This window comes from Trichomycterus rosablanca, chromosome 10 (assembly GCF_030014385.1).
Source record: "Trichomycterus rosablanca isolate fTriRos1 chromosome 10, fTriRos1.hap1, whole genome shotgun sequence".
Lineage (NCBI taxonomy): Eukaryota > Metazoa > Chordata > Actinopteri > Siluriformes > Trichomycteridae > Trichomycterus > Trichomycterus rosablanca.
Genome location: NC_085997.1, coordinates 38,356,986 through 38,487,239, shown reverse-complemented (window position 1 = coordinate 38,487,239; position 130,254 = coordinate 38,356,986). Strand labels below are relative to the sequence as shown.

Sequence of the window (130,254 nt, the reverse complement as noted above, 5' to 3'; positions counted from 1 at the left end):
ACACACGCGAGACAGATGCCATGCTGAACCTGTTACGCCAAGGTTGGAGAGAGTGGTCAGGAGAATGCTGTGATTCACTGTGTCGAAGGCTGCAGAGAGGTCAAGAAGAATAAGGACAGATGACAGTTGGCTGCTTTGGCTGCATGAAGCTTCTCAGTAACCGCTACAAGTGCTGTTTCTGTAGAATGCGCTGCCTTGAAGCCAGACTGGTACGGATCGTGGAGATCATTCTGAATAAGAAAGGCAGATCTCACAACATCTCTAGCCAGGAGGGCTCATCAGCGTCTCTACTTCCTCTGCAAGCTGAGAAGAGCCAGAGCTCCAGCCCCCATCATGTGTACCTTTTACAGAGGTACCATCGAGAGTGTCCTGACCAGCTGCATTACTGTATGGTACGGCGCCTGCACCGCGTCCTGCAGCAAGACCCTCCAACGCATCGTGAGAGCAGCTGAGATCATTGGCACCTCTCTTCCCACCCTCCACGAACTTTACAACTCCCACCTCACCCGTAAAGCCCTCTCATGGCAGGTGATTCCACCCACCCACTACACAGCTTCTTCAGTCTGCTGCCATCAGGAAGAAGACTGCGGAGTCTCCGGGCCAAGACCAGCCGACTGAGGGACAGCACTATCCACCAGGCAGTCAGGATCCTCAACTCGCTTCCTGTTCTGCCCCCCCCCCCCCCCCCCCACCCCCCCCAAGGAACCTAACCCCCCCCCCCCCCCCCCCCCCCCCCCATCAATACCAAAAAACTTACATCCCTATTATATTTTCAACTCACATATCACTTTAATCTATATATAATATAATCAATTTTGCACTGCCGTTGGAATTACAGTAATACCTCCTTGATCGCGGGGGTTGCGTTCCAGAACCCCCCGCGAAAGGTGAAAATCCGCGAAGTGTTTATATGGTTATTTTCATAACCCGATTCCATCGGGTTTAGCATTTAGCATCTTGTCATTAAAACCAAAGGATTGAGGTAGCACAGCACGCTAACATGTCAACATAACATCTCCCTTCATGTACCGATTACGGTTACATTTGCTGACAAGCCCGAACTTGCAAATAAAAACACTTGGTACAAGTTTATACAAGTTAAAAATCTGTATATTTTATTTACGTTTGAAAACAACTCATTTGAAACATTCATTCAAGAAACATTCATTTGTCCACACCGTCAGCCATGTTTATTTTTCTGAAGAGCGCCCGACCCGCAATGAATTCTGGGATTGCCTTGATCACTAAGACAGCCTCGTTTTTGAGTGAAAATAACGTTGAAATGTTGAAGGATTTGGAACAGCCTCCTTATCGGAAGCGCACGGGATGACGTGAAATGCGTCTATGTAGAGAGAGAGCTAGCTTTTCGAACACACCCCTTGTCTGCAGAAATCAGCGAACCAGCGAAAAAACTGCGATTTATATTTAGACATGCTTGCATATAAAATTTGCGATAGAGTGAAGCCGCAAAAGTCGAAGCGCGATATAGCGAGGGATTACTGTACACTGGTTTTTAACAAAGACTTCATAATCTGCACTGCCACTTTAAATGCTTTAAGTTTTAATACTGGGACTTCTATTTTTAAAATCTTTCAAGTGGTTATTTTGACTTCTATATTTTCATATTTGTGTCAGTGTATATATATTTGCGCTTCAATATGTGTTTATTCTTATTCTCGTTCTATTTTTATATTCTTTTATTCTAGGTTTTTTGTTAATTAATGTTTAATGTTGCACCATGGGTCAGAGAGTAACACAATTTCAATCCTCTGTATGTCCTGTACATATTGCAGTTTTGACAATAAAGCAACTTTGACTTTGACTTATAGACAGCACGTTCAAGAATTTTTGATAGAAAAGAGAGGAGTGAGACAGGTCTGTAGTTGTTGATGTCTGTAGTGTCTAGTGTAGGTTTCTTAAGAAGGGGAATGACCTGAGCCTTCTTAAAAGCAGTAGGGACAACACCTGATGTCAGGGAGTTGTTGACGATGGGTGTGATGAAGGGGATTAGGTCCTGTGAGATGTCTTTGAGGATGGTGGATGGTATAGGGTCGAGTGTGCATGTGGTGGGATTGCTGGATAAGAGGAGCTGTGCAACCTCATCCATGGTGAGTGGGGTGAAGCTGGTGAGTGTGTTGGTGGGTTGAGGGTCAGTTGAAAGTGGGACAGTCGGAGAGAAGGATTGATTGATTTTGTCAATCTTGTCCTGAAAGAATGTTGCAAAGTCAGTAGCAGTGAGAGAGGCAGATGGGGGAGGAGGAGGAGAAGAGAGGAAAAGATGAAAGGATCATCTGTTTTAAAAGGTGTCCAATTACTTTTGGCCATGTAGTTTATTATAAATAGAAGACAGATTTGGACAGTGGGTGGCCCCTAGAATGTAACGTCCATTGTTTTTAAAATGAACTCAAAAGGTGGACCCCAGTTGGATGTCAAGCCACATTTCAATTTTGCATCGGTCAGTCTTGAACAAACTTAAGTCAAGGCCATAGCCATGAATTCAACATGGCGGGGTGTAGGTGGGCACCTGTCATTCTAAAAGTCCACAGGAGTCAGTAGCATTTCTGGATGCTGTTTACATCTTCATATTACAAACTACGAGAGATCTTAAAAAAGTTTCTGCACTTTTATATTGTGGTTATAAGCGGTGAGGGTGGGAGGAGGAGTAATCAGTCGTGTCTGAGAGACCAAGAGAAGCTTATAGTCTGGATTTAGTGCCAAAGAAGCTTTAAGGGGAAGAAGATTTTCATGTGATGATGATGTGAAAGCAGCGCTGCATCAGTGGCTACGAGCTCAACCAAAAACATTTTTTGCTGACGGCATTAAAAAGTTGGTACGACGCTGGAAAAATGCATCGGAAGGTGACGATGTAGAAAAGTGATGGAGTTAGTAAATATTCCTGTTTATGCTGCTTTCAATTTAATTTCCTGTGCCAAATATTCATTTGCACCTCAGCTGCTGTCCCAACTTTTAAAAATAGGTTTGTATTCATTTACTCACTTTATGTTTAGAGTCACTTTGTTATTTCTCACCTTTTTTTAAGTCACAATATGTTGGTAAAATGGCTTTGAGCTCATCTAATCATTTGCAAGTAAAGCAAATTATTTTTACTGAACATATTTACATTCTCACCACACCAAGTTCATTTGGCTTTTAAATGCAGTGGAATCGACCCAGGTAACCAAATGACTGGAGTCGAAGGTTAATCAGAAACAACAGATCAATCTGTAATTTAATTATGTAAAATGATCTTACTATTCTGTTTAAAATGGGCAAAATTGTCTATTAGACACTCCTACCTAGTCGGTCCACCTTGTAGATGTAAAGTCAGAGACGATCGCTCATCTATTGCTGCTGTTTGAGTCGGTCATCTTCTAGACCTTCATCAGTGGTCACAGGACGCTGATGAAGTGTTTAAAAACTCCAGCAGCGCTGCTGTGTCTTATCCACTCATACCAGCACAACACACACTAACACACCACCACCACCATGTCAGTGTCACTACCTACTGTGTAGTGGTCCTGTGGGGGTCCTGACCATTGAAGAACAGCATGAAAGGGGGGTAACAAAGCATCCAGAGAAACAGATGGACTACAGTCAGTAATTGTAGAACTACAAAGTGCTTCTATATATAAATCAGGACCTTCTTGCTGTGAGGCGACAGCGCTACCCACCGAGCCCCCTGTTAAACACTTATTTAACTTATTTAAAAACACAGATCTATACTTTATAAAACACCTATCTATACTCTTTGAAAAATAATCTTGTACCTTTATGATTCACCCAAACAATTTAGGAAAAAGTTTTATGTGCGGTGTTAAATCACCCCAAAAAGTGTTCAGTAGGATTAAGCTGTAATGGCTGGTTGCAGTTCGAGTTCCTCTTCACCAAAATCATCAAACCGTGTTTTTATAAAGCTCACTGTGTGATCATTTTACACTGGGGCACAGTCATGTTCGGGCAGGAAAGGGCACAAGGTTTGAATCACTAAATCACTTCTTTCAACCTTGGAAAGGACACAAGGTTGGAAATATATCACTGATTTTATTCACCTGTAAACATATTTACATTCTCACCACACCAACTTCATTTGGCTTTTAAATCCAGTGGAATTAGCATCAGTAACCAAATGACTGGAGTTGAAGGTCAGAAACAACAAAGCAATTTGTAATTTAGTTATTTAAATTAGGATCTTTCTATTGAATTTACAATGGACTAAATAAATGCTAAAAATAATCTAAATATACAGTAATAGTGCACTATAGCTCAGATATTATTTTGTTAAAATGTTTTTGCATTGTTTGTCCATTTTCCTTCCGGCTTTCAGTGATTCTTTATACTGCAAATCATTTGTACTGGTAAAATTGTTGATGCTTTAAGAAAATTAATAAAAAAATATGCTGCCATGTGGCCAGAAGTATGTGGACATCTGACCATAGGTTTGTTGCATGCTCTATTTTAAATCCATGGCCATTATAACTGTCCTGTGCAACCGCCTCCTACTTTCTGTGGAGTGTCTGTAATAATTTGTGCCCCAAGTGTCATAAAAGTAAAGTGAGCTCTGGCACTAACACTGGACAAGAAGGTCTGGTTTCCAATTCATTCCAAAAGGTGTTTAATAGGATTGAGGTGAGGGGACGTCTTGGACACAGAGGCAGAGACACACATTTACAAAATAATGGATTATATTCTTAATAAACTAACACAGAGATGATCATTTTTGTAGAACAGAACTTAAGGTTAGCAGCAATTATGTTTTTGTGTCTCTTTGGTGTGGGTCACAGTGCCGTGATTTACTGCACGTCTTTGTTTTGCAAAGCATGATCAAATATGTGCATTTATTTCAAGCACACAGGCCAGTGTAAATGCGATGTGAGATTCTGCCTGTTAGTTTGATCTAATAATTGTCAATATTGATACACATACAGCCGTGTGATATTACAAAATATAAAGAATATACAGTATTTTATCAGAATTTACTTTTTTTGTGTTTTTGGGTAACTACTAAAAAAGAAGCTTAAATTATTTACATTGATGAAAACTGGCATTCCAAGCTTTCACATGTTTACCTCATATGATAATGACTTTACCTAAATTTGCATATGGATCTGTAAACAGGACCATGAATGTGTTCAAAGTTTATAATTCACTGCCTTCTGTTTTAACTGCATTATACTCACTGTCCCAAATTTTTAGAATCCAGTTTGTATTTACACATTTGCATTGGTTTTAAACTATATTTGACTTACTTTCTTCCTAAAGTCACAGCATATTGGTTAGGTGGCGTGTAATGACTTTTTAAACACAGTAAAACTGTCCCAGGTAAGCAAACGATCAGTCAAAGGTCGTCAAACAACAGCAAACATCCTGTGTAGAACATTCATTCATTCATTAATTGTTTTACCACTCGACTTTACCTGATTCGGGGTCACGGTGGGTACAATTCACTGAACAAAAGGTAAGAAACACCCTGGACAGCCTGGACAGGGCACATTACCGGGCACACACACACCTAAAGGCACACCTGTCATGTTTCCAATTAACCTGACTGCATGTCTTTGTACTGTGGGAGGAAACTTGAGTGCTCAGAAGAAACCCACACAGACACAAGGAGAACATGCAAACTCCACACAGAAAGGACCCAGACCGTTCCAAATTGTGAATCGAACCCAGGACCTAAAAAGTCAGTGCTACCCACAGTGTAGAACAAGTACACTATATTGCCAAAAGTATTCGCTCGTCTGCCTTCACACGCATATGAACTTGAGTGACTCCCATTCTTAATCCATAGGGATTAATATGATGTCTCCACCCTTCGCAGCTATAACAGCTTCAACTCTTCTGGGAAGGCTTTCCACAAGGTTTAGGAGTGTGTTTATGGGAATTTTTGACCATTCTTCCAGAAGCGCATTTGTGAGGTCAGACACTGATTTTGGAAGAGAAGGCCTGGCTCACGGTCTCCGCTCTAATTCATCCCAAAGGTGTTCTATCAGGTTGAGGTCAGGACTCAGGGCCAGTCAAGTTCTTCCACACCAAACCCGCTCATCCACGTCTTTATGGACCTTGTGCTTTGTGCGCTGGTGCGCAGTCATGTTGGAACAGGAAGGGGGAAGTTGGGAGCATAAAATTGTCCAAAATCTCTTGGTATGCTGAAGCATTAAAAGTTCCTGTCACTGGAACTAAGATTCAAGATTCAAGATTCAAGATTTACTTTATTGTCATTTTACTGTACACCGAAGTGTACAGAAAAAACGAGATTACGTGCATTGGTTCACGTTAAAAACACCACAGGTTTAAAAAATAAGAAATATATATAGAATAGTAATAGAATAGTAAAGTTAAATAATACTACTAATAATAATACTGACATTACGAAAATTGCACATTGTAGTTAAAGTATTGCACATGCAGAAAAATTCACAGTGGTTATACATAATGATAATTATTGCACATTTTGTTATTGCACATTTTGTTACTGCTTCACACTTTACACTCGGCACAATGCACTCGTCCATCAGATCACCAGACGGAGAAGCGTGATTCGTCACTCCAGAGAACACGTCTCCACTGCTCCAGAGTCCAGCTGTGGCTTTACACCACTGCATCCCACGCTTTGATTGGAACACCTGAATTCAATGGTTTGGATGAGGTGAGTGAATACTTTTGGCAATATAGTGTATCTATACTAATAGAAAAATAATCTAGTACCTTCATGATTCACCCAAACAATTTTGGAAAAAGTGTAATGTGCGGTGTGGAAAATGTTTAAGTGTTTAGTAGGATTAAGCTGTAATGGCTGGTTGCAGTTGACTTCCTCTTCACCAAAATCATCGAATTGTGTCTTTATAAAGCTCACTGTGTGAACATTTTACACAGCTGCACAGCCATGTTTGGGCAGGAAAGAGTCTGAATCACTTCTTTGACCCTTGAAAAGGACACAAGGTTGGAAGTATATCATATATTTATGGGTGATTCTTCAATTGCGGGCTCTTTTTACCATCTTAACTTTTGAAAAATAAAATTAGTAATAATTTAGTTTTAATTATGTGAAGATAATGCTCACATGCTTTAGAGCAAAGACTTAATGATGGCTACAACTGAGCTTATATACAGTAGAATTTTAATATTTCATATTTATCTGCGAAGTGGCATAGCAAAATGTCATTATGTGTTGGTAATGACAATTTTTACCTTTTTTTAAGAAAAAAACTAGATAGTCCATGGATTTGCTAAAGCTAGTCAACAGCTAGTACAAGATGCACTTTAAATACATATAAATAATGTGTACATTTCTTTTCTTTTCTTTTTTTTTTGGTAAAGTACTGCCATACTGATGTAAATGGTAATGACGCTGAATAAATATACTCTATGATCAGGAGGAATACATGATTAAATTACTCACATTTCCAGACATTAAAATGTCAATCTGCTCTCATGGCTGGCATGTGCTTCCTTGCGAGTCTTTGTTTCCATGGTTACAACAAAAACAAGTGTTACCTTCAAATGATTCCCTACAGAAACCGTACGCTGTTGCGGTAATGACGATAATGCTGGTTGACGATATTTTTGGTTGACGATAATGACAGTAATATATTGCTCAAAAATATGCATAGGTTGTACAAATATGAAAAAAAATTACATTTTGTTTCTTTTTAAGTTATTATAAAACTCATATTGTGATTTTTATAATGAATTGATGACTTTTTAGCATTTTATTAGAGCAGAGAAGTTTTAAAGTCTGGGTTGGGGACAAGGCCAAAGTAGCAAAATATTGATGTTTAAATCATCATAAAAAATGCAAATCATAATTATTTGGGTAGGTAACTTTTTTTAGTGATGCATAAAATGATCTTTTTAATACCTAAACTATTTGTTTTGTAAGTATTTTTAACACAGATTTATAACCTAGGGACGTAAAAGTTCCCCCAATTGAAGAATCACGCTTATACACCTGTTAGCAATAGATGTGGTTGAAACATCTGAACTCGAATGATCCCATATGCCAGCCTATGTAAAGCATTTCTCTGGGCTACATATGAATGGACCTTCAACTTGTGAACTTTTAAGAATGCAAACGTTTGTGTCCATTTGTTTAAAATTTGTTTAAACACGCACCAAATGCCAGAAACTCTTAAGGTCGTGAACTTTATTTCATGTACACAGACCAAGTTTGACTTGCCAGCAGGTGGCGCTGATGTTAAGCGCTAAAGAGAACTCGGTCTGTATCTCATATCTGTACAATATGAGAAAGCTCAGTCTGTATTTTGAATGATTTATTTAGTAATTAAGATGTAAAATTATTTCTGGCTGTTTTTACACTGTGTATAATAATATATCTGCTATGTAATGTCGTTGGTGTAACTCCAGCCCTGCTTTAAAATACGCTGTTAGTTAGCTTTCGGCTAACAGGCGGCATCTCAAATGCACCCAAGCTCCCTATGGAAGTGCACTACACAGTGGACGAGATAACACTTCATACACACTCACTAGTGCACTACGCTTCAAACCAGGAGAAATTTAAGTTCCAGCCTTAGAAGTTTAAACTAAAGTTTTAGCTTTGTAAACCACATAATTATGTATATATTAATGAAAATATTAATTAATCTTTATGTAAAATGACACTACTTTAAAAATCTGGTAAAATTACATGTTCTAACACAAACAGAGTTAAAGGGACAGCGGTAGCTCAGTGGTTAAGGTACTGGACTAGCAATCAGGTTTCCCTTTCAAACCCGACCATTACCAAGTTGCCACTGTTGGGCCCCTAAGCAAGGCCCTCAGTTGCTAATACTGTATTTAACCCTTTCATGCATGCAGATTTTTTTTATTAGATGTAATTAGTTAAGAGTTATTCATGTGTCCACTCAGGTGGACAGTATGCATTTACTGGCTCGGTGGGTAGCACTATCGCCTCACAGTGAGAAGGTCCTGGGTTCGATTCCCAGGCGGGGCGATCCGGGTCCTTTCTGTGTGGAGTTTGCATGTTCTCCCCTTGTCTGCGTGGGTTTCCTCTGGGAGTTCCGGTTTCCTCCCACAGTCCAAAAACATGCAGTCAGGTTAATTGGAGACACTGAATTGCCCTATAGGTGAATGGGTGTGTGTGTAAGTGTGTCTGCCCTGCGATGGACTGGCCCGTCCAGGGTGTCACTGTGTGCCTTGCGTCTATTGAAAAGCTGGGATAGGCTCCAGCACCATGAACTCCCTACCCCACGTGACCCTAATTGGATAAGCAGTTAAGACAGTGAGTGAGAGTGAGTGATACTTCATTAACAGCCCGATGAATAGAACAATAATTATTTTTATAAATAAATAACTTAGAAGCAAAATACAAACTTTTGATGATGTACAACAAAATGCTATCATGTTTTAACATGTAATGGACCGGCTATGAAAAAACATGAACAGTCCAATGCCCTAAAAAATAGATTAATAACAGTACAGTGATTTCATAGGCTTTACTGTTTCTCTTTTGCTTGTCGGAAATCCAGTTTAAAAAACATGGTTATAATGGTGTGGGAAATGCTTTCAAGCTAATGCTTTCAGCACATTCTGGAATCTATGCCACAAAGAGCTGAGACACCATTTACACATTTAGTACTATTTAGTATTATTGATTACTGCCAAGCCCAGTGCTTTTCTGACTAATGCCAAACTGGTTATAAAGAGCAACCAAACACAAAACAAGACACGAAAATGCTGTGAAAGCTCCGTGGTAAAGTCAGTGTTTCCCAAACTGGGAGGTGCAGGGAAGGTAAAGGTAAAGCCAAAGGTAATTGTGATGCGCCTTACATTGGTAAAATCCTGGACTGTCCACATTCTTTTGACCATACTGTTGATAACAAAATAAATTAGGATAAAATAAAGTTCCCAACTAAATGAAAAACAAAAACTTTATTTTTTAGACCCTTAATTTGCTGTCACATATTATTATTATTCAAATATATATATATATATATATATATATATATATATATATATATATATATATACAGGGGTTGGACAATGAAACTGAAACACCTGGTTTTAGACCACAATAATTTATTAGTATGGTGTAGGGCCTCCTTTTGCGGCCAATACAGCGTCAATTCGTCTTGGAAATGACATATACAAGTCCTGCACAGTGGTCAGAGGGATTTTAAGCCATTCTTCTTGCAGGATAGTGGCCAGGTCACTACGTGATGCTGGTGGAGGAAAACGTTTCCTGACTCGCTTCTCCAAAACACCCCAAAGTGGCTCAATAATATTTAGATCTGGTGACTGTGCAGGCCATGGGAGATGTTCAACTTCACTTTCATGTTCATCAAACCAATCTTTCACCAGTCTTGCTGTGTGTATTGGTGCATTGTCATCCTGATACACGGCACCGCCTTCAGGATACAATGTTTGAACCATTGGATGCACATGGTCCTCCAGAATGGTTCGGTAGTCCTTGGCAGTGACGCGCCCATCTAGCACAAGTATTGGGCCAAGGGAATGCCATGATATGGCAGCCCAAACCATCACTGATCCACCCCCATGCTTCACTCTGGGCATGCAACAGTCTGGGTGGTACGCTTCTTTGGGGCTTCTCCACACCGTAACTCTCCCGGATGTGGGGAAAACAGTAAAGGTGGACTCATCAGAGAACAATACATGTTTCACATTGTCCACAGCCCAAGATTTGCGCTCCCTGCACCATTGAAACCGACGTTTGGCATTGGCACGAGTTTCAACTAAATGTTTCAGTTGAAACTGAAACACCTGTCATTTTAGTGTGGGAGGTTTCATGGCTAAATTGGACCAGTCTGGTGGCCAATCTTCATTAATTGCACATTGCACCAGTAAGAGCAGAGTGTGAAGGTTCAATTAGCAGGGTAAGAGCACAGTTTTGCTCAAAATATTGCAATGCACACAACATTATGGGTGACAAACCAGAGTTCAAAAGAGGACAAATTGTTGGTGAACGTCTTGCTGGTGCATCTGTGACCAAGACAGCAAGTCTTTGTGATGTATCAAGAGCCACGGTATCCAGGGTAATGTCAGCATACCACCAAGAAGGACAAACCACATCCAACAGGATTAACTGTGGACGCAAGAGGAAGCTGTCTGAAAGGGATGTTCGGGTGCTAACCCGGATTGTATCCAAAAAACATAAAACCACGGCTGCCCAAATCACGGCAGAATTAAATGTGCACCTCGACTCTCCTGTTTCCACCAGAACTGTCTGTCGGGAGCTCCACAGGGTCAATATACACGGCCGGGCTGCTATAGCCAAACCTTTGGTCACTCGTGCCGATGCCAAACGTCGGTTTCAATGGTGCAGGGAGCGCAAATCTTGGGCTGTGGACAATGTGAAACATGTATTGTTCTCTGATGAGTCCACCTTTACTGTTTTCCCCACATCCGGGAGAGTTACGGTGTGGAGAAGCCCCAAAGAAGCGTACCACCCAGACTGTTGCATGCCCAGAGTGAAGCATGGGGGTGGATCAGTGATGGTTTGGGCTGCCATATCATGGCATTCCCTTGGCCCAATACTTGTGCTAGATGGGCGCGTCACTGCCAAGGACTACCGAACCATTCTGGAGGACCATGTGCATCCAATGGCGGTGCCGTGTATCAGGATGACAATGCACCAAAACACACAGCAAGACTGGTGAAAGATTGGTTTGATGAACATGAAAGTGAAGTTGAACATCTCCCATGGCCTGCACAGTCACCAGATCTAAATATTATTGAGCCACTTTGGGGTGTTTTGGAGAAGCGAGTCAGGAAACGTTTTCCTCCACCAGCATCACGTAGTGACCTGGCCACTATCCTGCAAGAAGAATGGCTTAAAATCCCTCTGACCACTGTGCAGGACTTGTATATGTCATTTCCAAGACGAATTGACGCTGTATTGGCCGCAAAAGGAGGCCCTACACCATACTAATAAATTATTGTGGTCTAAAACCAGGTGTTTCAGTTTCATTGTCTATCTATCTATCTATCTATCTATCTATCTATCTATCTATCTATCTATCTATCTATCTATCTATCTATCTATCTATCTATCTATCTATCTATCTATCTATCTATCTATCTATCTATCTATCTATCTATCTATCTATCTATCTATCTAAGTGATGAAGTAAGTGAGTAATAGATGATGGGTGGGTTTCATTCTGGTTGTGAAGGATTTGGATCCAACTCGGCTCCTCACAACGAGTCGACTCCCAATATTTCCCTATAAGAGCCGGTCACTTCTAAAAAAGCCGACTCACAAAGAGCCGAATCACAAAGAGCCAAATCACAAAGAGCCGAGTCTGAGTACATGGAGTTGAATGAGAGTGGATGTTGAATTGAACGGTTGGATGTTTATAAACAGTAAAACGTTGGGTGGAATTCCCCGTCAGTGTGGGTGTGTGTGTTGCCTTTAGGATAAACACTGAGTCACGCAGGGAGATAAAAATTCACTTTCAGTTTCATATCAGGACTACTGGACTGCGGTGTGTTGTTATTGAGGACGTTTAACACCCAGTGTGTGTTTTTACTCTGAATAATCTGTATATTTTACAGTGATGATGGGACTCTGTAATGTGTGTGCTCTGTACACAGTGTGTTTATTACTGCTGAATTTAACTGGTCTGGTTTATTGCACCACTCGCACTTATTACATTGGGATTCAGGAGGTGAACTGGAACTACGCACCAAACGGAACGAGTTCAGTCTATGAGCTCGATTTCACAAACAAGTAAGTTCTAATCACAATAGAATTATTTCAAATCTAGTCGAACTGCTTTAGATCTGATAAGTTTGGTTTAATATTCCTGTGGTTTCCTGAATCATTTCCATAAATTCTGCCCTTGTGTAATTAACACCATAACAGAAAATGTATATGGTTTTTAGAACTGTCTGTCTGTCTTATCTATCTATATGTCTGTCTATCTATCTGTCTGTCTGTCTATCTAAGTGATGAAGTAAGTGAGTAAATAGATGATGGGTGGGTTTTATTCTGGTTGTAAAGGATTTGATCTGATAAGTATTTGGAATGTCCTTGTTGACTTGTAGTTGACTAAACAATGGTGTTTTAATGTCTGCTTGACTCTCATCTGTGTGTATCTGTGTATCCACAGTGATAATAGAACACTGTAGTGCAAATTTGATCATTTGAAAGTGCCCGAGGTCCGACAGTCCCCAATGACATTATTTTAAAGTTTAAACAATAAAATATAATGCATATAAATACACTGTTATTTATTCATTTCACTTTCACACAGCGAACGACCAAGTAACCAAATGTAAGCATTCAGATAAACAAATCAGTAATAATAATAATATGTAAAAATAGAATTTAAGTGCCTTTCAGGATACCCAAGGACACTGTACGGTTCAACTAAAATTAAAACAAAATGCCAACAAATTATGTACAGTAAAATAAAGGTAACAATACAATCAACACAAGAACAGTAAAGCAAACAAGACACCAGGACAAGCAATCAGGACATACCAAACAAGCTCTCAGAATTTCTAACTAATTTAAAACTTTCAGAAACTGAAAGACTGGGCGCATTTACGAAAGAGAAGGGTTACTGTGGCTTTATGTACTAAAAGAACGACACAGGAATTATTACTGGTCCAGTGTTTCCTCTAGAATTTGTTTTAGCAGGGGTGTCAGGCACCCTCAACCCCCCACACACCCACGGCCCCCATCCAGTGCAGCACAAAGAATACATACACTACACAATAAACTTTACACACTATTTATTTTCATAAATTCAGTTGTATAGACTGCAGCCTGGCTTAGAGCACTTAATTATATATATATATAGATTACCAGTCAAAAGTTTGGACACACCTTCTCTTCAGTGGTTAATACTGAAGACATTCAAACTATGAAGGAACACGTATGGAATTATGTAGTAAACAAAAAAAAGTGTTAAACAAACCAGAATATGTTTGTTTAACACTTTCATAATTCCATATGTGTTCCTTCATAGTTTGGATGTCTTCATTATTAATCTAAAAACCACAGGAATGAGAAGGTGTGTCCAAACTTTTGACTGGTACTGTGTATATATATATTCCCCTAAAGAAGAAAAGCTGTGTGGCTGTGGATGGATAAAAAAATAACTTAATTGCATAACTTATTGTGATTAATCACACTTGACTAACTTTTAATAAATGGATCTTTAAATTTAAAATAAAAGAATCAATGTAAGAACAACACAATCAACACAACGGATTATATTTATATTCAATACTTTTATTAATTGCAACAATATTCTGTGATAAATTACAAGTTAAAATACTAATAATTCTGTATGGGGAGGAATAAAACAAATACACGTGTACTGTAGTGTAGTATACGTTACAAACTGGATAGATGAATCTTTTTTCGTTATTATAATTATCTCAGTGTAGTTTTGATGATTTCTGAATTAAAATCTCTTAATTTACTAAATTTATGTCGGGGTCAAACTTGGTCATATGATTAATCCGTGTTAAAAATGAACACATTAGCCTTGACAGCATAGTTTTAAAGCTTAGAATCTAAACAGGATCCATTTATTAGGCAGTAAGCGCCAAACCCAAAGTAACATTCTAAATGTTTTCAACTGTAAAACCTTTTAACTTAACGTTAGCTAGTTTAATCCATCTTTCTTTCTTCTCCCTCTCTCGCTCGCTGGTCAGGTGTGTAGTCATTTACATTCATGACAGGAAACGATAGTTTATCTTCACACAAGGTTCTTCAGTTCACAAGGTTATATCGAACACAGTCATAGACCATTTAGTATCTCCAATTCACCTCACTTGCATGTTTTTGGACTGTGGGAGGAAACCGGAGCACCCGGAGTAAACCCACGCAGGCATGGGGAGAACAAGCAAACTCCACACAGAAAGGACCCAGACCGCCCCACCTGGGAATCGAACCCAGCACCTTCTTGCTGTGAGGAGACAGTGCTACCCACTGGCGGGCCACAAATAATGCATTTTAAGACAGAAGACGCGGGCCGTATTAAATCTGGACTTCGGACATGCCGGCTGTAGTGTGTGTAGTGTGTGTCGTGTGGTTATTAGTTCTAATTGTACCCGGTCTGATTCACCACTAGCACTTATTAAGAGGAAGAGAAACTGAAGTACTTCCCAAGCTTACTGAATCTTATTAATGACCCTGATATCACTAATAATGACTAAAATTTCATTAAAATCAGTTTAAATGGTTTAATTTTTCTAATAATTTTGCTGACTCATTGTGCACAAGTTTGTGGACTGCCCTGCCGTTAACACCAGTATCCCAGAGCTGCTCCACAACAAGCCTTTTGACCTATCATTGGATATCGAAATTCCTGAAAAACTGGAAACAGGATGAGGGGCTGGGTTACCGCCTGTTTGATATTCTGACCACAAATATGGGCACTCATTAAAGTTATGTTCTGCCCTCCTTTTGTTTTCCCTGTACACTAATGCCAGTTCTTCCAATGACCCATCCATCAAGTTGGTATACATTGATTAGCCATAACATATAAAACCACCTCCTTGTTTCTACACTCACTGTCCATTTTATCAGCTCCACTTACCATATAGAAGCACTTTGTAGTTCTACAATTACTGACTGTAGTCCATCTGTTTCTCTACATACTTTGTTAGCCCTCTTTCATACTGTTCTTCAATGGTCAGGACCCCCCACAGGACCCCCACAGAGCAGGTATTATTTAGGTGGTGGATGATTCTCAGCACTGCAGTGACACTGACATGGTGGTGGTGTGTTAGTGTGTGTTGTGCTGGTATGAGTGGATCAGACACAGCAGCGCTGCTGGAGTGAGAATAGTCCACCAACCAAATATATCCAGCCAACAGCGCCCCGTGGGCAGCGTCCTGTGACCACTGATGAAGCTCTAGAAGATGAGCGACTCAAACAGCAGCAATAGATGAGCGATCGTCTCTGACTTTACATCTACAAGGTGGACCGACTAGGTAGGAGTGTCTAATAGAGTGGACAGTGAGTGGACACGGTGTTAAAAAACTCCAGCAGCGCTGCTGTGTCTGATCCACTCATACCAGCACAACACACACTAACACACCACCACCATGTCAGTGTCACTGCAGTGCTGAGAATCAATCATCCACCACCTAAATAATACCTGCTCTGTGGGGGTCCTGACCATTGGAGAACAAGGGAGAAAGCAGGTTAAAAAGGTATGCAGAGAAACAGATGGACTACAGTCAGTAATTGTAGAACTACAAAGTGCTTCTATATGGTAAGTGGAGCTGATAAAATGGACAGTGAGTGTAGAAACAAGGAGGTGGTTTTAATGTTATGGCTGATTGGTGTGCTGATTTGATGGAAGCAGAACGAGCTAATGCTAAATGCACTGAAGACAAGAGATGGTAGTGGACTTCAAGACACCATCTACCTGTTGAAATGAATGGCATTATCAGTTATGCGGAGAGCCCAGTATAGAGTCTTCTGCTTTAGAAGCCATCTCTAAATCCAGTAAAAATGATAGGCCTCCAGCTTCCATCCATAAAGCATCTGTTTGATGTAGACCATAAGGCTATGATGTTCTGAGATTGACTGAGAGTTGCAGCCACCATAATAACATCTGTAGGGTCAGGACACTTCTGCTGGCTCACAATCCATATTCCAGTTCATCCCAGTGAGGTCCAGTAGGGTTGAGGTCAGGGCTCTGGGGGACAGTCATGCTGAAACAGGATTGGGTGTGGCTGAAACATCTGAACTCAACACAGATACTTTTGGGCAATATTCATTTTCTTTCTTTCTTTTTTTACTAGGCTTGCTTCAGGACCAGGGTGTATCGGCAGAGTGTATAAGAAAGCCGTATATAAACAGTACACAGACCAGAGTTTCTCCACTGAGGTTCCTAAACATGAGTGGCTCGGGTTTCTGGGACCGGTGATTCGTGCAGAAGTGGACGATGTCATTGTGGTTCACCTGAAGAACTTTGCGTCTCGACAGTATTCACTTCATCCACATGGAGTCTTCTATGAGAAGGACTCAGAAGGTACCACATTTTTATTATGCGTTTTAATAACTGTTTGTCTGGTCAGGGATGCAGTGTAGTGCCTCCCAGGTTCACTGGACCAAAGGGTTACAAGAAAAAACACCCTTAACAGGCCGACAATTAATCACATTCACTCAGACACTTTCTAACTTTCTTACTTAGTCACTTATGCAAACTAGGAGCAATTCAGAATAGCTAATTTACCTTCTGCATGTTTGTGAGGTTGGAGGAAACCAGAGTACCTGGAGGAAATCCATGTAGACGGTAGCAGAACTTGCCAAACTCCTCACAGACAGTGACTGGAAGCGTGTATTGAGCCCACATTCCCAGCTGCACCAACAGTTAGAGTTTCTTATACAGTTTTCCACACAGACTTGAAAGTAACGTACCAGACTGGGGCACCTCATGGTCCTGGAGGTTCTGTGAGTTTGGTATGTTCTCCCTGATAATGTACCATTACTGTTACTTGATGTGTATGTGTACCAGGGGCGCTGTATCCGGATGGCACATCTGGTAAGGAAAAGAAGGACGACGCTGTACAGCCGAATGAAACTTACATCTACAGGTGGAACGTAACACCAGAATTCGCTCCCACCGACTCTGATTCCTCCTGTCAGACCTGGATCTATCACTCTCACGTCGATGCCCCGCACGACATTGCATCAGGACTGATCGGAGCTCTGCTCACCTGCAAAAAAGGTACCACACTTCACCTACTTCCAGTTAAAAATTCCTGAGTTTTATCTTGATTTTATCAGACCATAATGTCACAAACCAACAAGATGTTTAAGGAACGCCAAGAAATGTTTTAGAATCTCAGTGGTCTTAACCAGCTGTGTAGATCTCAATAGCTTTAATCAGCAGTGGAGATCTCAATGGTCCTTGCAAACTGTGAAGATCTCAATGGTCTTAACCAGCTGTGGAGAGCTCAATGGTCTTAACCAGCTGTGGAGATCTCAATGGTCTTAACCAGCTGTGTAGCTCTTCATTGTCTTTACGAACTGTGGAAATCTCAGTGGTCTTAACCAGCAGTGTAGATCTCAATGGTCTTAAACAGCTGTTGAGATCTCAATGGTCTTAACCAGCTGTGCAGATCTCAATAGCTTTAACCAACTGTGGAGATCTCAATGGTCTTAACCAGCTGTGAAGATCTCAATGGTCTTTATGAACTGTGGAGATCTCAATGGTCTTAATCAGCTGTGGAGATCTCAATGGTCTTAACCAGCTGTGAAGATCTCAATGGTCTTAACCAGCTGTGAAGATCTCAATGGTCTTAACCAGCTGTGAAGATCTCAATGGTCTTAACCAGCTGTGCAGATCTCAATAGCTTTAACCAACTGTGGAGATCTCAATGGTCTTAACCAGCTGTGAAGATCTCAATGGTCTTTATGAACTGTGGAGATCTCAATGGTCTTAATCAGCTGTGGAGATCTCAATGGTCTTAACCAGCTGTGGAGATCTCAATGGTCTTAACCAGCTGTGAAGATCTCAATGGTCTTAACCAACTGTGAAGATCTCAATGGTCTTAACCAGCTGTGGAGATCTCAATGGTCTTAATGAACTGTGGAGATCTCAGTGGTCTTAACCAGTTGTCGAGATCTCAATGGTCTTAACCAGCTGTGGAGATCTCAGTGGTCTTAACCAGCAGTGTAGATCTCAATGGTCTTAACCAGCTGTGGAGATCTCAATGGTCTTAACGAACTGTGGAGATCTCAATGATCTCAATGGTGTTTTTTCTTTTAGGAACTCTGGACAGCTCTGGAGTGCGGCGCTCTGATGTGGATCGTGATTTTTTCTTGATGTTTAGCGTGGTGGATGAAAACCTTAGTTGGTATTTGGATGATAACATCAAGCGTTTCTGCCCTAAAGCTGACAAACTAGATGAAGATTTTCAACAGAGCAATCTGCTGCACGGTGAGTGTTTAGCTTTACTGAATTCTATGTGCTTTGCTGTGGTAAAGTAATCTGTCCCTTTTGAAACCACACTGATGTTGCATACTGTCCTGGTGGATAACACAATAACACCTCAGATTCAGCTCACTGACAGGTGACCTTACATTATCCTTTTTTAGACGTTCCAATATGTACCAAACCCTCCAGGCACCTGGGGGTAGGGGGATGGCCGAGGCACGTGATGGATTGGCGTTCTGTTTGCATTGTACCCATATATTTCAGGAAGGCTGGACCCAGCGTGACTCTGACCAGGATAGTGTTGTGGTAAAACATGTAAATGTGGATGTTCATGATGATGATTTAAAGATATCGGTTCTTGCTGTGGTTCATTGGAGTCCTAAAGTCTTGGTCAGGTCTACAGAGTTGGATTTACATAAATCCTTAAAGGCAGTCACAGAGGGGGCAATTACTTTCTCACATCACTGTATTAGAATGTTTAAGTAATAATTCTGTAAGAATTTCACGTCTCTTTATTGTCTCTGCTTGCAGCTATAAATGGCTTCATCCACGGGAACTTGCCGCTTTTGGAGTTGTGTGTCGGAAAAACTACGGCGTGGAACTTGTTCAGTGTCGGAAATGAAGTGGACATTCATTCGGTTTATTTCCATGGCCACACCCTTCTGGATCGCGGGCACCGTACCGACGTGCTCAGCGTGTTTCCTGCCACTTCCGTCACTGCAACAATGGTTCCCAGGACACTAGGGAGGTGGTTGTTAGGCTGCCAGGTCAACGATCACATTTACGGTATTTTTTAATAACAATTCTTTGTGTTTGATGAGAATCCAACCGTGATTCAGTTTGAGCTTTTTTGGCAGAGAGCAGCCGGATTTTTATTTGACATCTCCGAGTAATTTGTGGTGTAAAGTAATAATTGTTTATTTAACAACAGCTACAATAACAATAGTAATAATAAAGGCGCTCAGATGATGAAGCCTGGATTAAAAACCCAGATCTCAGCGGTAGTGGGCCAGCGAGGTTAACTACTGTGCCACCCCAACACCCAACAACAACAATAATAACAAAAATAATAATAACAATAATAATAATAACAATAGTAATAATAATAATAATAATAATAATAATAATAACAATAACTACAATAATAATAATAACTATTAATAATAATAATAATAATAGCAACAACAATAATAATAATAGTAATAATAATAACAACAACAATAATAATAACAATATTATTATTAATAATAATAATAATAATAACAATAATAATAACAACAATAATAATAATAATAACAATAATTGTTTACTTGGCTAATCACTCTCTTCGGATCTCTTGTCGCAGGTATGCTGGGTTTCTATCAGGTCTCTAAGTGCAACGCTGAAGCCGCACCCACAGAGCCCCCTGTCCATGTGAGACGTTACTACATCGCCGCAGAGGAGATGCTTTGGGATTACGCTCCAGGAGGAATGAACCTCTTCACCAATCATCCGCTAAATGAAAGCGAGAGGTACATTTATGCTACGTTTGGTCGATTAGGAAAAAATAGTTCTTACATAGGCAGGAAAAACTACGGCAGACACAAAAGTCAGAACAGGGGATCGGGCGTAACATTATTATTACTGTTTGCTCCTTATTCTCAACACTTGTGCTCGATTTACACTGAATATATATTAAATAAATACGTACATGTCCGCGCATGCACGCGCTTGTGTTAATTTTCGGTTGAACTGATAAAAAATGTTGATTTCGGAAAATTAAAATACGAGCCGTTTTTCAGTTTCTGCTTGTTAGCTCACAGCTAACGCTAGCCAGTGTGGCTCTTCACTCATCTCTCTGTGTTACCACCTTACACAGTGAGCACCCCACAACCTATCAGTGAGCTCCTACCGCCTACCACTCCCACCCCTCCCACCCCTCCCTTACTGTGGATGCATGAATGTCCTAAAGTCTCAGTTTTCAAGGTAGACCTGAAGCAGAAATTTGGCGCTTCACATTTTAAAAATACTATCACCATTTTAAAATACGTCACAATTTTTAATTACCACGGTATACCGCAATACCGTCATACTGCCCAACCCTAATCCCCAATTAACCTGACTGCATATCTTTGGACTGTGGGAGGAAACCTAACACCGGAAGAAACCCACACTGACACAGGGAGAACATGCAAACTCCACATAGAAAGGACCCGGACCCCTCCATCTGGAAATCGAACCCGGGACCTTCTTGCTGTTCATAATCAGTAATGAAATTTGGAGTTAAATTATATTATAGAACTTTCTGCACCACCCACATATGTACACCTAATAAAATATCTCAAATTTGACCAATAATATCTCGATGTTATACATTTTATACATATTATTTTTCATCCATTGTTTGTGTCCATGCAGCGACTCTGAGGAATTCTTCAGTATAAAGGATGGAAAGCTGGGAGGGAAGTACACAAAGGTGCGTTACGTCCAGTACACAGATGATACCTTCACCACCCTGGTAGAACAACACGGCTCTGAGGAACACCTCGGCATTCTGGGTAAATATAAACCCAGCTGTGGGTAGTGTTAATGTGACAGTAATATTCAGACGTGCTGTGAAACACTGTGTGTGTGTTTGTGTGTGTGTGTGTGTGTGTGTGTGTGTGTGTGTGTGTGTGCAGGTCCGGTCATCAGAGCAGGAACAGGAGACCTAATAGAGGTGACGTTTAAGAATAAAGCCTCGAGGGCGTTCAGCATGCAGCCTCATGGGTTATCGTACGATAAAGTCTACGAAGGAGCAAATTATCGGGACGGTGAGAAGAACCACACGTACAATTATAACTTCATAATTACATCTGCGCTATACACCTCGCAGGTATAACATTATGAGCACTGACAGGTAAAGTGAATAACACCGATCATCTCTTCCATCACAGCACCTGTTAGTGGGGGGGATATATTAGGCAGCAAGTGAACATTTTATCCTCAAAGTTGATGTTAGAAGCAGAAAAAATGGCCGAGCGTGAGGATCTGAGCGAGTTTGACGAGGGCCACATTGTGAGGGCTAGACGACTGGGTCAGAGCATCTCCAAAACTGCAGCTCTTGTGGGGTGTGTCCCGTCTGCAGTGGTCAGTATCTATCAAAAGTTGTCCAAGGAAGGAACAGTGGTAAACCGGGTCATGGGGTCATGGGCGGCCAAGGCTCATTGATGCACGTGTGGTCCGATCCAACGGACAAGCTACTGTAGCTCAAACTGCTGAAGATGTTCATGCTGGTTCTGATAGAAAGGAGTCAGAATACACAGAGCAGCACAGTTGCAGGGACCAACACAATATTAGGAAGGTGGTCATAATGTTATGCCTGATATATCGGTTTTTTTTACGGTTCCACTTGGTCTGCCAAATAATGATAAACTGGATTTTATTCCACAGGGTCCCCATGCAGCGCCCTCATTATTCATACACACTAATCTCGATATCTAGACCAGTAGTTCTCAAGCTCCTTTCCCTCTGCTAATGTAAATCCCATGGGACCTGCTTCTAGGCACTTCTTTACTTACTGCCTGGTAAAGAAATCTAGTGAGCTTTGTAAAGCACTCTGGTACCCCTATTCCACCGATGCGGAACGGTTACGGTTCTGGTTCCCGAACTTGATTTTGAACCGGTTCCGCGTGTTTCCACCGAAAAAAGAGGTTCCAGACATCGGACTAGCAGGCCAATCTGGCACCACAGAATACTTGGTTTTTCAGCACGAACCGTGACGTCCATCTGTGGGCGTGTCACAGTGTAGAGGTTTGGGTGCTTTGCTAAACCACATCCCCATTATCTAAATTACATCCCCATTATCTTTTCAATGCACACATCACTTTAATCTATCTATAGATAATCGATTTTGCACTGCCGTTGGAATTACACTGGTTTTAACAAAGACTTCTAAATCTGCATTGCCACTTTAAATGCCTAAGTTTTTAATATTGGGACTTCTATTTTATAAAATGGTCATTTGACTTCTATATTTTCATGTTTGTGTCAGTGTATATATATTTGCGCTTTAGTGTGTTTATTCTATTTTTATATTTTTATATTCTTCTTTTATTCTAGGTTTATTGTTTAATTAATGTTTAATGTTGCACCATGGGTCAGAGAGTAACGCAATTTCAATCCTCTGGATTTCCTGACTTGACTTTGACTTGAAACCGCTGTGCTGGTGTCTCGTATGGAGCTTTTACCTTTTAAAGTTCACCTGATTAAATTTTGAGCCAGTTTGCCGCTGATATTTTTAAAGCACCTTAAAAAAGATGAACTGTGTAATATGATGCGGTAAAAGTGACCCGGACAGAACGAAAAACGCTTAACGTACAAAATACAGCTTAACGTGGCTTGTTGTACTGAAACAATGACTGATGAATTTGGGCAGTACAGAGCACTTATATCCAGTAATAACGGTGAGAAATTTAGTGTTTCTGTGTGGTACTTTTAACACATTCAGCCACGTTACGTTTTATTTTTTACGTGAAGCTTTTTCGACCCTCCCGAGAAGATTTAGAACCTCGAGCTGCATAAACACCACACGTGAAGTAAATCCAGTTAAACACAGATACATGTTGTATTTTAGAGTAGATTTGATGGTTATTTCACACAAATGGATGTTCGTGTCGTGGAACTTTATTGATGTTTTATCGCTCAAGCCGAGCGCTGAGCAAATTGGTTATTTGTGTCGAGGGTCGCGGTGAGAGCGAAGCGCAAAACTCCTCTCACATCAGTGAACTAAAGAAAACAACAACTGAGACGAACACGTCACGTCTTCTTATCACCTACAGCTGATCGATGCTTTTTACATAAAAACCAACATCTGTAACAACAGCACAAATGCTCAAGCATAATCTACACGCTCCGCCATGATATTACTACTCTTAACTTTCGTTAAGTAACGCCCACCGTTAATGACGCAAGCTTGGTAAAAACTGGTGGAAACGTGCGTCGGTTCTCTACAGAACACCAAAGTTTTAAAAAACCTGAACAGAACCGGTTCAAGAACCATGGTTCATTTGGTGGAAAAGCCCTGGGTGAAACTAAGTGACTACCACCGTGTCTATTGTGCATGTGGGGAAGGTGTGGCGGTCATGCATTAGGGTACTGGATATGTCCAAGTTGTGACGGTTATGCGATGCATGTTTAACTCTGTGTGTATCTTCCTCAGGAACAAAGAAAAACGGGTCCAGCGTGTTTGCGGGTCATACCTTTATTTATCGGTGGCGGGTAACGGACGGCCCCTCCTCCTCCGACCCCCCCTGTCTGTCCTACCTGTATTACTCAGCTACTAATCCCGTTCGCGACACCAACTCCGGTTTAGTGGGACCAATACAGGTGTGCAAAAAAGGAGTTCTGGATGAGAGTGGTCGACAGGTAAACACCCACTACAATTTCCAATGTGTTCAGATAGTGCTCATTATAATATATGAGGACTCGTAGGACTTTTTTCGTATAATAGGATTATTATATTATAATAGACTTATAGTAGGATTTATTACAATGTAATAGGACTCGTTATATAAGAGGTTCTGTAGGAAAGTTTCCGCACCTTTTTAAACTAAAACATTTCAAAATTCCATCATTTTTCTACATCGTCACCCTCCTCTGTGATGCATCTTTCCCAGCGTCATACCATTTCCCCCATTTTTCTCCCACTTTAGCGCATCCGATTTTTGCCTGTCAATCATCCTCTTACTAATGCTGGTCCCTGCTCCTGATTGGGGAGGACGAGGCTGCCCCACACCCCCTCCGACACATGCACAGCAATCGAACATCTTATCACCCACACTCGACGAGCGCAGTGCGGTACAGCGCTGTGTATGGAGAGCCACACCCTCTACCGCACTCCTTTCCCATCTCCGTGCAGGCGCCACCAACCAGCCAGCAGAGGTTGTAATCGCACTAGTCCGAGAGAGAGTCTCCATCCGGCTTAATCCCGCCCCTATCTGAACGACAGGCCAGTCGTTGTTCATGTGGTCGCTCAGCCTCAGCTGAAATTCGATACGATGTATTCGAGATCTCAGCTCTGGTGTACAGCGTGTGTTTTTACCGCTGCGCCACCTGAGCGGCCAGCGTCGTACCATTTTAATGCCATCAGCAAAAAATTTGTTTGGTTGAGCCACTGATGCGCCGCTGCTTTCACATCATCATCACATGAAAATCTTCTTCCCCTTGAAGCTTCTTTGATCGTCCAAAAAGGCGCTACATCCGGACTATAAGCTCTCACAGGCATGATCGATTACTACTCCTCCCTCCCTCACCGCTCCAACCAAAATATAAAAGTGAGGAAACTTTTTGAAGACCCCTTGTAACATAATATGACTTATTATTATTTAATAGGACTGGTTATAATGTAATAGGGAATGAAATCACAGAGAAGCACCTAAAAGCTGGAACTACATAGGGTCCTCCTGATACGTTAGTCCAGTCCAAATGTCCATCTGTGTGTGTAGCACACAGGCTCAGAGGTGCAGAAGGAGTTCTTCCTGCTCTTCACAGTGATGGATGAGAACGAGAGCTGGTACCTGGAGGAGAACATCAAAAAATTCGGGAACGAGAAGTCACACCGTGAGGACCAACGATTTCAGGAGAGCAACAAGATGCGCTGTAAGCATCAACACATACCTTAAGAACTTATATGGCCAAAAGTATGTGGACACTTGTCCTAATTAATTCCTGAGTATTGCATGACTTGGCATGTGGCAACATTTTGGGGAAGGCCCGTTCATGATCCAGCAGGACAAGACATGGTGTGATGAATGTGGTGTGAAGGAACTCCAGTGACCTACACGAAGACCTTGGCCTCGCTCTTTGGTCACCTGCTGAATGAACTAGAACTCCTCCAGCATTAGTGTGAACTGAATTGGCACAGATTCCCACAGACGCATTTCCAACAAGCTGATGGGCAGGTGTCCACATACTTTTGGCTAAATAGTGTACCAGGCAGACTCAACCAGTGGGGATTAATTATTTAAATGCAAGCTGTTGTTGTATATGTGTGTGTGTGTGTGCGTGCTGTGTTTTAGCGGTGAATGGGTACATGTACGGGAACCTCCCGGCGCTGGACCTGTGTGAGGGCGACCACGTCGTGTGGCACATGCTGGGTTTGGGAAACGAGGTGGACATTCACGGTGTTTATTTCCAAGGCAACACGTTTCAGAGGGACGGCACCAGACAGGACACGCTCAATCTGTTCCCTCACACCAGCGTCACCGTCTGCATGGAGCCGGATAATGACGGTAAATTGATTATTGATTATTGATTACATATTTACTGTATAGAGCTTGTTGGGTATCCCGTACCAAAGCAATGAACAACCTGCCCATCCTGTGTGACTATAAGAGCGCTCACTCATGTTGGAAGGCTTTTGTCTGTGGGAATTTGTGACGATAAATTAATTATTGATGGTTCATTACTGATTATTGATTACATATTTACTGTATAGAGCTTGTCCTGTATCCCGTACCAAAGCGATGGACATTAAAATGAACCTGCTCACCCTGTGTGACTTGTATAAGAGCGCTTACTCGTGGGAAGGCTTTTGTCTGTGGGAATTTGTGACGATAAATTGATTATTGATGGTTGATTATTGATTACTGATTACATATTTACTGTATAGAGCTTGTTCGGCATCCCGTACCAAAGCGATGGACATTAAAATGAACCTGCTCACCCTGTGTGACTATAAGAGCGCCTACTCATGTGTGAAGGCTTTTGTCTGTGGGAATTTGTGACGATAAATTGATTATTGATGGTTGATTATTGATTATTGATGTACTGTATAGAGCTTGTTCGGCATCCCGTACCAAAGCGATGGACATTAAAATGAACCTGCTCACCCTGTGTGACTATAAGAGCGCCTACTCATGTGTGAAGGCTTTTGTCTGTGGGAATTTGTACCGTTTTAATTCATGTATGACATTCTATAGGGGGATGAGCTGATCTAGGGCGCTGGAGTGGCGCAGCTCATTCCCCCTGCGGTGCCAATGTTCAGTTGGATATGTCCGCAAGGGTGTGTGTGTGTGTGTGTGGGGGGGGGGGGGGGGGGGGGTTTGGGGGTTTGTGTGTTACTGCACCACACCTGGTGATTTTGAGGATGTCAGACCCACTGCGGCTCACAGATCCTCACATCACAGTTCCTCAAATTATTAACTTAAAGGTTTTGCACTGTTTCCATGGTGCCGGATAATGACAGTAAGTTGATTATTGATGGTTGATTATTGATGATTGATTACATATTTACTGTATAGAGCTTGTCCGGTATCCCGTACCAAAGCGATGGACATTAAAATGAACCTGCTCACCCTGTGTGACCTGTATAAGATCTGTGTACCTTTAGTTATTCGTTTTCACAAAACTGAAAAACAAGAGAACGAGGCGTTTTTTTTGTTTGTTTCAAGATCAAAAATTTAAATGACAAACTATTTCAGTTTGAAATTTCAAACTATTTCTTTCAGTTCTGACTTTCAGTTTCAGATGAAACTTTCTATCAGTTCAACTGTAAATAAACGTGCGAGCGCTGACGTGTATATTTGCTTCATATAGAGAGTGTAAATCAAGCACGAGTCTCAAGAAGACGTCCGTACTTTTTCCTGCCTTTGTAATTCACACAAGAACTATTTTCCTAAATAAAAGGGCTATTCTTAGAAAAAGAATGCTGTTTTCTAATGTCTCACCGTCATCACAATATTTACATTAATATATTTTTTACTGTGTAGGACTCAATTCTGTAATACAGGTATAACTAATCGTACATGTCACTGTGTAACTATTACAACATTTAATGCATTTTAATCAGCGTTCTGCTTCATGCACTTTTAAGATGCTCCTTATTTACTGCAAAGTTAGTTCGTACAATTTTATTTATTGTTTATTGACTGAGAACAAAGAAATAATATAATACAAGAGAACTAAATAAATGATGTCTCGGAAGATATGTTCACAAGTCACGAGTCAGTATAATCTGCACAAAACATATATTATAAATGTAGCGTAAAAATAAAGAAATAATCTGCAACTTCAGATAAAATCAACAACAGATTAGCGAGTGTATTTCGCCATTTTACTTCGTGCCTTTACTTTACCAGGTATCAGTTAAAAGCCTAAACTGACGTTTTTTCATTGCAAATCACAGCACAGCGGCCAAAATCCCAAACACAGCAAAAACATCATAACCGCTGCTTGCCTTAGCTTCTGTTCTTCCAGATGCTATTACATTTATAAGCGTGCGTCCCATTAGGAACAGAATCCGTTATTTTGTAAATGTGCTTATAATTAAAAACCTCCAAACTTTTCCCGGTGGTGAAGTAAAACAGGAAGTCGTTAGAAAGCCGATCGAGCGTTTCATTACCGCGTCATCTGTGTGACACAAACTGAATAAATGCAAATAACAGCATTTCTTACTAAACCATATTCATTATCTGTTACTGTGAAGTGCACTATGTAGGGTATTCCACCAATTTAAGTAAGGAGTGACGCTTCATCACTACACCGGAAGCTGGCTGGAACATTTACACATTGTGTGCGTTGTGGGTTAAGACGGCCGGAGCGTTATTATTATTATTATTATTATTATTATTATTAGAGAGCAGAAAATGACATGATCAGAATGATGTCGGATCATATGTAGATACAGTGTATCACAAAAGTGAGTACACCCCTCACATTTCTGCAGATATGTAAGTATATGTTTTCATGGGACAACACTGACAAAATGACACTTTGACACAATGAAAAGTAGTCTGTGTGCAGCTTATATAACAGTGTAAATTTATTCTTCCCTCAAAATAACTCAATATACAGCCATTAATGTCTAAACCACCGGCAACAAAAGTGAGTACACCCCTTAGTGAAAGTTCCTGAAGTGTCAATATTTTGTGTGGCCACCATTATTTCCCAGAACTGCCTTAACTCTCCTGGGCATGGAGTTTACCAGAGCTTCACAGGTTGCCACTGGAATGCTTTTCCACTCCTCCATGACGACATCACGGAGCTGGCGGATATTCGAGACTTTGCGCTCCTCCACCTTCCGCTTGAGGATGCCCCAAAGATGTTCTATTGGGTTTAGGTCTGGAGACATGCTTGGCCAGTCCATCACCTTTACCCTCAGCCTCTTCAATAAAGCAGTGGCCGTCTTAGAGGTGTGTTTGGGGTCATTATCATGCTGGAGCACTGCCCTGCGACCCAGTTTCCGGAGGGAGGGGATCATGCTCTGCTTCAGTATTTCACAGTACATATTGGAGTTCATGTGTCCCTCATGTCCTTCAACTCCCCAACACCTGCTGCACTCATGCAGCCCCAGACCATGGCATTCCCACCACCATGCTTGACTGTAGGCATGACACACTTGTCTTTGTACTCCTCACCTGATTGCCGCCACACATGCTTGAGACCATCTGAACCAAACAAATTAATCTTGGTCTCATCAGACCATAGGACATGGTTCCAGTAATCCATGTCCTTTGTTGACATGTCTTCAGCAAACTTTCTTGTGTAGAGACTTCAGAAGAGGCTTCCTTCTGGGGTGACAGCCATGCAGACCAATTTGATGTAGTGTGCGGCGTATGGTCTGAGCACTGACAGGCTGACCCCCCCACCTTTTCAATCTCTGCAGCAATGCTGACAGCACTCCTGCGCCTATCTTTCAAAGACAGCAGTTGGATGTGACGCTGAGCACGTGCACTCAGCTTCTTTGGACGACCAACGCGAGGTCTGTTCTGAGTGGACCCTGCTCTTTTAAAACGCTGGATGATCTTGGCCACTGTGCTGCAGCTCAGTTTCAGGGTGTTGGCAATCTTCTTGTAGCCTTGGTCATCTTCATGTAGCGCAACAATTCGTCTTTTAAGATCCTCAGAGAGTTCTTTGCCATGAGGTGCCATGTTGGAACTTTCAGTGACCAGTATGAGAGAGTGTGAGAGCTGTACTACTAAATTGAACACACCTGCTCCCTATGCACACCTGAGACCTAGTAACACTAACGAGTCACATGACATTTTGGAGGGAAAATGACAAGCAGTGCTCAATTTGGACATTTTGGGGTGTAGTCTCTTAGGGGTGTACTCACTTTTGTTGCCGGTGGTTTAGACATTAATGGCTGTATATTGAGTTATTTTGAGGGAAGAATAAATTTACACTGTTATATAAGCTGCACACAGACTACTTTTCATTGTGTCAAAGTGTCATTTTGTCAGTGTTGTCCCATGAAAAGATATACTTAAATATCTGCAGAAATGTGAGGGGTGTACTCACTTTTGTGATACACTGTATATGTATAATTGTCACACTTAACTAATGTTGCTGACTTTTGTTGTATACGAGTCATTTAATGCGAGTCACGAGTCGAGTCCGAGTCAATTAAAACGAGTCCGAAGTCGCTGTGTGTGCCATCTCTGCGTCTCGGATCATCCAGTATAAAACTAACATGACCACGGCGGTGTACAACGTCCAGTACGGAAATCACTTCCCTATAATGTTTGTTTTTTGCAGATAGAGCAAATATATGCACAGAAATATACAAACACAGGTCAGAACAACAGAGGACACGTCATCACATTATTATTACTGTTTCAACACTTGTGCTTGATTTTACACTGTCTATAGGAAGTAAATATATGCATGTTAGTGCATGCAAACGCTTGTGTGTTTATTTCCGGTTCAACTGATAGTAAATGTTCATTTCAGAAAATTAAAATACAAGCCTTTTTTCAGTTTCTGCTTGTTTGTTATTTAATTTTTGATCTTAAAACAAAAAACGAATAATGCCCATGTTTTCTTGTTTTTCAGTTTTGGTTTTTAACGTGAAAAACGAATAACCAAAGGTACACAGACCCTATAAGAGCTCTCACTCATGTGGGAAGACCTTTGTCTGTGGGAATTTGTGCCTTTTTGGTATGAAGAGCATGCTTGAGGAGCATGTAAGAGATTCTGTAGGGGGATTTTGAGGAAGCTGAAGCCACTGCGGCTCACAGTTTCTCACATCACAGTTCCTCACATCAGTTACTCAAATTATTAACATTGAGGTTTTGGTTTTTGCTTAACAAATCATCTCGTTCAGTCAGATGTCTGTCAGGAGGTCCAGGTCCGGATGTGTGTGGTTAAATAAAGAAAAAGACTTTCCGGAAACACCCGCCAAAGCAGAAAGCATCTGTTTTTAGATAATGAGACATGAGGTCTCCCTGTGCAGCCGCCTCAGTGGAGGGGATTCAAACTGGCATCGAACCTCAGAAGGCAGATTATTGAGATGCTCTAGTTCAGGGGGGCGTGAGTGCCTGACCAGGGGGCGTGGCATTACGAGATTTTTTTACTTCTAAAACTAAAGCAATTCATTTTTCACCCACGGGAGACATATTTGATTAGTCTCACTGACCACCTTTAAAATAGAGCAGTGAAGATAACCGGTGACAAAAGCAACGACTGCTGTTATAGGACGTGTGTGTGTCTAAGAGAGACGCTCTGTTCACAGTATCGATATAAGTGATTCAAGAGTCGATTCATTTTATGCGAAGTGTAAGTTTCTTTTCTCAGTCATCTCTCCACTAGGGATGTCCCGATCACGTTTTTTTGTTCCCGATCCCGATCCCGATCATTAATTTTGATCCCGATCCGATACCGATTCTCAAACCGATACTTGTATTTTCTAGATATTGTCTAGATAAGAACTAGATAATACTGTTCACACAGTGCACACTTCAGGTACATTACAGTTATTCACATTAATCCAGTGTACATGTTTAACAACTGAATAGCTCTGCAGTGCTGTAGGAAACAAATTGCCTGCATCCAAGCTATTGCTTAATGTTCTTTTACAAAATAAAAGTAAACAAACTTAGTGCAGCATTGTAGTAAAAATGAAGTGAGATAATTACAGTTTCACTTTGAACTTTATACTCAAAGAACATAATTCTGTTTAATGCAGTGATACACTAAACATGAACAAAAATCTCCACTCACAAGTGGTGTAGCAGCTTAACCTGAATATAAAAAAACAAATAAGTTACTTAACAGCATTACAGTAAAACCTGAATACCAAAATAAAATGGAAAGTCACTCTTTTGTTATGAAGGAAAGCCAGTTGTTAAAGTGCTTGTATTGTGACGATGGTTTGATGGACGGGTCTACGCAAAGTGAGTGTGTTTTGACCCTTTGGGGCTTCCATAGCGCATGGGATAGCGTGCTCGGCTCTGGCTGTCCGCTATTCGGAACAGAAGAAGTTAATAAAGTGTTAAATGCTCCCGACAATTTGTGAATATAGCGTGTATTTATTTCTTTATTAAGCGAGTGCATCACTACGACGCTCGGTTACATAACTAAGCCAATCAGAGAGCTTGATACTGAGATGTCGTTCAGTCTTGTAACACGTGAACTGGTAAAAGCTGTATGTTATGGTCCTGAAGTTTTCATACTGGGATTAAAAGTGATTGTTTTGTAAACCGGAGTGATCCTCGACTCTCTACAGTAATGAACGCAGCTCTGCTCCCACCGCCTCGTGAAACGCTCACACTGCAGACGTTACACCGCTGTTGGACTCGTTTCACTTTCCAATTTAAAGTATTTCCACACAGCGGACATGCTGACGTAAAACAAAAGATCGGGTTATGATCGGCATCAGTAAAGCCGATTTCCGATCAGTTAAAAATGCCTTGATCGGCCCCGATCCCGATCTGTGAAATCGGATCGGGACATCCCTAGTGTTTACTGTTATAATGAATGTTGCGGTTGTAAATAAACACCAGCTACTACAGAACATTCTGTGTGACTCGATTACCATAAAAAGCTCCGGCTTAATTAAACTGCTATTACCACAAAGCCGTAACCGACTCAGAGTCGTTCTGTCTGTGGAGCTAAACGTTTTCTGTCAGTCAGAGCAGATGATCCTGAACTAACCAACTGATGAACTTTTGTCTACGCTTGACTCTGTGAAGTAACGTTTTCTGCTCTCATCTACATCGAAAAGCAAGAACTGCTTACGATTTACCAAAGTGAACCACGAATTTATATAATGTGCTGATAGAATCGGCTCTGATGGGACCGGGCTGTATCGTATGATGTCTGATGCACAACGTTAATTATGTTATTTGAGCTTGTCAGAAGCATTCTCGTTGATTTCTGTGAGGTGTTTGACGAAGGGGATGGGGGCGTGGGGGCGCAATTGGGGGGGGGGGGGGGGCGGTGCTATGTCCAAAAAGGTTCAAAACCACTGCGCTAGTTGTCCCCGCCCACTGCCACAAGTTTTAGCGTACTAAGCTCTGGCCATTCAACAAACCCGCTAGCACGCCAGCTAACGTCTCCCTTCATGTACCAAACCGCTTAGACCAGTGGTGGGCAAACTACGGCCCGTTAGGCTGTTTAATCCAGCCCGCTGAGTATTTACAAAACTGTCCTAAAACCGCATTCATTTCATATTTTTCCTGCACTAAACTTCAATTGATTCCACTAGATGGCGCATGCGAGGCGGTTAGGGTTGCACCTATAAAAAATATAACGTGTCTCACACCATCATAGGAACATTGATTCGGCTGTTTTTATTCATTATAATAATAAACCAGAACCATGTTTTACGCAAACAACATCCATAAAGAACATCATGTAATCATGTAACAACAGTGCAACAACATTTTTACATAATCCATATAGCGTCGGCCCTGCCTGCGTTACTTTAGTTTGGTCCTAAGCCGGATTCGAACCTAGGGCGGAAAAACATGAGCGATGCGCTCTGTCCACTGCGCTACTCAAACAGTGGTGTAATAAACAGGTCGTTATGCTGATACAACCTGCGCACACACGGCATTACTGAGACTAAAAGTGAACACTACTTATAATAATAACCAAACGCTTTCTAATTCCCACGACAGCAGCAGTTTCCTTCTGTTTCATACACATCACCCCGTCTCTGTCTCATCTGCTGCATGTCTCTCCCACTGATAAAAAATACAGAACAAAGCGCGTCCAGTATCAGTTCAATACGGAACGCAGCGTTTAGTTTCCAAATAAGGAACGATTCCGTATTTTACGGGACGGTTGGCGACCCTACTATCACCCCAGCACGATCAAACCACTTGACTGGTTTAAAACGTTACACATAAATCATTAACTTGTGTTGAAAGTGCTGCTTTGGTTAAAGGCTGAATTGGTTTTGTTTAGATGGCGATACACCAAGTAGAAACAAAGATAAAAATAATAAAAAATGCTTAAAAAAAATCACATTCACGCATGTGTAAATGTGCACATAATAGGATGAGTCTGGCGTTTCATTTATGTTCAAAAATTCATCCTTCAATCACAAAAAAAAAGGTTTAAATGTGAATTTATATTAATTCCAACCCCCACCCCCGCACCCACCCGGCCCGTCTGTCGATTTTTAAAACCCAGTGTGGCCCTCGAGCCGAAAAGTTTGCCCACCCCTGGCTTAAACTGTCTCTGACGCCCCAATTTACATATAAACGACACTTGTATAATTACACCTTTATACAGATTAAACATCAATGAGAATTTATTTACATGTGAAAAGAACTCCGTTGGTTGCTCCGCATTTCACTCGTCCGTCATGTTTGTCGTTTTTAGTGAGAGAAGTAAAATGTGTCTGTGTAGAGAGAGCGCTGGGTTTTCACACAGACCCGCTGGACACCAGAATGCTACAAAATGTTTCACAGTTGGCATTCCAATTCTCTTCAAGGCTGTTGGCTGTGTGCAAGCCTGTCCTGTTTTTCCTCACTAGGTATTTTAGACCCCGCTTTATACACAGGGGGGAGGTCAAATTAAACAGGAAAGGACCTTCCACCCCATCAGTAATACAGTAATTCCACCCTATAAAAGCACGACATGCTCTTAGTCTGAGCCGCTTTACTGTCAGCGTTTGATCGGGCGGCCGTGTGACTGTTTTATCTCATTTGTTTGCTTGCAGGTACTTTTGAGTTGAGCTGCCTTACGACCGATCATCACCAAGGCGGCATGCGCCAGTACTACACCGTGAAGAAGTGCAAAGCGGACCAGGACCCTGGAGCAGATACAACAACCTTTAAACCTGATGTCGTTTACTACCTGGCTGCAGTAGAGGTGGACTGGAACTACGCCGCGAATAGGACGTGGGAGCTGGAGAGGCATCGCTCTACTCTGACTGAAAGGTACACACAGTTCATTTCTCACAGTAAATACACCGATCAGCCATAACATTAAAACCACCTCCTTGTTTCTACACTCACTGTCCATGTTATCAGCTCCACTTACTATATAGAAGCACTTTGTAGTTCTACAATTACTGACTGTAGTCCAGTTCTTCAATGGTCAGGACCCCCACAGAGCAGGTATTATTTAGGTGGTGGATGATTCTCAGCACTGCAGTGACACTGACATGGTGCTGGTGTGTTAGTGTGTGTTGTGCTGGTATGAGTGGATCAGACACAGCAGCGCTGATGGAGTTTTTTAAACACCTCACTGTCACTACTGGACTGAGAATAGTCCACCAATCAAAAACATCCAGCCAACAGCGCCCCGTGGGCAGCGTCCTGTTACCACTGATGAAGGTCTAGAAGATGACCGACTCAAACAGCAGCAATAGATGAGCGATCGTCTCTGACTTTACATCTACAAGGTGGACCGACTAGGTAGGAGTGTCTAATAGAGTGGACAGTGAGTGGACACAGTGTTTAAAAACTCCAGCAGCGCTGCTGTGTTTGATCCACTCATACCAGCACAACACACACTAACACACCACCACCATGTCAGTGTCACTGCAGTGCTGAGAATGATCCACCACCTAAATAATACCTGCTCTGTGGGGGTCCTGTGGGGGTCCTGACCATTAAAAACAGTGAAAGCAGGTTAAAACTGTATGTAGAGAAACAGATGGACTACAGTCAGTAATTGTAGAACTACAAAGTGAGTGTAAAAACAAAGTGGTGGTTTTAATGTTATGACTGATCGGTGTATATACTATATAAAGCTTGTTCAGCACCCCATACCTAAACGATGGACATTAATGTGAAGCTTCTGTCTGTGGGAATTTGTGTTTATTCAGTATTGTGAGCATTTATAAGGTCGTATAGTGTACACACACTCCACACAAGCACTAAACACATGCCATACACACACACACACACACACAAACAGTACTCTCATTCACACACACACACACACACTTATCTAGAAAAAATACTTTATAAATGACTCAGCGCTGAACACACTCTGCCACACACACACACACTCATTCACACACACACACACACACACACACACACACTTATCTAGGAAATACTTTATAAATGACTCAGCGCTGAACACACACTGCCTCTATTGTACTGTCCAGCAAGTAAATCAGGTCTGGTAAAAACCATCCTGCAGACTGAATGAATGGTGCTTTATATAAGACAGAGAACCAAACCGCTGTGCAATAAAGCAACAGAAAATGAAAGTGTACATTACTAAATACCACCTCGAAACGTTCTAATGTTATACAAAATTAAAGAAAGGAAAAATGAAATAAAAACGACTGTTCCAGTTGACAATGTCCTTCCTCAATAAAATGCTATGAGCTGTAAAAAGCAACAATATACTGCAGAAATAAACGTCATGTGTTTAGCATGTGACGTGGTAATTATAATTATTTATTAGTATTTAAAGTCATGTTTTACACTTCACTTCAAGATTAATCAGTTCACAAATGTATATCAAACACAGTCATGGACAGTTTAGTGTCTCCAATTCACCTCACTTGCACGTCTTTGGACTGTGGGAGGAAACCGGAGCACCCGGAGTAAATCCACGTGGACACGGGGAGAACATGCGAACTCCACACAGAAAGGACCCGGACCTCCCCGCCTGGGGATCGAACCCAGGACCTTCTTGCTGTGAGGCGACAGTGCTACCCACCTGTGACATGATTGGCATATGCACTATGTGTGTTTAGAATGTATAAATCGTGTATTTAATGTGTGCATTCAGCATGTTTAGCATGTATAGACGTGTTTAGCATCTATTTAGCAGGTGCAATACATGTGTTTAGTGTGTACAGTATTTGGCTTGTGTATGACATGTATTTTAGACATGTTTGGCACTAAACATGTGCACTAATGTTTCGATCTGGTGAAAAATAGCTTGTTTTAAATCTTACAACTTTTTATGGGGTTCAGGTCAGTGATGGACGAGAAGACCTGGCCTGGTCAAAGGTGTTGAATGGGGTTGAGCTCAGAGCCCTGTGCAGGCTGGCCACTAGCATTCCTTCATACCAGACACGTCAAATCATGTATTTACGGACCTCATTTTGTGCACAGGGGCTCGGTCCCTCTAGAAGATGAAAAGGACTTTGATGAAAAACATTTATAGTTAGTCCAAGTACACCAAGAACAGTACAGAACTGAATGCTCGACGTCCTACAGTGAGGGAGTCCAGTTGCTGTTATGCTCCAGGTCATTTTGTTAGCATAGTTTGGGTGCACTTATCTCCTCAGTGGACAGGACCACTGCAGATCACCTAATGATAATGTGCTGAAAGTGTCCAACTCTCCTGATGCAAGTGGTTTCTTTTAGTATGACAGGTACTCCAGAGTCTGTGACTTTTGTAACCTCTTCATTCCTTCCCAAATTAACAACTTTCGAGCGCCCACTAACGTTGAGAGCACCAGTTGAGACTAGGGCTGCACGATATTGGAAAAAAATGACATTGCGATTTTTTTTCTTCCTGCGATATACAGTATATTGCGATATTAAAAAAAATATTAATAATATTAATAATGCATGTATCTTACTCTAAATAAGGGGCTCATATGTGAAAAAATGGTGGTGCCTACAAGGGATACAAAAGATTATGACCAGCTACATCTTTGTACTCGGTTGAAACTGAGCATTAACCTAAAAAAGCTTCAATATCACATGAGGGAATTAACAGGATTGACAAAATGGTCATTTAATATTTTATTTCACAATCAAAACCTCTTCAAGTAGTAAACATTATTTAAAAAAAAAACTATACAAACAAAAGAGCAGCTATACACCTGTTCAAAATCCGAGATGCCTTAGTTACTAAGCTCACTACTGAGGCATCTTAATATTTCAATGTTATTTTAAGATAATCCTTTATTAGTCCCACAGTGGGGAAATTCACAATTTTGACTCAAGAACGAGTGAGAATCGGAAGCGTCCTTAGTGATGAAGGCAATCCCAGAATTCATTGCGGCATCTATTCTCTCACAGAAAAATAAACATGTCTGACGGTGTGGACAAAGTTATTTTCAAACGTAAATAAATAATTATTGATTTTTAACGAGTGTTTTAAGTTTGGGCTCGTCAGCAGATGTAAGAGTTTTCTGTACACGAATCCAGATGTTATATTGACATGTTAGCGCCGTCCCACCTCATTCTATTGGTTTTAATGGCAAGATGCTAAATGCTAAACCCGATGGAATCGCTAAGTAGCGCGTTCGAATAACCTGCCTTATAAAAGTTAATGACTGATTAGAATCCTCTCTCCTGAGGCGGCTGCACGTGTAGGCAGTAAGACGGCGAGGCAGCTCACTGGGTTTTTGAACACACTGGTGTAGATACGTCATGGAAAATGAGGACGGTGTAAATTTTCATTTTGTGTCAAGCAGCAAAAAAGTTGTAGCGTGACGTATTTGATTTAATTTGCATTAAGTGACATTGCACGTCCTGCGATGTGACTATTGCGCATGCACACATTGCGATGACGATGCTGAACTGATATATCGTGCAGCCCTATTAGAGACCTTTCTGCTGAACCAGCTAATGTTCTGTCATTAAAACGACCGTTTTTCTCTCCCTTTCTCTTTGTCTCTCAGCCCTGGAGATGTGTTTCTCAATGAATCAGAGGATCGGATCGGTCCCGAGTACAAGAAGGTGGTTTATCGCGAGTACACGGACAAGACTTTCACCACCGAGAAGCGCAGAGGTTCAGAAGAGGAGCATTTATGCATTTTAGGTACAACGATTTCTTCAACCACTGATACCTACAACGTTAAAGAGTGTGGAACGAATGAAAGCTTTCGTAATCATGCGTCTTGCTTACTTCATTTAAGTACAGAGCATTTAGCAGACTTACAGTTTACAGTCTAAGGGCCTTGCTTAAGGGCCCTACAGTGGCAACCTGACAGTAATGGGGCTTGAACCAGCGACCTAGGCTACAACTGCCCTTGGTAGGCATATGATTCCGGTACTCCACCAGCAGATGCTTCAAGTTCCTTTGGTTCTATTTCTGCACATACTACGAGGATCTTCAAAAAGTTTCTGCACTTTTTAAACTCTATTTATTAAGAATTTTAAAAACAAACCCCATCGCTTTTCTACATCGTCGCCTTTTTCCAGAACCGTACTAATTTTTTAATGCTGTCATCAAATAACATATTTGGCTGAGCTCGTAGCCACTGATGCGCTTCTGCTTTCACATCATCATCACATGAAAATCTTCCTCCCCTTCAAGCTTCTTTGGTACTAAATCCGAACTTTAAGAGTCTCTCAGTCTCTCATTACTACTAGGGATGTAACGATGCACCACAAGACAGTTCAAAATCGTTTCACATGTGTAACGATTCAAATGAATCGATATTCACTTTAAACAGCAGAGGGCGCTGGCGCTATTCACCTTGCCTGTGAGGATACTTTCTTTATTTGTATTATTCATTTATGTATTTAATGTGGGATTTGTTTCATTTCACAATAAGGTAAATGTGCAGCATTGTTTTGCATAGTTTGTACCTACCTCAGAAATAAAAGGACATTCATTATTTAGATAAATAAAAGATTTTATTTATTTTTTTAAAGAGAAAAAATGAAAGGAAACTGTCATAATTTGTCTTCAATTTAATTTTGTTTAAAAAAAACAGGGAAAATCGTATCATGAACCCAGTATCGTGAATCGCATCATGGGTAGAGTGTATCGTTACATCCCTAATTACTCCTCCTCCTACTACACCCTCACCACTTATAACCACAAAATATAAAAGTGAGGAAACTTTTTGAAGATCTCTCGTAGTCTTTTATATACATCACTGGTTTATTGACACACAGAATTACCTATAAACCAACGATGTACTCTATGCCCAAATAATGTGGAAAATCTTGGGGAAGGCCCTTTCCTGTTCCAGTATGACTGAGCCCCGTGTTTAAAAACACACGCTGCAACCAGGGCTGGATCTCGAATACATCGTATCGAATCTCAGCTCTGCCTTGCCAGCTTGGGCAGAGTGGCTATGAACAACGATTGGCCTGTTGTTCAGATTGGCAGGACTAAGCCGGATATGGGTCTCTCTCTGTCAGAATGGTGCGGTTACGACCTCTGCTGGCTGATTAGAGGCGCCTACACAGAGATGAGGAAGGAGTGCTCTTAGGGTGTTTTTCTCCGTACACAACGCTAGGTGGCGCAACACTCATCAATGTGTGGGTGATAAGATGCATACGGCTTGCTGCCCATGTGACGGAGGGGGCGTGGGTTAGCTTCAATCTCCTCGGTCAGAGCAGAGATCGGCATAGGCGGAGAGAAAGCATGATGCAATTGAGCAATTGGATGCGCTAAAGGGGGAGAAAAAGGGAGAAAATGCATAAAAACAATAAAAAAATTAAAACAACCAATTTTGTGTGATGTATAAATGCCGTCGTAGTCTGGGTTGCACACAGGAATGAATGTCGCACAAAACCAGTAGTTTGTTGGAGTCTCATGTTTTTAAACATTTTGCTTCGTGCTCGAGGCTCAGTCATACTGGAACAGGAAAGGGCCTTACCCAAAATTTTACACATTATTTTTGGATTGAGTGCATCATTGGTTTATAGGTCATTTTGAGTGTCGACACACTGAAAACTCTCATAGTCCAGAGACTGACCAGTAAAATCACTAACATAGACTCTCATAAAACTGTATAGGCTAAAATTAAATCGGTGATATTCCATATGCTCATTTTTAACGTGGACTTGACCCTAAAGATTCCAGTCGCACAGACGTTCCACTACTGTGTCAGTTTTATTAAATTATGTAACATAAACAGTGACTCTGTTTTGTTCCTGTTGCGCAGGTCCCATTATTAGGGTGCAGGTTGGTGAGAATGTCCAGGTTGTTTTTAAGAACAAAGCCACTAAGCCGTATTCCGTCCATGCTCATGGAGTGAAGAGCAGCAAAGCTCAGCCGGTTCAGCCAGGTACGTTACAGCCAAACAAATTCAGGGTCTGTCTGAAAACCCACTGATCTCTCTCTACACAGACACATTTTACGTCATCCTACACTCTTGAGAAGAGGGCGTGTCTAAATTCTTGGATACATTAAAATGCTCCTACTGAGGCGCCTTAATTCTGAGTGATGATCTGACTGAATGACGAGGGAGCGTCCGACGCCTCCTCAGCACTGAAACCAATCCCAGCATTCAGTGCGGCACGACTTGCAAATAAATTGTAAATAAAAAACGTAAATAAATTCTCATTGATGCTTAATTTGTATAAAGGTAGAATTATACGAGTGTCGTTTATTTGTAAATTCAGGCGTTTTTGGTACACGGAGGGAGGCAGCTGATCAGGTAGGTAGTGGGAAGCAGGGCGGGGCACCAGGTTTTCAGACAGAATTGTAGAAGCCATTGACGCAGAGCTCAAAGGTACAGTGGCATTCAAAGACCTGGGCTGTGTTCCAAATGACATACTACTATTCTATAGTTCACATGTCTGATTAGTGCACTTACAGTAGTATAGCCACACACGATGTAGCTCACATGCAGCTTTGGTCAGAACTAAAACTTTATTTAATTAATCTCTATTATCCCTGTTTTATTGTGCAGCTCTATCGATCAGCCAGCAGGGGTCATAACAGCAGCAATTTTATAGGTTCCCCGCTGCCATTCCCGCCTTTGGCCTATAGGTGCCTGGCCTGACGGTAACAGAGCTGAGATTCGAGCTTGTTTTACCGCTGCACCACCCGATAATTTTTTCCAAAATGAACCACTGACTTTTATTAGTGTATATTGGAGCATCACTTCAGGTTCCACCACTGGTACTTGGACCACAGTTTGAGAACCATCGATCATGTGAGTGTGTGTGTGTGTGTGTGTTGCAGGTGAGGAAATGAGTTATAACTGGACTGTCAGTGCAGGACCTGGACCGTCTGATCCCAATTGCATAACCTACGTCTATTACTCATCAGTCAACTACATCAAGGTACTAATAAAACACATCAAAACCTTCTACCGCCCACAATATGATTGAAACGACCGGATTGTTTGGTTTCTGTCATATTTAACTCAGATTTATTTTGTAATAATGACACACTATATGATCAGAAGTTTGTAAACACCCTAATTATTATCTTGTGTTAATTATTGACTTTGAGCCATGACCTCAACCCCACTGAAGACCTTTCGGGATGAACTTACTACACAGACGCACTTTTGATTGCAGAGTGAGGAGGATGGTTAGAGAGGCTAATGTTTTTCCAAGGGTCACAGTCAGGGCTTTGCCATAGATGCCAGTATTTTCAGCAACGAAACCGCAACAAACTATTTTGGTACACCAGTTTTTCCCCCTCACTTAACCATGATATGTTGTGGATATGAGTCTGGACTTAAATTTGGGTTCTATGAGCTAATCTTGATAACCAAAATGGCCCAGGAATGGACATTACAGGACATCTGAAGGATTTCTGTAGTGTCTGGTACCAGGTCATTACCAGCAGGTCCTTCAAATGTGTGTTTCTGCAGGACTTGGCGAGTGGATTGGTGGGTCCGTTGGTGGTGTGTCGCAAGGGAACTCTGAACAAATCCAGGCAGCGAGAGGACGTGAAGCGTGAGTTTGCTCTGCTCTTCATGGTGTTTGATGAGAATGAATCCTGGTATCTGGATGAAAACATCGAAAGGTACCTTCACAAGGACCCCGTGACCCTCGTTAACGACGAGGAGTTTGTGGAGAGTAACATGATGCACGGTGAGTTCACGTCATCTCCCATCATCTCTGCTGTTTAATGACGTCTACACCTACAGCGCTGAGGAGAAGTATGAATGTATTTCAGATCAATTAGCAAAACGTTTGTGAGAATTAAGGGTTAAAGGGCCCTGCGTAAGGGCCCAACGGTGGCAACCTGACAACCTTCCAACTATAAGTCCGGTACCTTGATCGCTAAGGCTGCAACTGTCCTATAGATTTATATTTGAGACATTTAGCAGACGTTTTTTATCCCTTATCTACTCGGAGACCCAACAGTGGCAACTTTGTGGTGGGGCTTGAACCAGCAACCTTCTGATTACAATCCAGTACCTTAACCCAGAGATGTTCACAAGTCACAAATTCGAGTCTGAGTCTTTAGGCTAGAGTCCGAGTCGAGTCACGAGTCTTTAGACTAGAGTGCGAGTCAAGTCACGAGTCTTTAGACTAGAGTCCGAGTCGAGTCACGAGTCTTTAGACTAAAGTCAGAGTCGAGTCACGAGTCTTTAGGCTAGAGTCCGAGTCGAGTCACGAGTCTTTAGACTAAAGTCAGAGTCGAGTCACGAGTCTTTAGACTAAAGTCAGAGTCGAGTCACGAGTCTTTAGACTAGAGTTCGATTCGAGTCACGAGTCTTTAGACTAGAGTCCAAGTTGAGTCACGAGTCTTTAGGCTAAAGTCAGAGTCGAGTCACGAGTCTTTAGGCTAGAGTCCAAGTCGAGTCAGGAGTCTTTAGGCTAGAGTCCAAGTCGAGTCAGGAGTCAATATAATCTACACAAAACATATATTGGAAATGTAGCGCAGAAATAAAGAAATAATCTGTAAGTTCAGATAAAAACAACAACAGATTAGCGAGTGTATTTAGCCGTTTTACTTCGTGTCTTTACTTTCCTCCTCATTGTGTAAATGAATGTAATTTCTGTAACAAGAAGGTTCCAGTTAAAAGCTTCAACTGATACAGAACAAAAGCGCTCGATAAATCACGGCACAGCGGCCAAAATCCCAAACACAGCAAAAACAATCATAACCGCTGCTTACCTTAGCTTCTGTTCTTCCAGATGCTATTACATTTATAAGCGTGCGTCCCATTAGGAATAGAATCCGTTATTCTGTAAATGTGCTTATAATTAAAAACCTCCAAACTTTTCCCGGTGGTGAAGTAAAACAGGAAGTCGTTAGAAAGCCGATCGAGCGTTTCATTACCACGTCATCTGTGTGACGCAAACCGAATAAATGCAAATAACAGCATTTCTTACTAACAATTACAATCAGAAGCTCTGATTGGTTCAGAAAGCGTCTTTCAACCATCAGCGCCGATTCTGTAGGAGCGTTCCATTCACCCCGGTCGTTCCTGTGAAGTGCACTACGTAGGGTATTCCACCATCTTAAGTGAGATTCCGATCCAAAGGTAACGAGAATGTTTAAATGAAGTGAACTTCAGACTGTGTAGGGAGCGACGCATCACATTTACACATTGTGTTATAATTATATATAATGTTACTAGTGTTAACACATGCTGACGCTCGGGATTCTTGTTGTTCACGAGTCATTTTTTTGTGAGTCATGTCCGAGTCATTTGAAACGAGTCCGAGTCGAGTCTGAAGTCACTGTGTGTGGACTTGAGTCCCCGTCTCTGCTTTAACCTCTGAGCTATCACTGCATTAAGATAATTGGATTTATTTAGTTGACCAGTACCCATCCACACCCCTACAACAGGAATAGTGCTGGGAGTTTCTTTTCCTGTTCTATATACTTTTTAATATCCCACAACAATCCTTCTCATTTTGTTGGCCAGTGCTAGCTTAGTGGGTAAAGCAGGTATTTTAGGTGGCTGTCAATTGAAGGGGTGAGAGTTCAAATCCCAGCTCTGCCAGGGGCCCCGAACAATGGCTGGATTCTATAAGACAAATAAAGACATTCTGTTCTATTCTATTAGAACACGGCACGTTCAGACGACCTTGTATAACTGATCTTCCTCTGTTTCTCTTCTCTCTCTGTGTGTTTGTTAGGTATTAACGGGAGGCTGTACGCTAATCTGCCCGGGCTGACGATGAACACGGGCGATCGGACCGAGTGGTATTTAATAGGACTGGGGAACGAATTCGACATGCACACCGTTCACTTTCATGCTAACAGCTTTATATACAAGGTACACAAACATTATAGATACAATAACAGCTTTATTTGACTTTTATTTGATGTCAGACAGGATGAAGCTGAGATATTTCATCTTTTATCCGCTCAACTTCATTTCATTTATTAATAAACATCCATTCCTGCATTTCAGGCCTGCAACACATTCCAAAAAAGAGTGGACGGTAAAGCATTCACCACTTTGTAATGTTGCTGTTCCTTTTCACCACTTAAAAGAGGTTTTGGGACCGAGGAGACCGAGTGATTTAGTGTTTCAGCTTTTATTTTGTCTCGTTCTTCCTGTAAACACGTCTTAAGATGTGCAGCAGTACGGGGGGTCGTCGTTGTTTCAAAATTCTCCACACGTCCTCTATTCGGGGCAGGTCAGGACTGCAGGCAGGCCAGTCCAGTATTCAGTCCAGGTTCATTGTTTTTAAAAATTTCAATCATTTTGGATCCTCTGATCATCTTTACTCATTAAAGTCTCTGCCTTTCCTGGATGCTGCTTTTGTACCAAACCATGATTACAATCAAATCATTATTTCACCTCATTACTAGCCCTAAATTACCCCCGTTCCAACTTTTTTTGGAATGTGTTGCAGGCCTGAAATGCAGGAATGGATGTTTATTAATAAATGAAATGAAGTTGAGCAGATAAAACATGAAATATCTCAGGTTCATCCTGTCTGACAGTTGGAGTAGGGGGGTGGGGGGAATATAGGGTTGGGGAAGGGGCGCAAGTTTGCGTTCGGCACACGGAGGGGGGCGCATGTTCAAAAAGGTTGAAAACCCCTGTCCTAGTGTCTGTGTGGGTTTCCTCCGGGAGCTCCGGTTTCCTCCCACAGTGCAAAGACGTGCAGGTTAACTGGAGATACTAGAAATTGTACTTAGTGTGATGGACCTGTGATGGACTGGCGACCTGTCCGGGGTGTTTCCTACGTTTCGGCCGATTAATCAGACCCACCGCGACCCTGACCAGGATAAAACGGGGGTAAAACAGACGATTAATAACGGAATAAATTAAATAATCAAATTAGGAAACAAAAAAAGACTAAAAAAGAAAATAAGTGAATACATTAAACACACCAATAAACCAATTAACACATTTTAAGACACATAAACAAACCAGAAAAATGCTCTAATATCTTTTCACTAATGTCTTAAGCTTTAATTGTAGCTAATTTATAATAATAATAATAATATTTGCTATGACTGTAACTGTGGTCATTTAGACCCAGAACTGCAGTCTGATTGGTTACAGGAATGTAGAGGCGACAGTTCCGCCCTTGGCTCAGAAATTCGAGTGCTTGCGTCTCTAATATTAAACATTTGAATGTTTTAAACGTCCGTTGTTTGTTTATCTGTCGTAGACGGATCGCTCTCACCGCGCTGACGTCTTCGGCCTGTTTCCTGGAACCTTCAAGACGGTGGAACTAAAAGCAGGAACCCCAGGAACGTGGCTCCTGCACTGCCACGTGTTCGACCACATCCATGCCGGCATGGAAACCACGTTCACCATCAGTCAGTACCAGCGTCGTTCAATCAAATGTGTTTACTGTCAGTAAAATAATAGTTTTTAAACGTGTCACAATTACTGGCACGCCTGCTCAAAATCTTGGGGGTTAGGTGCTGATGTTAAACGAGAAGCCCTGGCTCACAGTGTTCCAATTCATCCCGATTGTGAAGCTGTGACAATCAGTCAATGAATGATACTAACAAACTGTCCTTAAGTCATGGAGCAACAGGAGGTCTACAGGGTCCAGCGGACCTCGGGTCGGCATGTTCTCTCCACCTCTGCTGGGGTCGTCCTATGGTACTCTGATACGCCGGTTCCCTTTTCCTCTCACACACATGCCAGCCTGGCCTGTGGACCATGGGTGTAAAATGGACCAGGCTTTGGATCCATGGTGACACAGCAGGTATTTTAAGCGGTGGAAAGCTCTGGGGTGCAGAAGACCTATTTTGGGATGTACTCAGGGTCCCAATTTCCCTTGTACCCGGTGCCCCCATGCCAATCTATAGATAGGTTACTCTGAAGTGCCTGAGGAGTTAAAAGAGGTTAAGATTAACAAATAAACAATAAATAAAATTCAACATCTACATCTGGAAGAATGCACTCCACCAATTCCGATCCCCGCTCTGATTGAGGAGAACGAAGCTAACCCACGCCCCCCTCCGACACGTGGGCAGCAGCAGTATGCATTTTGTAACCTACACTTTGACGAGTGCAGTGCATCTCAGCGTTGTGTACGGAGAGACAGCACTCTTTTCCCGTCTCTGTGCAGGTGCCATCAATCAGCCAGCAGAGGTCGTAGTTGCATTAGTTATGAGAGAGTCCCCATCCGGATTTAATATCCCACCCCTATATGAACAACAGGTCAATCGTTGTTCATGTGGTCGCTCAGCCCAGACGGCAGGCAGAGCTGAGACGTGATACGATGTATTCGAGATCCCAGCTCTGGTGTTCCAGTGTGTGTTTTTACTGCTGCGCCACCTGAGCTGATCACTGAAATGGCACCAAATGGTTTTAATGGTATTTTGAGACCACCGGAGGCTAATTGTGTGTTTTTTTCTTCTCCTTAGGTGGAGCTTCAGCTAGTTCTGGAAGAAGCTTCGGAGATAAAAATGGTAAATTCATGTTATTATTTTATACTACATAATTAATAGGCCACATTTTTTTGGCTGAATTTGGTGCAGAAATTGCAAGAATTATTGTGTCTATACTAGTAGTTTGGTTCCCTTGGTCCGGACCAAACGAGAAAATGATCCAGTGTTACATTTCAGTCCTTGCTTAGCGTTAATAACTGATGCATAGCTCACGTATGTCGTATATTTAGCGAGCCAGTGCTCAGCCATGCTGGGCTTAGTGCCCTCATCAGGGTCGTGTTTAACTGCTGGTATTTTTACCAACTGGAACCACAGCGTGAGTGAGGTGGTCAGATTAATAAAGGAGTCGAAACTGGACCAGAAAATCCAAGGTCCTGCGTTCCCTCAGCACATGTTTAGTGTCACATCTTAAGACATCACGTCCTGTGTTTGGATGGTTTAGACGCCTTTGGTTTGCACCAGAATTCGTTTAGAAATGGACCGAGACCCAAGGGCCAAGCTCAGGCGGTCCCGGTCCGCTAATTCCATGCATCAGAGTTCGAACCGCCCTAACAGAGCAATCACACAAAAGTACAAATAGAGCCTAATTTCAACCCTGAATCCCTCATGTTCTTCATCATCCTGTAATTCTTATCATTTGTCATTTTTGTCTATCTGTGTTGTTGTTGTGAGGCGTGAGTAGTAGGAGCCAGCAGCTAGCAACTGGAGTGAAAAATCACTCACTCACTCACTTTCTTAACCGCTTATCCAATTAGGGTCGTGAGGGGGTGCTGGAGCCTATCCCAGCTTTTCAGTGGGCGCAAGGCACACAGTAACACCCTGGATGGGGCGCCAGGACACACACACACACACACACCCATTCACCTATAGGGCACTTAAATGTCTCCAATTAACCTGACTGGATGTTTTTGGACTGTGGGAGGAAACCCACGCAGACACGAGGAGAACATGCAAACTCCGCACAGAAAGGACTCGGACCGCCCCGAAGGCAACAGATGTGAGGCAACAGTGCCACCCACCAAGCCACCGTGCCGCCCCATAAAAAATTAGCCATGGCGTAATTTATTCAACTTCAATTTATACATTCCTCCCAATCTAATCAGAACCAATCTCCCTACATGTGCTAATTCCTGCCTGCTCGCCCCCCGCGGTCAGTTGTGTCTTTTCGCTTTCCACTGAAGGAGTCACACGGAGAGCTGTATCACGTACAGAGAGCCGCACTAAGCACTCCGCAAGAGACGGGCGCTTCAACCAGATGGCAACCTCCCTCTCTCTGGAACAGCCAATTGTGTTTGAAATGCCGGGTCAGGTTGAGAGCACTGCCTGGTCATCAGGAGTAAGACTTGGGAGAGCGTTCAGTACCAGTCGTGCTAACCAGTATTGTAGATGGTGCTTGGGTGGTGCAGCAGTCTAATATGCTTGTCCACCATCCCAGAGACCCAGTACTACCAACCAGGCCAAAGGAATACACAGAGAAGAGAGTGATCCTCCCTACACACTCGGGTGCTTTGTAAGAAAGTGTGTCTAAAATTTAACAAATAAAATAAAAATGATTAGTATACAACAAGGGTATTCAACTAAAATTTAAAGAGGTCCAGTTAGAGAAAAATTCTTGAAGCAAAGGTCCAGAATGTTTAACTGTCTATACTGTATATATATATATTTATATTTACATTTTCAGCAGATGCTTTTATCCAAAGTGACTTACACATTGAGCAACTGAGGGTTAAGGGCCTTGCTCAGGGACCCAACAGTGGCAACTTGGTGGTGGCGGGGCTTGAACCAGCAACCTTCTGTTTACTGGTCCAGTACCTTAACCACTGAGCTATCACTGCTATATATATTATAACATATATAGTAGCCCAGTAGTTGTATCAACATCTGCATGTAATCAATAACTGACTGTCAAATCAGATGTTTGTTTGTTTATTAGAATTTTAACGTCATGTTTTACACTTTGGTTACATTTATGACAGGAACGGTAGTTACTCATTACACAAGATTCATCAGCTCACAAGATTATATCAAACACAGTCATGGACAATTTAGTGTCTCCAGTTCACCTCACTTGCACGTCTTTGGACTGTGGGAGGAAACCGGAGCACCCGGAGTAAACCCACACACACACGGGGAGAACATGCAAACTCCACACAGAGAGGACTCGGACCGCCCCACCTTATCAAACCTTTCTCTTATCAAATTAAGAAAAAATACAAATAAATTGTGCTTCAGTGGGAAGTAAGAACAGAAATGAGTCTCTTCATCACGGATTAAATGCTGTATTTTTGCTGTACACGTTTCTTGTTTGGAGAGCGCCATTTGTCTCCTGTCTCACTCGTCTTTTTCTCAACTTTCTCCTAACTAATAACTTTCTCCGGCACAGTCGTCTGTATCTCTCCCTTCATTTTTTCTACGTTCACTATCTTTCTTTTTGTCCGGGTCCGGACCCAGAAGCTGTCCCATACGGACCCGGACCGCGGTCTGCCTGTTAGTGACCTCTGGTATACAATATAAAATATTCCAGGACATATTTATGTGTAGTTTTTAATGGCGATGCTGCACTTTATTGTGTTTTTCAGGCTCCTCAGTTCTGGTTTTTCATCAAACGCTGGTGTTCATCACAGCGATGCTCCTAAACCTCATGGTCTAGCAGCGATCAAGCAGCGAGACTCGACTTTCTCCATTTCTTCAGAACCAGAATCGAACACTTTAGGTTGCACTGATGTGATTTTCTTTCTTTATGCACTTTGGACGTAAACATTTAAAGGTGATGTTTTATACTTTGATTCCTCAGTTCATGATTCATAGGTTCACCGTTCATTCACTTACACACGTCACACGTACGTATATGAGTCAACGAGTCTGGAAAGGGTTACAAAGCCATTTATATCCCCTTGGACTCTATTGAACCACAGTGAGAGCAGTATTTGCAGATATGTCAAACTTTAAACTGTGTTGAATTCGGTCAGAACGGCAGCCGCCTATGGAAGCATGAGAAAACCACTGACCCAAACCCAGTAGAGATACAGTGGACCCTTGACTTTCGGACTGTTTACCATAGGAACATTTTGGGTTACGAGCGATTATTTTCAACTTAATGTACGAATAAATTTCGGATTACGAATCAAAGTTCGCACGCCAACGAAACACGTGACGTCACGAACAAGTTGACTCCGATCGTCTCTCTCTCTCTCTATCTATCTATCTATCTATATCTATCAGTGAGCGAACATTTGGACAGTGGACGGTGTTTTTCCGGTGTTTTTTTTTTGATTGACCATGCAACCTCATGAGATCAGGAAGACACGCCGGAGCCGAACAAGCCACGCCGGAGCCGAACAAGCCACCAGTTTAGAATAAATATGGATCATGTAATGAAGACAGAAGCGTTCTGTTAGCAACACGTTGCTGTAGGCTAATGTGGAGGTTATAAACGTGTGTGCTATCTGGCGGGCATAACTGGCAGTGCCTGCTAGGGCGGGATGACCGGACTATGTGGGCGGGGTCTTCAAGCGCTGTGTAAGGACCCTGATTAGCAGATGGGTGGAAAATGGTTCCGCTAAGGGCTGCATGCAGGTCGGAGGAGGCGTGAGCAGTAATATTTCCACCTCGACTGCAATCAGGGACCCACAGCGGCGTGTGTGTGCTAGTGTGTGATTGAACTCTGACTGTTACACCGAAGTCTTTAACTGTGACTGTGTTTGCATTATCCGGACTGAACGCATGACCTCCGACTATTGATTATTACTACTGTGTGTGATTATATATAATCTAGTGCTGCATGTGTGAATCATTAGTGTATTAATGTAGTAAAATATTATGATTGAATTATTACTGTTGAGAACTGTGATAAAATGTGTTTTATTTAATAGCACAGCACTGTCAGGAGGTCAAGGAAGCATTTTAAACAGAACAAAAAAATGCTATAAAAATTGTGAAATGTAGCCAATGTGATCAATTCTAATAAACAATGACGTTTGTACTGTGAGTTGCCAAATCCTGCTTAATTCCTTAATTCCTACACTACAGGAGGCTCGAAAAACCGCTCTCGATCGCTGTGTGTGAATCGTTCAACGACTCGGATCGCTTGCAGACTCGAGAAAAATATCTAGCATGCTAAATATCTGGACCAGTTGCCGACTCCAAATCATGTAGTGTGAAAGGTGTTGCGAGCAGGTTGTGAATGTTGTGAAGATACAGAAGGGAAACCCTGGGGGAGGAGGGTAAAAACGTGGTACCGACAGACAGACAGACAGATATTATAGACAGAGATAGATAGACAGATAGATAGATAGATAGATAGATAGATAGATAGATAGATAGATAGATAGATAGATAGATAGATAGACAGATGATAGATAGATAGATAGATAGATAGATAGATAGATAGATAGATAGATAGATAGATAGATAGACAGATAGACAGACAATATATAGATAGGTAGATAGACAGATAGATAGATAGATAGATAGATAGATAGATAGATAGACAGATAGATAGACAGACAGACAGACAATATATAGATAGGTAGATAGACAGACAGATAGATAGATACTTTATTTATCCCGAAGTAAATTATTGTACCGGGGCGTAATATAGTTTCTATCAGAATACATGGGTACACACACAGGCTTTACAGTATTTGTGACTTATCGTCCACGCCAAACCATCATACCCACACTGCATTGCAAAATATACTGTATTTATTTACCTCCGACTCACTACAGAACAGAACAGACTGCTGGTCGCATAGCCAAATCATTCAGATTCATTTATTTTTCCTCTTTGATTTTACGCTGCACATCAGCACACAAACACTTTGATCTCTCGCTTCTTGCATTTTTGGACGTGGTGTCATTAAACCCCTCGTCACTTCTCTCGTTTGTTTTCGTGACTAAACGTAGTTTAGGAGACCAGACAGACTCGTCTGAGATTCCTCCTGATGATAGACGGTGTAGTGTGTGACCCCCTATCACCGATCAGTCGTGTAGTGTAAAAACTAGGGCTGTCAAACGATTACAAATTTTAATCGCGATTAATCTCAGAATTTTATAAAGTTTATCGCGATTAATCACATTAAAAAATCTGTGTAAATGTTATAGAAAACAAGGATTTTTAAGTGAAATGTTACAATTAAAATGGTGAACACATTTTATGCTAAATGTACTGATGTTAAAAACTGCTGGGACAAGAGAAAACTGTAAGGGAGTTTTATTCACTCACATACTAGGCAGTAATACTATCCAGCAGAGACCCTCGACTTCGTATATACGTATGTCAGATTGTAGGTTAAAATTTCTCCATCAGCAAACATTGTAGATCAGCGGTGCTTTATGTGGGATAAGGTGCAGTTATTGTAACGGACCTTTCTGTGGTTGTATCGTGACAGTGGTTTGATGGAGGTTTCTACACGAAGTGTGTTTTGACCCTTTGGGGCTTCCATAGTTCATGGACTAACGTGCTTGACTCCGGTATTCAGTGCCGTAACAGAAGAAGTTAATAAAGTGTTATGCTCCTGACAACTTGTGAATATAGCGTGTATTTATTTCTTTATTATGCAAGTGCATCACTACGACGCTCGGTTACATTATGTTAACAAACCGCAAATGAAAAACGATGGCAAGTCCGACATTAAAACGTTGGTTCTACCAGTCAAGTCTCAACATGAACTAGAATTTGTGTTAACGGCACTATTTTTTTTAATCCCGTTAAATTGAGATCGCGTTAATGCGTTATTATCGCGTTAACTTCGACAGCCCTAGTAAAAACCACGACTTAAAGACTCCCGATTACAAGAGATCCTGTCGTGTAGTTTGAACTGTACAGAGATCTGAACTCGCCGAAGATCGTGTAGTGTGAACTTATATACCGCATATACCGTAAGTCCTACACTACCCAACTGGACTTGGCCATGAGCCTGTTGGACATCCCATTTCAAAACCAAACCATGGGCATTGATAATACAGTAAGAGATTTGTGATAACAGAAGTGTGACGGGTCAGTCAATGATGTTGGACTTTCCAAAGTATTCATGACCTCAAGTGTTCCTTCATGTCTTTTTGTTTATTGCTCTGTGCAAACGTACTGTCCTTCATTTATTTTATACTGAAGCAAAAAGTTCTTATATCTAGCAAATATTACACGGTTAAAGCCATAACAGCATTTCCGGAAAGGTTTGGACATTTTATAAAATACAATAAAAGCAAGAAATCTATAGTTTATTGATTCTCTTGAATCTTAACTGACTAAAATGGAATGTTAAGATTTTGAATGTTTTATTTACTAGCTAAATTGTATTTTGTAAACGTAAACGTAAAAATTTGACCTGCATCATGCTCCAAAAACATTGGGACAGAGGCGTATTTACCCTCGTGTTTTATCACCTTTCCTATGAATCCCACTTTGATCCTTTATCGTTTGGGAACGGCGCACTCTAATTGTTGTAGGTTTCGTGAGTGCCTGATTCTCCTGAGATCTGGTCTGCAGGCAGGCTGGTCAAGCACATGCACTCTGTGTCTTAAAAGCCACACTGTTGTAGGACATGCAGGATGAGGTCTGACATTACCATGAACTTACTGAGAAAAGATGCTGCTTTAATGGCAGCTTGTGTCTCTCTAACATCCCAATATATGCCTCTACGTCAATGGTACCTTCATAACATGCAAGTCACCCATAATGTAGGTACTGATGCACCCCTATACTATTACATTTTGCTAGGGTTAGGATCTCTATGATTCTATTTGTCTTTGGCGTGGAGAACTCGCTGTCCATTTTTCCTAAAAGCAGGGTCGCGGTGGGTCTGATTCATTGGGCGGAAGGCAGGAAACACTACTGACAGGTCACCAGTCCATCACAATTTTTAGTAGCTTCAATTAGCCTGAGGGCGGCACAGTGGCTAGCACTGTCGCCTCACAGCAAGAAGGTCCTGGGTTCGATCCCCAGGTGGGGCGGTCCGGGTCCTTTCTGTGTGGAGTTTGCATGTTCTCCCTGTGTCCGCGTGGGTTTCCTCCGGGTGCTTCAGTGTCCTCCCACAGTCCAAAGACGTGCAAGTGAGGTGAACTGGAGATACAAAATTGTCCATGACTGTGTTTGATATTAAACATGTGAACTGATGAATCTTGTGTAATGAGTAACTACCGTTTCCTGTCATGAATGTAACCAAGAGTGTAAAACATGACGTTAAAATCCTAATAAATAAATAAATAACAATTAGCCTGATTGCATGTCTTTAGACTGTGGGAGGAATACGGAGCCCGGTGGAAACCCACACAGATACAAGGAGAACATGCAAACTTCACACAGAAATGAAAGAATTGAACCCAGGTTCTTCTGGCTGTGAGGCAACAGCGCCACCCAGCGTGCCACCCTTGCATGCTCTCGGTAAATACTGTATTTTGCAGTTGGGACCGGAGGTAAAAAGCAAAGTAAATATTCGTACATTTGATTCTTGCAATACATTCCAAAACAATTGGGTACAAGGACATATTAAGCTCGTAAATGCTGTCAAAATAATCCAAAACATTCATATTAAACCCGTCTGTATGGAGTTGAACAGTACAGTATTAAGAGTGAGGCAGCCTGAGCTGTGTAGGTGGTGCAGGTGTGGTCAGTAAAGGGCAGTAACGATCCTGACGGTTTTTAAATCGAGCTAACAGGTGATGAGAAAGAAGCTGGATATGCCACTGTAGGATTAACTTCTAATGCTCTTATTTCCATTTCATTAACTTCTCCATTTATTGTCCATCAATAGCTTCTAACTTTATCATCCTCTCTTTCCTGGCAATGCTTTAATACTGATTGGCTTATGATGGTGATTATCAGTATGACCTCTCAGATTTGCCCAATATAACAGGGCCAGTTGGTCTCTTCTAAAATGTAGAGGCATCCCCCCCATCTCTACTTGGATTGATGACACCGCTGTTATTTTAACTGCCCCACAACATAATCTTAATGCCTGGTTTGAATAATGTCTAGTTTGCTTAGTAAGCCTTTAGTCGCAGAGCCATACACCAACATCCATAATCAAACACTGATCTAGATAGCCTTTAAAGTCAAGTCAAGTCAAGTCAACTTTATTTATATAGCGCTTTTTTCAATAGACATTGTCTCAAAGCAACTTTACAAAATCCAGGACCAACAGATACAAAAACCCCTGATGAGCAAGCCGAGGGCGACTGTGGCAAGGAAAAACTCCCTGAAAATTACAGGACGAAACCTTGAGAGGAACCAGACTCAGCAGGGCCCGTCCTTCTTGGGTGGCCTGAAGGAAACTTTAAATAAGTAGGATTTATCATACAAGATAATCATACAAACACAGAATTAAATGAACTAAAAGTTATAACTGGCAATAAATAAATAAATAATAATAATAGAGTTATTATTCGGTCTAGTCTTCAATAAAATCTGTAGTGAGTTCTTGACATCCTTGGTGCAAACACGCCAGGTTACCGTCACATCCGACATTAAAGCAGTTCTGCTTGCTCCCCATTCGACCCCTCACAAACATCTCATTATGTTCAATACCTTTTTACATTAGTCAATTATATTCTGAATATGTATAGCCCAGGTAAGTCTTTTATCAAACCAAATTCCTAAGTATTTAAATGACTACTTTTTCCCTGATATTTTAAGTTTTACATTTAAATGTTTTCTTTCTGCTCGGCCATGGAAACCCGTTCCATGAAGCTCTACACAATGTTCTTGAGATAATCTGAAGCCACATGAAGTTTGGAGGTCTGTAGTGATCGATTCTGCAGAAAGTTGGTGACCTCTGCGCACTATGTTCCTCAGCATCCGCTGACCCCGCCCTGTCATTTTACGTGTTACCACTCGGTGGCTGAGTCGCTGTCGTTCCCAATCGCTTCCACTTTGTTATACCAGCACTGATAGTCGACTGTGGAATATTTAGTAGTGAGGAAAGTTCACGGCTGGACTTGTTGCACAGGTGGCATCACGGTACCACGCTGGAATTCACTGAGCTCCTGAGAGCGACCCGTTCTTTCACTAATGTGTGTAGAAGCAGCCTGCATGCCGAGGTGCTGGGTTTTATACACCTGTGGCCATGGAAGTGATCGGAACACCTGAATTCAATGATTTGGATGGGTGAGTGAATACTTTTGGCAATATAGTGTAGATTTCTCACCTACCGACTGTCCTAGATCCTTAAATATTTCATTTATCATTACAGAGAATAGTAAAGGACTAACGATACTTCCTTGTGGAACACCCTTTTCAACCTTATAGCTTACAGCAGCCTGAGCTGTGTAGGTGGTGCAGGTGAGTGTAAGTGTGGTCAGTAGAGGGCAGTAACGATCCTGAAGCTTTTAAATCCATCTAACAGGTGAGAAAGAAGCTAAACGTGTCAACAACAGAACGATGCTAATAACTCGGCTCAGTTTCGGTTTGTAGTTGTTATTAGGTCTCAGAATGGCGATCGCTCACGCTGCAGCCGAGTACGTGTTCGGTGATTTACTGCTGAAGGAAGCCGGTAAAGACGGAAACAAACAGAGAGAAGTGAGAGTGGAGTTAGGAGTGGATAAACTGCTCAGTGTTACTGCGGTAGCGCTTCCATTACTGCTCATCTCACTGGCCTTCGCTCAGGAAGTGTCTGTGGGTAAGATACACACACACACACAATTACACACTATACACACACACACACACACACTACACACACACTACACACACACACTATACACACACCGTTACTGCTCATCTCACTGGCCTTCGCTCAGGAAGTGTCTGTGGGTAAGATACACACACACTACACACACACACTACACACACACACACTACACACACACACTATACACTACACACACACTACACTATACACACACCGTTACTGCTCATCTCACTGGCCTTCGCTCAGGAAGTGTCTGTGGGTAAGATACACACTACACACACACTATACACACACACACTACACACACATACACACACACACTATACACACACACACACACTGTACACACAACTACACACTATACACACACCGTTACTGCTCATCTCACTGGCCTTCACTCAGGAAGTGTCTGTGGGTAAGATACACACACACTACACACACACACTATACACACACACACACACTACACACTATACACTACACACACACACACTACACTATACACACTATACACACACACTGTACACACACACACACTATACACACACACACACTGTACATACAACTACACACTGTACACACACCGTTACTGCTCATCTCACTCGGCCGATTCCGATACTGGGGGGGGGTAAATGTTATCCAGTTCAGTCTGAAAAAACCTTAAAAAGAGCCTCACAGTGAAGATAAACCGGAGCAGCGCGTGTGTGTGTGTGTGTGTGTGTGTGTGTGTGTGTGTGCCTTTAAGAGAGATGATCTGTTCACAGTATCGCTATAAGTGATTCATGAGTTGATTCGTTTTTATGTGAAGTGTAAGTTTCTCTTCTCGGTTATCTCTCCGTGTTTACTGTTATTAATTAAATGTCGTGGTTTTAAATAAACACCAGCTACTACAGAACATTCTGTGTGACTCTCTTACATTAAAAAGCTTCATTAAACCGTTATTACCACAGATCTGTAACCGAGTCAGACTCGTTCCGTCTAAGGAGCTAAAAGTTCAGCAGATGATCCTGAACTAACGAATTTGGTAATGAATAAACTTTTGCCTCTGATTGGCTCTGTAATGTTTTCTGTTCTCATCTACATCACATGTAAGAACCGCTGACGATTTACCAAAGTGAACCAGGAGTTTATATAACGTGCTGATAGAATCGACTCAGATGTGACCGGGTTGAATTATCTTTTTAAAGTAAATATTACAATCAGCAAAATTACATCGTACAGTGTATCACAAAAGTGAGTACACCCCTCACATTTCTGCAGATATTTAAGTATATCTTTTCATGGGACAACACTGACAAAATGACACTTTGACACAATGAAAAGTAGTCTGTGTGCAGCTTATATAACAGTGTAAATTTATTCTTCCCTCAAAATAACTCAATATACAGCCATTAATGTCTAAACCACCGGCAACAAAAGTGAGTACACCCCTTAGTGAAAGTTCCTGAAGTGTCAATATTTTGTGTGGCCACCATTATTTCCCAGAACTGCCTTAACTCTCCTGGGCATGGAGTTTACCAGAGCTTCACAGGTTGCCACTGGAATGCTTTTCCACTCCTCCATGACGACATCACGGAGCTGGCGGATATTCGAGACTTTGCGCTCGTCCACCTTCCGCTTGAGGATGCCCCAAAGATGTTCTATTGGGTTTAGGTCTGGAGACATGCTTGGCCAGTCCATCACCTTTACCCTCAGCCTCTTCAATAAAGCAGTGGTCGTCTTAGAGGTGTGTTTGGGGTCATTATCATGCTGGAACACTGCCCTGCGACCCAGTTTCCGGAGGGAGGGGATCATGCTCTGCTTCAGTATTTCACAGTACATATTGGAGTTCATGTGTCCCTCAATGAAATGTAACTCCCCAACACCTGCTGCACTCATGCAGCCCCAGACCATGGCATTCCCACCACCATGCTTGACTTTAGGCATGACACACTTATCTTTGTACTCCTCACCTGATTGCCGCCACACATGCTTGAGACCATCTGAACCAAACAAATTAATCTTGGTCTCATCAGACCATAGGACATGGTTCCAGTACTCCATGTCCTTTGTTGACATGTCTTCAGCAAACTGTTTGCGGGCTTTCTTGTGTAGAGACTTCAGAAGAGGCTTCCTTCTGGGGTGACAGCCATGCAGACCAATTTGATGTAGTGTGCGGCGTATGGTCTGAGCACTGACAGGCTGACCCCCCACCTTTTCAATCTCTGCAGCAATGCTGACAGCACTCCTGCGCCTATCTTTCAAAGACAGCAGTTGGATATGACGCTGAGCACGTGCACTCAGCTTCTTTGGACGACCAACGCGAGGTCTGTTAGGAGTGGACTCTGCTCTTTTAAAACGCTGGATGATCTTGGCCACTGTGCTGCAGCTCAGTTTCAGGGTGTTGGCAATCTTCTTGTAGCCTTGGCCATCTTCATGTAGCGCAACAATTCGTCTTTTAAGATCCTCAGAGAGTTCTTTGCCATGAGGTGCCATGTTGGAACTTTCAGTGACCAGTATGAGAGAGTGTGAGAGCTGTACTACTAAATTGAACACACCTGCTCCCTATGCACACCTGAGACCTAGTAACACTAACAAATCACATGACATTTTGGAGGGAAAATGACAAGCAGTGCTCAATTTGGACATTTAGGGGTGTAGTCTCTTAGGGGTGTACTCACTTTTGTTGCCGGTGGTTTAGACATTAATGGCTGTATATTGAGTTATTTTGAGGGAAGAATAAATTTACACTGTTATATAAGCTGCACACAGACTACTTTTCATTGTGTCAAAGTGTCATTTTGTCAGTGTTGTCCCATGAAAAGATATACTTAAATATCTGCAGAAATGTGAGGGGTGTACTCACTTTTGTGATACACTGTATGTATGATGCACAACGTTAATCATGTTATTTTAGGTCATGAAGAGCTTTCACGATGGTTTCTGTACGATGGTTGATGAATGGTGATGTGATGGTTGGTGCTTTGTAGCTCAAAGTCTGGATCAATCCACTGAGCTGTTAACTTAACGTGATCTTTATATATCACACCATCGGATCGGCTACTTTTAGGAAATATCGCCGATAGCATATTTTGATAAAAAATCGGCCGATACCGATTCATAGCCGATCGATCGTCCCATCTCTACTACACACTGTACACACACACACTACACACTATACACTGTACACACAACTATACACACACCGTTACTGCTCATCTCACTGGCCTTCGCTCAGGAAGTGTCTGTGGGTAAGATACACACACACACACACACACACACACACACTATACACACACACACTATACACACAACTACACACACACACTATACACACACACTATACACACAACTACACACACACTATACACACCTACACACACACACTATACACACACACACACACTATACACACAACTACACACACACACACACTATACACACACACTACACACACTATACACAACTACACACACAATGTACTACACACTATACACATGTACTACACACAATGTACTACACACTATACACATGTACTACACACACACTATACACATGTACTACACACAATGTACTACACACACACACTATACACACAACTACATACACACACTATACACATGTACTACACACAATGTACTACACACTATACACATGTACTACACACACACACAACTACACACACACTATACACACAACTACATACACACACTATACACATGTACTACACACAATGTACTACACACTATACACATGTACTACACACACACAACTACACACACACTATACACACAACTACATACACACACACACACACTACACACACTATACACAACTACACACACAATGTACTACACACTGTACACATGTACTACACACAATGTACTACACACACACACTATACACACACAATGTACTACACACACACTATACACACACAATGTACTACACACACAACACACACACACTGTATACACACAATGTACCACACACACACACTATACACACACACACACTATACACACACAATGTACTACACACACACACTATACACACACACACACTATACACACAATGTACTACACACACAACACACACACACACTACACACACACTACACACAATGTACTACACACAATGTACTACACACACAACACACACACTACACACACACTACACACACAATGAACTACACACACACTATACACACACAGTGTACTACACACACACACACTATACACACACACTATACACACACACTACACACAGTGTACTACACACACACACACACACACTATACACACACACTACACACACACACACTATACACACACACACTATACACACACACTACACACAACTACACACACACTATATACACACACTATACACACACACTACACACACACACACTATACACACACACTACACACAACTACACACACACACTACACACACACTATATACACACACACTATACACACACACACTATACACACACACACACACTATACACACAACTACACACACACACACACTATACAGACACACACACTATGCACACACACACTATACACACACCACACACACACTACACACACACTATACACACACACTACACACAACCACACACACTATACACACAACTACACACACACACTATACACACACACTATACACAACTACACACACAATGTACTACACACTATACACATGTACTACACACACACTATACACAACTACACACACAATGTACTACACACTATACACATGTACTACACACAATGTACTACACACAAATAAACTACAGTATACACACACAAGTACACACAACTGTACTATACACACAAACAACTACACTGTACACACAGACTATACACAACCGTATGCACACATTTATATCATACAAACAAACTACACTGTACATACATGCTCAAACTGTACTACACACACACACAAACTACTCTATATACAAACAACTACACTACACACAGACTATACACAACCGTATACACACATTTATATCATACAAACAAACTACACTATACATACACGCTCAAACAACCGTACTACACACACACAACTACTATACACACATAACTACACTGTACACACTGTACACAAACGACTTCTATACACATACTATACACAAACAACTACACTACACACAGACTATACACAACTATACAATACACATCATACACATAAACAACTGTACAATTGTTCTACACACACACACACAAACTACACTACACAGTCAATACACAACCGTACTATGCATACACATATCATACACACAAACAACTGTACTATACACACACATACATTATACACAACTTTACTATAAACACAAACATCTGCATTTCATATTCTGTTAATTAAATCCATGTAAATAAGCACGCCTCTATACTACGTACACGTACAGCTATATATACTACACACACATTTATATTATACATGCAGACACATCTTATTATGTACATGTTTTCTTTGTTTACACATTAATATCATGTGTACACATCGGTGTTAAAATGTAAGTGGAACAGTGGTCTTTTGCCAAAGTCAGGGGAAAAACACTCCCTGTGCTAAGAGAAGATTTGTCCAGGTGATCAGACATAATTTACAAAACATAAAAAAGCAGAACTGCTGTGAATTAAACGTACTTGTAATGTAGGTGACCCTGTCCACGGCCAAGCAAGCTTTATTCATTGGGCTTAGGGGTTTCCTGCAAGAGGAGGCTTGTCATAGGACGTGAGATGCAGTCTTACGCAAAAACGGACTGATTTTTATTTAAAATCACCGGGTCATTCATGGAGTCCATGATGCTGTGTGTCCAAATCCTCACAGTTACCTCACCAACCACACTCACCAGTGAGGACGAACGTCTTCTCATGAGTATCTGAGAGTAATCCTGTGTTTACAGAAAGCCCCGTTTGGTTTTTACCCATGTGTGATTATAGAACCTGTTTTTGTGAATGCGTTGTTTATAAACCCCGTTTCGGTTCTTTATCTGATGGTAGGGTGGGGTAGTAGAACCACAGTGCTGAGTGGATTTCTGTAATTGTAACCACATGATTCCTCATACCACCGTGGCTCAGCTGTGACCTTCAACCACGAGCACGAAAAACAGCTTCTGAATTAAAAACGTCTTTAAAAAAAGGTCCCATTAGGAACAGAATCCGTTATTTTGTAAATGTGCTTATAATTAAAAACCTCCAAACTTTTCCCGGTGGTGAAGTAAAACAGGAAGTGGTTAGAAAGCCGATCGAGCGTTTCATTACCGCGTCATCTGTGTGACGCAAACCGAATAAATGCAAATAACAGCATTTCTTACTAACAATTACAATCAGAAGCTCTGATTGGTTCAGAAAGCGTCTTTCAACCATCAGTGCCGATTCTGTAGGAGCGTTCCATTCACCCCGGTCGTTCCTGTGAAGTGCACTACGTAGGGTATTCCACCATTTTAAGTGAGATTCAGATACAAAGGTAACGAGAATGTTCAAATGAAGTGAACTTCAGACTGTGTAGGGAGTAGGGAGCGACGCTTCATCACTACACCGGAAGCTGGCTGGAACATTTACACATCGTGTGTGTTGTGGGTTCAGACGGTCGGAGCGTTATTATTATTAGAGAGCAGAATATTTATAATAATAATAATTAGATATAACGTAACTAATGTTAACACGTGCTGACGCTAGGGACTCTTGTTGTTCACGAGTCATTTTTTTGCGAGTCATGAGTCGAGTCCGAGTCATTTGAAACAAGTCCGAGTGGAGTCTGAAGTCGCCGTGTGACTAACGTGTGACTCGGATTCAAGTCCCCATCTCTGGTACAAACTACACTGAATGAAGTTGCAGCCTGACCAAGGGAGGTAGGAAGATTTCCGGAGTTGAATGAGTCCTCACATTGCCAGAAGAGGGAGTGAGAGGACCTGCTAGAAGTCATTATTTTAAAAAAATAAACCCTTAACCCAAGATAATACTAATAATAAACCTCAAATTCCTTAATAATATAAGTGAAAACATACTGTATATATATATGTATATATATATATATATATATAACATATATACACACCGCATAACATTATGACCACCTTCCTAATATGGTGTTGGTCCCCCTTTTGTGCTGCTCTGTGTATTCTGACACCTTTCTATCAGAACCAGCATGAACTTCTTCAGTTTGAGCTACAGTAGCTCGTCTGTTGGATCGGACCACACGGACCAGCCTTCACTCCCCACGTGCACCAATGAGCCTTGGCCGCCCATGACCCTGTGTCCGGTTTACCACTGTTCCTTTCTTGGACCACTTTTGATAGATACTGACCACTGCAGACCGGGACACACCCCTCAAGAGCTGCAGTTTTGGAGATGCTCTGAATGATGCCCAGTCGTCTAGCCGTCACAATGTGGCCCTCGTCAAACTCGCTCAGATCCTCACGCTCGCCCATTTTTCCTGCTTCTAACATCAACTCTGAGGATAAAATGTTCACTCGCTGCGTAATATATCCCACCCACTAACAGGTGCCGTGATGAAGAGATGATCAGTGTTATTTACTGAACACTAGTTTATGGGGGTGGCCCGGGTCCTTTCTGTGTGGAGTTTGCATGTTCTCCCCGTGTCTGTGTGGGTTTCCTCTGGAAGCTCCGGTTTCCTCCCACAGTACAAAGATTGTTGTATGTGAGCAGGTGTGAATCCACTAGATATTGTAATTCTTGCCTTGTTTTGGGACTGTGTCGATTGTCAAAGCTCTACACAAATACATTTGGTTAAGCACTTTAGCTGAGGACTAACATGCACCTTTACCATTACTATTTACAATCAGCTGCATTTTTTCAGCAGATTTGCATCCTTGCACAAGAGTGCAAAACATGTTTACTGTGGAAGCTCCTCTGTAAGTCAGTCTGGATAAGAGCAGCTGCTACATGTCCGAAATGTAAATGTGAATGTAAATGACTTACGATTGTAAGAGACAACAAGGTGTCACAAGAACACGTTCGTACCCAGTGTTCCTAAATACAACCCCAAATCAGGAAAAGTTGGGACAGCATCTCAATGTACTTTTTTGCATTAATGCTGCATCACAGAAGTGTTAATGACTTTTACCAAGAGCACTGACATGCCCCCATACCATGACAGACCCTGGCACTGACACACCCCCATACCATACCCATACCATAAACTAATCCCTCACCCATGTGGTTATATCAGCTAGTGTTGAGTGGAGGTTCTTGATGCGGCGCCGTCTGAGGGATGGAAGATCACGAGCGTTCAGATTAAGCTCGCGTCCTCGGCCTTTACGCACTGAAATTCCTCCTGATTTCTTGAATGGTTTAATGATATTCTGCACTGTAGAGGGAGAACATGCAAATCCCTTCCAATCTTTCAATCATCTTCGCTTATCAAAGACTCAGTTAATTTTATGTTTGTATTTATTATTTTTTCAGGAACGCCGATCAGCTGTTTCGCTCCCATGAACTTCTCATGGCGTCAGGCGGCGTACGTGGATAATTACTGCTGGGCTGCTGTACAAACGCAGGAGACGGGAGGGCTGCCACTCTCCTTACATAAGGTATGCCCACTTTTGTACCAATACACCGACCGTAAACACTGTACCTCAATCTAAGAACATTCCAGAAGGGTGTCTGGTTAACAGAGAGTCACAAGCCTCTCACATGATCGAATATCCATTCCAGGCTTGGTGGTATGGAGAGGAATTAGTGCCAAAGTGAAATGCAACACCCACACGTCATTAACTTTCCACAGTACCATGCAGAGTACGGGTCAGAATACTGAACTATACAGCTGTTCTCATGTCTCGCTTGACGTCTTTACTGGAAAAAACAACACACGAGGACTCGCATATAAAAAACAAAACATTGAATTAATATCAGGATTGTGTCCAATTAACTGTGAAATTTTACTAATAAATAAAACATGTCAAATAATAAGATAATAATAATAAGTAAAAGATCCATCGCGCTGATTTAACGCCGCTCGCTCTCGTAGCAGAACAACAATACGTGCAGGTTCGTGTTTTAAAAGAATGAAATGCTGAATTTGTGTGAGAATTAAATACAAATCAGCTCGATTTTCTATTTCACTGTGTGCTGCTTTGAATGCGCCGAAACAAAACGCAGTACATTCGTTGTACAGTATTTCGGTCCAAGCAGTGCTGTATTCGTGCCACAATGAAAAGTAATCGAGAAAGTAATTTGGGACGTGCGTAATGGGGCTGTACAGGCGCAATCAATCCTAATCGATCGCAGATCATTAAACACACGATGCAGGGCCGCTCAGGATACCGGAGCTAAGATTTTGAACACGTCGTTTCGAATCTTAGCTCTGCCATCCGTCTGGGCTGGGAGGCTGCATGAACAACGATTGGATGGGAAAGCCGGACCAGGGTTCCTCATAACTGGTGCATTTACGACCTCTGCTGGCCTATTGATGGCGCCTGCATAAAGTTGAGGGATAATGTGGACAGGGTGTGTCTCTCTGTGCACAAAGCTGATCCGCATATGAACTCGCCTCGTGCAGGTGAAAAGATGCAGTTGGTACCGAGCATGTGTCGGAGGGGCGCTCCTCAGTCAGTGGAGGGTAGTATCGGTACAGAAGAGGCATAATGCAATCAGGGTAATTGGATACGACTAGATCATGACAGCTGCAATCAAGTGTCTGTTTTTAGCTATTAGGGCTGGGTATCGCCACTAATTTCCTGGATCGATTCGATTCCGATTCACAAGGTCCCAATTCGATTCGATTTTCGATTCGATTTTCGATTTAATTTCGATTCAACACATTGAGGCATATTTGAGTTACATTAACAGGTTTTGTTTAAATATGTACAGATGTTCAGAGAACGAATGTGATAATTGTACAAAGAACGCTCATTATTAAAAATACTTGTGTATTTTGTTTACATAAATAATTAATCCAAAACAGAAAACAGTAACATTCATTTTTTATTATTATTTTATATATCTGACACGCTACAACATTGTAAATGTAAACTTACACCTGGCTGTTGAACAGCTCATGCCAAGTTTACACGACACGACACTCTGATTAGCACCGGGTCGCTGTAATGTTCACACTACACGACTGATCGGCGATGGGGGGTTTTACACTACACCATCTATCACCAGGGGGAATCACAGGCGAGCTTCTCTGCTCTCCAAAACTACGTTCTGTCACGAAAACACACATGAGAAGTGATGAAAGGTTTAATGATACCACGTCCAAACATGCACATCAACAAGTAGCGAGCGATCAAAGTTTGTGCGCTGATGAAATAAATGAATCTGAGTGGATTTGGCAACACGAGCAGCATGGCTTGTTCTGTAGTGAGTTGGAGGTTAATAAATATTTTGTTTTGTAGAGAACGATCAGGTCAGAAATACTGTAAAACTCGTGTGTGCTGATGTATTCTGATAGAAACTATATTGCGCTCCACCACCTGTTTACAACCTCGCCCCTGTGTTTCCCCTCCCTCTTCAAATAAAGATCGATTCGAATCGAAAAATCGATTTTATAAACCCACCCCTAATTAGCTATTGTATCATGCAGGATGGTTCAAGAGTGCCAAAGAAAGACTGGCTGGCAGATTCGTGGGCAGAGGCTCTCGAAGCTCATGATCTAACGTCACCGACACCGGCTACTTCTGTGTGGTTTCTCGGCCACGGCCCAAATTTGGTAGAGGATTGTGATTGTGGCACGAATACAGCACTGCTTGTACTGAAATACAATGAACTGTGAGACGTGGTGCAGCTGTGAGTCTTCAATTCTGACACACATTTAGCGTCTCATCCTTGTAAACGCAAACTGCTACGAGGGCGAGCGACGTTAAATCAGCGCGATGGATCTTTTACTTATTATTTTGACGTTTTAGCACCGCAGGGTGTAAAGCAATCAATTAATTTAGTTTAATCTGTTTAATTTCACAGTTAATTGGACACAATTCTGATACGAATTCAACCTTTTGTTTTTTAAATGCGAATCCTCGTGGTGTTTACCAGTGAAGAGGTTAAGCATCGTGAGAACAACCGTATAGAGGTTTTGCTTTTCGTTTTGGCCCGTATTCTGCCTGGTACTCTGGAAAAGCAATGACTTGTAGGGCCGCCGCGATTGGTCGACCTAGTCAAAGCATCGTTTTTAAAACTACGTTTATAAATGATTTTTAATTTCTACATCGTCTCTATTCATGTAAGTAGGGATGTCCCGATCACTTTTTTTTGTTCCCGATCATTTATTTTGATCCCGATCCGATACCGAGTCTCAAACCGATACTTGTATTTTCTAGATATTGTCTAGATTAAAACTAGATAATACTGTTCACACAGTGCACACTTCAAGTACATTACAGTTATTCAGATTAATCCAGTGTACATGTTTAACACCTGAATAGCTCTGCAGTGCTGTAGGGAAAAAATTGCATCTGCCTGCATCCAAGCTATTGCTTAATGTTCTTATATTTTTACAAAATAAAAGTAAACAAACTTAGTGCAGCATTGTAGTAGTAAAACTTCAACACTCAACATGAAGTGACGATGGTTTGATGGACGTTTCTACGCGATGTGAGTGTGTTTTGACCCTTTGGGGCTTCCATAGTGAATGGAATAGCGTGCTCGGCTAACGCGATGACTCTAGCTGTCCGCTATTCGGTACCGTAACAGAAGAAGTTAATAAAGTGTTAAATGCTCCCGACAATTAGTGAATATATCGTGTATTTATTTCTTTATTAAGCGAGTGCATCACTACCACGCTCGGTTACATAACTAAGCCAATCAGAGAGCTTGATACTGAGACGTCGTTCAGTCTTGTAACACGTAAACTGGTAAAAGCTGTATGTTATGGTCCTGAAGTTTTCATACTGGGATTAAAAGTGATTGTTTTGTAAACCGGAGTGATCCTCGACTCACACACTCATATAAACAGTAAAATTCTACAGTAATGAACGCAGCTCTGCTCCCACCGCCTCGTGAAACGCTCGCACTGCAGACGTTACACTTCACTGCTGGACTCGTTTCACTTTCCAGTTTAAAGTATTTCCACACAGCGGACATGCTGACGTAAAACAAAGGATCGGGATTAGGATCGGATTTAGTAAAGCCGATACCGATCAGTTAAAAAATGCCTCGATCGTGGGATCTTTGAGATCGGATCGGGACATCCCTACATATAAGCGTTCATATGATTCCCTCAGCACTACTCGCTGTGTGCAGGACCTCGGTCGTATCTGGTCCAGTCACTGGTTGGCGGCATTAAGCTCAGTCTTAAAAAAACGCCGTCTGCAGCCGTCATGTCGCTCGTCTATATTGTTTCATTAATCGCGAGATACTGGAATACCGTATTTCTTAGCAGTTCAGTTAGACCGCCGCGCACTTTTGCGATTGCCGCGGCACTCAAAACATACTCAAAACAAATGCGCCTTAACACCGTAACACTCACCACTGTGTTTACATTGATAGGGCAGTGATAGCTCAGTGGTTAAGGTACTGGACTAGTAATCAGAAGGTTGCCGGTTCAAGCCCCACCACCGCCAAGTTGCCACTGTTGGGCCCCTGAGCAAGGCCCTTAACCCTCAATTGCTCAAAATCATGTTCAGTCTTAACTGTAAGTCGCTTTGGATAAAAGCGTTCGCTAAATGCTGAAAATGTAAATGTACATGGTTTAGAATGTGCAGTAAGTGTTGAGTGAATGTGGAGGTTAGGATCGGGGATCGTTCTGTCGTTACTGTACGCTGGACTTAATGAGACGCGGCTACATCTAACTATTTTATTTCTGCTATAAGTTGAAGCACGTTGCTGTGTGTACAGAACAGCATGAACACGAGCTGCACTCTGTTTAATATGGAGCACCTGAGAATGTGATCATATGGACATAAACCCTGTTTATATTTAGTTCAGTGTTAGATTATTATCACCTACAGTTTGTTGTTAAAATAAAAGAAGCTTAAATGAGATTCTGAATTACATTTAAAGGAAAATTTATCGTTCAGATTAATCGACTAATTGATAAAATAGTGTATAGATTAATCGATAGAAAAATAGTCGTTAGTGGCGGCCCTAATGACGTGTGTGTGCTGCATTTTTCCACAGTAGTGGTTGCATTTCAGTTTAGCACTGAAGGTTTGTTTCCTAATTAAATTTGCTATACGGCCAAAAGTATCTGGACACCCTTTCTCATTACTGACTTCTGTACCAGGTGTAGAAAAATCAGTCTGGAAACCAGAACCGTTCCTGTTCCAGCGTGACTGTGCACAAAGTGACCCTCAGAAAGACCTGGTTTGGTGTTGAACTACCTGATCGAAACCCTCGTTAACCCTTATTTTTTTTAGTTTAATTGGAAAGTCGGCAGCAAATCTGGCCTTCTTGTCCGACATCAGTGCCTGACGAGTCAGAAATGGGCTCATGTCCACATACTTTTGGCCATATATCATATATACCAGGCTGACGTCTAATTCTCTCTCTCTTTCCCCCTGTGTAGTTCTTTCCGTACATCCTGTTGCTGACGGCGGTTCTGGTTTACGTTCCCTCGTTGTTCTGGCGCTTCACGGCCGCCCCGGTTCTCTCTTCTGATCTGTCCTTCATCATGGACGAGCTCGATCGTTCCTACAACAGAGCCATCAACCTCACCAAGTACCTGGACAACGCCTCCAAGCATCGAGATACGCACGGGTGGGTGGGTCTAGGAATCTACCAGACGTTGTTTTGTGTCATCGATAGATCCGATGCGTTTGATTCTGAATGTAGCATCTAATAATACGTTAAGGTTGTAAATCCAGGACCTTCTTGTAACCCCACAAAGCCCAGGTGTTGTACCTGACACCATCGTCTCATCCAGGTCAAGGTTCATGAGGGTCTAGAGATGTAGAGCCAGCATTGTTACTCACTGATGCCCCCCTGGTGGGTAGAACCACTGATGTATCACACTTGCCTTACACGCAATAGTGTATCTGGCTTTCGCTCCTAGTTTAGACATAGCCAGTTCCCCGTTCTGCATTATGCGCCCCTTCCAGCTCGCAGACAGAAGCAACCGCTTCTTTTCACCTGCCAAAGCGTGTTGGACCGCTATGCCTCAGATTCCTCATGCAGGTACCTCGCCTGGCCAGTAGTGGGCGCAGTTGTAGTAGCAATTAGGAACTATTCAACCATTTCCTTCCTTGAAGAGTGCCAATTGTGCCTGTGTGGGCACCCGGCTGGTGGATAGCACAGAGTTGGGCTAGCGTGTTAGACTGCTACGCCACAGATTCCTCATGCAGGTGCATCAAGTAGCCAGCAGTGGGCGCTGTTGTAGTAGCGATTAGGAACTATTCGACCGTTTCCTTCCTTGAACAGTGCCAGTTGTGCCTGTGTGGGCACCCGGCTGGTGGATAGCACAGTGGTGGGCTAGCGCTTGGCCACAGATTCCTCATGCAGGTGCCTCGACTGGCCAGCAGTGGGCGCAGTTGTAGTAGCGATTAGGAACTATTCGACCGTCCTCAGACACGTTAGCCCTACTGGCACGCCCGATACTCGAACCCGGGTCACCAGGGTGATGTTGTGTGATGTTTTTACAGGCTGAACGTGTGTGCTTTGTGTTACAGCTCAGTGCAGGACCTGACGGAGAGCTGTTTCAAGTACCCGTTAGCGGAGCAGTACCTGAAGACCAAGCGCTCCTCCCGCGTCATGCTGGTGCACTACCTGCTGTGCAGGGCGAGTACGCTGATGGCGCTGATCCTGGCCTGCGTGTACCTGTGTTACTACATCCGCCTGACCGTGACGGACGAGTTCCGCTGCAACATCCGCACGGGCGTCCTGCTGAACGACTCCAGCGTGCCGCCGGCGCTGCAGTGTAAGCTGGTCGCCGTGGGCGTGTTCCGCCTCCTCAGCTACGTGAACCTGGTGGTGTACGTGCTGCTGGCGCCCGTCTGCCTGTATTCCTTGCTGGTTCCCATCAGGAGCTCGGCCGGGTTCCTGAAGCCCTACGAGATCCTGCCCACCCTCGGCGTGATGGAGTTCGGATCGAGGACCTGGGACGACCTGACTGTCTACCTGCTGTTCCTCCAGGAGAACCTGACCCAGCTTAATAGCTACAAGTGCCTGAAGGTTTGTGGGTGTTTGTTCGCGTATGGTGGACAAAATAATGGAAACGTGGCACGTAAAGGAGCGACTGGATTATTGGACCGAATGAAAATCGCCAGCATGCAGCAGCGACACCTAGTGTCTAGACTAGGTACTGGCATGGGGTTTCGCTATGGGATTCTTATGGGGCCAGGTGCACCCTATGGTGCAACAACACAATTATTAATAAAGTGGTTAATGAACAACAGTTGGGAGTGTTAATAATTAGATCTCGACCTTCAAAGACCTAAAATCATTTTGCTATCAGGACTAATGGAATCAGTTTTGCAGGCAAAGGTTGTTCTTCTCATGGGGACCATGATATTATAGTCTTCAGGGTTTCCGTTATTTTGTCCACCCTGTCTACGTTGCACAAGTCCATACAAGTGTTCAGGCCATTGCAGAAGATCTTCCATGTTTTCCTAACCCGTGTGGTGTGTGTAGGTCCTGGAGATGCTACAGCAGAACGGAGCTGAAGGTTCTGATCCACTGATGCTGCTACACGCGTTGAGGCAGGTGAAGAGTGACGTCCTGGACGGTAGACTGAAACCCAACCCGCAGAAATCGGACAAGGCGGAGAAGCAAGACAACTGCCTGGAGATGAAGGGTACGAGACATTAAGCTCCACTTACCATATAGAAGCACTTTGTAGTTGTACAATTACTGACTGTAGTCCATCTGTTTCTCTGCATGCTTTGTTACCCCCTTTCATGCTGTTCTTCAATGGTCAGGACCCCCACAGAGCAGGTATTATTTAGGTGGTGGATGATTCTCAGCACTGCAGTGACACTGACATGGTGGTGGTGTGTTAGTGTGTGTTGTGCTGGTATGAGTGGATCAGACACAGCAGCGCTGCTGGAGTTTTTAAACACCGTGTCCACTCACTGTCCACTCTATTAGACACTCCTACCTAGTCGGTCCACCTTGTAGATGTAAAGTCAGAGACGATCGCTCATCTATTGCTGCTGTTTGAGTCGCTCATCTTCTAGACCTTCATCAGTGGTCACAGGATGCTGTTGGCTGGATGTTTTTGGTTGGTGGACGATTCACATTCCAGCAGTGACAGTGAGGTGTTTAAAAACTCCAGCAGCGCTGCTGTGTCTGATCCACTCATACCAGCACAACACACACTAACACACCACCACCATGTCAGTGTCACTGCAGTGCTGAGAATCATCCACCACCTAAATAATACCTGCTCTGTGGGGGTCCTGTGGTGGTCCTGACCATTGAAGAACAGGGTGAAAGGGGGGTAACAAAGCATGCAGAGAAACAGATGGACTTCAGTCAGTAATTGTAGAACTACAAAGTGCTTCTATATGGTAAGTGGAGCTGATAACATGGACAGTGAGTGTAGAAACAAGGAGGTGGTTTTAATGTTATGGCTGATGGGTGTATGTGTGTATATATAATATATCTAACTGGATTTATTCGTCTTTCCCACAGAAGTCTCTCCTCTGTTAGACCAGGACCGTGCGGAGACGTCTGGGGACGAGAACGCGGTACGCCACAGAGTCTCCTGATGATGGTGACACTGGACTGGTACTGTGGACGTGCTCTCATGTCTCTCAAATCATCCGTATGAGCTGAAAAAGAAACAAATATCTTTGTGGTTTACACCGATCATGCAGGTACTTCGGGTTATAGCGTAATTATAGCAAGACTATCATGTGGGGTATTTATGAACGGTAATGCCACTGTGAACCTCCAGCAAGGTGCACTCAGGGACGAGGGGGGTTCGTCTCATTTGATCCTCAGACCACTAGGTCGTGTATGTGCCATAAATCAGTAGGGCTGGATAATCAGATCGTAATTGTTTATAATGCCAAAAAAACTACGTCTTTGTATTGGTTAACTCTTGCTAATCGACCTCGCTGTTGCTCGGGGTCACTAATAGTACTTTTATAAATCTATTTTTGTACCAAGTTGTTTCTTTATCATTGTTAAATTATTTATAATAAAGGTCAAGCTTTTACGCACACCTGTAACAGATTTGTACATGGACACCGCTGCTAATAATGGAGTCCAGGCGTTGACCGGCCCTTCCCGGTTCTAGCCTGAAGGCCCGTGGCTTTGTAAGGTTTATGGTTCGAGTTTAGTATAGTGGAACCCGCTGACCTCAACACAGCGTAACACCTTAAAGATGAAGTGAAACATCCATTGTGAGCCAGTATCAGGGCCTTATCTTAAACATGATGTTTTGACTAAATGGCCACAATGTGAATGGAGGAGCTTGGGAGTGGAGTCTCCAACGAGCTCATAGTTTGGTGTCTACATATACACCGAGCAGGCATAACATTAAAACCACCTCCTTGTTTCGACACTCACTGTCCATTTTATCAGCTCCACTTACCATATAGAAGCACTTTGTAGTTCTACCATTACTGACTGTAGTCCATCTGTTTCTGATTTAAGAATGATTTAAGAATGATTTAAAAATGATTTAAGACTTTGTGTAATCATTGCAATGCTGAATGCTCAGTCTAATGGGTGCTTTATATATGTAGACACCAAAAATTTTCAATCATATTCCCTTACATAGGAACTAGGAAGCCAAATTGTTTATCTTGGTTTCTGTGACTTAAAATATGAAAAGCTTTTTGGACAAAAAAGTGTTTTAAGTAAACGGACCCTAAAACTACTGTGGCGTACACGTCGCTTACAGGTGTATGTAAACTTTTGACCTCGCCGTGTTTTGGTGGCTGTTTTTTTTTTTTTTTCAACTTGAATCTAAAACCATTTTGTGGTTTTTTTTTAATGTGGTACTTGTTGCTAGATGTTTTGGTAGCGAACCGCACAATTGTGACATCATAAAACAGCAAAAACAATAAAGTCAAGGTTTACGTAGCTTTTTATCGACCTATTTACCTTATATGGTAATCTGCTTAAATAAACATGAAGAGCAAGTATCACGTACCACGTTTACCCCGTCCATCCACTCTAACTGAGAGCGAGCTTTTCACTTACAGTTTAATAGTGCTGTAGGAAGATTGTGTTAGCTGTCTGTATTTTAGCTACACATACACGTCTAACTTTTGAAGACTGTAACACGAGCAACAAGGTCATAACGACTGTTAATTACCTCCGATTGTCAACTTTGAGTCCCTGTCCAAAGTCCCGACTCTACAGTTTACTACATTTAATGTGTTCTTATCACATTGGACTGGGCCAGATGTGACCTGATGCTGTCTAGCGACTTTTCAGCTATGCTAGTTTTAATTTGTGGTAACGACATGCTGTTGCTTGGATAATGCTGACAGATTCTGAAACTGTATCCTGTCTCATCAACCGTGGGTCTGACGAGTCCACCAATAATCACTGAGGGGCAAATCAAAGCTTCAGTCTAAAATTATACACCGATCAGCCATAACATTAAAACCACCTCCTTGTTTCTACACTCACTGTCCATTTTATCAGCTCCACTTACCATATAGAAGCACTTTGTAGTTCTACAATTACTGACTGTAGTCCATCTGTCCCCTTTCGCTCTGTTCTTTAATGGTCAGGACCCCCACAGAGCAGGTATTATTTAGGTGGTGGATCATTCTCAGCACTGCAGTGACACTGACATGGTGGTGGTGTGTTAGTGTGTGTTGTGCTGGTATGAGTGGATCAGACACAGCAGCGCTGCTGGAGTTTTTAAACACCGTGTCCACTCACTGTCCACTCTATTATACACTCCTACCTAGTCGGTCCACCTTGTAGATGTAAAGTCAGAGACGATCGCTCATCTATTGCTGCTGTTTGAGTCGGTCGTCTTCTAGACCTTCATCAGTGGTCACAGGACGCTGCACACGGGGCGCTGCTGGCTGGATATTTTTGGTTGGTGGACGATTCTCAGTCCAGCAGTGACGGTGAGTGAGGTGTTTAAAAACTCCAGCAGCGCTGCTGTGTCTGATCCACTCATACCAGCACAACACACACTAACACACCACCACCATGTCAGTGTCACTGCAGTGCTGAGAATCATCCACCACCTAAATAATACCTGCTCTGTGGTGGTCCTGTGGGGGTCCTGTGGGGGTCCTGACCATTGAAGAACAGTATGAAAGAGGGCTAACAAAGTATGTAGAGAAACAGATGGACTACAGTCAGTAATTGTAGAACTACTAAGTGCTTCTATATGGTAAGTGGAGCTGATAAAATGGACAGTGAGTGTAGAAACAAGGAGGTGGTTATAATCTTATGGCTGATCGGTGTATGTAACTAGCATTAATTACTATGAGGTTTGGGTAGCGCCGCCTTTACGAGGCACCTTATTGGTTTACATTTTTTAGTCTCGTTCTAATTCATTTTATGAAATGTTCTGTTGAGCTTGGGTTTGATACCCTGGCATCTGACAAGCTTTTATCCAAATCATCTAACACTTGTGACCAGATAGAATCAAAGCAATTGAGAGTTAAAGGGCCTCGTGCAAAGACCCAACAGTGGCAACTTGGTGGTGTTAGGGCTTGAACTACTGACCTTCCGATCACTACTCCACTTCCTCACCCACTGAGCCGCTACTGCTCTATGTTTTAGGGCCTAATTTTACCAATAAAGACCTGATGTGACCAGTTTCTTCAGATGCACATGTAGTTCCAAAGGTTGAGTAAACTCTATGAAGTTTGGGACACAGCATGTGTGTTTTACGGGATGTTATTTAATAAAATACAGAGACATCGCAGGTGTGATTACTACGATCCCGTCTTGGATTTTTTAGAATATTACGATTGCCACCTCATTTTTTCCTCAACTCACCTCCATCCCTCCAGTGAAGTGAAGAAATGGTTCTTTTCACCGACGGGCCGCATTCAAACACGATCCTCTACTTTTATTATTATGTGGGTTTGGGAATATTTTTGTTGTTAAACATGTTATATTATTTTTGCTTTTGTTTAGGATTTTTTTTTTTATTTGTGTTTGTGTGGTGATGATATTTATACCAAGCTGCCTATTATTTAATTTGGGAAATTGCTTCATCCATAGCAAGTGTAGTCACAACACTGTGGATACGCACTTATCCTGAAATCTGAATGTTGTTTAGAGGTTTTGGGATTAAAACTGGAATTATTTTTGTTATGTTTTTAGCTGTTTTTGTTAAAACTCACCTTTAAGACTTTTCGGGGGCAGAAACAAGCGATAAACTATAAAAGCACTTGTTCATTAAACTTGTAAAGGAATGTACGTCATGCTTTTGGATTTCAATGATTTCTGCGATTACGAAATAATTGAAACTTCTTTGATAAATTTTTCCCACTTTTTTCCCCCAATTTTCTCCCCCAATTTTCTCCCCTAATCTGGTCGTGTCCAATTACCCTGATTGCTCCTCTATACTGATTCGACCCTTCACCGCTGACTGAGGACGGCCCCCTCCGGCACGTACAGTCAGTACAGACCGCATTTATCACCCGCACGAGTCGAGTTCATACACCGACGGGCACCGTGTACGGAGGGCCACACCCCCATCAGCATTATTCCTCAGCCCTGTGCAGGCGCCATCAGTCAGCCAGCATCTATGATCTGACTTTTTACCCCTAACCCTGAACAACAGGCCAATCGTTGTTCATGCTGCCGCCCAGCCCAGTCGGAAGGCAGAACTGAGATTCGATACGATGCATTTAAAACCCCAACTCTGGTGTGCTAGCGTACTTTTACCGCTGCGCCACCTGAGCGGCCACTTCTTTCATAGATTTGACTAATCTACCGGGCCAAAAATCTTCACTTGTCATCGATTTATCATCAAAAAGCTTCTGGAATGATCTTTGGCCACTCTGGCCTTTTCTACAGTATATTATTTCTGCATTTTCTCCTGATTTATCGTAGTCAATCTGTCTTCCGCGGCTGGAGGATCCCTGATTGCAGTCGAGGAGGGTATATTGCTGCTCTGACCCGCGCGCAGCCCTTAGCGGAACCCTTTTTCACCCATGCATTCTGCACAGGTGCCTCTCTATCTGTAAATCAGGGTCCTTACACGGCGTTTGAAGACCCCACCCACATAGTCCGGTCATCCCGCCCTAGCATAAATGTGTCAATTATGCCCGCTAGATGGCGCCCAGCCGACCGGTGGCAACGCCGAGTCTCGAACCGAGGAGTTCAGAATCTCGGCGCTGGTGTGCTAGCGGAATAGCCACCTAGGTGCCCCATAGACCACCAGGTTGATGGTCTGAAGTTGTGCTTTATGCTTTACAGTAGGTACAGTGTTGCTGGGTTGTGCTCCAGCAGCTTCTAATTTACAGATGATCTATTTATCATGGTTCTTGAATCACACTTGTCCATTTTTGGAAGGGGGACAAAAGTATTTTTTTTTAATTATTCAAAAGATCAAGTGCTGAAATCATTGAAATCCCAGGACTTAAGATTTTACTGTAGACTGTGTGTAGAATTGTAAACATTGTTGTTAATGGTGTAGTTTTGTTGTTTTTTGGGATGTGTGCATGTGCATTATTTGGACTTTTTTTTGTTGGTGTTGCATGTTTTCTTGGCAATAAATTCAGCTGTTTTTAACCTGCAGTTTGTACTTTTTGTCTTTTAAATTTAGAATTATTTCGTTTTATTTGTCTTATTTTAGTCCATGTTGAGTCGTGACCCAAATTTGTGTTTGTTCTTAAGAGATAAAAGCATAAATATAAAATCTAGCCTCAACTCTTCCTGAAAGGCTTTAAGTCTGGGGGCTTTTTATATACACCGGTGAGGCATTACATTATGACCACCGTCCTAATATTGTATTTTGCTGCCCCATTCGCAACAAACTGTGCTGCTCTGTGTCTTCTGACACCTTTCTATCAGAACCAGCATGAACTTCCTCAGCAGTTTGAGTTACAGTAGCTCGTCGGCCTTTGTTCCCTACATGCATCAATGAGCCTTGGCCGTCCCATGACCCTGTCGCCGGGTTTACCACTGTTCTTTCCATGGACCACTTTTGATAGATACTGACCACTGCAGACCGGGACACACACCACAAGAGCTGCAGTTCTTGTGGGGTCCTGTAGACTAGCAGTAGGTTTTAGGATAAGCGTGCTGATGTAGGGCATTAATAAAACATCCTGCTACTATAAAACACTACATCATTCATTGTCTTCAATATTGATGACTTTATTGATCCCCAGAGGGAAATTGCAGTTTTACAGCAGCAATTTGCATCATCACAAGCATCAAACACAACAAAAACGTCAATTTATTCATAATTAGGAATGTAAGAAAATGTTCAGTTATGTTTTAAAGAAACAAGATAAGAGCTTTACAGTCAGGTGCTCATTCCTACACAAGAGGAAGCTCATGATCCTCACAATCCTTAAATATACAGTTTTACCTCCCTACAGGTGTAGCTACTAATCAACCCTCCAGTTCATCCCTCAAAACATTCTAGAGCACTACAAAGGCAGTACATTACTACTATTATATCTTATATAGTCAGCATTAATAGTAAACAAAACCTCCATCGACTTTGTTGGAGTAAATAAATTATTTAGAAAGTAAAAGCTGTATTTTTCTACAATTCCTCAGACATTACAACCCCTGGCAAAAATTATGGAATCACCACTCTTGGAAGATGTTCTTTCAATTGTTTAATTTTGTAGAAAAAAAATAAATCACAGACATGCCACAAAACTATCATTTCTCAAACTGTCAACCCTCTGGCATTAAGAAACAATAAAAAAAGAAACAAATATAATAGTTGTGGTCAGTCACAATTGCTTTTTTTTAAATCAAGTAGAGGAAAAAAATATGGAATCACTCAAATCTGAGGAAAAAATTATGGAATCATTAGAAAACACTGCACCATTATTACTTTGTTGCACCACTTCTGGCTTTTATAATGGTTTAAACTCTCTGAGGCATGGAGTTAACTAATGACAAACAGTGTTCTTCATCAATCTGCCTTCAACTGTCTCTTGCTGTTGCCAGATCAGCTTTGCAGGTTGGAACCTTGTCATTGACCATTTTCTTCAATTTCCACCAGAGATTTTCAAATGGATTGAGATCCGGACTATTTGCAGGCCATGCCATTGACATTATATGTTTTCTTGAAGGAAAGTTTTCACGTCCTTTGCCCTATGGCAAGATGCATTATCATCTTGAAAAATGAAGTCATCATCACCAAACATCCTTTCAACTGATGGAATAAGAAAAGCGTCCAAAATTTCAATGTGGACTTTGGCATTTATTGAAGACCATCTCCCCTGTGCCTTTACCCGACATGCAGGCCCATATCATCAACAACTGTGGAAATTAACATGTTTTCTTTAGGCAGTTATCTTCATAAATTTCATTGGACAGACACCAAACAAAAGTTCCAGCATCATCACCTTGCCCAATGCAGATTCGCGATTCATCACTGAAGATCACTTTTATCCAGTCACCCACAGTCCACGATTGCTTTTCTTTAGCCTACTTTAACCTTGTTCTTTTCTTTTTAGGTGTTAATGGTGGCTTTTGTTTGGCTTTTCTGTATGTAAATCCCATTTCTTTTAGGTGATTTCTTACAGTTCAGTCACAGACATTGACTCCACTTTCCGGCCACTTGTTTCTCATTTGTTTTGTTGTGCATTTTCTGTTTTCAAGACATATTGCTTTGTTTTCTATCTTGATGCTTTGATGTCTTACTTGGTCTACCAGTATGCTTCCCTTTTACAACCTTCCCATTTTGTTTGTACTTGGTCCAGATTTTAAACACAGCTTACTGGGAACAACCAACATCTTTTGCGACATTCCACAATGATTTATCTTCTTGAAGGAGTTTTATAATCCTCTCATTTGTTTCAACTGACATATCTTGTGTTGGAACCATGATTCATGACAATATGCTTTGTGCAACAGCTCTCCGAGGTGTAAGCACTCTTTTTAAACTGAAGAATAATTAGCAAATCTAATCTGCTGCAGATGTTTTGTTTTTAAACTGCAAATTACAGAGTGATTCCATAATTTTTTCCTAAGATTTGAGTGATTCCATATTTTTTTCCTCTACTTGATCTAAAAAAAAGCAATTGTGACTGACCACAACTATTATATTTGTTTCTTTTTTTTTATTGTTTCTTAATGCCAGAAGGTTGACATTTTGAAAAATGATAGTTTTGTGGCATGTCTGTGATTTATTTTTTTTCTACAAAATTAAACAATTGACAGAACATCTTCCAAGAGTGGTGATTCCATAATTTTTGCCAGGGGTTGTATAACAAGCTCAGAATAAAATCTAGAAATAAGTAGGGCAGATAAAGACGTCAGAGCTCGAGTGATATTTTATACCCAGCTTCTTAAACACCACTCCATCTTGGTGTTTTTTCCATGTCACATTGATGGTTTCTGGCAGACCGAGCATAATGAGCTTCTGCTTGATCTGTAGAACAAAAAAAAGAACATTTTACTATTAAATAATTTACTGTTTTGGTTCTTAGTGACTTCTCTGTGTCCATATAAACCTGGGCTTGTTTGAAAGGGACTGTGTGCACGTGCTGATGTCTAATTGAAGGTCTGTCATAAATTAGAAGGTACTAAAATATGGTTCAACAGCAGCAGTAGCAGCACTAAGATTAAAGACTCAGTTCCAGGCTACTGGACTCCCACCACACCAGACCGGTCAAACCAAGTATGTATGCCTTGGCACTAATAAAGCACCACCCAAAATGTTGCAACAAAAGTGAAAGTGTGTCATTTATTTATTGTTATTGATGTTATTCACGCACTCTAATGTTTTTGCTGTATTGACAAGGAACTGTACTTTATACCTGAAGTAAATCATGGATAACGAGACCCACCTTCTCCAAAATTGCTGCCATTACAGCAGGATCGTTCACATCCTGACTGGACTCGACCTTCAGCTGGATCATCTGTAGTGAGCTCTGATCTGGATCCAGCATAAACACAAAAATATACAGAATTAATCGTACACCCCAAAAGCTGTCAAATTATTGTTAAACTTTTATTTTAAACGTAGGAAATTTTAAGGACAGTTCATGGTTTTGGCACATGTCACTTTCTGACCAGTTCAATGTTCTTTAATTTAAGGGCACAGAGAAGTAAACAGCAGTAGTAAAAATGCATTATTAAACTTTGAACACCCCAAATTAGTAACCTGAATTGCTCTGAGTATTGTGGACCCACCATATTTACAGGAAACTCACTAAACAGTAAAATCCCAGCACTGCCGTGTAATGTATGTCCCTTAAGCGTAGGTCAAATCTGGGCCTCTTTGTGTGGAGCCAATTAATTATAAAATTGTAAAATTTAGTTTTTGTAGATTGGTGCACAACACAAACCATAAATCAGTGTTAAGCAAAGCCACCGTAATACCACCCGGCACCAAACAATACCAGGTTTGTAAAACAAGTGTACAAATGTGGTAACTCACATGTGTAACAGATTGATGGTTTTATCATGGTGCACGAATCATCCGCGGCAAGACCATTAAGAACATTTCCACAGTTCTCATCCCAGTTATAATTATCAGGTTGTTTTGAAGCCCAGTTAATGGGAAACGTATTGGTCACATCTGTCCACTTCCAGCCGTCTCTGTGCAGGCCCGTCCAGGTGTAGCCATTAGTAAGACTCACTATAGTGGCGTGTTCTGCAGCATCTCGAATGGTGACCAGGTCGTCGTAATTGGCCCTGCAGTAGCTCTGAGCTTCAGGCCATGTCTTATTAGTAGTGATGAGAATGTACCTGCTGATGCCAGTCTTCGTTCCCGTGAAAATTTACAAGCTTCTTGAAATGTTCAACAGAAAACGTCTCATGGATAAAGAGTTTTCGCCAATAGAACAGCACATGGAACTGTGATGTCTCCCAAAGTTTTCTTTTCTTAAGCTTTAATTAAATCAATAACAGTAGAGCAGTTTGGCCAACAGTGAGTGTCCCTTTTTATGTCCCTTATGTAAATCTACATTAGGTAAAACTTCTAGGTAATAGTTTTTGGCCAGGTGATTTGATTTGTTAATGCTCTTTGGCACAAAAACCAGACCATGTTTACCACTGTGTTCCATAACCTTTCCTTTAACCACAATTAATAACCACAATTGATTTGATGTTGCCACCAAAGCAAAATGTGGGCAACACTTGTCCTAAAATGAGTATGAACTTTCCTGAGAACGATGTTGCCTAGAAAAGGGCAGCAGGCTAGAACATGCCCCCTCTGCCCAAGCTGCCAGATGCTTATTTACATCAGCCAGCGGCAGTTTAAACACACAGATCACACTAATCACAATATGCCCGTTCTAATAAAAAAATATAGTAGGATTTGCTGCTCCAGTAAGGAGGAGATTCTTTCTCTGGTCTTCTGTCCCTCAAAAACCAAGTTTAACATATCAAGTGAGATTTGACCTTATGCACATTTAGATAAAGAAATGATGTTGCTCCTTACCATCAAAGCACATAAACGGAAATAAGTTGCCACAGTTTGAATCAAACAAACCGTCAGAGTACACCGCAACACACAGTTGGTTTCCTTTGTAGTTGTTAGGCTCGGAATAACTTGGGTCCCACATTGCAAAGCTTCCTAGTGGACTGTTATCCATAGACCACTTCCAGCTTTTCATGTCATTGTACAGACCGATCCAGGCACTGGAGGCTAAATTGTGGGTCAGAAATAAATTCTGCATTTTCACTGTATCAGCAGCACTTTCTATGTTCGCCAGGTCAATGTGGTGGGCTCGGCAGTAAGCCTGAGCTTCACTCCATGTTGATCCTTGTTCAACCAGAGTGAATTCACGACTGGCTGACAAGACAAGTGGGACGAGACCTGTGAAGAAGAAGAATCAGTTTTGAGGTTAATGTCTGTTAGGATTTACATCAGTATGACAAACTTCTAACATTAAAAACTGAGAGAACTGAGCTGGAGTATTGAGCTTCCAACCAAACAATGAAATACAAAGACTTACCACGTTCCATACAAATGGATGTAAACTGCTAAACCCTTTTCAGCATATTAAAACATTATTTATAAATATAAGAAAATTTTTACCTGTGAAAATGAAAAGGACGCCCAGTCGCTGCTCCATGGCTGATGTGTCACAGATGGAATCTAAGAAGCAAGAACTGTGGTTAAAACCTCACAAGCACCTGATTCCACAAGTCTGATCACTTAGTCTTGGTCTTTAAACACCAGATCAGTTGTATCAGGTGAAGCTCTTGTCTGGTTTTGTATGAAAACCTGCAGCCGATCTTTAAAAGCCCATTAAGTAACAATTAAAAATCATTGAATTAAACCAAATAACTGTGTTGCAGTTACTCAGTCACAGAAAAAGAGCAGTTCCAGTGTACAGTTTTTGACTTTAACCATATAAAAAAATAAAAAATTACTCACACATCGTATTATATAAAATATATTACAATATTCAGTGGTGAATAAAATATTTTTTAAAGAACATTGAAAGGTACCTGGAATCTTGAGGAGAACACTTCACACAGCTGCTTCTTTTTCTTCTTTTTATTTTTAAATGTAAAACTTGTAGAAATGTAGAACTTTTTTTTATATATAGACAAACCACCTGTCCTCCTTTTCCTAATTACTAGTCAAATCATAGTGACGTGGATGAGCTGGGTTGGAGGAAGTGACACATCACCAAATTACCGTGTTGAGACAACAATTTGTCTTTTTCCCAATCCTGCATGATTGTGTCTCAGTGCATTAATCAACGTCCATAAAGACACAAAAACTATTCTTTCTTTAAGTAAAAGTATCAACAGCATCCAGAAAAGGACCATCTTGTCATGTTGGCTACACACACCAAGGCTTCTTACCTTATCAGATGGTCTGATCTAGGAGTCATCAAGAGAAATGACTAGGTCCTGGGTTGGAGATTGATCTCCAGGAATGAGTAACAGCTCTGTCTTGCTGGGATTGAGTTTTAGATGATGAGTTTACATTACATTTACATTTTTGGTATTTAGCGGACGCTTTTATCCAAAGCGACTTACAGTACTGTGACAGTATATTGTCTAAGCAATTGAGGGTTAAGGGCCTCGCTCAAGGGCCCAACAGTGACAACCTGGCAGTGGTGGGCCTTGAACCAGAGACCTTTGGATTACTAGTTCAGTACCTTAACCACTAGGCTACAACTGCCCTTTGAGCTGACATCCATTGTGAGATATCTCGCAGACATGCTGAGATGCGAGCTGAGACTTGTGTGTCTGAAGGAGGAAATGACAGAATGAGCTGAATATCATCTGCATAGGAGTGGTAGGAGAAGCCATGGGAGGCTATGACCTCACCCAGAGAGCGGGTGTAGCTACACCTTCTACACCAGGCATGTCCAAAGTCCGGCCCGCGGGCCAATCGCAGCCCGCAATCGGATTCTATACAGCCCGCGTCTTCTGTCTTAAATTGCATTACTTGTGGCCCGCCCACACAGTCAAACAGAAAAAAAAATTATCGTTGCTTTTGATTAAAAACACTTTTAGCGGTTTTCACTTTTTTACACGTGTTGATTGTGGGTATAAATCTGTCTGTCCATAGCAGCGAATATCAAAATGATTAATTAAAAGATGAATGAAATCACGCAATCTCTGTAACGAGTATTTCCATTGGCTGCTAGACCTGTCCAGCAAACCGCATATCTCCGCCTCCTTCCCCTCCGGACCGGTACTAGTGGTGTGCGATAGTGCAAAATTTGGTATCGATCCGATACCAAGTAAATACAGGGCCAGTATCGCCGATACCGATAATTTTGACTTACAAAGCAGTTTATTTACTTTCATGTAGGGAAGAGCAGTGTGTCATGATTTATGAGGTGAATGTATCATTAATGTGCTTTGACTAATAAATGATTTTGTGTTTATTAGTTAATCATGCGCATGTAAAAACCCACTACAGTTTGTAGGCAAAAAAAAGTAATTTTATTAATATAGTACATTTTAATGAAGTCTTGGGTTTTTGTTGAGAAACAATAATATAATAAGAAAACATAATTCCCCCTCTTATTGCACTCTCTGGCTTTTTGTAAAATAAAGTACAGAAAAATATTGAAGAACGTCAATAATTTTTTCATAGAAAGTTCTTTTGTTCATAGACTATAATATATTAAAAAAACAAAATTCATTCCTTTCACTGCACTTCTTCTCTGGCTTAAAACAAAGTACAGTACAACATTAAAACTGAAGATCAAATGTTTAAAAAAAAAATTTAATTTACTGATGAAAATATCCACTTATCTCTGTATGTATTTTCCCTGCTGTATGTAGTGTCGCTTAGTCACGTGACGGCACGACAATAAAACACAGCGCAGCAGGAGGAGAAGCAAAGTGTGTGTGTTAGATGTGAAGGAGCGCACACACACACACACACACATATACACACACACACACACGTCTACTTTTGAACAATGGGAGGAACGTACTGAATGTAGCGGAGAAAAAAGTGAAACTAAAGTATCGATCCCATCACTCTATTATCGATCCGATTCCGATACCAACGTTGGTATCGATACTATCGATATTTGGATCGATCCGCCCACCACTAACCGGCACTGTTAGAGAAAGAAGCGAAACTCGTTTGCTGTGTGATGTTTCATCTCTGCAGTTTATTCAGGTTATTCAATCACATGGTTGTAAAAATGATTTATATTTGTGATGTTTGTAGTTTTTTAAAAACACATTTGTATCTGATATTCATATGGACTAAGCGTTTACACGGACTGTATTTATTAACACAACTGAACTTTTTATAGCAGTAAATAACATGATTTACAAAGTATAGATAATGTCTGGTAACTTGATTGTTTCAGGTATTTATAGGTATTTAAATGGTAATTTAGAACAGTATTTCCCAGTCATGGTTCTGCACATTACAGTATTAAAAGGTTTTCTTAATAGATCTATTTGTGTTTTGATGTTTTATTGATGCACAATATTAGATCAAAATATTTTGAATAGCATGATTTCTGAGTTAGCCAGATAACTTAAGCAAAATGTCAAGGATTGTTCAATATGAACGTCTTTTTTTCTGTTTTGTCTTATGGTTATTTATGCCAGGAAATACTCCATGCATTGTTAAAACTAGAAATTAGTTTAAACCCAAACCATGTTTGGCACCTGAATGCTTATATTTGGTTGTTGTTCGCTGTGTGAAAATAAAATGATTAAATAACAGCGTATTATATGCATATTTTATTGTTTCCCCCCAGTCTAGTCGTGTCCAATTACCCTGAATGCGTCCTCTATACTGATTCGACCCTTCACTGCTGACTGAGGACGCCTCTCAACTGACTTGCGCCCCCCTCCGGTACGCACGGTCAGTACAGACTGCATTTTACACCCGCACGAGTCGAGTTCATACACTTGACGGGCACTGTGTACGGAGGGCCACACCCCCATCAGCATTATTCCTCAGCCCTGTGCAGGCGCCATCAGTCAGCCAGCAGGGGCCGCAGTGGCACCAGTTATGAGGACCTATGATCCGATTTTCTTACCCTCTAACACTGAACAACAGCCAATCATTGTTCATACAGCCACCCAGCCTAGTCGGAAAGGCAGAGCTGAGATTCGATACGATGTATTCGAAACCCCAACTCTGGTGAGCTAGCGTACTTTAACGCTGTGCCACCTGAGCAGCCTGCACATTTTATTGTTTAAAATAATGTCATTAGGAACCGTTGGCCCTCGGGCACTTTCACATTATAAAATCTGGCCCTCCTAGAAAAAAGATTGGACACCACTGTTCTACACCTTCTTCTTTCACAGATGACGGGCTAAGTTCAAAAGCAGTTGTAGCCTAGCGTGTAGGGTACTGGACTAGTAATTAGAAGGTTGAGGGTTCAAACCCCCCCACTGCCAGGTTGCCACTTCTGGGCCCTCCAGAAAGGCCCTTAACCCTAAATTGCTAAATGCTGAAAATGTAAATGTAAAAGCATGAAGAAGAGGCTAGATCTGAATACACAGACCACGCCCACTATGCTCAAACAAGCACAAAACTGATACACCCCATCACTCTCGCCTTACTATAACCTTGTGCCCCTTCCTGCCCGAACATGACCGTGCCCCTGTGCAAAATGTTTACACAGTGAGCTTTATAAAGACATGAACATGACAAACTGCAACCAGCCATTAAACCTTAATCCTACTGAACACAGTCCAAAGACATGCAGTCAAAATAATTGGAGACACTAAATTGCTTTTTGTGTTTGTGTGTGTGTGTGTGTGTGTGTGTTTGCCCTGTGATGGACTGATGCCCTGTCCAGGGTGTGTCCAGGCTGTTTTACAGAGCACAATCAAGTTTCCTAAAATGTTCAAGAGCAAATTATACTAAGCATTTATTGAAAAAGATTGTAATTAAATTACAGATTGATTTGTTGTTTTTGACTACGCTTGACCTTTAAATGATTTGGTTACCTGGGCCGACTCCACTGGATTTAAAAGCCAAATAAACTTGGTGTGATTAAAATGTAAATATGTTCAGTAAAAAAAAGAATTTTGCCAAACTTGCAAATAATTAGATCAACTAAAAACCAACCAAAACATTGTGACCTAAAAAGGTCAGAAATAACAAAGTGACTCTAAACCTACAAAGTGTGTAAATAAATAAAACCTGTTTTTAAAAGTTGGGACAGCAGCTGAAGTGCAAATAAAAAACAGAAAGCAGTGAAGTGTTTTTGAACAAGAATTTAATTGAAAGCAGCACAAAGAAGAAGAATTATTGTTTCATCTTATCAGCTTCTTTTTTATTTTGCAAAACTCAAATATATTATACAATATATAAAGTGAAGTCTTAAGAAATAAGAGGCTCCTTACTTTACTCAAGTAAAAATATCAACAGCATCCAGAAAAGCTAAAGAAATATGACAGAGCAGGTATTATTTAGGTGGTGAATCATTCTCAGCACTGCAGTTACACTGACATTTAATGATAAGGTTTACAGTGGGGCAAAAAAGTATTTAGTCAGCCACTGATTGTGCAAGTTCTCCTACTTAGAAAGATGAGAGAGGTCTGTAATCATAGCTACACTTCAACTATGAGAGACAAAATGAGAAAAAAAAATCCAGGAAATCACATTGTAGGATTTTTAAAGAATTTATTTGTAAATTATGGTGGAAAATAAGTATTTGGTCAATAACAAAAGTTCAACTCAATACTTTGTAACATAACCTTTGTTGGCAATGACAGAGGTGAAACGTTTCCTGTAAGTCTTCACCAGGTCTGCACACACTGTAGCTGGTATTTTGGCCCATTCCTCCATGCAGATCTCCTCTAGAGCAGTGATGTTTTGGGGCTGTCGCTGGGCAACACGGACTCCACAAATTTTCTATGGGGTTGAGGTCTGGAGACTGGCTAGGCTACTCCAAGACCTTGAAATGCTTTTTACGGAGCCACTCCTTCGTTGCCCGAGCGGTGTGTTTGGGATCATTGTCATGCTGGAAGACCCGGCCACGTTCCATCTTCAATGCTCTCACTGATGGAAGGAGGTTTTGGCTTAAAATCTCACGATACATGGCCCCGTTCATTCTTCCCTTAACACGGATCAGTCGTCCTGTCCCCTTTGCAGAAAAACAGCCCCAAAGCATGATGTTTCCACCCCCATGCTTCACAGTAGGTATGGTGTTCTTGGGTTCTTCTTCTTCCTCCAAACATGACGAGTTGAGTTTTTACCAAAAAGTTCCATTTTGGTTTCATCTGACCACATGATATTCTCCCAATCCTCTTCTGGATCATCCATATGCTCTCTGGCAAACTTCAGACGGGCCTGGACATGTACTGGCTTAAGCAGGGGGACACGCCTGGCACTGCAGGATTTGAGTCCCTCTCGGCGTAGTGTGTTACTGATGGTAGCCTTTGTTACTTTGGTCCCAGCTCTCTGCAGGTCATTCATCAGGTCCCTCCGTGTAGTTCTGGGATTTTTGCTCACCGTTCTCATGATCATTTTGACCCCACGGGATGAGATCTTGCGTGGGGCCCCAGATCGAGGGAGATTATCAATGGTCTTGTATGTCTTCCATTTTCTTACAATTGCTCCCACAGTTGATTTATTCACACCAACCTGCTTGCCTATTGTAGATTCACTCTTCCCAGCCTGGTGCAGGTCTACAATTTTCTTCCTGGTGTCCTTCGACAGCTCTTTGATCTTGGTCATGGTTGAGTTTGGAGTCTGACTGTTTGAGGCTGTGGACAGGTGTCTTTTATACAGATAACGAGGTCAAACAGGTGCCATTAATACAGGTAACGAGTGGAGGACAGAAGAGCTTCTTAAAGAAGAAGTTACAGGTCTGTGGGAGCCAGAAATCTTGCTTGTTTGTTATTGACCAAATACTTATTTTCCACCATAATTTACAAATAAATTCTTTAAAAATCCTACAATGTGATTTCCTGGATTTTTTTTTCTCATTTTGTCTCTCATAGTTGAAGTGTACCTATGATGAAAATTACAGACCTCTCTCATCTTTCTAAGTAGGAGAACCTGCACAATCAGTGGCTGACTAAATACTTTTTGACCCCACTGTATAAGGTTATAAGGTTTAATTATCTCCCTACAGGTGTAGCTTTTAATCAACCCTCCAGTTCATCCCCCAACCTCAAAACATTCTAGTGCACTACAAAGGAAATACACCATCATTATATCTTATGTAACAAACAAGCAAAACAAAACCTGCATCGACTGTGTAACATATAACTATATAATTCCTCAGACATAAAAACAAGCTCAGAATAAAATTTAGGAAGAAAGTAACAGAGCGTCAGAGCTCAAGTGATATTTTTGACCAGCTTCTTAAACACCACTCCATCTTGATGTTCTCTCCATGTCACCTTGATGGTTTCTGGCAGACCGAGCATAATGAGCTTCTGCTTAATCTGTAGAACAAAAAAAGGAATTGTATTGGTTCTAAGGAATAGTAGTGACTTCTCTTTGTCCATTTAAACTGGGCTTGTTTAAAAGGGACTGTACCCATATGGTCATGTGTAACTGAGGAACCTCCCAATAGAAAACAAACAAACAAAAACAGGTCTGTCATGAATTAGAGCAGACCTGGGCATTGTACGGCCCGCGGGCCACATCCGGCCCGCGAGACATCTCCAACCGGCCCGCATGAGGTTGTTAGGTTTTTCGGAACATAAAAACGTACATTTAATATGGGAAGTATTACATCCAGACCACATGGTCTATTCAAAATGGCGGCTGCCATAATCTCTTGGCAGAGGGCGGAGCCTGGGCCTCTTTAGCACATTTCATTGGCTCCACCAGCAGTAAAGGAGGAGGAGCCTAGCTGAGTTTAAAAACTGGCGCAGAGAAAGATTCGGCCTCTTTCTTACGTGGTGTGTCTAGACTGCAGGAGAAAAGGAGCGCCGGCCGGCTTAGCTCGGATATATATTCACAGATTATTTTTACACTTAATAAAGTGTTTTAAAGAGTACTTTCTGGACTTCCTTCGACTGCTTTCTTCAGGACCTTTTGAACAAAAGATTTATCCTAACAAATGGTAGCCAGAGGATGGTTCAAGAGGTCTGAGGATTGCATCAGAATTAATTCAGCTGACTGAGGTAAGACCAGGAATTCTGAAAATATCTTTTGTACTCAGTACAGGGCGCGCGCCTGCTTAAAGTAAACAGACGTTCTCTGTATATATATTAGATGCATTTATTATTTAGCGTACTGAGTGTGAAAGTGAATCTCAGAATCCGTAAGTGTCTGATTAAATTACTAAAGTATCATTAGATAGTTTAAAACTGTGAATATATGTTGGAGCTAAAAATGTGTGTTTCCTGATATCTGAATTTGAACCAAACCGGTTAAAATAAATGTTAAGGGCGCCATTGTGTATGGAACACAATTGAAGGGAAAGGACGCTTGTCTGTTTTGGTAACGGAGCGAACCTAATTCGAGTGTAATAAATTCTAACGAATTCGTCTGTTTCGGTAACGGAATTCGGGTAATTTGATTATTAATCTCAAAGGAGTCTGACTGTTACGGAAACGAGACTCGGCTAGTTCGTCTGTTTCGGTAACGGAATTAGCCTTATTCGGTCGTTCTAAAATTCTAACTAGCCTGTCTGTTTCGGGAACGGGGCCGGAGTAATTTGATTACTTTAAATTCTAAATCAGGTTCGAAAAACAGTACATCGGGAGTTTGTTTGTCAGTGTTTCTGTGCGTATTTATATGTAACCTTTTGTCTGTCCGCCATTTTGTCTTGGGAATGCAACGTGGTCTCCTGTCTATCCGCCATTTTGTTTCTTGAGAACGCAGCGTGTTTTTCTGTCTGTCCGCCATTTTGGCTTTCTGTCTGTCCGCCATTTTGTCTTGGGAATGCAACGTGGTCTCCCGTCCATCCGCCATTTTGTTTCTTGAGAACGCAGCGTGGTTTCTTTTGTTCGGCGGCCATTTTGGACCAGAGAGCTGAGCGTGGTTTTCTGTCTGTCCACCATTTTGGCTCTGAGAGAGCTGAGCGTGGTTTTCTGTCTGTCCACCATTTTGGCTCTGGGAGAGCTGAGCGTGGTTTTCTGTGTATCCGCCATTTTTGGCTCTATGTGAGCAGCTGGATTGGGTAAGTGCTGCAGTTAATTTTATAATCAACTTTATTTTTATAATCTTAAGATAACTGAGTTAAGATGAAGTATTTATGGTACCTTATTAAGTGTGTTTTAAGGTAGATAGCGTTCTTGAACTTTAAGGTTCTTAAACCAGGAAAGGGGGTACTTAGAGTGGAATTCATCCATGTGTGACATAGGACATTTTCACACATAATTAAGGAAAATCTCCTTAATCAGAGTTGTTATAGTGAATAAGATTAAAATTTTGTGAGTAACACAGCGCTTGTTAGTCGTGATAGGAGATTTGCTGGGTGTATTGGTTCATGTATTATTGAGAGATTGCTATATTGTTTCTTTGTTTAATGTATGGGGTAGTACTGGACAATAATTCGACATCAAAATGTCGCAAGTGGGGAATGTTTCAATAGCGGGGATATGATTTTAAACAAATTCGATCAATACACATACATACACGAATCCAGTGCTTAGTGTTACCGCTCTGATCGCACTGGTTACTGTAACACAGTAGTTTTTAAAGCACATTTCACAGACTGTAATTTTGCTTTTGCTTAAGTATGTTTTGTATTAGTAATTGTTACATTTTGAATAGCATCTGTTACCGAGCAAAATAAAAATAAAAACCGCTAAAGAAATCGCGAATTCAGTGAGTTGCGACAGGGAGTCGAGTCTTTTGTCTCGGTTCCTTTTGAAGAGCCGCGTATTTACATGGCGACTGCCGGAAGAGTCGGTTCCTTTGTTTCGGTTAGAAGAGCCGATTCATGGATTCGAATCATTTTACGACACATCGCTAGTGATTATACAAGTTGAAAAAGTTTTATGTCATTTGAAATGACGCATTACACATCCCTAACTGTTTTAATTGTTGTATCAACATGTTTCTTCTATTGCATTTGAGTTAAGGACAACGTTTCTTCTATTACATTTGAATTAAAAACTACTGTTGTGAGGTTTGTATCCACTCCCGTTTACATTACACAGAGGAGACCCCCTGCTGTTTACTCGGTGAGTACATTTTAAATGCGTTACTTTCTACTTTTTGCTTGAGTGGATTTTCAAAGTAGTAACTTTACTCGTAATTGAGTAAAGATTCATTAAGGTAATAGTACTTTTACTTGAATACAATTTTTTGTACTCTTTCCACCTCTGATTAAGACATATGGTAATATATTAGATTATATATTGTCAAAGCTTATGTTTATTTGAGAGTGAGGTCGTGTTTTTCACTGTGTACAAATGCTGAATACAAGTAAAAGGTAAAAGCTAATATGTTACTGTTACTAAAATATTGTGTAGTTGTGAAGAGTGAGATTTCATAGCCCTATAAATCTTATGAGGTGTGATCATTTGTTTGCCTCTTGAATTAAATTGGAAATAATGCCTGAAGGTACCACTATTTCTGTACAAGACAGGGACTCTGATCCCTTCTGGATTTGTGCAGAATTTTCTTTGTCTTTGTCTGCTACAGAAATATCCGTAGTTATACTAAGTGATCTTGAGGGTTATACTTATCTAACTCGGTTAGTGCCAAATTATGTTCTATAACTGAAAGGAACACATCTCACGTATCAAGTTAATGATTGTATAAACACTACAGTGTACTTTTGTTTACAGGTCCAGCTAACACCAGACTTTGATTGAACTAACTTTAAAATTCTGTGCTTTCCAACAGGATAAACACATTTAGTAGGTTTATTTAATATTTTATTTTCAAGATTTGATTGTAAAATTTGAAAAAAGGGGGGAGTATTATGGCAGGAATAAGAATTTATGTTTAAAATGCCGCTTTGTGTATTAAATCCTGTGATACATTGTGCTGGGGCAGCTGGACTGGCAGACCTACGGATATGCATGCAGATTCAGGTACGTATATGCATGCAGATTTAGGGACGCCTGGTGAAGGTAATCTTCAGTCTTACCTCACATATGAGGACATTAAATTTTGGTTTTGTTATGCCTTATTCCTTGACCTGCTAAACTTCGATCGATTGTCCCCATTAGTGGACACTTTTGTCTGCCAGCTAGTGGTAGCAAAAGTACTAGAACACTAATAAAGTTTGTTTGCTTCTTTATTGGGATTTTGACGTTATGTTTTGCACTTTGGTTACATTTATGACAGGAGCGGTGGTTGCTCATTGCACGGGATTCAGGTTATATCGGGCACAGACATGGACAGTTCGGTGTCTCTGGTTCGCCTCGCTGGCATGTCTTTGGACGGTCGGAGGAAACCGGAGCACCCGGGGAAAACCCACATGCGGGCTCCGCGGAGGGGGGACCTTCTTGCTGTGACAGTGTGCGACGGTACTACCCACTGAGCCACCGTGTCGCCCAACTAAGGTTAAAAACATAAGGAATAGGAAAAATGCATTGAAAAAATCAAAGCTCGGGTCTCAGGAGATTAAATATAATTGCTTACACGGACTCCGGTAAGATTCAATTTAATTGGTAATATTTTTTGGAAATTGTTAATTGGCAGTTGGTAATGTTTGATGCTTGTGTTGTATCCGATGAATCTTTTCTAGCTAATTGATCAGGTCAACTCACTCATTTTATACTATATAGTTCATTGAAGAAGTTAGATTGGTTCAATGTGGTGCAGTAAACCTTGTGGCAATACTATGCATGATCATAGATGAGTGCAGTTTAAAGATTGAGGAAACAGTGAAGAAAATAACTTGTTAGGAGAGAAGTACATGAAGGGGGGTGACTGGAGACCCAGGTCATAGGTTTCACAGACACACAGCAACCCAGCGGGGGGTTGAGGCCATAAACTGCAGGCCCTGCATGAGTAAAGAGAAGTCTGATATTTAATCTACTGTGTATTGGCTGAGGATGGTGGACACTTATGCAGTACCAAAGATGATGTAAAAATTATGAATACCAGATCTTGCAGAGGTGTGTCATGGCTGTTGTTGCATTCTGATGTTTGAGTAAAGCAGTGTTCAAGAGGCATATGGGGTGCTGAGGTACAGAATGCCAAAGTAATGACATCATCAGACAAGAGGAAGGGAAAGCTGATGTGAGACTGGATGGAGACGTTATGCAGTGAAATCTCAAGACCGTGTGGGACAGTAGTGTGTTTTAATAGACATCCACCTGAAGATCTGAGTTCCATAATAAAAAGTGAGGGGTTCGGTAACATCTTATAGAGGTTTTGGATGTATTTTACAGTAAGGTTGGTAGTACTTTGCAGTGAGTTAACTAAATGGAACTGTTTAAGTAGAGTTTAATGTGATTCAAGAAAGCCAAGGTGGATCAAAGCGCTGGTGATGATGAGCATGAGGGATTGGCTGACTAGGAGCAGGAGATGGTCATGTGAGAGTCTGTTGGATTGTGGGAAATGGAGTCTGTATTGTTAGAAGCAGGAGGTGTGTTAGTACCAGTGACCAAAAGTTGGGGTAAAAATCTGAATGAATAAATAATATAAGTCAGGGGTTTGTAGGACTGATGGAAGTTGATATAGCAGAGCTGTTGTTATTTTAAGTATGACAGAGTAAATAATAAATAGTGGATTGTTGATTTTGTATTGGAAAAAATGTGATTTAGAAAATTTGAAGGCTCTCTAGCATGCGACGATGATGAAGTAGAATAAGTGTAGAAAATGTTAGATGTAATGTGTATGCACCTTCTGCTCTGATCAGTTTGAACTGTTTGAAGGGGAATTTTATATAGCAGGAAGGGTTAATGCAGTATGAGAGACAAGTAATGAACTATATGTTTGTTTCCATAGGACCATTGTCGGTCGCTGTGATGTAATTGTTTGTTTCCAGGGGATCACTGTCGATTGCCCTGAAGTATATGTTTGTTTCCATAGGGCCATTGTCGGTCGCGGTGAAGTATATGTTTGTTTCCATAGGGCCATTGTCGGTCGCGGTGAAGTATATGTTTGTTTCCATAGGACCACTGTCGGTCGCGGTGAAGTAATTGTTTGTTTCCAGGGGATCACTGTCGATTGCCCTGAACTATGTGTTTGTTTCCATAGGGCCATTGTCGGTCGCGGTGAAGTAATTGTTTGTTTCCAGGGGATCACTGTCGATTGCCCTGAACTATGTGTTTGTTTCCATAGGGCCATTGTCGGTCGCGGTGAAGTAATTGTTTGTTTCCAGGGGATCACTGTCGATTGCCCTGAACTATGTGTTTGTTTCCATAGGGCCATTGTCGGTCGCAATGAAGTAATTGTTTGTTTCCAGTAGACACTGTTGTTGTACTGAGGTTTACGTTCTTTTGTCTGAGTTGTGTTTGGACAACCGAGTGAGTTGTGCCAGTGAATGTTAAAAGAATACTCGTATTCTTCGACTAGGCAGGAATCTTCTGTTCTAGGGTGTATCAGTTTATCTTTGTCTTAATACGTGTTACAGATTTTGCTCGAAAGGTTGTTTAAAGCGGTCTAAAATGTCTAATTTAACACATAGAGAATTTATCCATGTCTCACCCACTAACTCAGGAACCAACTCCAACCAACATCAAAGCTTATAAAGACAATTACACCTGTTTCAGGAGCAACAAACCAGAACCGATAAACAGGGGACATTTTTCAGAAGGGATGTGTGTATGAATGGGTGTCTGTCGCTAAAACACTGAATGAACTGCCAAAGGCAGCTCACTTGCGGCCCTGATGCTAACCTTCCTTACTCGCCGGCGCCACATTGGTGTCAGAAGTGGGATCGTGGTGTTTGGGTGGCTCTGATGGTTTGGTGAGCCAATATGCCCGGTCTGTCGGAGTGCGCTAGCCCAGGTGGCTGTAGGGGCAGGGTGCCCGGTCCAGCAGTGGGTGGAAGAGCGACTCGGCAGTGTAATGGGGTGCGGTCCGGACATGGAGCCACCCAGTAGACGCTGGTGAGTGGGTCACCGGGACGGTTGACCATTAGGGAGGGGGCAGTGGAGCGTCGCCACTGGGTCTGGCACGGGCTTTACCCAGAAAGCCTTGCGGCAGTGGTGTCTAAGCTCACCGTGGCCGTGTATCCCGTTGTTGGGAGTGGGGTGGCTGCAGTGAGGGCTGGGTAAGTAGCTTATATGTTTGTCTGTTGTATGATTGTATGTGTGTATGAATGGGTTAAGTGGCTAGAAGGGATGTTTGGGCCATGGAAGGAAGTTATTGCGAGTTTGGTGATGTCAGCATGCGTAGGATTGGTAATTTTAGTGATATGTTGTTGTTGTGGTATCCCGTGCATCAGGGTATTAATAGAAAATTTTTTACTGGATATAGTGAGTAGAGGAAGCAGAGGGGGGCAGGATCCACCAGTTATCCAGATGGTGTTGGCTGATTTGTCGAGATATCATGTAGATGATGATGAGGAGGATACCCTTGAAGGTGGGCCGGAAGACCCACTTCGAGCGGCATAAGTGCTACTAACTCTGCTCAATTAAAGGTAAAACCGACCAGACAAGACGAGGAGAGAGGACCAGCACTACTAATCACACACCGTGATGAAGGAAGGAGACTTGGAAGGACTGGCAGAGGCAGACACTGAGGGGACTGGAAGACCCACTCCAAGGGACAGAAGTGGCACTAACTGGACCTGCCTACAGGGAACAACCCACAGCAGAAAAGCCCGACAAAACCGACTATGTGGAAGAAGAGTCCAGCGGAATCAACGGAGCGGAACAAGACGAGGGGGGAGAATTTAGTTAGACTAGGAGAAAAAAAAAAAAAAAAAAAAAAAAACATAAACATATAGTTCGCAGACACATAGATCATCTTTGAAAACACTAGTTAAGTGCAACACACATAGTTTAGCTGCAAAACGCAAGGGGTTAGTTCAGGATTGTTTACAATGTATATATGTTTGGTACTCTGCTATTTTTAGGAAATGTTTGTGCTGCTGTGGAAACAGGTAAGGCCGACAGGGGAGAATCCATAAGACATTAGGAGTCATGCAGAGACACAGGAGCTATGGGCCCCTTCTGAATATCTGCAGCTCTGTCTGGTGGAGGACAACCTGAACGGACTTCCTGTAGAAGCCACGCACCCATTGTTTTTATTTTATTTTTCTCGTGTTTGATTTCCTATTTTTTAAATTACTTTATTTTGATTTCCTGTTTTTATTATTTTTTGTTTGTTTGTTTGTTTCAGGGTTAGGAGCTGTTGCGATAGGTACGGTTCCTTTAGTTTAACTGGTAGCCTTTTTATTTTTAGAAACGTTTTATTGTATAAAATTCAGCCCAGTGGCCATGTAGTCAGAAGGGGTTAAATTGGGGGGTTGCTGACAGCTATCCTTATCTCCTGGGATCTAGAAACACCTAACCTATAGTTAAAAGTTATTGTGAAAGCATTAAGATGCTTTCAAGGGGGGCTTGTTAGGTTTTTCGGAACATAAAAACGTACATTTAATATGGGAAGTATTACATCCAGACCACATGGTCTATTCAAAATGGCGGCTGCCATAATCTCTTGGCAGAGGGCGGAGCCTGGGCCTCTTTAGCACATTTCATTGGCTCCACCAGCAGTAAAGGAGGAGGAGCCTAGCTGAGTTTAAAAACTGGCGCAGAGAAAGATTCGGCCTCTTTCTTACGTGGTGTGTCTAGACTGCAGGAGAAAAGGAGCGCCGGCCGGCTTAGCTCGGATATATATTCACAGATTATTTTTACACTTAATAAAGTGTTTTAAAGAGTACTTTCTGGACTTCCTTCGACTGCTTTCTTCAGGACCTTTTGAACAAAAGATTTATCCTAACAGGTTCGAGGCAATTAAAAATTAGATGTAAATAAATGTACATCAAACATGCAGTATAACAGGATTGATTTTGACGGGAGCGCTGTGTCTTTAAATATCAGTACGTTTCGTTTTCGTGTGTGCGAGTGTATCAGCTTCACCGTAATGCGAACAGAACCGAGTGTGACTGACGGTGGAGTTTTTAACAAGACATGAACTTCTGAAGTATTTATTTACTGAAGTCAGATGTAACGCTGGTTAAGGATCAGAATTTAGGGTTTAAATCGGTACTAAACAGAAATACATGAACATGAATGATGCAGAGCGTCACACCTGAAGCTTCACTAACTAAACTACAAAAGCATCAAGGACTTTTTATAAAGTTTAACACATCCAGAACTGAAGCAGTTAGGACCAGCTTTGTGATTTTAAAAATAATATCCAACAATAACAACGGACTGAAAAACAAATGAGGTAATTTTTTTTTTTTTTGCATTTGTTTGTTTAAATAGTGAAATAATGTTGATGTTTTTACTCTGCCTACTTCTAATTTTCTGATTGTAACATCTAAACATTAACAGCTTATTAGAACTGCACAATTTACTGCTTCTCATAAAGAGTGGGCAGTTGTAGTGGTTAAGGTACTGGACTAATAATTACAAGGTCGCTGGTTCAAGCCCCTCCACTGCCAGGTTGCTGCTGTTGGGCCCTTGAGCAAGGCCCTTAACCCTCAATTGCTCAGACTGTATACTGTAACTGTAATGTAAGTCGCTTTGGATAAAGACGTCAACGCTAAATGCTGAAAATGTAATGTAAATGTAAATAAAGAGATAAAATTATTATTGAGCAGAATTAAGTTCACCTTATTGGTCCGGCCCTCCACAACATTCCCAGTTTTTTATGTGGCCCCTTGGAAAATTTTATTGCCCACCCCTGAATTAGAGGGTACTTAAATATGGACGACATTCACATAAATTCAGCAGCAGCAGTAGCAACACTAAGATTAAAGACTCAGTTCCAGGCTACTGGATTCCCACCACAACAGACCGGTCAAACCAAGTATGTATGCCTTGGCACTAATAAAGCACCACCCAAAATGTTGCAACAAAAGTGAAAGTGTGTCATTTATTTATTGTTATTAATTTTGTAATCTGTTAAAAATGTGTGACAAACACCTAACTGAACATTTTAATGGGGGTGTTCACTTTCTCTAATGTTTTTGCTGTATTGAGAAGGAACTGTACTTTATACCTGAAGAGAACTGTGGAGAATGAGACCCACCTTCTCCAAGATTGCTGCCTTTACTGCAGGATCGTTCACATCCTGATTGGACTCGAGCTTCAGCTGGATCATCTGTATTGAGCTCTGATCTGGATCCAGCATAAACACAAAAATATACAGAATTATTCGTACAACCTAAAAGCAAATTGAAGCTCTAAAATTATTGTTAAACCTTTATTTTAGATCTGGAAAAGTCTGAAGACAGTTCATGGTTATGGCATGTTTATTGCTGTCTCTTTCTGACCTAGGCTAGTTTAATGTTCTTTTTTTAAGGGCACAGAGAAGTAAACAGTAGTAGTGAAAATGCATTACTGAACTTTTAAAACCCCCAAACTTTAGTAACCTGAATTGCTTTGTGTATAATGAACCCACCACATTTATAGAAAACTTAGTAAACACTAAAATCCCAACACTGCCATGCAGTGCATGTCCCTTCAACGTAGGTAAGATTTTGGCTGTAATGTCATCTTCGTATGGAGCCTTATCTAGTTTTTGTATACTGGTGCAGATCCCAAACCAAAAATAATTGTGAAGTACTGTAATACCACCCTGCCCCAAACAATACCAGGTTTAAAGCCCGTGTACAAATGTCATAACTCACATGTGGTGCAGATGAATGTTTTTATTATGCTGCACTTTTCATCACCGGCAAGACCATTAAGAATAGTTCCACAGTTCTCATCGCCATAGTAATTATCAGGCTGGTTAGAAGCCCAAGTAATGGGAAACGTATTGGTCAGGTCTGTCCACTTCCAGCCTTCTCTGTACAGGCCGACCCAGGTGTAGAGTCCAAAAGTAAGACCCGCTACAATGAAGTGTTCTTCAGCATCTCGAATGGTGACCAGGTCATCGTAATTGGCCCTGCAGTAGCTCTGAGCTGCACTCCACGTCTTAGAACTACTGATACGAACGTACCTGCTGTTGCCAGTCTTCGTTCCTGTGAAGAGTTAGAACCACACGACGTCTTGAAATATTTAACTGTAAAACATCTCATGGATAAAGAGTTTTCAAGCAAAAGAGCTCAACAGTGACACCATCTGTACAAGTACAAACACAGTTTAGCAAAATTCAAATACAATGCAGTGTTCCCTCTGCAATATAAACCCAGGACATTTTAAGTCTTGCCTGGTCAACTTCATTTCATTTGTTAATACACATCGATTCTGGCATTTCAGGCCTGGAACACTTTCCAAAAAAAGTTGCAAGAGTGAAGCATTTTTCTAATGTTGCTTCATTCATTCTCACACCAATTAACGAGGATAAAGTGTTTCAGGTTTTATTCCGTCCTATTTCTCCTGCAAACATGTTCAGGGTTTTAAAAATTCTCCACACATTCTCTATTGGGGACAAGTCAGGACTGCAGTCTTATGGTGACGTAGCTCAATGTCCATACAAATAGGGCTAGTTTGACTGCACCAGTAAAACACCACATAGAACTGTGACGTTTTGCCAAACTTGGAAATAAAAGCCTGTTTTCTTTTCTTAACCTTAAATTTCATTTGTCTGGATGGTCTGATGTGAAAATCAAACCCAGGCCCTTTTTGGTATGAGGTAACAGCACTACCCACTGCACCAATGTGGCACCTTTGGCAAAGATAATGGGATTTTTACTTCCACAACCTCACTCTTTAGTTTTGTAATTAAAGATAAAAAAATACAATGCAAGAAAACAAGCAGTAATAGTCGAGCAGTTTGGCCAACAATAAGTGTCCCTTTGTATGTAAACTATCCTTATGTAAATCTACATTAGGTAAACCTTCTAGGGAATAGTTTAAATTTGAGCAGGTGATTTGATTTGGTAATGCTCTTTGACTGAAATTTCAATAGAAACCAGACATGTTTACCACTGTGTTCCACAAACCTTCCTTTAACCACAACTAATAACCACAAAATAATTTTTCTTTCAATTTGATGTTGCCACCAAAGCAAAATGTCGGCAACATTTGTCCTAAAATAATTATGCACTTTCCTGAGAGCGATGATGTTGCCTAGAAAAGGGCAGCAGGCTAGAACATGCCCCCTCTTCCCAAGCTGCCTGCTGCTTATTTACATCGGCCAGCGGCAGTTTAAATAATAATAATAATAATGCATTTTATTTGTAGGTGCCTTTCATGACACTCAAGATCACCTTACATTACACAATCAGCAGTAAACACGTAATAAACAATTAACATTAAAACCAAAAATAATAAAGTAATCAATCAACATATTCACAATCACAGTCACCAACACCATATCACATACAGATAACAAGAAAAGGATCATTTAAAAAGAAAGGTTTTAAGAGCAGTTTTGAATTGTGCAATAGAATTTAAAGCCCTATGGGGGGGATGTGTGTTCCAAAGTAAGAAAAAGCCCTGGCACCCACTGTACTAAGCTTAATGGGTGGAATGTCCAAAAGACCTGCTGTTAAGGAACGCAAAGAACGGGATGGGGTATAGATCTGGGGTGCGTTTCCTGATAAAAATTGATCTTAGCAATTTACGAACAACTTTAAGAACGACGTAACTTTAAGAATGCCAATTCTGCGAGTGTTTCCCAAAAGCCCTCGTAAGTCTCCAAAACTATAAACAAAGTTTAAGTCGTTTTTTGTTGACTGCGCCTTTAGAAAGGCACCGCCAGTTGAAAACTGAATCACAGATTATTATACAATTTATTATTATACAAAAATATAAAGAAGCACTTTAAGCTTAAATCTGTGATATTTTAATGTTTCAGAATCAGAATACTTTATTGATCCCAGTTTGTGTACGTTCCTATTTCTTTGTTGAAATAGAAATATTATATTATTATTTATTGTTGAATATTATATTATTATATAAATATAATTAAATATATAATTGGCTGAATTTATCGTTTTTGTGCACGCAAAGTTCAAGTTAAGAGGTACTTAGTGAGTTACGAATGGATTAGACTACTCGTCATTTACGAACGATTTTAAGTACTACGTTAGTTACGAGGGGTTTCGGGAAACACACGTAAATTTAAGAATGTTCGTAAGTACGAGGTTACGAAGTACTTAGCGTTACGAATGTGTTGGGAAACGCACCCCTGAAGGAGATCTTTAAGATAGACAGGAGAGAGGTTATGAGAGGCTTTAAATGTCAGTAACAGTATTTTGTACTTGATACTCTGTGACACAGGCAGCCAATGCAGCTGAATCAGCAAGAGTAAGTAACATGCTCAGTCATCTTAGAACGTGTAATAATCCGAGCAGCAGCATTATGAACGGTCTGTAGTCTCTGAATAAGCAATAGTCGATGCGTGAAGTAACCAATGCATGGACTAAAACTTCTAATATACAGGTCGATTCATACTATGCCCATTCTGAATAAAAATATAGTAGGATTGACTGCTCTAGTAAGGAGGAGATTCTTCATCTGGCCCTCAAAAAACCAAGTTTAACATATCAAGTGAAATTTACAAATCATACAAAACATATCAAGTACAATTTGACCTTATGCACATTAAGGTAAAGAAATGATGTTGCTCCTTACCATCAAAGCAAATAAACTGATATGAGTTGCTACAGCCTGAATCAAACAAACCAAATGGGTACACCGCAACACACAGTTGGTTTCCTTCATAGTTGTTGGGCTCTAAGGTACTTGGGTCCCACATTGCAAAGCTTCCTAGTGGACTGTCACCCATAGACCACTTCCAGCTGTGCATGTCATTGTACAGACTGATCCAGGCACTGGAAGCTAAATTGTGGGTCATAAATAAATTCTGGATTTTCACTGTATCAGCAGCACTTTCGATGATAGCCAGGTCAGTGTGGTGGGCTCGACAGTAAGCCTGAGCTTCACTCCATGTTAATCCTTGTTTGACCACGGTGAATTCACGGCTGGCTGACAAGACAAGTGGGATGAGACCTGTGGAAAAGAACCAGTTTGAGGTTAATGCCTGTTAGGTTCTAACATTACAAGTGAACTGAACTGGATTATTGTGCTTCCAACCAAAAGGTCACTTTGTGTGTGTTCTAATCATTTGGTCACGAAAACGCCCAAAAAATCATGAAATACAAACTTAACATGACACACAATGTCATGACACACACTGTACATGTGCCATACAAATATATGTAAAGTAAATATTTAAAAAGTGCTCATCAATGCTAAACACCTTTTTTTTAAATATAAGACAATGTTTACCTGAGAAAATGAAAAGGACGCCCAGTCGCTGCTCCATGGCTGATGTGTCACAGATGAAATCTAAGAAGCAAGAACTGTGGTTAAAACCTTACAAGCACCTGATTCCACAAGTCTGATCACTTAGTCTTGGTCTTAAAACACCAGATCAGTTGTATCAGGTGAAGCTCTTGTCTGGTTTTGTATGAAACACACCGGCCCTTTATGGATAAGATTGGACACCCTTGCTTTAGAGCTCCATTAAATTATAACCCAGCATATCTTTAAAAGCCCATTAAGAAATTATTAAAAATCATTCAATTAAACCAAACAACCGTGTTGCAGTTACTCAGTCACAGAAAAAGAACAGTTCCAGAAAATCTGAAATTCCATCATTAAAATACTTAGACGTGACCTTAATTTATAGTTTTGACTTTAACCATTTATAAAAACAAAAAATGACTCTCCCACATCATTCTATGTAAAATATATTACAATATTTAGTGGTAAATAAAGTATTTTTAAAGGAATATTGAAAGGTACCTGGAATCTTGAGGAGAAAATCTGTGTCCAAAACCTTTCAAACAGGAGCTTCTTTTTCTTCTTTCTATTTTTAAATGTAAAATCTATTAGAACTTTTTTGTATACACAAACCACCCATCCTTATTTTACTAATTAGTATTCAAATAATAATGACGTGGATGAGCTGGGTTGTTTCAGGACATTACAAGAAAAAAAAGAACACCTCACCAAAATACTGTGTGGTGGCAACAATTTAGGGGGAAGTTCTTTTCATATACTTTTAACCTCCAAATGATTGAATTAAGTGTACTGATGTTTGATTTGGCTCCGCTTTTATAACTAATTGCAATGTCTTTTAATAATGAAACTCTGTGCTCTATATACACACAGTGTGTTTAGAACGTATTCAGACCACCTTGGATTTTGCACCCTTTATTGTACAACAATTCTGGGCCATGATGTCTGAGGAACTGTCTAAATCTGTTGATATCTGTGATCCAATTGTGGCATGGTATATACTGTACAAGTGCAGAGATATAAGTAAATATCTAAGCCTTTTAGTGTTTCCAGGACAACAGTAGCCTAATTTTGACATCAGAATCAGAATCAGAATATCTTTATTGTCATTATACCAGGTATAACGAAATGAAAATGCAATACTCTCTAGTGTTATAAGCCATAAATTTAAAGAAAAACTAGAATTTACAAAATACCAAAATTTGCATTTACAAAAATTAACAGAATTTACAATAAAACAATAACATTAACACACAAAAATAGACTTTCTGTCAGTAACAAGCTGGTGGAAAATTTGCACATTACCCTTAGTAAACATTGTAAAATTGCCCAAAAATTGCACATTACCCTTTGTAAACATTGTCCAAAAATGCACAGTCCCACTGTTAGTAAAATTGCACAGTCCCATGTGTTTAAAATCACCTTATATAGAAATATTCAAGGTTCGTACTGCGGTGGGGTAAAAGCTATTTTTGAGCCGGTTTGTCCTTGTCCTGATAGTCCTATACCGTCTGCCTGATGGTAATAACTCAAACAGATGGTGGCCGGGGTGAGATTTGTCCATTACAATTTTGTTGGCTCTTTGAAGACAACGAGACCTGTGTAGGTCCTCCAGGGTGGGTAGAGAGCACCCGATGATTTTCTCTGCAGACCTCACGATCCTCTGTAGTTTTTTGTGTGCTGCAGTGCAGCTGGAGAACCACACACAGAGGCCGTGAGTGAGGACGCTCTCTATGGTAGAACGGTAGAAGGACACCAGCAGTCTCTGATCGATGTTATTTCTTCTGAGTGTCCTCAGAAAGTAGAGTCTCTGTTGTGCCTTCTTTATTAGTTCTGTGATGTTCACACCCCAGGTTTGGTCCTACTCGATATGAATACCCAAGAAGCGAAAGTATGTGACCCTTTCTATACGGTCCCCATTGATGGTTATGGGTAGAATGACGTTCCTCACCTTCCTAAAATCAATGACCAGTTCCTTTGTCTTTGCCGTATTCAGATGCAAATTATTGTCCTTACACCACAACGACAACTGCTCCACTTCGTCCCGGTAGGCAGTCTCATCGTCTCCAGAGATAAGCCCCACTATGGTGGTGTCGTCAGCAAATTTGATGATGGTGTTGCTGGTGTGAGCAGTGGTGCAGTCACCACGGGGCCAGTGATAGCTCAGTGGTTAAGGTACTGGACTAGTAAACAGAAGGTTGCCGGTTCAAGCCCCACCACCACCAAGTTGCCACTGTTGGGTCCCTGAGCAAGGCCCTTAACCCTCAATTGCTCATCGTGTTCCGCTCATTGTGTAAGTCGCTTTGGATAAAAGCGTCTGCTAAATGCTGAAAATGTAAATGTAAATGTATACAGGGTGTAGAGCAGGGGACTCGGCACACAGCCCTGAGGAGAGCCTGTGCTGAGGCTGATGGATGTAGAGGTGTAAGGTCCCAATCTAACACTCTGTCTGCGCCCCGTCAGGAAGTCTTTGATCCATTGGCAGGTGTGATAAGGCATACCCAGATCCAGCAGTTTGCACGTCAGTCTGTGGGGGATGATGGTGTTAAAGGCAGAGCTATAATCCACAAAGAGGAGCCGGGCGTAGGTTCCCTGCTGCTCCAGGTGGTTTAACGTTGTATGAAGGGCAGTGGCTACTGCGTCCTCCGTAGACCTGCCAGCCCTATATGCGAACTGGTACGGATCAAAGGTGGATGGAAGGAATGACAGGATGTGATTTCTAACCAGTTTCTTAAAACACTTCATCACCACCGGACTAAGAGCAACTGTCCGGTAGTCGTTGAGGCTGATGATAGGCGATTTCTTAGGCAGCGGGACTATGGTTGAGGATTTTAGGCAGGATGGAATAGTTGACAGGGAAAGTGACCTGTTGAAGATCCTAGTAAGGATCCCAGCGAGTTGATCTGCGCAGTCTTTCAGCACACTTCCGGAGACACCATCAGGGCCTGCTGCCTTCTTTGGATTTATGGACTTCAGCGTGCGCCGCACCATCCCCTCATCCACGGTGAAGGTCAAATTGGTGTTACTGCTGACCGCTGGGTGATATAGCTGTTTCCTGCGGCTCCTCCTCGAAGCGTGCAAAGAAGAGGTTCAACTCCTCTGCCAGCGTAGCGTCGCCCTCAGTTGTCCCACGGCTGCCCTTGAAAATGAAATCTATTTGTATATGATCAAAAGGTTTATCAGGGACAGGATGTCCTGTACTAGGAGCCTGTAGACCTTTTCCTGCATTGGTTATGACACACACTATGCATTTGGGCATAGATTGTAAAGGCTTTTGTAAACCAGTGTTTTGTAAGTGCTGCAATCATCCCCCCTTTTGACACATGGTCGTTCTCATGGGTCAATTTGGCATAAAATGGGAGAAGATTTTAGGAAGGCATGTTTTGCCCTCTGGACACCTTCAAACATCATTAAGAACCACACAGCCGGAAGCTTTCGAAACGTCTTTCTTCTGTTTGCAGTAGGCAATCACACTATTGTTATTCGTTAGTCGTCTTATTATTATTATTATTATTATTCCACCCGTTTTTTTGTCCGGCTTTGTTCATCCGCAGTGTTCGAGATATCGAAGCCGTTCCATCTCTAAAATGTCCGTCCTGTTGATGACAACGTAACCAGTATACAGCTTTTGGATACGCACACCCGCTCACCTGCCACGCCCATTTTTTTTTTGCCCCATTTACTTCTATTTGTTAAATAAAAGCAGTGGCCCCTTGACCCAAAAGTGGCCGCATAGCAGAATCTGAACCACTAATCTTCTGGTTGATAGCCCAAAGCTCTACCCACTAGGCTACCACTGTCCCTATATCAATGCCATTCCAACTCTAAATCTTCAGGCCCGTTGATGACACTGCGGCTTGTATACATTTTTTTGATACGCTCACTTGCTACGCCCATTTTTTTTGCCCCATTCACTTCCATTCATTTTTTTCAATTTCGAGATACTGACTGCGTTCCAACTCTAAATCGTCCGCCCCATTGATGACACATTGATTTGAATAAAGCTTTTGAATCACACACCCGATCATCCACCACGCCTGCATTTTCTTCAGGAAATGCTCCTCTCTATTTCTTTCCTGTAGTACTTTAAAATGCAGTCCTTATTCTTACCTGTAGTCCTCAGACCACAGCTAGATAGGTTCCATTGTTGTCATGACCCCAGTGTACATCACTCATCCTGAGTTCATTCTGAGGATATGCATATCCTACCACATACAACACACACAAACATGCAAATTCAATAAATTATTCAATCCAGTCACCAATGCGCAATTTTTTTAAATATTACTTTCATATTGTCTTCTTATTAGATGCAACTTATTGCTTTTCTCCCTGAGAGATTAGTGCACTCACAACACATGTAAACACGTCTGTTTACACCAGGTTTCTGAGCATTCTACTGACAAAGTGAGCACAAATTTAAAATATCACATATTAATTTTAATCTCACCTTAGTCCGTGCAAGCAGCAGCGCTGGGAGACACTACAGATCGCTGCAGATCCCTTTTCTCTGAACAGGAGGCAAGGTTAAAGATTTTCTTCTCCAGGCGTCCCTGAAACTGCATGCCCATCAGTCTGCCAGTCGAGCTGCCCACCCAGGGACGCCAATTTGTTGTGGAAAAATAATGTGAGATGGTAGTAGTAGTGGTAGCAGTTATTCAGTTCTCCCACTTCTCACAACAGGTTGTTAGGTTATTTATCTCTGTCAGCGAAAATAAAAAAGCCAGCGAAAAATGTTGTTGTTGAGTTCCTAATGGTTTAATCATGTTGTAACCCAACTTTAGGTCCTGTAGACTAGCAGTAGGTCTTAAGATAAGCAATATTATGCAGGGCATTAACAAAATATCCTGCTACTATAAAACATTACATTTTTTATTGTATTATTTATTGCATCAGATGATAAAGACAGAATAGTTTATTTATGAATCCAGAATTTCAGTGGCAAGTTAAATATTTCCATTTGCAACTTTATATAATTGGAATCATGTTTATACAGTGGAATCTTGACTTACGAGTGACCCAACTTACGAATTTTCCGAGATACGAGCTGTCACTTGGTCGATTTTTTGCTTTGTGATACGAGCCGAGATCTGAGTTACGAGCTCAGCTGAGTTCAGTTCACCTGGTTATCTTGCCGTACAAGCAAGTGAAAGAGAGGAAAATGTGACGAAAAAGCCAAAAGTCCGTGAAGAATTAGATTAAGTGAAGTAAAAAAAATATATATATTTTAAAAAAGTCGCAATTAAGCTTAGCGATAAAGTGTAGCATAGTGTGTACGTTAAATTTAGCAATATATTGTAGCATTAAGTGTGTAGTGAGTAAGTTAAGTGATAGATCACGAAATGAAACACTCCCCCAACTTCCTCCGCCAATCTCCACCTCCGCCAGCATCTTCGTCTGGTAAATACACTTAATAAAACCAGTTTATTTCTTTACATTCTCTTTTATTATGTATTATTATTTTTTTATACATTATTTGTTATTTATAAAGTAAATTTTTCTTATTTATAAACCCGTAACAAAAAAAAATCGGTGTGGTTTTTGGGGGGCTGGAACGGATTAATAGCGTTTCAATTCATTTTAATGGGAAAATTTGATTTGATATACGAGCAAATTGAGTTACGAGCTTGGTCACAGAATGAATTAAACTCGTAAGTCAAGGTTCCACTGTATATATATATAGCTGATTTTTATGCTGTAACAAGTTTGTTTGTGGCAGCACGGTGGGGCAGAGGGTAGTGCTGTTGTCTCATAGCAAGGAGGGCCAGGGTTCGATTATTTGGATAATTAGTGTACCCATCTGTTTTAGTATGGATGATTCACACTTTCACTTTCAGAAGTCATACAGCAGGCACGCTTGGTTCGTGATTATAATAGCTTTATTATAATGCACAATAGTTACACATACAACCTAAAACTGCCTACAAAACGTGTATACACCCTGGATTAAGCTATCATCACCCACCTCTCGTCAGCTGGGGAGCCCCTTTAGCTCTGGCAGGAGATCAAATTAACCCAGAAATGCCGGGCGATGCGCGCTGTCCCACGGCTGAGCTCCTGTCAGTGCCAGGGACTTTTCCCCTTTATATAGCAATTCAGGCGTGGTTAACTTGAACCTTTGTGTAAGAACGGGGGTGAGTTGGCCAGTCTCTCCCCCTTTCTGAGCGTTGCACCAAGTTTCATCAAGGTTGGGTGAGGTAAGGGTTTGTGCATTTCAGCTTTCCAGTTTCGAAATAACTGTTCCTCTTATCCCGTAAGAGGAATGCATCTGCAAGTGAGTCAGGGCTGCAAACAAGGCCAAAAAACATAATATCAAGGTTGATCCATTCCAGATCTCAATAAGGCTGCGTTCTTTGCGTACCACCCAGCATCCAAGGCCATAGGGTTCTAATGCCTTTGTACTATAAGACTTACATCATCAAAAATACCTACTCCAGGTTTTGAACATATCTTTACACCAGCACACACACAAGAGGAAGCACATGAAGGGAAAACAAAACAGCCTTAAATATACAGTTTTATTACCTCCCTACAGGTGTAGCCACTAATCAACCCTCCAGTTCATCCCCCACTCTGCTCCCTCAAGTAGCAAAATATTCTAGTGCACTATAAAAGAAACTACACCGTCATTATATCCTATGTAATAACAAGCAAAACAAAACCTCCATCAAATGCGTTTGAGTGAATACAGTAAGTCCTCGGGTTACGGCAGACTCGACATACGGCGTTTCGTGGTTACGTCGCCATCTCCCATACATTTATTAAGAAAGTCTTGTTCCGTCATTCCGACGTACGCCGTTTGCGACATAAAAACAAAGTTCGCACGGGAAGCGGAGCGGAGGAATATGTCGTCACGCGGTGCTATACGAGGAAGACGGCGTTGTATGTGCTCCATGGTGTGACGAGTGACGTAGGTGCTTATGTAGATGTGTTCCGACTTACGGTGAAAATCGCGTTACGTCGTGTTTGTAGGAACGGATCTCCGACATAAGTCGAGGACCTACTGTACAATATTTTTCTTTAACAGAAAATAAAAGCTGTATTTTATATAATTCCTCAGACATAATAACAAGCTCAGAATGAAATTCAGTAAGAAAGTAACACAGATAAAGACTTCAGAGCTCAAGTGATATTTTATACCAGCTTCCTAAACACCCCTCCATCTTGTTGTTCTTTCCATGTCACCTTGATGGTTTCTGGCAGACCGAGCATAATGAGCTTCTGCTTAATCTGTAGAACAAAAACAAGTTTTATTATTATATGATGTATTGTATAGGTTCTGAGTGAAGGTAGTGACTTCTCTGTGTCTATATGATTAAAACATTTCGAAATTTGCACATAATGGAAGAAAACAAAGGCAAACTGAGGTCAGGAAGTATCAGAAAGAGGTAGCAGTATGTTCATCATAAGAGCTTATAAGGAGCTGGGCCATGCCACAAAGCTAACTATGTATATTTCAACCAGCAGATTTTTTCAATTAAAAAAACACAATCAATTTAAATAATAATAAAAAGAAAATGTGTAACTGTTTTTGGGCAAAGTACATATGTGGGAACTTTAAAAATTAATACTGAGACCGTATCCTGCGGCTATGACAGCTTTCTCATTTGGGAAAGAATTGAACAGTGTCTATCAGTATCTACTGGAAATTGGTTATTCCTTCAAATGAGTTTTTATAAGTCTAAGCACTAGCAAACAAACAGGCCTGTCTCGCTGTCGTCACTACTGGATTCCCTCCACACCCAGACCGGTCAAACCAAATCTTTATGCCACACAAATAAAGCACTACCCAAATTGTTGCCACAAAGGCGAAAGCACATCATTTTTGTTATTGATTTATAACCTGTTAGCAAACTGTGACAAACACCTGAACTGAAAATTTTAATCCGGGTGTTCACATACTCTAATGTTTTTGCTGTATTGAGAGGAACTGTACATTATACCTGAAGAGAACTGTGGAGAATGAGACCCACCTTCTCCAAGATTGCTGCCATTACTGCAGGATCGTTCACATCCTGATTGGACTCGACCTTCAGCAGGATTATCTGTATTGAGCTCTGATCTGGATCCAGCATAATCACAAAAACATACAGAATTAATTGTACACAACAAAAGCAATTTAAAGCTCTAAAATTATTTTTAAACTTTTATTTTAGGTCCACTTGAACACGAGGGTTGATTTTAGGTGATCCCCTTTTTTGGTCAGGTGTGTACTAATTTGATGGGTGGAAAGTGTGCTGTTACTTTTGGTTTCAAGCCTTACAACAGTTGGAAACAGAACACTGTAAAAAAAAAAAGTCTAGACTTTGAATATACGTTATCACAGCACTGCCATGGCATATAGGAATCTCAATTATTCCTGCAACCGTCCTTTTTCTGGGACTGAATGACTGAAACATTTTACCAGAATTAAGTTAATTCATTGTTGATTTTTTTTTTATATTGGTGCACAAACCAAAACACATTGGCAAGCAAACCCACCGTAATAACACCCTGCCCTAAACAATACCAGGTTTGAAAACCAAGTGTACTAATGTCGTAACTCACATGTGGTACAGATGAATGGTTTTATCTTGTTGCACTGGTCATCAGCGGCAAGACCATTAAGAATAGTTCCACAGTTTTCATTCCAGTTATAATTATCAGGTTGGTTTGACGTCCAATTAATGGGAAACTTATTAGTCGTGTCTGTCCACTTCCAGCCGTCTCTGTACAGGCCGACCCAAGTGTTTTTAGAAATAAGATTCAGTATAGTGGAGTGTTCTGTTGCATCTCGAATGGTGACCAGGTCATCGTAATTGGCCCTGCAGTAGCTCTGAGCTTCACGCCACGTCACATAATTAGTGACGAGAATGTAACTGTTGGTGCCAGTCTTCACGCCTGTAAAAAATTTAGAAGCACATGACGACTCCAAAATAAATGGTGGCACTACTGCTGTAGATAAAAAGTGCCTAACTGTATCCTAAAAAGCAGCTTTTATTAGGAGGTTTTACACTTTTTTGCATCAAATATTCATTTTCCACAACAACAGCATGTAAAGAGGAAAGAAATCTGGGGTGCGTTTCCCGAACAACCACGGAGGTCAGCGTTAAACTACCATAGTACGATGCATCGTTAAACTAACAAACATCCGAATTACAACTGTTTCCCAAAACTGTCGTACTATGTTGGTACAACAGTAGTTCGAACCACGTTGGTTTAAACCACCGTTGTCTGAACTACAATGTTTCCAGACGTGTTCGCTCTGATTTCCACAGCGGGAAATGTGCAGAAACTCACAAACTTTGTAAATTTAGACCAAAATATGAGAGCTGTGACCGAAATAACGTCATTATTATTTAATCTAATAAAATATATTCATATCACCGCCACCACCAACAATAAAAACATTCATAGAAATGACAATAATATTGAAATAAGCGTAAACATAATCAATACTAATATATTATAATTATTATAAGTAAAATAATTTGAATTATATACAAATCTTCTTCTTAAAAGGAAAAAAAACCCAGAAGAACTAGCTATTTTACTACATTTAAATTCCCGTCTCTGTATCAGTCAAGTGGCTCAAGAGGATAAACTGCTGAAGGCAGTGTCACGTGTTTGCGGGAGTTTGAATCCTTGAATCCTGAGTCTTTATGTCTTTCTTTTATCTTTTTCATAATGGCAATGAAATCTCTAATTGATGAACAATTGATTTATTAATCCTTGGTACCAAGAAAATAATGTTTAAAAAATATTATCTTAGTTCCCTTGGATTATACCAACAACAAACAATTAATATGTTTTTACTAGTGCACATAGTATTTTCGATAGATAGATAGATAGATAGATAGATAGATAGATAGATAGATAGATAGATAGATAGATAGATAGATGTAAGATGTAAAGTATAAATTATAAAGTGTACAGTGCAAAGAGGTGTGTATGTGCCTGTCTGTGCATACATGTGCACACCCACACACATCCATAGATTATATACATGTGCCACAATTCTGTTACATTCAGAATTATGTTCCTTCTCTATTTTACAAAAGTTGTGTGCAGTGGGTGATTATGATTGTCCATAATAAAAAGCACTTTGCAAAGTGATTAGAGTAATGAGCCTCTACCAAACAGCTGAGGTGATCACAAAAATGATGAACTTTTAAGGATATTTTTTCAGCTGCAGGCTGTAATTTCACATATAGGTTTCTTAAAACAATCTACCCAATATTTTTAGTTTAACACATGTGAAGTAGATATGGCCCAAACAAGATGATTTAAATACAGCTTATTTTCACCCAGGTATTTAGACTCAAAGTAAGATCAGCCAAATGGTTGAGCAGACCATTAGGGGTTTAAATAACTGTAAAGCTTTCTATGTTGTCTCTTCTGATTTGTTTGTAGTCAATAACACCTTTCACCACTTCAACACTTTTTCATACGCCTAAAAGTAAACACATTTCCACATAAACTCTAAATTCAAAGGGTAAATTTTATGCTGACCTTTTTTATGCTTTGTTTAGTATTTTTACCTTTGGTTGAGTCATGTAATAATTAAGCAATGTGGAGCAATGCATGCAGGCCAAGAGACACGTCACCAATTAATAGAAACTAGTAAAAAAACTGGTAAAAACTCAACTCGTCGTGTTTGGAGGAAGAAGAAAAACCCAAGAACACCATACCTACTGTGAAGCATGGGGGTGGAAACATCATGCTTTGGGGCTGTTTTTCTGCAAAGGGGACAGGACGACTGATCCGTGTTAAGGATTTTAAGATTTTTTAAGATTTTAAGCCAAAACCTCCTTCCATCAGTGAGAGCATTGAAGATGGAACGTGGCTGGGTCTTCCAGCATGACAATGATCCCAAACACACCGCTCGGGCAACGAAGGAGTGGCTCCGTAAAAAGCATTTCAAGGTCCTGGAGTGGCCTAGCCAGTCTCCAGACCTCAACCCCATAGAATATTTGTGGAGTCCGTGTTGCCCAGCGACAGCCCCAAAACATCACTGCTCTAGAGGAGATCTGCATGGAGGAATGGGCCAAAATACCAGCTACAGTGTGTGCAGACCTGGTGAAGACTTACAGGAAACGTTTCACCTCTGTCATTGCCAACAAAGGTTATGTTACAAAGTATTGAGTTGAACTTTTGTTATTGACCAAATACTTATTTTCCACCATAATTTACAAATAAATTCTTTAAAAATCCTACAATGTGATTTCCTGGATTTTTTTTTTCATTTTGTGTCTCATAGTTGAAGTGTAGCTATGATGAAAATTACAGACCTCTCTCATCTTTCTAAGTAGGAGAACCTGCCCAATCAGTGGCTGACTAAATACTTTTTGGCCACACTGTAAGAGGTAAAATCAACAAGATTGTCTACTGTCACTAGCTCATTTGCTTGAGCAAGGCAAGGAACTTCAACTTTATATGACAAATAATCTTTGTCAATGCACACAGTGTTGTATGCCTGAATCTTAAAGCAGCAAAGTGTTGAATTTATGACAAATATATCTTGTATGATACCAAATACAGGCATATCATCATCAGTGGCACTGGTAATAATCAAGGACTTGTGACATACATACTTGTTGCCATTTAAAATGAGCCATTTCACAGACACTGCATGCTCTATTCCTTCGATGCCAATGAATGCAGATAAGTCTTGTTCTTTACCTCGGATGCTGGTCCCAACTCCTGGTCTTTGTTAAAAATAGGGTGCTCTGAAAGTGTTAGTGTTCTGGCAACACTCATACATTTGACTGTGTTCTACCAAAGACTTGCAGACATTTTTAAAGTTCAATTTTGATGCCCATTTTTTGAAAAAACAATGCTTCGACTCAAATCGCATACACATGTGTCTGACCATTGGACCTAGCATTTTAATCTGGGATGGAATATGAATCAAGTAATGATGCTTTGGAGTGAATTAACAAGTACTGTAGATAACAAGCCACGACGCACCCAAAACAAAAATCTGTGAATCACGCCTGGACAGACGGTTTATATGTAAAAAAATAAAAAAGGGGGGGTCGTCTATAACAGCTGCTTAAACAGTCACCGGTAATGTTGAGCTGTTTTTGTTGAATTATATTTGTGTTTTAGAGCTGTAATAAGTGCAATACATTTTATCAATTCAAACAGCTAACCAAAACCGTGCTGCCTAATCAAATGAATTGCTCCCCTTTTACAACATGAGATGGTACAGTCCCCCTCAGTTCCCGCCAGAACGTTCTTCCAACCAAAAATGTTGTTTGCATTATTGAGAAAAACTGTTACCTATGACGGTATAAGACCCGTTATATTTTTTATAGGTGCAACCCTAACCGCCTAACCCCCCACTCCCGCTCAGGTAAACACCTGCCATCCCACCCCCCACCCTATGCCCTCTGCCAACCCGCCAGCCAGGGTGTTCCTTATTTCCAGCTCTGAAAGTTGGCAACCCTAGTTAATTGAGTTTTGTGCGCCAGTATTGTGCTTGTTGAGAGTCAGGTCTCACTTGTCCAGAGTCTTATCTAGGTTAATTGACAGTAGAATTGACCTAATTAACTTAGCTTGCTGGCTTAACTTTAAAGTCAGCATTTTTTTCTTAATTGTTTTCGGGTTTGATAACCAAGTGTAGTTGGACAATAGAAGATGCTTTTAAATTAAAACACATTACATTAACATTACACATTTACATTAATTGAAGTAATTTAAAAATAGAAAAATGGGGCAAATAGTCAATAGTTACATTAATAATTGGTGTTCTTTCTAAATATGACATGCCAGGGTCCGGAGCCAAGCTAATTATGCATTACTAAATGTAGCATAATGCATGACGCAGTCTTCCATACAAGAGCTGTCGAGTATTTAGGTCTATTCGCTCTAGGTGCTTGTAAACGGTCACGGTGAGCGACCATGTCTTTTGGTCCGTATGTACTGTCTCAAATCACTCCCTGTTCCCTATAGTACACTACTTGAACTAAAATGCTAAATAAATACTTTACTATAACCTACCGATGAATTCATGACTTTAGATCAGACATTTCACTCACTGTTTGGGGTGGAAGTGCTAATATGTCATGACCTATGAAATGCACTACATAGGGAAGGGGGAGTGATTTGGGACAAAGCCTCACAGAGTAAACATGAGTGCTGCTTTCTGTAAGAAAGAAAAAAAACAGCGAAGTTTCATTTAGGAGATTAAACTTAAAATAAAGCAATAAGCCACAAGAGACCGTGCGTTACTGCGATTTTATCACGGGGAAGGATGTTTTGCCTAAAACGTCTTTCCACATGATAAAATCATAGCAGTAATGCATGGTCTCGTTTAACATAAAATAAAATAAAATACAACAATGTTCAATTTATATAAATGTTTTTATTTACAAAAACATTCTTCCGCGAAATCAGGTAGTCCGTCAACTGTGTTGCTAGGCAACATGAGGGTGAACATAACATTCGCAATAAACATTCCTCCACAAACACTATTACACTATTTCTTGGACGAAACACCCGCTTAATGATCAGGATTACTGTTTATATTAATCTGGACGTTTCCATGTATAGTACATGACTTAAAATAGTGTTCAACCAAGTTTGTACTTTTTCTTTTCAGTGGCGTATTAATATGGAATGATGTGAGGTGGTCATAGGTGCGCGTATCGAACGCGGCTCAGCCAATCAGATTTTAGGACCGGAACTATCCGTTTCATAATGAGTGCTTTTCAAATGTCAGTGAAGTGAGTTTGAGCTTCTGAACTGTTTTTAAACTGTTCATGGACAAGCGGCTCCACAGGTGAGGGTCACTTCAGCCTGGTGAACGTGGTGTTAGGGACAGGAGAATAGCTTTGTGGAGAACACAATGTGCTAAAAATTTAAATGCAAGGAAGACGGTAAACGTGTTTTGCATTTATTATATGCGTTTTGGAGGAATAACTTGTAACCAAAAGTAATAAATCACGATAAATTACTTTAAATATTGCAGTATAATCACATCATGGCTCATGTTGTGGCATTGTGGAGTCTGTAGTGATTAACACAAGTAATAATAAGTAGTTTTGTTCTATTTTTTTTTCTGAATGCATACTTTGCTGCTATAAAGAGCAATTTTAATCAGCTTTAATGTCATTTGATGTATAAGAAACAGTATTATGAAAAACATGTACTTATTGTAAAAAATACATTTGAATGTACAGTTAACATCTGCTGTATGAAGTTTGAAGTATTTTAGTTTAGTACACTAAATCATGTTCAGATATTATTTAACAATTTGTGGTCTAAGTTTCTTCCTTTTAACAATTTTTTCTTTAGTCTTCTTCATGCAAACAACAAATTTCATATGGATTTGGATGAAACAGTAATCTCTTTTTTAACATTGTAAAGTGTGCTTAATTGTTTTAATTTCAAGTAGTGTTGTCTTAAAGTTCATTAATTAAACAACAATAGAAATGCAATGGTTGCTAGTTAGCCAACTTTACTATTTCATAAAATTAATTTTTGGTATCTAGCTAGTTGGCAATTGTGTAAATCGCTTAACTGGAGTTTCCATTGTGTAGCTTGCTAATTACATTCATCTTTCTTTCTAGAGTATAGAGTATTGCTATAATGATTAGCTGATCGGACAAAAAAACGAGTCACCTTGCATGTTGAAGGTGGTAGTAACTTTAGGCTCCTGCAGATGACATTGCACGAGAATGATTGCGCTATGAATACCTGCAGGGTGTGTGACGGGATTGAGAGGTGGTACGCCCACCGTTGATGACGCGCGCTTGGTTCCCAAAAAACTGGTGGAAACGCGGGTTGTAAGACTGACCGCCTGTGAGTGCTTTGGGACGGGGGTCATTTGCGGTTTCATGTAGTTATATAAATTCTGATGGAGCGGTGGCAATAATTAAGCAGCGGCGGGCCGCCACCGCAAAGTACATGTAGCGGAAACGCTGATGCTGCATGATCAGGATTCTACTTCTTCTTACAAGAGAGCATTGTCAGAATGGAAAAAGTTTGCAAGTTAAAATACAGCAAAAAGGCCTGAACATTAAGTACTATTATGCACTACATTTGACGTATCCCTAGTGCATCACCACCCATCGGAAGTGATAGGTGATGAAGAGCATTGTCAGAAAAAGTTTGCATTCATTTCCAGCAAAGATAACTGTTTGTTATTGTGCAAGAGTTTTTGTCATCAGAGAAAAATGTACTTTTAGTTTTAAGGCAGGTCCAGATTGAAGACCATTTTTTCTTGTTTTATGTTTAAAATGGCATATGAAGACCAAGCAATGTTGTTAATGTTGATAATGATGTTGATTAATATGCAGCAAAAAGACCTGAACAGTAAGTACTACAGTATAATGCACCACATTTGACGTATCCCTAGTGCATCGCCATTCTTCGAAAGTGATAGGTGATGTATGAGCGTAAAAGCATTGTCAGAAAAAGTTTGCATTTGTTTCCAAAAATGTACTTTTAGTTTTAAGTCAGGTCCAGATTGAAGACCCTTTTTATTCTTTTTTTATGTTTAAAGATGGTATATGAAGACCAAGCAATGTTGTAGACGTAGGGACATTGTTATTGAAAAGCCTTTTACGTGTTTTAATAGAATTCTCAGAAGCGGCCTGAACCTGCTTGTTGCGTATTCGGATAAAGCTGCCTTGTTCGCACACCTGTAATGTATTCATATCAAGCTGCCATGATGGCACACTTGTTAAAGTTAATAAAAATTGATAGCAAAATTCAGATTTTCTGTCATTTCTTTGATAAACGGACTGGGCTTATGATGTCTTAATCTGAGTATAAAGTACATTCTTTTGAGTCCCAGATTACTAGCAATGCAGTCTTACCAATAGACTTGAATAAGAGAAATAGACCTGTATTGAGTCTCTATATGTTACTTTTGTGCATGAAAACTAAATTTTTAATGCTTATATCATATATCCTAAAATGCTTAATTTACATATTTTCTTACTGGTTTTAAGTAGGACTGCCGTTAATCGCGTTAATTAACGCGATTAACGTGTTAAAATTTTAATCACGATTAAAAAAATGTATCAAACTATTTTTATTGAGCTGTGCCACGTAAATATGTGTCTCTGTGGTAATTTGCGTTCCTTAAAAGTGCATGAAGCAGAACGCTGATTAACAGAACAAAATAAGCACAGCCGGAGATATGATATCTGATATCTTCCCTACACACTTGCTCCCTATGCCCTAGCATAGTACACTTAACATTCTTAAAGGGCCAGACAATAAATTCATAATTCACATTACATGACAGGTGAGACGTTAGAAAACAACATTCTTTTTTCTTAGAACAGCCCTTAGTTCCTGTGTGAATTACAAGGAAAGGAAAAACTACGGCAGATACAAAAGGTGCACCGGGGCCCATGGCAGGGGGGCCTCCACGACATGAACTCAACCACTCACCTCACTGCCCCCAATTGGCTGCACTTGCCAGGTCGTCATTATTATATTACAATATTTTTAATAAGTAAAATTAAAATAACTAAAACTGTGCATTAAAAATACCAGAGGCAGGAATTTGAACTTGAAGTGTAACTTCTGAGTGAGTACTTTTAATTTATTCTGATCAGCTATCAGCATCTGCAATTTGTTGAGGGGGCCCAAAAATGTTTTTTTTTTGCACTGGGGCCCCTGAGCTCCTAGTTACGTCACTGGTGTTGCATCTAGAAATGGTTCATATTATGAGCGCCTGTTTTCAGTGGCGGGGAACAGACTGTGAACAGACTTTTTGAAATAACTGGCTGAATGATGAGTAGCTGTTAACAACTCTATATAGGCATTGGCTGGCTTTCTAAAAATAATTTAGATTGAATAATTTTATCATAATTTTATGAATGTTTTTATTGGTAAACATGTTCTTGCAATAAAAAATTTGCATAACTGTTCAAATGTTGCTTAGTTATTAGTTTGCGATTAATTGCGATAAAAAATTGTAATCGCGTGACAGCCCTAGTTTTAAGGCATTTAGTGTGATGCAAAAACTTATGTATTAATGCTTATTTTAAGAAGTCTTACTAAGTAAAATTTGCTTACCCCATTGGCAGATTTTTTTGCTTAATATAAGCATTTACATCTCATCTACATTTTTTTCTTGTTTTTATACATTGCTTTTTTGCAGTGATACACATCATATTATATAAAATATATTACAATATTCAGTGGTGAATAAAATAGTTTATAAAGAACATTGAAAGGTACCTGGAATCTTGAGGAGAACCCTTCACACAGCTGCTTCTTTTTCTTCTTTTTATTTTTAAATGTAACTTTTTTTATATATAGACAAACCACCTGTCCTCATTTTCCTGATTACTAGTCAAATCATAGTGACGTGGATGTGCTGGGTTGTTGGAGGAAGTGACACATCACCAAATTACCGTGTTGAGACAACAATTTGTCTTTTTCCCAATCCTGCATGATTGTGTCTCAGTGCATTAATCAACGTCCATAAAGACACGAAAACTATCAACAGCATCCAGAAAAGCTAAAGAAATACGACTTCTGTGGATTTCAGCCAAGGCCGTAATCACAATATACACCGATCAGTCATAACATTAAAACCACCTCCTTGTTTCTACACTCACTGTCCATTTTATCAGCTCCACTTACCATATAGAAGCACTTTGTAGTTCTACAATTACTGACTGTAGTCCATCTGTTTCTCTACATGCTTTTTTAGCCTGCTTTCACCCTGTTCTTCAATGGTCAGGACCACCACAGAGCAGGTATTATTTAGGTGGTGGATGATTCTCAGCACTGCAGTGACACTGACATGGTGCTGGTGTGTTAGTGTGTGTTGTGCTGGTTTTAAACACCTCACTGTCACTGCTGGGCTGAGAATAGTCCACCAACCAAAAATATCCAGCCAACAGCGCCCCGTGGGCAGCGTCCTGTGACCACTGATGAAGGTCTAGAACAGGGGTCGGCAACCTTTTTTGTACTCTGTGCCGATTGAAAAAAATAGGTTGAAGATGAAGTAATAAGTGTGCCATGGAATACGTCATATAACACAAACTGTTGCTATGTATGTGACATACACCAATTAATCAGTTAATTAATCTTGTCAGTGTGATCCTTGTCCCTGATTCTCTACAAAGATGATCCGTCTGTAGTGTATATGAGGTGAACTTACTGGCTTAAATTTTTGAAGAACACTGGTTTGTTTCTTGTACCTTGAAATTGCTCGTTTGATTGATTCCATTTTGTCAGCATCATCCTTAAATGAGCTTTGGTGCTTTGTCTCAAAATGGCAGCGCACACGAGGTGCGACAAACGATGCTTTCACCGCACATAGCACACACAGGCCGGTCTTTTTGTTGAATAAATCCGTACAAATCTGTCCAGTCTTGTTGAACTGAACGAACATCCACTTTTGCACGTTTAGCAGCCATGCTATACCACGTTTTGCACAAAACTGAAAGCTGACTCACTTCTGACACCTTGATTAACCTTAACTAGCATAAATTACTCAACCTTAACTGGCCATAGGTGGAGGAGGTTAAGGTGGAGTAATTTATGGTTGTTAAGGTTAATCAAGGTGTCGGGAGTGAGCATATGGCATAAGGGTGTAAGGACGGATCCAACTAATAAGGCGCAACCCTGAGCATGAAATACATTTTTTTACTCTTACCAATCAGAGTGCCAGACAAACGTGCTTCAAGTGCCAGCTTTGGCACGCGTGCCATAGGTTGCTGACCCCTGGTCTAGAAGATGACCGACTCAAACAGCAGCAATAGATGAGCGATCGCCTCTGACTTTACAGGTGGACCAACTAGGTAGGAGTGTCTAATAGAGTGGACAGTGAGTGGACACGGTATTTAAAAACTCCAGCAGCGCAGCTGTGTCTGATCCACTCATACCAGCACAACACACACTAACACACCACCACCATGTCAGTGTCACTGCAGTGATGAGAATGATCCACCACCTAAATAATACCTGCTCTGTGGTGGTCCTGACCATTGAAGAACAGCATGAAAGGGGGTAACAAAGCATGCAGAAAAACAGATGGACTACAGTCAGTAATTGTAGAACTACAAAGTGCTTCTAGTGTTTCTTGAAACACAGATAAGGTTATTTAACTTTGCTGTACGGCCTTTAAAATTCTTGTTAGTTATTCTGGTAACTTTGCTGTAGTTCAGTCATGTGGTGGCGTAGCTCAATGTCCATACAAATACGTCTAACCTCACTCATTAGTTTTATAATCAAATGTAAATATTTAGCCAATACAATAACACAAGCTGTAATAGTAGAGCAGTTTACAACAATAAGTGTCTCTGTTTATGTAAAACATCCTTATGTAAATCTACACAGGTAGACTGTATAGGTAAATGTTTACATTTTGGCCAGGTGATTTGAGTTGTAAATGCTCTAAGACTGGAATTTAAATAGAAACATCACAAAAGTGTTGAGACAGGAGCATGTTTACTACTGTGTCACATAATCTTTCCTTTAACACACCTAGTAACCACAATTTCATCTAGTTTTGATGCAAAAACTAACATCTACGTTCTTGGTTTACACAGTCCTGCTGTTGTAATACAGGTAGAATGTGGCTTGGCGTTGTCCTAAAATAAGTATGCACTTTCCTGAGAAAAATGTTGTCTAGAACATGCCCCCTTCTGTCCAAGCTGACGGCTGCTTTTGTACATCGGCCAGCAGCAGTTTAAATACACCGGTCGAATCACGCTATACGTTGTAAAATATAGTAGGATTTGCTGCTTTTTTGCTGGTTTGCTGGTTTTCTGTTCCTCAAAAAAACCAATTGTGTCATTTCAGTGCCTGACCAGTACCAGACCAGCTGCTACACCTGAATGCACCAAAAAGTTCAGCACCTTAAACTAATGGTGGCACAACAGCTCTACAAGAAAAGTGCCTGACCAGCTTCATCCTAAAAAACAGCTTTTATTAGGAGTTTTAGGAACAGGCAAGGGGTCACATTCCTAACAGACCTGAGTTTTTTTTATGCACTGTTTATTTACTTGCCTAGATCATACTGATTTAACAATCTTGTTTCTTGGTGTCTAGTCTCTTAATGACTGGCTGTTGTTACCTAATTTGTAATACCAACAATAAAACATATCAAGTGAAATTTTACTTTATGCAGATTAAGCTAAAAAAAAAAGGTTCTTACCATCAAAGCACATAAACTGAAATAACTTGGCACATTCTAAATCTAACCAACCACTGGAGTACACTGCACCACACAGTTGGTTTCCCCCTTTGTTGTTAGGCTCTGAGGTACTTGGGTCCCAACTTGTAAAGCTTCCTAGTGGGCTGTTATCCATAGACCACTTCCAGTTTAGTATGTCACTGTGCAGACCGATCCAGGCACTGGAGGCTCAATTGTGGGTCAGAAATAAATTCTGGATTTTCACTGTATCAGCAGCACTTTCGATGTTCGCCAGGTCAGTGTGGTGGGCTCGACAGTAAGCCTGAGCTTCACTCCATGTTAATCCTTGTTCAACCAGAGTGAATTCACGACTGGCTGACAAGACAAGTGAGACGAGACCTGTGAAGAAGAAGAATCAGGTTTGAGGTTAATGCATTGTTTGGTCTATGAACTATGGCATGCACAGGTTTTTTTTTAAATATGACTAAAAGAAGAGAGTTTTTATATTTGGCAAACAAGTATAATAATAATAATAATAATAATAAGGTTCATTTCATTAACTTATTATTATTTCTTCTCATACCTAAGATCACTTTTGGTCACACAACTGTAGAAATCATGAAATCCAGAGATCACCATGGCATACATCCAAGTTCCATCCAAGTGTACAACAAACAACAAAATAGTTGCTTACTAAACTAAACAGTGTTTATCAATGCTAAACCCCTTTCAGCATAATAATATGAAATAGAAAATGTTCACCTGTGAAAATGAAAAGGACGCCCAGTCGCTGCTCCATGACCGATGTGTCTCTCTAGGAAGCAAGAACTGTGGTTAAAACCTCACAAACACCTGATTCCACAAGTCTGATCACTTAGTCTTGGTCTTAAAACACCAGATCAGTTGTATCAGGTGAAGCTCTTGTCTGGTTTTGTATAAAAAACCTGCAGCCACACCGGCTGTTTGTGGACTTTATTACATTAAAACAAACAGAGCATATGTTTAAAACCCCGTTAAGAAATAATTAAAGATCATTCAATTAAACCAAACAACTAACCGTGTTGAAAAGAACTGTTGCAGCAATCAGAAATTCCATCATAAAAATAACCTCATGTACATGTTTGGCTTTTACCATATATAAGAAATAAAAAAATATATACTCTCACACATCATATTACATAAAATACATTAAATATATTAATGGTAAATAAAATATTTTAAAAGAATATTGAAAGGTACCTGGAATCTTGAGGTCTTGAGGAGAAAAGCTGTTAAATTTGTGTCCAGACTCTTTAGACGGGTGCGTCTTTTTCTTCTTATTATTTCTGGAGTGTGAAACTGACTGGCCTGAGTGTTGTATTCAAATCATAGTGAAATGGATGAGCTGGGTTGTGCTAGGAAGTAACAAAATGGCCTTAAGTTTAAAAGACGTTGAGTTTCAAGGTATTTTTTCCCATAAGGATGTTTGGGAAACCTGTTAATGCGTCCATGGTCCCGTGGAACGGCAGATATTTTAGTGTCATGTAAAATAATTAGTTGTTTTTGACACTGAAAATAACACAAATATAATATAAACACACGGAATACAATTAAAAACAGTTAAAAATACAATTAAAGCTGCACTTTAGCTTTACTTCTTTATTGTTTTACACTTCTTAATTTTGGAGAGGCTTGATGTTGGAATACTGTATTCCGTTCAGTACCGACACATTCACATGAGAAGCTTAACGTGACTTATTGTAGTAAAACAGCGAGTGAGGAATGTGATTAGTGGAGGAACTTATGAGCAGTAATAATGAAGAGAAGTTTAGTGCTCCTGTCTCCTTCTTTTACTACATTAAACCACGTTAAGCTTTATTTTGAACCAGAAGCGTTTTAGACTCTGGGAGAAGCTGATTCTCAGAAGCTGGAGTGAAACAGGGAGGAAAATCCAGATAAACACAGATACATGTGGAGCTGTAACCCTGGATCTGACGCTTATTCCACACTGATGCAGATTCAGTTCAGATTCACACGCTGATGACATTTTACTGCATCGCTCAAGCTTCAATATTCTTTCAAGCTTAGCGCTGAACAAAGCAGCTGTTCATGGTTAATTAAATAAATACATTTAAAAAACTGAACACGTTGAGTTTAATAGAACAAATTTCTCGACGAAGGGCGTTGAGTATCAAAGACTTTGAGTTTAGGGGATGTCAAGTTGACAAGGTACCACTGTATATAATACACAACATGGTCAAAAGTTTTAAGTTCCGTTAAGGTCTATTAAGGTATGTTAAGGTTCAGTAAGGTCTGTTAAGGTCCAGTAAGGCCTGGTAAGGTCTGTTAAGGTCCAGTATTGCCTGTTAAAGTATGCTAATGTCCAGTAATGTCTGTTAAGGTCTAGTAATGTCTGGTAAGGTCCAGTAATGTCTGGTAAGGTCCAGTAAGGTCTGTTAAGGTCCAGTAAGGTCTGTTAAGGTTTAGTAAAGTCTGTTAAGGTCCAGTAAGGTCTGTTAAGGTTCACTAAGGTCTGTTAAGGTCCAGTATGGTATTTTAAGGTCCAGTAAGGTATTTTAACATCCAGTAAGGTCTGTTAAGGTCCATAAAGGTCTTTTAAGGTCCAATAAGGTCTGTCAAGGTCCAATAAGGTCTGTCAAGGTCCAGTAAGGTCTAGTATTGTTTAGTAAGGTCTGTTAAGGTCTATTAGAGTCTGTTACAGTTTGTTAAGGTTTGTTAAGGTCTGTTAAGGTTCAGTAAGGTCTGTTAAGGTCCAGTAAGGCCTAGTAATGCCTGTTAAGGCCCAGTAATTTCTGTTAACGTCCAGTAAGGTCTGTTAAGGTCCAGTAAAGTCTGTTAATTTCCGTTAAGGTCTAGTAAGGTCTATTAAGGTATATTTAGGCCATTAACGTCTGTTAAGGTCCAGTAAAGTGTGTTAAGGTCCCTTAAGGTCTAGTATTGTCTAGTAAGGTCTGTTAAGGTCTATTAGAGTCTGTCACAGTCTGTTAAGGTTTGTTAAGGTCTGATAAGGTTCAGTAAGGTCTGTTAAGGTTCAGTAAGGTCTGTTAAGGTTCAGTAAGGTCTGTTAAGGTCCAGTAAGGCCAAGTAATGTCTGTTAGGGTCCAGTAAGGTCTGTTAAGGTCCAGTAAAGTCTGTTAAGGTCCCTTAAGGTCTAGTATTGTCTAGTAAGGTCTGTTAAGGTCTATTAGAGTCTGTTACAGTCTGTTAAGGTTTGTTAAGGTCTGATAAGGTCCAGTAAGGACTTTTAAGGTCCAGTAATGTCTGTTAAGGTCCAGTAAGGTCTTTAAGGTCCAGTAAGGTTTGTTAAGGTCCAGTAAGGTCTGTTACTGGACTCTCGTGGAAGACGGTCGCACTTCTCCCTCCTCCCTTATCTTCCCTGCTCGGCTTCTCCTGTATCGTCTTGTCTCGTCTACTCTACTCTACAGAGGTTTTCTTAGCACAGCTCCTCAAAGAACAAATTATGGAATTGGTTAAATGGTCTCTGAATGCTATTGACACCATCTTCTCATCGAGAAGTTCAGGTTCGGGGGAACCCACATGCCCCGATGGAACGCAGATGGCAGGATACGCGATGGACTCGTGGGAGAAGTGGAGGGTCGTGTGCCTGGCACCTCTTTCGTTGGAGGACGTAGAGGATGTTTATCTATTCGGAACTTTGATTGTGGGGTTTTTGCTGATTGGATTAGGCTTTGCCCTGCTGTATCGGGAAATTAAAAAAGTTGGATCAGTTGTCAAAGGTCCCCAGAAACTGCCCAATTTGATTGATATGGTGGGTAGAGCTGTTGGAACTCAGACTGTGGTTATTAATCGCAATATGGATTCCATTTTGGAGAAACTAACGGCTTTGCGAAATGAGATGAACCAGAGACGCATTCATTCTGAGAGTTTGTGTTAAATTTGTATTAGTGCTCAGACAAAACAACTAGTCATTATCTGCTATTCGGCTTCTCCTGTTATCAGCTTTGGCCTTGCTGATAGGAAATTCCTCCAGAAGACCTGTTGCTATGGTTATCTCGTACCTACCCTCCCCTGCTCCCTGACTGTTTTTTCATTCTGGTTAGCAACTGCTGCAAACGCCATCTTATCGCGAACTTTGTACAGACTTTTTGCTACGGGAATGAAGGACTGACAGATTATTTCCCCAACCCCCAACCCAACGTTTTCCACTCTTAGCTTAATTCCACCAACACGGCAGGACAGGTCTGTAGTGCGCGCTGGTTTGGCTGCGAATCACCAGATGGCTGCTTGTCGCAGTTGGTTACTCTTGATCCCCTCATCCCTACGAGTGGCTGGTCGTGTGACTGTGTTATGTTTTGTTTACATGTGCTTGTGTGCTTAAGGAGCTTTTTTTTCGTGTTACCATAGTGTGCTCCTCAGGGAGCACAATCTGGTTGCTGGTTTTTTTTTTTTTTTATCTCCTATCCTCCCAATGTGTTTATTATTTCTTGTTTCTTATCCCCCCCCCCCCCCCCCCCCCCCCGGTCATATTGAATGTTTGGACGGGTGGATGGCTAATTTCGCTGTAATTGTACTTGTTGCAATTTATAGTGACAATAAAGTTCTACTACTACTACTACTACTAAGGTCCAGTAAAGTCTGTTAAACACCTAATGTCTACTTCACACTACACGATTTTTGCCCTGATTTTCACTCGGCGACTGATTTGCCGGCTTGGGAGCAACTCTGCGTTCGCTTTATTTATTAACCTTTTTTTATTAACCTCCAGCTTACTACAGAACAATCCATGCTGGTTGCGTTGCCAAATCCACTCAGATTCATTTATTTTTCCTCTATGATTTTACGCTGCACATCAGCACACAAACTTTGATCGCTCGCTACTTGTTGATGTGCATTTTTGGATGTGGTATCATTAAACCCCTCATCACTTCTCGCGTTTGTTTTCGTGACAACACGTAGTTTGGGAGACCAGAGAAGCTCGTCTGCGATTCCAGTTGGTGATAGACGGTGTAGTGTGAAACCCCCTATCACCGATCAGTCGTGTAGTGTGAAATACACACCGACTTGAAAGACTCCCGATTACAAGAGATCCAGTCGTGTAGTGAGAACTGTACAGCGACCTGACAACTTGGAAAGTCGTGTAGTGTGAACTTGGCATAACCAAATTACTGGATTGTGTTCGTTTGGGAAAGGCTATTTCCCAATCCTGCATGACTGTGCCTTGATACATAAAGCAAGGTCCATGAAGACATGATAATGAAAACGATTTTTGTCTTGTTTTATCTGACTGTTGTTCTTATTTCTGAAAATGTTTGCGTTAATGAAATGTTTGTGTTAGTGAAAATGCTGGGCGTTACCATTAATAGTATGTGGACTGCGGCAGCCACCGTAGCACGGAAGAGCACCCCCCCCCCCCG

The 130,254-nt window shown here is 41.1% G+C and overlaps 2 protein-coding genes across 3 annotated transcripts; both read left to right on the top strand.

Moving 5' to 3' along the window:
* The first annotated feature begins 12,382 nt into the window (after positions 1–12,382).
* On the top strand, positions 12,383–50,855 carry hephl1a (hephaestin-like 1a). Its single transcript, XM_063003311.1, has 20 exons — positions 12,383–12,706; positions 16,750–16,979; positions 17,466–17,678; positions 18,723–18,893; positions 19,422–19,676; positions 20,236–20,401; positions 21,288–21,427; positions 21,551–21,682; positions 24,070–24,275; positions 25,355–25,508; positions 25,928–26,140; positions 34,801–35,020; positions 38,689–38,828; positions 40,912–41,034; positions 41,937–42,037; positions 42,577–42,799; positions 44,804–44,943; positions 46,298–46,448; positions 47,511–47,555; positions 50,114–50,855. The coding sequence occupies exons 1-20, from the start codon at positions 12,534–12,536 to the stop codon at positions 50,182–50,184; spliced, it is 3,267 nt and encodes a 1,088-aa protein (XP_062859381.1). The 5' UTR covers positions 12,383–12,533; the 3' UTR covers positions 50,185–50,855.
* A 6,106-nt stretch (positions 50,856–56,961) lies between these two features.
* Positions 56,962–74,108, top strand: panx1a (pannexin 1a). 2 transcript variants are annotated; one of them, XM_063004021.1, is made up of 7 exons: positions 56,962–57,148; positions 65,587–65,711; positions 70,628–70,818; positions 71,351–71,356; positions 71,727–72,228; positions 72,688–72,850; positions 73,690–74,108. In XM_063004021.1, the coding sequence occupies exons 1-7, from the start codon at positions 56,962–56,964 to the stop codon at positions 73,764–73,766; spliced, it is 1,251 nt and encodes a 416-aa protein (XP_062860091.1). In that variant the 3' UTR covers positions 73,767–74,108. The 2 variants fall into 2 exon arrangements, with proteins under 2 accessions (XP_062860091.1, XP_062860090.1); XM_063004020.1 differs by lacking the exon at positions 71,351–71,356.
* Positions 74,109–130,254: the final 56,146 nt, after the last annotated feature.

Excerpts from the sequence above, each read along its gene's own strand:
- panx1a (XM_063004021.1), top strand. The coding sequence starts at position 56,962 with ATGGCGATCGCTCACGCTGCAGCCGAGTACGTGTTCGGTGATTTACTG. Across the intron at positions 57,149-65,586 it reads CGCTCAGGAAGTGTCTGTGG|GAACGCCGATCAGCTGTTTC; the intron begins GTAAGATACACA and ends TTATTTTTTCAG. Across the intron at positions 72,851-73,689 it reads CAACTGCCTGGAGATGAAGG|AAGTCTCTCCTCTGTTAGAC; the intron begins GTACGAGACATT and ends TCTTTCCCACAG.
- hephl1a (XM_063003311.1), top strand. The coding sequence starts at position 12,534 with ATGATGGGACTCTGTAATGTGTGTGCTCTGTACACAGTGTGTTTATTA. Across the intron at positions 21,683-24,069 it reads AGGAGCAAATTATCGGGACG|GAACAAAGAAAAACGGGTCC; the intron begins GTGAGAAGAACC and ends TATCTTCCTCAG. Across the intron at positions 24,276-25,354 it reads TGGATGAGAGTGGTCGACAG|CACACAGGCTCAGAGGTGCA; the intron begins GTAAACACCCAC and ends CTGTGTGTGTAG.